Below are 136,592 nucleotides of genomic sequence, written 5' to 3' on the forward strand. Positions count from 1 at the left end.
AGAAACACAGATGAACATCCCTCACTCTTCAGAAGGAGAATTACCCTTTTCTCTTTCTCTCTCTCAGACAATTTGATGTCTGTTGTTTCTTTGCTTGCTTTGAAAACTGTTCTTTTGAAATTACTTAAGCTGCAGCGCTTTCTCCAGTCCTCTGCAGGAATGGCAGTCCTTTGGCAGTCCCTTGGCAGTCCATGCTACTAGCCGAAAGCGGAGGAGCTGTCTAGTCTGCAGCCTGAAGGGGGTAGAGGAAAAGATCATTTACCCAGAGACCTTTAGAAAGGTTTAAATTGTGTGTGTGCATTTCTCAGGTTACAGCTTCCTCACCTCACATCAAGGCTGAGCCACAAGATGAAAAGCAGCTGAAGAGTTACTCATCCGGTTGTCTTCCAGGGTGATGTTCATTAAAAGCAAATCCACTTCCCAAATTCCAATCAACCATCCTCTTATAGCCTGGAGGTGAGTGATTGGAGTCAGACAGCCTTTGGCTCTAGCCAAGATAGGCAGAATGGGAAGAACCCAGGTGGATATTTTTCAGCTGAAGTTCGTAACGGTGGAGCTCACAATAAATTGAAATGGGCAGGGTAACATCCTCTTACCAGTGGGGTGGCCAGCAAATGTCCACTGATGCTCTTGGGACTACATTTCCCACCTTTTCACTTGTCATCTGAGTGCATGGGTCATGAAAAACAGTGTGAGAGGAACCCCTTGATCACCTTTTAGCATTCAGGCATCTCCAGCTCCAGACAGACAGTCCCCTGAGTACAGGACTGCTGCAGCTCTGCAGCTCTGCCTCCTAAGAGCTCACAGCAGAGGTGTTCAAAATGTGGTGGGTACTCAAAAGCCAACAGACTGAGCTGCAGACGTAATTTGGCTCTTGTTAGCTTTCCCAGGCTGTGCTTCCTAAGAGCTCACTCTGTCCCATCATCCAGGCCATTAATAAGTATGTTAAACTTCATCAGCCCCACTATGGATACGTAAGAGATGTCACTAGTGACCAGCCACCACGTGGACTCTGTACCCCTGATCCCACTTCTTTGAGCCCCCCGCTTTGAGTTTGAACAATCATCCACCCACTTTATGGTGTACCTTGCCAGTCTGTATCTCACTGATTTAGCTACCAGGATGCTATGAGAGATGGTACTAAAGGCTTTGCCAAAGTCAAATTAATAAATCACATGCATGGCTTTCATGTTTTGTGAAGGCTGCCCTTGAAGAACAACCAACTTCGCTGGGCCCCTTTGCTCTCCGAGGCAGCTTTCTTTGGGATCCTGCTAAGCAGAACCCTGAATAAGGTGAAATCTCCTTTCCTGAAGGCAAGAGCAGTAAAATGCTCTTTGTCCTGCTGACGTCTTGCAGGATTTAATATTTCAGGTTTCATGGCTGGTGCTGGCAAACTTACCCTTGACCACCATGTCCCAGAACAATTCTTCCTTGTCTGTGAACAGCAAACACAGCAGAACACCTCCCCTCGTTGTTTTGATTGCCTGTGTCAAGAAATTGTCTTCAGCACACTCCAGAAACCACCTGGATTGTTCCTGACCATACAGCTGCTCCAGCTAGAGTACACCCCTGACTCAGTCCTAATGCCTGTGACTGTATGAGATGACTCTACTGACTTCCTCCCCTTGATCAAGTAGCCTGTAGTGACTCACACAACATTGCCTGTGTTGCTTTGCCTCCTTCTCCTTGCACTCAGCTGGCTCATCACCTGTCCCCTGGCAAAGCTCTGGGCACTCCTCTGCATAAAGCACAGCTGCTCCTCACCCTTTCCAGCCTGCGTTTCCTGAAGAGACCGCGTCCATCTACGGCGGCTCTTCACTCATGTGAACTATCTCATCATGTCTCTCTAACCCAAATGAAATCACTATCCTGCTGTTGGGGGTGGAAGGGGGAGGCTGGTAATTCCCCTGGTTGTTTCCCATGCTGCATATGTTTGTTTACAGGTAGTTGAGAGGAACCCTTAGTCATGATGCTTTCACAAGGGACATGCAGGATCATGCTGTAGAGACTCCAGCGAGGGGACCTGAGGGGAGCCCTGCAGAGATCATGAGCATTCAGGTGCCTCTTTGGGCAAGGGGTGTTTGGAGGCCCTGGCTGCATACCAGAGCTGGCTGCACAGGCTTTGCAGGTGCATCACTTCGCAGTCTGAGCTCTCCATCACTGCTGCAGCAATTGCTCCATTAGGAGCTTTTCTCTGAACACACTGAGATCACAGATCAAACTGTGATGGGTTTACTGCTTCGTTTTAGCTAGAACTAACTGTTATAAGAGTGAGCTTTATTGATCTCAGATGGCAGAGATGCCAGCAGCACACAGCTGTGCTGCTTTAGGAAATACTTTGGCTGTCTCCATAACTGTGTTTGCATTACTGCTGCCCCAAAGGCTGGAAACACGAGGCTTCTTGCAATACATGTGCTTTCTCCCTTGTAGCTGAGCAGTATACTACAAAAATGAAGGCCATTGTGCTGACTGACATTCGGAGTTGGATAAAGATTGTTATTGCCAGAAACATAAAGGACCTTTAAAGTCTCAGGTCACCATTTCAGGCCGATTTCTGTGACAAGTGCTTTCTGTAACAGAAAGCTTGACCTAACTTGAGCTTTCTCAGGTTCCAACGGAACAAATCCTCAGCCCTGCAAACAGAAATCTGGGGAATCTGTGCTTTGGAACTGCTTCTCCCATGACTCATCTGTACAAACAAGGCGGCGACACAGATTTAAACAGTCAAAATCACCCCACGAGAATGCAGCAAGACTGGGTCGCTTGTTGTGATCCCACCTCGGCTGTGGGAGAGGGCACCCAAGCGCATGGACCTCACTCAGCCCTGCCCCATGCAGGGCAACACTGCAGGAACTGCCACCGGCAGGAACAAAGAGGCCTCTGAGCTCTGGCTTTGGAGGAGGAGGAAGAGGAGGCACGGCCCTCCCCAAAGGCTGAGTTGAGCAGAGGAGGAACTATGGGTTTGAGCCAAGTCCCACATTCAGAGTCCAGCAACTGCAGGGAGAAGGGAGAACAGAGGAGAGGAAAGGAGAGGAGAGGACAGAAACAGTCTTGGGTCAAAGGAGGAAGACCAAGGAGCAGACAGGCTATGAAATGGAATTGCTCCTGTGGCTGGGGTCCCAGCTGTCATCCTGCTGGAGCAACTTCTCTATCCTGGGAGTTTTTCTAACAGTCTTTACCTTACTTTTTGACTTCATGAAGCGCAGGAGGAAGTGGAGCCGTTACCCGCCGGGCCCAACGTCACTGCCGTTCATTGGGACCATGCTGTGCATTGACTTCCACAACCCCCACCGCTCCTTCAACCAGGTCAGTGCTGACCCCCATGATGAAGCGCCGCTCACACAACCATGGGTCCAGGTGGGGTGGGGATGCCCTGCACAAAGCTGAAGGACAATGCCCTCTCCAAAGCCCAGGGCAAAGCATGTCACTACCTAAGGACTGACCTGGCTCATACAGATAAATAGATAATCACACACCAGCGTCCATCTCCTGCTCTCTTCATGAGCTCAGTGGGAGATGCTGTCGTGCCCCCAGTGACAGACAGTGCTTGCTCTGCCGTAAAGCTGGCCACCAACTTAAAACGTGGGCAGATGTGGGTGCAAGGGAACGGGGAGATGTACAAACAAGGGAAGACAATCTGTGGGCTGGGGATGTGGCTGCAGGAATGGCAGACTTTCCTGAGAGTTACTTAAGCTCACTTACAGGCGTACAACAGCTTCAGTTAAAGGGATCAGCTTGCAGGATTTGCCCCAGCAGCGATGCCCAAACTCTCGGTCGTGTTCCTATTGAAAGTCAGGGCTTAGCTTTCCTCAAAGGAAAAGCAGAGCACAGCTTGAAGCTGATAAACTATGGGGGTTTCGTGCTTCAGTCTGCAAACTCTAAAGACCTTTTTTCTAGGAAGGCATCATTCAACTGTCTGTCCAAAATCTGCCAAATGGAGACTAAATATAGCATTTGTATTATTTCCATGCACATAGTCCAAAAGATTACTGCTTTCAAATCACGTCACGTTAGGGTCATGCTCACCACAATCTCTTGACCACTAATCACTTTTAATGATGTATTTTAAGTGCCAGTAAAGTGCTAATTCCCTTTCCAACCCCACTGCAAATACGGTCTTAAGTACTTCAGCTCCTTGCATCGCTACAGTGCAGAAATAAAGACACTCAGCTTTTTTAACTAAAAGAAAAAAAAAAAAAGAAGACAGGAAAAGAAGAGAAAGAAAACAGAGCACACTCTGTGGGCCATTGCTACTACTGCACTGTCTTCCAACAACACACTCCCGAGTGCTTTGTTCAGTGTTGCTGACTAGCAGGGGAGCTTTGACCTGCCTTCCCAGGAGTCTATGACCAGTCAAAGGGCTTGTCTACTCTGAGGGGACTTAGCTCCATGGCAAGCTCCTACAGTGAAGTGTATGGCTGACACACTTACCTGTGCAGCCATCCTGCTGTCGGCACTATGTCTCTTACAGATCACAACAGGCACAGGCTGTGTGCCAGTTACCAGTCCTACCACGTGTATGCTCCTTTTAGGGAGAAAGTTGACCTGAATTCCAGTGTGGAATTGCCTCTTCCAGCCATGTTTCTGGGAACCATGTTCTGGGTAGATCTTTTAGAAACAAATGCGTATTAAAAAAAATACAATACCTATCAGCTTATCATCAATATTTCCTTTTAGCAGAAGCAGACCAACTCAAAACTTGTCTTTCCCATCAAAATAAATAAGAGTATTAGGAAATAACTCCTTGCAGAGCATGCAGCCTTTGAAAATCCTCATAAAGGTCCTTGACCTTGTGTTGTCAAAGTCCAAAAGACTTGCTTAATGGTCACAGCAGCAGCTTGGTCAGGATAGGTGTATTCTATAACTTTGTGCTCACAGAGCATTGATCCCTGCTTCAGCTGCTGTTTGGCACTGCTCTGAGCTGTTGCACTACAAAGACAAAAGATCAGCTGAAGGTCTCCTAATAAAAGCATGTCAAAAACCAGTAGAAAGTAAAGGCTCTAAGGAAGAATATGGTGATACTTTTGATGTTACATTCAGCTCTTTTTCAGGGACGTACTGTTTTATCTTGGCAGCTTCACAAGAAGTTTGGAAACATCTTCAATCTCCAGAACTGCTGGACCAACATGGTAGTACTGAACGGGTATAAAACAGTGAAGGAAGCCCTGGTCCACAGATCAGAGGACTTTGCTGACCGGCCGTACTTGCCGATGTACGAACATCTGGGCTACGGAGAAAAATCTGAAGGCAAGTCCCTTGGAAATGGACATTCTCTGCTGGCACTAGCACAGGGAGGACTGGGTAGATGGAAGGTTTCCTCAGTACGGTGCCACCTTCTCTTGTCCCTCTGGTCAGCCTCCTTGTGTGTCTGCCACGCTTTGGTGGCAACAAAATCACATTTGATAAAAAGGGGCTCCCCTTAGTGGCTGTAGTACAGCTCCAGGCACTAGCACACACCTCTGCAGCAGTGCTGGGACACTATCAGTACTACAACTTTCCTGCCAGCTTTGGAGCTGGTAGCTCCCAACATGCAGTGGTTAGTGCTTGTGCTCACGCACTGTATGTGTGTGTGTAATCGTCACAAGAAAAGAAGGTAACTTTTTCCCAAGACAGAGCATTATCCAGCATTCATCCTCGACTGATGTGCAGTGGCATAAGCTCACACAAGCTAAGGGTGTAATGCCGAAAGGTTTTGCGGAAAGATTCCTTTATCCTTAGCAGTACTTGCTCTCACTGAATGCCCTCTCCACCTTCACTAGCCATACACAACGCATGTGAAGGTGCAGTAACCTGATTTATAACTGCTGTATGAACAAGCTGTACAAGATCAGACCCTTTAATTTATCCACACAGACCTATACCTCCAAAGTCACATTTGCTATTCTCTAGTGAACTTTGCTTCATGTGCAGGTCAGAGCTCCTGACATTTCTTCCTCATCCATAATTCCAGGGATTGTTGTAGCAAGATACGGGCATGTCTGGAAGGAGCTAAGGAAATTCACACTCTCTACCTTGAGGAACTTTGGGATGGGAAAGAAATCCTTGGAGGAGCGAGTGATGGAGGAAGCTCGATTTCTGTGTGCTGCAGTTAATGCTGAAGGAGGTTTGTCACATCCAGAAGGATGAAGAAATCATAGAAAAAGGCAATGCAGTGATGCAGAGAGAGAAGTAATACTACAGCCACTCTTGTTTGCAAGCAGTGATCTCATAGAATCATAGAATAGTTAGAGCTGGAAAGGACCTTAAGATCATCTAGTTCCACCCCCCCCCGCCATGGACAGGGACATCTCCCACTAAACCATGCCACCCAAGGCTCAATCCAACCTGGGTCAATCTCTTCCTAAGCACATGCAGTGTTTCTAGTCTATAAGCATTAGGGACCTGCTTTACCTGGAAGCCACTGCTAATTTGCGCAGTAGGGCTACTGTAACACTAATCCATTTGAAACAGGAAACAAATAGGAAATAAATAGATATAAAGAGGTAAAATACATAATTATTCCTAGAGCTGTGTAACTATTACCTTTATGAAGTTCAGTGGAACATACTGATATTATCACATGCAATAGAAGTGCAGCTGAAAGTTTTCACAGTGCATCACCCGTCACCTGGACACAAAGCAAAGGTAATCTGTCAAGTCACAGAACTACCCTGCAACTCAGCTTTTTGAGGAGTTTGCTCCTCTAAACAAGGATCAACCAAATCGTAGAAGGAGATGAGAAGATCTTCACTTAGTAGTATGATGCATTTGTACTTGCAGTGGCCTGGGGGCTTTTTCTCTAGAAGGCCTAAAGAAGGCATTTGTGTATTCCCGTGGCTGACAGCTGAGGTCCAACAGCTTGGTGTTGCTTAGCTTTATTGCTTGGTCTCCATTTCCATTTTTAGGCCATCCTTTTGATTTACGTTTTCTCGTCAATAATGCTGTCTGCAACGTGATCTGCACCACCATCTATGGAGAGCGCTTCGACTATGGTGACGAGACATTCAAGAAGCTGTTACATTTGTTTGAAAACTTCCTGAGTGAAGAAACTGGATTCCTGCCTCAGGTAAACCAAGACCACAGTATGTTCTGTAAGAAGCTGCCCTTTGTTGCTTGTGCTTTCATTATTATTCTTTCTGTATCACATAATATCTTCTCTCTCTTTGGTTCTGACACCTCAGCTTCTTAACGTGGTGCCCATTTTGTTGCGTATCCCTGGAGTGCCACAGAAAGTCTTTCGAGGGCAAAAAGCATTCATGGACTTCATAGACGTGCTCATAGATAAGCACATGAAGACCTGGAACCCTGCTGACATCCGAGATTTCACTGATGCGTTTTTAAAGGAAATGGAGAAGGTAAGGTGATGCCAGCAGACCCTCAGGTTCTGGGGCAATTCTTCTGCCTATTTAAGCTCATTGATAGAAACTGACTTTCCTCATAAAACTGTATAAACCCTCTTACTATTTCCTATCTTTTAATTCCATGTTTTATCTTGAGAAGATGTTAACTTCTTCATGCTGTAACCTGCTTTATTAAGAGGCCATATTATCTGGTGATGCTTGTTCTGCCTTCACATTCCCCTCAGAGTCTAACAACTCCCTTTTTTTTCCAGCCCACAGCACTTTGAAGGCATTTGAAAGGCAATGATTGAGAATTTACTTGTATTTCCAAGTTTGCACCAGGGAACAGGTGAACATGAAAGGTTCTGGGTACGTCAGTGCTTTGATGATTGACTGACCCAAAACTGGTTACAAAACTGCAACAACAAACCGGCTTTTTGCCCATTCGGCAGCCTGTTTTTAAAACAAGTTATGACTTGGAAAGACAGCGTCTCCTCTGAGATGTGTGTCTTTGAATTGCTTGCTAAGACCTAGCTCCCTACAGATCAGATGAAGGGAAATCTGAACCTTACTGAAATTAAGAGGAGTCTTTCCCTTGATTCAATCAGGCATGAAGTCAGTATGGCAACAAAGGTACTTGCATCAGCCCATCCATCCACAATATGTTTCTACATATGCATTCACTAAATTTCAAGTGCCAGATGACCAATAGTAGCAAATTCAGTCTGCAAATTGCTTCCACCATCCAAGTCCTCAGTCTGGACTGCTGCTCTGCATAACAAACCCTGCTGTGCTGTGGGTGCTGGGCACCTCCCGTCCATGCACAGGCAGAGCAATGTGACCTACGTTAGTTACTCTGCATTGAGCAGTAGTGTTTGTGGGTGGACGTAAGCCTGATCATGTTGCCTCTTGTCATTAAGGTCCCCTGATCAGTCAGTCTGATAAATCCTACTGGGTTACCTTGGGTCAGCCCCACAGCTCCCTTGCCAGAGATCTTTTACTGGAGTAACAGCTGAGTCTTAAATGCCTTATTAATTGCTACCCATATTACAACAGCATCAAAATATACAGAATAACTTAACAGAAGCTAGTCCCTCGGAAAAGAAAGAATAAAGAGGATTAGGAAAGACAAGCAGATGAACTCACGCAGAGAGCTTGTCATATCTCATATGCTAACAAATTTGAGCTTAATTAGCATTTGGATGACAGACCAGTTTTGCTGAAATTGGTGTTGCAGGCTTAATAGGCAGCAATAATACCCTGATCTTTTTTCTTTTTTTTTTAATTGTAAGAAAATAGCAGGGCAGAAGCAGATAATCTGTAATGCACAGCTATAGAGAACCTCCTCAAGATACTGCCCATTTTGCATTTGCCACATCAATGCAGCCTCCTCTCTACTGTGTGAGTTTTATGATCTGATCAAACCTCAATAACTGTGTTCCACCTCCTCTGGGGGAGGATCTCATGGCAAGTGGGGGGGGGTTGCTGCTGTCTGTCTGAGTTGAGAGCACAAGGCATTCACTTCTGTCCTGAAGGCAAGCATAGCTTTCATCTCTCAGGATACACGAGATGGCTGATGACCTTCAAATACAGGAGGTAACACGGTTAGTGAAGTACCTCAGTCACACAGAGACTATGGTCTGTATTGTGCTCTATCCCTCCAGTGAACTTCTTGGTCAGCAAAAATGGACCTAGTGTTTCTCAGTACTTCTCTGGAACAATGGTCTTCTCACCCAGCTAGCACCCTAGTTCCTATCACACACTTGTTTGCCCTCCACAGGGTGAGGAGGCTGAAAAGAGTGGTTTCAACTATAACAACCTTCGTCTGGTGACCGCAGACTTGTTTGCAGCTGGTTCTGAGACCACCTCCACCACTCTCCGGTGGGCACTACTGTACATGCTTCTCCACCCGGAAATACAAAGTAAGTCAGAAGACAAGCAGAGGTATGGCGTTTTCCCTTCAAACCTCATGTTTCTGTGGGAGACTGAACATGTGTCCATGGTTTGGAGCTCTTGCAATGAGGAGCAGCTTTGGTGATTGTTGGTCTAGCAGAAACAAGGAGAAACACTTCCCAAACATAGCTGTTCTGGCAGGGACAGGTGGCAGGGGAGAAGCCCTCATAAAAAGGCTGCAGTTGGAAGGGCAAGTTCACTCTAGCCTTCATACTGAAGGCTACTTGGGGACTTTCAGTGGCCAGAGTACTCTTTTTCCAGTATTTGGGATAGATGCTAATCTTGTTTAATTTTCTACTGCCACGTGCCCAGGTACCCTTTCAGCTGCATAGAGAAGGGGTAGGGTAGCACATCAAGTGACAAGACCTTTATTAAAGACACTGTGCACAAAGAATAGTTATACAGATGGCTCTGAGCAACTGAAAAGAAATGTATTCCCCTCTAGCTTCTCTTGCTTTCTCTAATTGCATGTCCGGCTTTCAATCAGTATCTACAGTCTCATGCTGCCAGTCTTCCTACAGCTCATACCAGTCCCTTCTGTTTACGTAAAGACATTCTAATTCCACAGCTGCTTTGATTCCAGGTAAGGTCCAAGCAGAGATTGATAAAGTGATTGGCAGAGAGCAATCACCCACTATGAAGGACCAAGTGAACATGCCCTACACCAATGCTGTGATCCATGAAACGCAACGCCTGGGGGACATTGTTCCTATTGGACTACCTCACATGACGTACCGTGACACGGAATTGCAAGGCTTCTTCATTCCCAAGGTGACTGTGACCAGATAGGCAATGCAGCATCCTCTCTCCCTGTGCAGATCAGGCATGCAGTGTGGGTGATCCCACACAACTCTGCAGCAGTGCACTTCCAGACCCAAAGTAGAATCACTGGTGAGCACTGAAATAGGGCATTTTGAAATGCTAAATCCAGGCAGATGGTCACATTTGTGCTCTAGGTTTGAGCTGGTTATGTGGGAACCCAGCTGCAGTGGCAGCTCAGTGCAGAGGTTTGCTTTCCTCTTGATGAGCTGTGATACACACTGTCTGTGTCGGAGGGAGAAAGTAAAAGAGCCTAACAGGCTCACTGCAGGCACATGGCACCAGCTTACTGGCTTTCCTAAGATGGTAGTAGTTAAAACTCTAATCTCTGAAGCTATTCAAATTCCACTGGCATTCAGTCTACTGCCACTGTGCCGGGCAGCTGCCCTGGCAGTAATGCAAGCCTGGGATTTTATTTTTAGCCTTGCAATATCTCCTCTGGTTTAGAACATTGACACGTGAAACAAGAAAGCTTTGCAATTTCCTATGGCCCCTGTGAATGGTGGGCTTTGAAGTCAGTCAGTCAGCTTTTTCTCTCTGGCTGCACAAGTAGTCCAGGAGGATCTGATAAGCGGACACTGTTTCCACTGTGTAACCATAAAATTGATATTTGCATGCAATGGCCTTTGTAAAGATACCAACTGCTGAAGTTCAGAGCATAGGGCAGGCATCACACCTCACTGGAAAAGTGCCCTGCCTTATCTCTGTTTAAATAAGATACTGAGGAGGAGATTGGTGCTGTGTTCTGAGGCATCAAATGATGGTTGCTATTAGATGGGAGAAACAGACTAAAGGGGGATCAGCACGGATCCATGGTGTCAAGATAAAGCTGCTGTTCTCACATAACTTATTTCCTCTTGTGGAGGAGTGCAGGGGACGACAATCATCACCAACTTGTCTTCCGTGCTGAAGGATGAGGCAGTCTGGGAGAAGCCAAACGAGTTCTACCCTGAACACTTTCTGGATGCAAATGGGCGGTTTGTGAAGCCAGAGGCCTTCCTGCCTTTCTCAGCAGGTAAATCTGAGGGGAGGATCCAGCTGGAAGCCAGAGGCACAGCAGGAGGAGTGATCTGTTGCTCCTGCCACAGTTCCAGTGTGGTCTAATATCCTCTTTCACGGACACTTTTCTACTCCTCCCTCTCTTGCAGGTCGCCGTGTCTGCCTTGGGGAACAGCTGGCCAGGATGGAACTCTTTATCTTCTTTACCACGCTCCTGCAGAAATTCACCTTTGTGCTCCCCAAAGACCAGCCCAGGCCACGGGAGGATGGTCACTTTGCCCTCACGAGCTCCCCATACCCATTCCTGGTACAAGCTATCCCAAGATAAATGTGCACCGTTCTCCTTTCACTCACACACCTCCACAGTGTTAACTGCATCAGGAAGGTTGCAGGTCTAGGGCAGGAACATGCCAGGTTCCACTCAAAACCTCTCTAATTCCAGACCTGGGTCTTGAATGGGACAGCCATAGCAAGTTATGAATTATGATCAAATCTGCAAGTACATATATGCCTCATTAGCCAGCTCTGCTGTACTTTGGGCTCTCATCAGTTGCAGAAGCACTTCACCGAGTGCACACCTACTGAAAGAATTATTCGTCTTGAATTAGTTTATTGAAAAAAAAACAAGGGTATCCTGGGTAAAACACAACCGTGGGGTCTTGCTAATTCTAGGAACAAAAAACAACCTTGGAAATATCTCTAAGGTCCTCCCGGCCTGTGCTCCTCCTTGCTAGCCCCACTGCATACCCAGCCGCACTGCCTCCCATGAGGTGCTGTCCCACAGCAGCATGTGCCTCTGCCTGGTGCCCAGGAGAGTCCAGTTGTAGATTTCAGAGCTACCTTTCCTCCTGCAATATTAACGACAAATTGTTTTGCAAGGTGTTAAGATATGGGGATGATTAGATCAGTAGCTGCTTTTTAACCACATGGCTGACATGACCATAGCATAAATGAGCATCTGTGCGTAATCACTGGTAAAAGAAAATCTCTGAAACTGAGGGCACATTTCACACATTCATATCTATATTTCTAATAGTAATTTTGGAAGCTATGAAAATAATTGATTTATGCAAATGCTTATTAATCTTGCTGTTAAAGAGTTTTACTTTGCAGGAAGTGCCCATTTATGCTTTTCATCTACAAGCTAGTCTGAAAGAATAAAAGTCATCTAGAAAGTCGTCTTTCTCACCCCTCCTCTTTGGGGTTGTCTTACAGTCCTGCTATACACCTGCCTTGGCTATTCGCTTGACATTTCTCCTCTTACAGTCAGCACTCGATATGTTTCTTTCAAGATCCTTTCAATTTTCCTCTTCTGGTTGGCTCAATGACACTGCACTGAACACGTTCGGGTTTATGGCTACCAGCACACACATAAATGTTTTTAAAGAGAAAGTTTCATAGAGTTTTGGAACAGTTTGGGTTGGAAGGGACCTTAAAGATCATCTAGTTCCAATCCCCTGCCACGGGGGGTTCATGAACTACACTTCAAACAGAAAGGTTTCCAGCACCCATGTATTTGGACAAACCGTGTGGCTATACGAAGAGTAAGGACTGTCTTTCTAGCATGCAAGAACGCACTGAAAGTCAACCTTCGTGTGCAAACGTTAGCTGGTGTGGTGTTTTGGAGGGCAAACGGGGACAAAGACACCGTTGCACAACACAGATCTAGCACCGATAATGGGGAATCGGAAAGCAAGTTCTCCAAGCCAAACACGGCCGTACAAGCCACCCGGCTGGTGCGGGGCTGGGAGCAGGTAGGACGGGTACGAGAAGGGGGCTGCTGTGAGAACGGGGTGCCTGCTGAGGAGCGCTCTGCTGCCTCCCGTCATCCTGCAGGTGACCCGCACGGCCTGCGGCAGTCCTGCACAGTCCCCTCCTCCAGGGAGCCTGACATGGCCGGCGAGGAGCCTTGCGAGGCTACCCCCGCCCCTCCTCGTACCGATCCCCGCGCCCGGCTCCCCTACCTCCGACACCCCTCACCTCCCGGCTCCCCTCACGGGTCCCACCGGGCGGCGCTCACCCAACCGCCCCGGGAGGCCATGTGCCTTAATCGTATTAAGCTGGCGGACATTGCAAGAGCCAATGACTGTGTAGTGTTTCATACGGCCGAGTTGCATGCTGTCAGTGAAAAATAATGAAAAGTAATACAGATAGCCTGTGTGGGTGTTGTGTTTTTCGTAGTACACCTGTACCAGCTGGACATCACGGTGAAACAGGGGCGTAACAAGGTGCGAGAGATGTTCATGAAGAATGCCCACGTTACAGACCCACGGGTGGTAGACATGCTGGTTATTAAGGTACAAACAAGTTATTCCCTTTTTGTTGAAGCAGCATAGAATGTGAAAGGCCATAATTAATGTGGTGGAGGAGAGGGACAGTTTTATTTCAGCTTGTGCTAAGGAGGAGTTGTCTCTTGCAGTCCAAATTGGTTTATCTCTGTCAACAAACCTGTTGATAAGGGATCAGGCCGCTTTTTAGCGTGCAGATGGGTAGGGTCTTAGCTCGCATAAGTCAGAGATGCTAGAATGGGGATTTTTGTCACACAGTGTACTGGCTCTTCCAGACTGCAGATACTTAAAAGTGTATGCAAGCAAAACAGTAGTTTAAATACCAAATTTGTTGTCAGTTTGTTGTGGGTTTTTTGGGTTAGCATATATTTTCTAGTTGGGTTGGGGTTGGGTTTTTTTTGAAAACAATGGCAAAGAAAGGGGAGAAAGATGCTGCTAGCTAGTTTATGATTAAATATGACCTTTCTACTCTCTACAGTACTTCCTTATGTTGGGATGTGGTTTTCTTCACCAGTGCTGAAACATCCATTAAAGTTTCAGTACTTGGCTTTGGGTGGCAGAACACCCCACCTTTGTAACGCATCTGGTCATGTCTCAGGCCTAAGAGGCCTGTCTGGTTCAGTGTAATAATCAGCATGCCAAGAGTAGGGCAAGAGTTCAAAACAGATCTCTGCAGTTCTAATGCATTAGAAGGCTTTCAGTCGAGGACTGCTGGGCTCACCTGTTGCATTTCTTGCACTTAAGAGATAGTCTGGATTTACATGAGTAAAAAATTCTGGAAAGAAAACCCTAGATAATATTATAGGTGACAATTCCAGGCAGTCTCATTTTGCCCCATGCTGCCTTGCCATCCTCTGAAACCAGTACAGTAATTCCTAGACCAGAGTCAGGAAGAAGTTATGTTTGATATCTCTGTGGTAGAGATACCAGTGCAAAGCACTTAGCAGCAGTTTTGCTTGGTTTCACAACTAACTGGCCACTACTAAAAAAATTAGAGGTGCATGAAAGTTGGGAATGTGGTGTAGAATTTTATGGGGGTGCCAGTCATGAGAGAAACATGAGAAGTTCTAAGAAGGTTCCCTTGCCTATTCCACAGGGCTGGGAAGCTGCACTGTAGAGACAAGCGACTTGTTAGTACAAGACATGAAGCTGTCCAGTCACAAGGCAGGAACAATATATATATTTGTGTCACAGCATAGGTGATGCAGGCTGCCTTTAGGAGTACAGAACTGTTGATGTAGCTATCTCAAGGGTGTTTCTAAGTGCATTCAAATACCTTTCATAGTGCTGTATAGTTAGATTTGGGCTCTAATTGAGAATTAGTCTAAAATTATTTTGTCTGTATGCAGGGAAAAATGGAACTTCAAGAAACCATCAATGTATGGAAGCAAAGAACTCACATCATGAGGTATTTCCACGAGACAGAAACCCCACAACCTAAAGACTTTCTTTCCAAATTCTATGCAGGCCACAATCCCTGAGAGATCGACTCTTGTGTCCTCCTGCCTTGTATTATAAATAAAGTTCTATGCACTAGAAAATAAAAAATCCATACAGAGAGATTGTATAGCATGTTAGGAGCCTAATGACTAACTGAATCCAGCATGTGTGCAATTTGTTATGATCTGTATGAAGAGCTGTGATTTCCTAGTTTTGCCCGTGTGTATTTCCAGTAGATGGAGTTTGTCCCATCACTTGCTCTGGAGTGTTTGCTGAGTCACCAGAACGCATCCTGGCTGTGGGGCTTTCTGTTTAGCCTGCAGCCCTGTGTGTAAGCCTCAGCCCCATGGAAGAAAGAGTGGGTCTTAAGAAAAGCCAGTGTAGTTGCAGAAATATTCTCATGCTTGAGGCCCATCTGTATTTATACAGTGTTATGCAATTTCATGCTATTACTGTGTTGACCTTGAGTTTTTTAATTGGACATTAGTCTCTCTTTACTTCCTCACAGAGAATGGCATAAAATCCAATAGGCAAATACAACCATTTGTGCAATAAAAAGATCAACAATTTCCCTGCTGTAAAGTGAAATTACCTGGAAAAATGGGAATCTGCACTGTTGCCTATAATAGGGAGGCTCTATTAGAACTTCTGAGGCTTTGCAGAAGGTGGTGTCCTATCACCTTAATTGAATCAGGAATCACTAGCTCTGTTTTGAGAAGGGTAAGGACAATTTGTTTTCTCACCAGTCAGAACAGGTTTTCAGGAGGTAACTCGTGCTGGAGCTCCCCCGTGCGTGATCAGCACTGAATCTTTGTAGTATGCTCAAACTTCTTTTCATCTATGGCCAAGTAATGGGGCATTCTTCCCCATCTGCGGCCTGTAAAGCAGCACTCCTCAGGGATGTGTATGTCGGGGCTTTGGTGTTTTTAAAGACAGGATTGACATGGTCAGGAAGGGCCAGGAGAGATGGTAGGGTAAAATAGTGATAAGGAATTTGGCAGTATAGAAAAAAGGAGCAGGGCCATATTTAGCTCACAGGAACAGATGAACTGGAGCAACCCTTCTCAGGCAGTTTTGCGGGATGAAGGGGGCAACTTGAACAGTGGTGACTCAAGAACCTGCCAGCTGCCTTCAGCTCTTAGGTTACAGTTCACTTAGATTGCAGCCTCCCTTTCTCTCAGTAGCTACAGTTACAGAGCGAACATGGAAAGCAGGGTGAAGTAAAAAGGGAGCAAATGTGGCCGTTGGAACTATACACGGTGCTAATGTGTGCAACATTAGAAGAAACTTTTTAACATTACATGAATACTGAAGGGAAAAGTGGGCATTGGAGAGAAGAGGCAAGATGTAGCGATAGACACTGGGGTAATGCTGGCTTGGGGGAAAAAAATAATTTTTTCCTAACCTCTCAAGGTATTTGAGAAAACAGATGGTCTGATGTGACTGAAGTTACTCTACACATGCCCTAATTGTAGAAAAGACCTTTTAAAGTCTACTATGCAAGGATTTAATTAGAGTAGTAAATATGAAGAGTTGAAGTTTATAGCCTGTTCAGAAAAGAAATATAATAGGGCTCGTACAGAACTAAGTAGCGAACTGCCAAGGAAATAGTAGGAATTTGGAGTCAGTGTTCAGAGATTCTCACTGTTCAGAGATTAAATGCTGTAAGACATCAGTGAGTTAGTTTGCCACTCGTGATCTTAATCTTTCACCAAATCTACTCAAAACTTTTAACTCTGTGATAATATTGTAGTTAATTATCAGTGAGGTGAAATTAACGATACAGTCCCCATCAGACAGATGTGCTAGGCTGTAAACCAGCATTTGAACTGCAGTGCCAGTGTCAATATGCACTCCATTATTTTAATGGGGCTGCTGCTTCCTTTAGAGTATCTGTCACATACTGTAGATTAGTGCTGAGTTATGGAAAGTATTCTTAGGAAGAAATAAATATGCAGAAAGCATCTGTAGTGGAGCAGATGTAGAGGTAGAAAGGTTGAGACAGAAATACTCAAGACCAAACACAAAACCAATGTCATACATCTTAATCTCTTGATCTTTAATTAAGTGTTTCCATGCTGCTAATACAAGGAATCCCAAGCAGTCTCTGCTGAGGTGAGCATGTGTGTGTGTGAGGGTGCAGGGCCTATCAAGCACTTCCTTCAACCCGCATCTACAGATTCTGTCATACAGATGTGCAGGACACTCACTGGCAAAGGGGACACAGAGCCCCCGTCCCGTTCAGGAAGGACAAAACACAGGTGACAGATGTTGGAACCATTGCTTTGCCAATGGCTTTCTCCCTTCTGTTCTTCTGTGACACTTCTGCAAATATAATAAGAAGCCATTACTCTTCAGATACGTGGTACTGAGCTCTAGTGAACCTCTCCCTCTCCCTGAATCACACAAATAGGGTTTACATAGAAGGAGTTTCTAACAGGTCACTGCAGTCTTTACAACATTTTCTTTGGTTTTAGCTGTGTGGTGCGTGCTGGAAAATCCCTTTATCAAATGGACTACACCAAACCAGTTATAAAGCAACACTATTTACAACACCTTCTTTGAAACAGCTTCATTCTATAAAGAATCAAATACACCCAAATGCAAATCTTTACACAAGGCCAAGCCAAATGAAATAACATAAAATGGTGGAAAGTGTAATGCACTGCAGATGAAAGTGAGTAATTTCTGCTCTTCCTTTATCCAATGAATCTGAGTGGTCCCAGCTACTCCAGACACTTTGTTCCGATGGATTCTGGAATGCTTTTAAATTGTTCAGTTCTGTATCAAAATTTCAGGCAGTAAATGATTCTCTTACTTTAAAATAGTAACCCTGTGAGTTAGCAGAAGACTTTTAAATGGGTAAACATGTAGAATAGTATTATAGAATTGTTTAGGTTGTAAAAGATCCTTAAGATTGTTGAGTACAACCTTTACCCCAAGACTGCCAAGTCCACCACTAAGCCATGTCACTAAGCACCACGTTTACACGTCTTCTAACTACCTCCAGGGATGGCAATTCAACCACTTCCCTGGGCAGCCTGTTCCAATGCTTGAAAAGCCTTTGGGGAAAAAACATTTCCCAATATCCAGTCTGAACCTCTCTTTGTGCAACTTGAGACCATCTCCTCTAGGCCTATTCCTTGTTAAGAGACCAGTCCTGACCTCTCTAAAACCTCCTTTCAGGTACTTGTAAGAAAGTGATAAGGTCCCCTCTTATCTTCTCTAAGCCTTCTCTTCTTCAGACTAAATTCCCTGCAGCGCCTTCAGCCATTCCTCATCAGACTTGTGCTCAAGGCCTTTCACCAGCTTCACTGCTCTTCTCTGGACACGTAATAACACTGAAGTCCCTCTTTTCTGTCTGCAGTACACGCTGACTACAGTTCATTCTGATTCAAATGACAAGAGCTAAACCACAATTTATTCCAATCCCTAATGAATGCGTGTTGTGATTTCACGTTCAGATATTAGTCTGGCCTACTCTGGTATAAAAGAACAGGAAAGTTAGTAGCCAGAGGCAACACTGTCTGTCTGTTTAACTGCAAATGCATCTTTTAAGCTATGGCTGTCTATATTTCCTGGTGCGAGAGGTTTCCCTGTCCCACACCAAACAGGAAGCATAATCAGATCGCTGATGATGTTAACAATATACCCGTTAATCATCGTCGTCATCATCCTCTGGGACAAAGATATCATGTTCTTCAAGCAGGGCTGCGAAGTTCTTACTGATCTGAGTGCCAACATACAGGAAGGGAATCACCACGCTGAACACTCTGAGGAGACCGAAGGGCGTCTGCGAGGGGTCGATTGCCGCTCTGATTGGCCACCGCTGCCATCCGTCACGCCGCGATTGGCTGCGCCCCCACCCGCTCGCCCCTCACTCACCTTAACCGGTTTGGGCAAAATGGCGCCGCTGCGAGTAACGGTGGCGCTCCGGGAGGGCACAAGCGGCACGGCCGGTGTGAGGCGCGGCCCGCCCCGCCATACCCGTCCCGAGTGAGCCGCGGCCGCGGCCAACAGCCGCCCGCCCGCTGTGGTCATCCTCCCTCGGGCTGGGCTCCCGTAACCGCCTGGCCAAGGCGTCACCCGGGGCTGAGGGGCCTCCTGTTCTCGCGAGGTTTAAGGGGAGGGGCGGGGTGGCAGCCGCGCATGCGTGAAGCGGGGATGCGCGTCACCCGGTGACCAGCGCGGTTGGTGGGGCGATGGTGGGTGCTGGTGGCCTCGGGCGGGTGCTGTCGGTGCGACTGGTGGGGACGGAGCCAGGAAGCTTTTTAGGGGCTCTAATAAAGGGCCCGCAAAGGCTCGACGGAGGATAACCGGACCGGGTGACCCTGCAAACGGGCAGGTCCTGCCGACGCTGGGCGTTCACACCTCCGTTGACAGCGCACAGGCTACAAATCAGAACGGTTTATTTGGCTTCACGGCATAAAATACAAACGTCTTGAAATGCAAAATACAATTTCCGCGTGTAAAACAAAGGCGCATGCAAAACCGCCTCTTAGGAAGATACATGTGTACATAAAATATAAGCACTTCAAAGAGGTGAGAGTGTTTCTGCAGGTTGCTCGTAGTGTTGCCGGTAACTGCTGGGTGCTGCAGAAAGGTGCCCCTGACACAGGAGCTCTGCGCATTCCCTGTGAGCTTCAGCAGGGTATTGAGGCTTCTCTGCAAAGGCAGTTGAGAGGGGTAAAATCGGGGGGGATACTACCTCCAAACTATTAATTTGGTAGCTGTTGTAATGGAAAACATCCTGTCTTGGTCGTGAATGTCCACAGGTGAAACCATCCGGTTATTCTTCCTACAGTAACCTGCTAGGACCTGGATTTGATGGAAAAATGTTTTATATAAAGATAGATGTTCAGAAACAAAACAGTAGTCTCAATGTGAAATTCCAGCCTCAGAAAAATACAAGGATTCTGCCAACTATATTAGCAGGATTGGGAGCCCTTCTTGGCACAGCTTACAAAGGCCATGTCAGAATTGCCCTCCTTTCAGACTTCAGTCTCTTTTAATTTCAAGCATTTTTGTCCCATTGCTTTTGTGTTATTATACTAAAGAAAACTCTTTGAAAATGGTTTGACTTCAGTAGCCATCCCGCTTTAGTGTTCAGCTCCCCTTTTGCAAGGGAACCACTTGAAAATGGTTTGACTTCAGTAGCCATCCCGCTTTAGCGTTCAGCTCCCCTTTTGCAAGGGAACCTGTCCTATGCTGCCCAGACATTTTCTAGCTTTAATAAGGGAAAGAAAAGGCGAGAGGTGAAACAGCCCAAACCTGAATGACCGGAGAAAAACAGTGTGTGGCAATCAGTCTTATTCTGCTGTCGGGGACAATGTGCAATGAAAATTCTGTGCTTTCCCTGTAACGATCTGTGCCTGCAAGCTGACAGAGAGGATACCCCATTAGCCAGACACGTGTGATCTCAGGAAGCTGAAATCCCGACCTTCTGCCCAGGGGCTGCTTCAAAGGCGCTGCCAGCACAAGCGAGTCTCAGCAGAGCTGGTTTGATAGCTCCATCTCAGAGGAGGTGGTGGAGCACACAGGTGCTTCCTGCCTAATGAAGCAAGTGGCAGCGGTCATTAAAAACCTAGTACTCCCAAACAGATTTGAGCAGGACTCTAATTACAGCTCTTTTTACTCACAAAAGGGCCATCCCTGCTACATGAGCAGGATGATGAAGAAGCCCTGATCAAGCTCATTCAAAGTCACGCAGCACTTTGGTGACCTAGCAAAGACCCGGGCGTGCACAGCCCGGCTGAGGACAAATACCGACTGGGATTCAGCCATTTCCTTCTCGGTGCTGCAGAATGAACCACAGAATTACTCCAAATGCAATCAGACGGAAGGCAGAGAGCAGCGCCTCATTTGCCGGATTGAGGATTTAGCTGGGATATGTGCTAACGTAAAGGCAGGTAGCGTGCAAATTGTGCCATTTGAATGGGACAGATTAAAGCATTAAATATAAGCTCTTTAGTAGTGTTATTAGCACAATCCTGGCTTATTAAAACAAACTAAGCTTCTTAAAAGTGAAACTGCCCTTAAATGAATAATACAGTTTCAGCTCCAGTTTTGACAGAACTGGCTTTGTTAATTTATTTTCCCTTTCAAGGCACTCATGATTCTTGGGTCTCATGTAGGAATTGCCATCACATTTTGATTTATTTTGGAAGTTAAACTGCCAAACTGCCGTCAAAACTGCCTTATGTAAGTCTGAGGCATCAGGAATATTCTTCCCTCTGTATTACATGGAAGAGAAAAAATAACCACTGAAAAGTACTTGCTAAATCCAACGCTGGTCCCAAAATACCCACACTCAGAGTGAGGAGGCACCAAGCAGCGCCATCCCTTGACATTGCTGCCATGACATGGGGAAGGGCACAGGTTCCCAGCTGGAAATGCTGCAGCACTTAACGATTCAAGCAGCAGGTAGGGAGGCAGAGCCGGCCCCTAAGTCCAGCCAGCTGGGCTGCGGAAAGAGCCTGGACACTGGCCCATGGCCATCTGCTCCCAGTTTTTCTGAATTGTTCTCACTTAAAAAGCAGAATAAAAAGAATCCTCCCGAACTCAAAGATCCTTACTGTGAAGAAAAACAGGCACAAACTGGAGAGGACTGGATTGCATTGCTCGCATGTGAAGGTAACACACCCGCTGCCCGGAATTGCATCTGAAAGATCTGATTTAAGATCTGATTTCCTGTAATATACCACTGAGCTATAATTAGGCAGGAGGCTGGAAGCTCACCATCCATAACTATCAGAGGTATGTTTTCAAAGGCACCAAGAGTTAATGGAAGTCTTTTGATTTCTGCATTGGCAATCTCTACTGGCTATTGCAAAGTATTAAGCTGAGTGCATGTAACTCCAGAAAAGCAAATAGGTTCCTACCCATCATGACCTGAAACTGCCTCTTGGTTTCCTAGCAAGGCTCCTTAAAAAAAAACAGAGCAATAAAACCAGGTTTAACACTGGTAGATAAGAAGCACAAGATTGTTTTGTATATTTTTCCTGTTTTGAGAAACAGCCCTTGCCAGGGAGGGGATTTATAGGTGTTAGAGCCCCTGGAGACAGCACCCACCTACTTATACCATCTGCTTCATGGCCAAGGATTCTGACCTACTGAAGGGCAAGTCTGTTTCTGCAGCAAGGTGACAGGCGTGCCTCCCTGCTGCACTCCTCACATTCTGGGAGGATGCGACATGCTACAGATATCAGCCGAGTGATGCTGACATGAAATCAGAGGGAAGCACCGGCAGGTCGGGTGCTGGCTTTGGTAGAAGGCAGTGATACAGCTTTGACGTTGGAGAGGCAAGCCCGGACACTGCTGACCCAGTCAATGCTACCTGTAACTCACTCCCACACCCCCACTTGTGGGAGCAGCCCTCTCCTACTCCCCACTCCTCCAACTGCACAGCTCTGCCCGGAGCTGGGCAGAGCCACAACAGCACAAGAGGCCCTGCAAGAATGTGGCTGTGGGCACTGTCTCAGGCACACTGCCCAGTGAGCCTGCTGAGCCCTACATGGCACTTAGCAGGAGCAGAGAAATTCATCCCTGCCCAGGCAAAGAGGCTTTAGCATCCCTGTTTTAGAACAAGGAAGGCTTGTGATGGAGATATTAACAGGCTTGGCTACTGCTCAACAGAGTCCATATCAGCCCTGGGAGCTTCTGGTCCTTGCTGTTCCTTAGGACCAGGCTCGGTGTCTCCATTTCAGCCTTGCTGCTGATCTCAGGCACCCAAAGAGACGGATGCAAGCCCATGAAACCCACATCCTGAAGAATTTAGCAGGGAGGACGGTTAGTGCATATGAAAGTAAAAAAAAGACCAGCATGACACAAAAGCCCAGTCCTCATTGCTGCAGCTGCTGGGCCAGCCACAGCTGCAGCATCTCACAGTGTCCTGTGGGGAGAGGCACAAGGCTGGAAGCACCCACCAGGGCCAGTGCCCCTTTGGAGGCATTTCGTAAGAGCCCAGCCTTATCTGCCATGAAAGAGCAAAGGCAGAAGTTTGGCGGAAGACCACAGACAATAATAAATGCTGACCTGTGCAAACTCCCATGCTGAGAAATAAAACCAAAAAATAGTGTGAAGCAAAGGCAGGAGAGGAAGCACACATAGCATCAACCACACCAGGGCAGCAAGGGACAAAGCCCATTGGGTGAGGTTTGTTGCTATGTGCTGATTTGGGCCCCCTCCACACCTCGTACCACTAGCAGAGGAGCATTCAAAGGCAGCTCCGCTGGTATTACACACTCTCCAGCTGTATAAAGCTTCAGGGAAATGAAACGTGAGGTCTGCAGAAGATTTGTGTCTCTCCCACATGCCCCATGAAGCACACACACACGGCACACTCAGCCACCAACCAGGGCAGGGGACAAGCAGTGTCCCTCGTTTTGCTGCCTGGGAGACAGCTTGCTGTGCACTGGCTGGCTCGCACCCCGTGTTCCCGGTCATGGGTGTCCCCTCTTCTGCCTCTCCTGCCATTCCCGCCTCAGCACTGCGATCTCCTGCCCGTACCAGCCGTGCAGCTTGGAGAAACAGGCTGTCTCCGGCGACACAGGGCTCTCGGTCATGCCTGGCGAGAGGCTGGGTGCTGGGAACCCCGCAGCACTGCCAGCAGCCGAGCGCCGGCGTGGAGGCAGGGGTGGGGGCTTCGCTTGCCCCCCATCACGGTCAGGGCAGGTGGCCCCCCCAGGGACAGCACCACCACTACCCCACGTGGAGTAACCGTTCTCCAGGACAGCAGGCTTCTCCTGGAGAGGCAGCAAGGCAGGGTTGGAAAGGTGCCTCTTCCTGCTGGAGGAGGAGGACCTCCGCGGGGACTGGCGGCAAGCAGCCAAGCTCTTGCAGGCCTCCTCCAGTTGCTTCTCCAGCTCCCTCACCACCAGCCGCATGTAGTCGAAGCTGGCCCGTGACAGAGCCTTCACCCAGGCCTCCATGGCAGCCTGCCCATCGGCCACCAGCACATAAGCCCTGGCACCAGCATCATCAAAGCGGATGGCAAAGGCGAACTCCTCGGCAGCCTCGCACAGCTCCACGGTGCAGCCCTCCAGCACCACAAGCCCCACGGGCTCCCGGCTCTCCCGCTCCTCGAAGTAGAAAAGGAGGTTGCCCTTGAGGACGAACCAGCGGCGCTGGTAGGAGGTGGCATGGTGGTGATGGGCATGGTGGTGATGCCGCTCCACGCGCTTGCGGAGGAAGCCGGCATGGTCAGTGGGTGAGTCGCAGGTAGCGTAGTGGGCCACGCTCCGCTCATTCAGCTTCATTGCCCTGCCTAGAAGAGGAAGAGAGGGGGAAGAAATTGGTTCGGGGTGAGCAGTATCTTAGCCACCCTGCCAGGAAAGGCATGATCCTGCCCTGGGCCTGTCACTGGGAAAAGCAGCCACAATGCCAGCAGCCCATGCTACAGGACAGTGTCTACCCCAGCAAGTACCCCTGCAAACGGCAGGCCGGCTCCTTGCTGCTGCAGAGGTGAGGGAAGTCATCGCTAGAGCCCCACCACTAAGACACCTGCCTTCTCCAGGAAGGACCACACTGGTGCTTCATTTCCTGTTCCATGAGTGATCTACTTTACTGTTTTTTTATGGGGCACATCAAAGAAATTTGCCTCTGTGCCTGCAAGACATTAATTTCACTCTCATTAATAGGGCAGAATAAGGAGGGCATTTTCAGACCCAAGGGGTCTGGGACCTCCTTTTGAGCACCTGCTTCCTGCTCCCCGTCTTCATGCAGGGCCACCCGTCCCCACCAGCCCTCCCACCAGCAGCACCCCCAGCCCCAGGAGGTTCACTGTCAGTGAGGTCCATGGTGCCGTACCGGCTGTGTGGGTCAGACCACAACCCCTTGCTGTCTTCCCTGGGCAGGCTGCTCCCTTGCTGATGGCCTCCAAAGCTTCACCGTGCTGAGCCCCATCCCTGGCTGGAAGAAAGGTGGCAGAAAGGGAGTCACAAACCAGAACAGCTTTGGAGTGGAACAGCGAAGAACTGCAACAGCGAAGAACTGCATCACTCCCACCCCAGAAAGCCTGGACCCTTGGCACACAAGAGTGGCCAGGGACAGGCAGTGCAGGCAGGGAACTCTGGAAACCAGGGTGGCAAAACTGAGGGGCACTCTCCCTGTCTTCAACGCCAGTGTTCCTGGAGGGTTATTTTTTGGCTCCTGGGGGGTTGGTTTGGTTTTTGTAGGAGCACAGGCTGTGTTGTGTGAAGACTCCCAAGCAGGTGACTCGGCCTGGTGCTGCCAAAGGACACAGCGAGTGCAGCCTGGGTGATTCTACAGCTGCAAATGGATGTCCGACGGCTAAAACTCCGCACCCAACTATGCAGAAAGCAAACCACAGCCGCCGCTCCCCGGCCAGATCCGGGTGAGGGAGCCTCCCCACTGCTGAGTACCCTCCAGGATCCCTCCTCCCCCATGAGGGCTAGTGGGACAGGCTGGGGACAGCCCCCCGTTTGAAAGTTAACCGAATCCATTCCCTGGGGGGGCTTCGCCTTCAGCGCCGCACCCTGAGCCATCTCCAGCCCTGTCCCGCGGCAGCACTGACCCGGCGGGAGGTGCGGGGATCCCGCGCGGGTGTGTGCGGTGCTGGGCTCTGTCTCTTTGTGTGCCTGTGTGTTTGCCTCCTGCCTACGGCGCGCCGCGGCCCCGGCCCAGCCCCGCCGCCCGCTCCCGCCCCACAGCGGGGTGCAACAGCCGCAATGCTGACGGTGCCAACAGCGCAGGGGCGATACCACCGGGGTGAGGCGCCGGCGGGGCACGGCGGGGCCGGCGGGGAGGGAAGTGCGATCGGTTGGTCAGGTGACGCGAGCGGCATCATGTGAGCGGGGCCGGGCCGGGGCGGGCAGAGGCCGTCTGTGTGCCGGTGGCAGCCATGGGGCCGGCGGTGCTGAGCGGGCTGCCTTTGGCCCTGGCCTTGGCCCTGGCCCTGGTGCTGCCCTCGGCAGCCCTGGAGAACGGTCTGGCGCTCACCCCCCCCATGGGCTGGCTGGCCTGGGAGAGGTTCCGCTGCAATGTGGACTGCCGGGCGGACCCTCGCAACTGCATCAGGTCAGCGGGGCCGCGGGGAGCCCGGGGCTCGGCCACCCCCTCCCTGCACGGAGCGCTTGTCCTCTGTGTCCTCCGCCCCAGGGAACCTGCTCGGGTCTGCCCCGGGTCTGCCCTGGGGGAGCGCACAGGGTGGTGCCGGGGAAGGAGAGAAGAGGGTGGCCGGGTCGGCTGTCGGGCCCGGGGCCGCTCTGGCACTGTGGTGGGATCTAGGGAAGCACGGTGTGAGGGAGGTGGGAAGCTCGGTGCTGGGGGTCCCCGGTGCGGAAGGACGTGGCTGGTCTTTGCGGGGTGTTGGGGAAGTGCTTCCCCTCTGTGAGGTCAGGGAACGGGGCATGGACGAGGTTTAAACAGGAGGCCTGGAGACCGTGCCGTGTGGCCCAGGCCAGTCCTGCTGCTACCGACCCTCCAGAGCCCCCTGATAGGCCTCAGGTCCTGCTGTCTACCTCAAGTGGTGGGGCACGAAATGGTGGGTTGTGGGTTCTCAGCCTGCCGTGTCCCCATCCCCTCGACCTGCAGCGAGACGCTGTTCTTCGAGATGGCCGACCGCCTGGCCGAGGATGGCTGGAGGGAGCTGGGCTACAAGTACATCAACATTGATGACTGCTGGTCTGCCAAGAAGCGGGATGCGGCGGGACAGCTGGTGCCCGACCCCAAGAGGTTTCCCAGGGGGATTAAAGCTCTGGCTGATTACGTGAGTGTGTGGTGGGCATCCCTGCATCCCCATGCTGCCATGGCAGGAGCTGGGAGCAGATGGAGGACTCTGGGAGGCACATGGGATCCCCCTCGTGCCCTCCTTGCAGCTCTCCTCTCCCCACAGGTCCATGCCCGGGGCCTAAAGCTGGGCATTTATGGCGACCTGGGCACACTCACCTGTGGGGGCTACCCGGGCACCACACTGGACCGCGTGAAGCAGGACGCCCAGACCTTTGCAGAGTGGGGTGTGGACATGCTGAAGCTGGACGGGTGCTACTCATCAGGAGAGGAGCAGGCAGAGGGTAAAAGCTCCCTGGCCAGCTGGCACTCCTCCCCTTGCTGCTCTGGTCAGGGCAGCTAGCTCTCCGCAGCAGTGCTGGAACAGCCGGTTCTTCCCTCACGTCTCCTGTTGCAGCTCATGGGCAAAGAGGAGGAAGTTGGGATGCCCTGGAGCTGGTGTGAGGCAGGAGGCCAGGCGGGCTGGGACACAAGCTGCTGCTGCTAGCTCTCCCCTTCACCGGTTGTCATCTTCTCTCCTTAAGGCTACCCAGAAATGGCGAGGGCCTTGAATGCCACGGGCCACCCCATCGTCTACTCCTGCAGCTGGCCAGCCTATCAGGGGGGGCTCCCCCCCAAGGTGAGGGTTATTCCATCCAGTGGCTGTTTTCCATGTCCCCTATGCCCTCGGGGAAGCTCTTGTTGGAGCTGCAGGAGCCGGGTGCTAAACCCCGCTTATCACTGTCGCTGGTAGGATTGCAGCAGGTCCCTGGAGAGGACATGGCCTCCCTGATAGGCATCTGGAACACTTGGGGTTCCCTGCATGTTCAGTGATGGGAGTCTGGCGAAAGAAGGCCCCAGGGTGTGCCCTCTCCACCCCACTTGCGTGGTTGATCCTGACAATCTTCTGATATGGGTCTTGTCTTCTTTAAATGCATGAAAGAGGATGCTCTTCCTAGTAATGTTTCTTGAGAACTGAGTGTGTGTTTATTTCCTTTTACATCTTCTGAGTGAATCCCGAGCTGCCCTCATTCTTGCAGCTGGTCATATTTCCACATGGCCTTCGTGGTTGTTTTACCAGATATCTTATTATAGTGGGATGTGCCCAGTCATATTGGGGTATGACTCTGTCCCCCTTCGCTACGTGATGTTGCCCTTCTCCAGGTCCCTCTGCCTTTCACACCCTTCCTGGACGCTGCAGCTCTCAACAAGTGTGGCTGCCTCTTCTCCCCCACCTTGCAGACTGGGTCCTTTCTCCCTCCTGCCTGATGCTGTGCTCCTCTCCAGGTGAACTACACCATCCTGGCAGAGGTCTGCAACCTGTGGCGTAACTACGACGACATCCAGGACTCCTGGGACAGTGTGCTTTCCATCCTGGACTGGTTCTTCGAAAATCAGGATGTGCTGCAGCCAGCAGCTGGCCCTGGCCACTGGAATGACCCAGACATGGTGCGGCTGGGTGATGGGTGCTATGGATGGGGGACCTCCAGTGATCCCCCTGTAGGGGCAGGGCAAAAGAGGAGTGCCAAGGGCAGGAGCCTTGTTGCTGCAGAGAGGGAAAGCTCATGTTGCCATTGAGGGTAATGGTGAAGCAAAGGGTGGTAGTGAGTGCATTTGAATGTGTGTTGAAGGCTCAGCACCTAGCAGGGGTGAGCTCTCCCAGCAGTGGTAGGCTTCTAGAGGGGAAGCAAGAGTGTGCAGAGGTTTCTGATGCGTGCTCACTCCCAGCAGGCTGCAGCATCACTGAGGGTGACAAGCGGACAAGTTTCTAACCCTTTTCTGCCTTTCCCCTCCAGCTCATCATTGGAAACTTTGGCCTTAGCTACGAGCAGTCACGCTCCCAAATGGCCTTGTGGACAGTGATGGCAGCTCCACTCCTCATGTCCACGGATCTCCGCACCATCTCCCCAAGCGCCAGGGAGATCCTGCAGAACCGCCTGATGATCCAGATCAACCAGGACCCCCTGGGAATCCAAGGGCGCAGGATTGTCAAGGTTAGGAGGAAGGTGGATGTGTTTGGGAGAGCTGACAGGAGCAGCACAGGGTGTCACAATAAGGAGGGAGAGGGAAGTGATGCAGAGAAACATGAGCAGGAGAGCTGTGGGAGCTGGGGTTCTGCTGGTGTAGCGATCCTGCAGGACAAGGTCTGTGGGCCAGTGCTGATCCCAGGAGTTCTGCCTCACCTGTTCATCCCCACCCTCAGGAGAAGTCCCTCATTGAGGTGTTCCTGCGCCCACTGTCCCAGGGTGCCAGTGCCCTTGTCTTCTTCAGCCGGAGGGCAGACATACCCTACGTCTACACCACCAGCCTGGCTAAGCTCCATTTCCCTGAGGATGCTGTGTATGAGGTGAGCCCCATACCCCACAGCACCTGGATCCCTCTCTTGCCAGTTCCCTCCTTTGCCACCCTGTGTGTTTTTTGGGAGGGAAGGGCTCCCTCTCTCTGCCTTCGGCATGAAGGGGCAGCCACACATTGGGTCGCCCTCCTGTTGCCCACTGCTGTGCCCTGTCCTGCCATGCCATGTCAGTGCCCACGGCTGGCCCTCAAGATAAAAGGTGTGTGGAAATCCTGGTAGCCACCATCTCTCTCTTCCAGGTACAAGATGTGTACAGCGGGGAGATCATCAGAGGCTTGAAGGCGGGGGACAACTTCTCAGTCACTGTTAACCCCTCGGGGGTGGTGATGTGGTTCCTGTACCCTGTGCCACAGCCCTGGCGCATTGTCAGACAGCAAGCCCCCCGCGAGGGTTTCCGCCCGGTCCTCCTGTGACAGGGCTCAGCAGATGGGGGTGTGGGTCCGTGCCGCAGCGGGCCGTGAGACCCTGCCTGGGGCATGTGGCTCTGCCCTGCACAAGTGCCTTTCGGTGGTGTGCCCAGCAGTGCTGGGGGTGACCGTTTCTCTGGTACCAGCTTGATGACGTCTGCTCAGTCTGCGTGAAGCAGGAATTCTTGTTGCCACCTCCTAAGGGTGTGCAGAGCATAGTTCCCCAGTGATGGCAAAGCCTTCTGAGGTCCTCCTGTGGAAGACTCCATACAAACAGAGCCCTGCTGCTGGTTTAGTTCATCATATCTGACACCTGAGCGTTTCTCTGCTTCAGGCTGGGTACCACTGACTGTTGGGGGCTGTTTGAACTAAACCTGTAGAAAGGCTTTGGATGCTTTTGTATCTTCCAGGGTAGTGACTCACCTCCCTCTATGTGTGATGGATGGCATCTGATCTTCAAGGATCAGACCTGGTCACCTTCTTTTCTTCGCTATAATCAGCTTGGCTTAGAATAAGGGGCTGTCAATAGGGCTGCACCCTTCCTGTGTACCCATCCCAGGACCAAGAGCTCCTGGAGGCATGATGGTCCTGTGCAGAGTCTTTGCAGGCCTGATCCGGCTCCAGCAGCCTGGAGGCCAGCACTACTACAGCCTAGCATGCATGCTAGCATTGTATTAAAGCTCCTCTGGAATCAGTGTACAGCAGAGCAAAAAACTCTACTGACCATGCACAACCCCAGCAGCCTTGCTGTGGTACAGCCCCAGGAGCTGCAGGGTGTTGTGCACAAGTGGTGTAGGGAAGATGCTGACGGTGTCTCCCAAGTTGAGAGAAGGTCACATGTGTCTCCAAAATGAAGCTGCATCCTGTTCTTGATCTGGCAGGAAATTCCTGCAAAAAGGGGGCTCAGGGCCTCCTGCAGCAGGCTGGACACTCAGGGTTTCTCAGGGAAAGGCTCCTCCCAAGGGCAGCTACATCCACAGCTCCATTCTGAGAAGGAGCCTACCCCTTGCAATAAACTGCAAGCGAGCAGTGGGACAGACTGTAAAGCCCTCAACTGCTTCACCTTTCTACAGCGCACATCCTATGGTGGAGTTTGACATGAGACATGGCCTACCCCGACTGCCCCGGACTTCATGACTGCAGCATTCATGAAGACTGCTTTTCAAGATTGCAGCCCAGGGAGATAGGCACAAGATGAAGCCTCAGACTGGGGAAACACCACATTTTAGATCAGCAAAACCAAGTTTCCCCTTTCTGTTCAGATGCTGGAGGGCTCCTGGTCATCCCCCAACTCTGGTTCCTGCAGGATCAAATGGCTGATTCTGGCCAGTTCCAGAAATGTTCTCTGACTGCAGCGGCAAGATGCTGAACGTGACGCTTGCAGTGCCGACGAGAAAGGATGAGCACACTTCATGTCTATGTACAGGAGTTGGCTTGGTTCTTGGGGAGTGATTGAGACAAATTAATTGAAATAAAGGGCAGGCGGGCCCCAGGCTCTCCCGTTTCGTGTTTATTTATGTTGCTGGCTATGGCTGCTTGGTTAACGTAGGGTCATCACCTCAAAACAGGAACACCTACACTGTGAAACAGAACTGGTTTCCTGTCAGAGACAAGTGCTGGACAGACAGACATATGGAGAGTAGGAAATTGTATTCCAATAGTTAAATCATGTTCAGCAGGGCACCAGCTTTCCTTGGTACAAAGGGAAACAGATTTCACAGTCCACAGTTACCTGCCATTTTCCTTTACCATGTATTTATTTACTTTTGCCTCACTGGAAAAAACTGACTAGCGAGGAGTTCCTGTTAAAAGAGAGACCTTTCCTCTGGCACTGAATGCACATAGCAGAGGTGCTACAAATACAGCTGCAGTGAATAGTACGGTGGTGGCCCAGCCCCTGTTAAGTGCAGCGTTGTCCTTGCCCCCAGGACATGAACACAGGCCAGTTCTGGTGATCCAGGAGAGAGCAAAGGCACAAACCAGCTTTCCACCCTCCTCAGGCAGCAAGAGGATGAGCCCCACCTTTTTCTCCCCCAGTTAACTGGTTCCAGATCCAGCTTAGCCACACACCAGGGAGAGAGAAGGCAAGAATGAAGGTCAACGCAAGACACACAACAGTCACCAGGCAGCTAAAGGTATCAACGCTCCTGTATTAAAGTGCAATGCAAAAGGTTACAAACATTCATAATTATTTTTTTTCTTCTTTTTAAATACCGAGTTATTAGAATATCTCTAACTCAGACCTAAAAGGTATTTATAGATAAGGAAATTTCCTTCCCCCTATGCAGGGCTGCTTTAAGAATTTTCACTTGCAAGTCATACAAGCCTGATTTACAGGAGAGCCCTGGCACACAGGGAAGAAGGAAAATATGCCTTCCCCTTCACTGTGAAGGTAGGAAGACTGTAGGAAGAAGCATGATCACTCCCTATGTAAAGGATCACAAGTGTCTCCACCAGACTAGGGGGACTCTCTTCAGAGCAGGTTTAATGGCACTATGTCCTAGGGAAGAGGGAAAGGTTGTGGTTGAGCAGCCAGTCCCTGCAAGAGAGCTGAGCATCAGTAACACCCATACCAGGCAGCAGTTCCCACCAGAGAGAGGGCACTGCACCCCCAAGCATCCCAGCTCCAGTACTGCAGCGCTTGGATGCGGTGGCTGAAGACAAGGCCCACTTCCCCGTGTGGAGCCAGCATACAGCACGAGCTTGCTCAGCACAGGGAGCTGTGGGACCCATCTCCTGACAAGGCTAGTCCCGGGTCATCTTCCTAATGTAACAGATTTTACTCCATGGCAAGCAGCCTCCTGTGCAGCCCTTGTCTCCTCCATCACGTGGCACAGGATCACTGCACAGACGCGGGACCTGCTTCTAGGAGAGGGGAAGGAAGACTGATCCATACCTCCAGTCTGTCAGCTCACTGCCCTGCAGCACGCCTTTGTCTGCTTTTCTGTTCAGTGTCCACAAGGACAGGCTGAGTGGGGCCCACCCCCTTCCCTCTTGCATAGCCAAATGCTTCAGTGTCTCTCTGGATGCACTTCCCAAGTTTGTCACCCCATGTCTGTTAGTCCAGGACATGAAACACGCTTCCAGCACAATACAGAATGTCCAGAGTCCCATCTCGTGCTGAACTGTGCCAGAATTTCAGGGAACCCAACACCTTTCTGGGGCACCCAAGAGTCTATGCAAGGAACCTCATGGCTCTCTATACCTTTTGTCTCGGATGATGCTTTAGAAGAAGTAAAAAGTTTGGCATTCCAAATAGTTTTACTCCAAGATCCCAGAACCTTCATATTTTAGTTCTAGATTAGTGGTGTGGTATAGTGGTGGTTTAACATGAAGTCCATCTCTCTCCTCAAGCCAATGGAAGAGCAAAAGGTTAGTGCTTCAACCCCATGAAATAAAGCAAATAAGAAGGAAAATGCTGTTGTTCCACCTTGCATTACCACTGACTGAGTGTTTAAGGGCAGGTGCTCAGCTGCCCACCATGACATATACTGTATATACACAGAGACCTAGAGATATGCTAACCCAGGGGGTAGGGACAGCCAAGCTGTCTTCGGAGACAGAGAGTGCAGGAGGCTGGTTGCAATTTCCTTCTGTTAGTTGTTCTTCTTATCCTCAGGAGGTGTATAAGGAGGTGGCTGGTCCTGGAAGGAGATACAGTGGAGTCAACAACCCTACTTGTTTCACAACAAGCTCTTCCCAGGCGTTCTCAGGCTTGGCTTACAAGAAACGACCGCTCTCCAGTGAGCTACAGAGTGAGCCAGGAGCTGTGTTTTAAGCTGTCATTTCATCACACCATTCCTCTCTAGTTAATCAGCACACTCTAGGATATATGCTGCCTCCCACAATGTTTCTAGTGAAGGTCCCCTCAAACCCAGCCAACAAAAGGACTATTGCAAACAGACCATGTTTAAAACTGCATTTAATTTGTTTTAATCACCACGCTCCCAGGGCTCTGTTGATGTTCATAGCTCTGACCCAGCAGAGAGCAAACCCCTGGGCTGAGGGCCAGCTTTGCTGCTCCATCGGTCTCCAGCCCACCACAGAACCACGCGAGGCAGTGACGGGCACAGGCAGATCAGCTGTCACATACCACTGTGTAAGCTACAGCCTACCTTCCACATGCCACTGACTGAACAGTGAGAGACATCCCTATCTCCATACAGCCCAGAAGAAAACAAGAGAAACCCACATGCTCTCCTCCTTAAATGACCTGCTGCTCTTTAACTCTTTTCACTTTCAGGCCCATCAGAAGCAGAGTACTCTGTGTGTTCTGCGCCCATGCAAATTTGCTATGCCTTTAAGAGCAACACAAATACCAAATGGCTATTACTGGACAAGTCTTAAGGTGCTTCTCCTTTCCTGATTGAGGATTGAACATGAGACAAACAGCCACACCTTCCTCCCAGGAAAATGCATACTTTCTGTGCACATTCAGTATGAAGGCACAGTGGACTTTGCTAGGGAAGCAAACCACCATCTCTGCTAGCAAAGAAGAGGAAGGAGGCATAGGCAGACCACACGCACAGTACTTACCACAGGCATGTATACATTGTGTGGGTTGGCAGAGTTGTAATAAGCACTGGAAGTGGCTTCCATGGCCCTACTGTCCCCTAGAAAGGAAAGAAAAAGCCATCTTACATGCCTTAGGCAGTGGCCCAAGTCCCAGAGCCTTCTCCCACAGCCACAGCTCTTTCGAGGAGGCAACAGAGGTCCAAAGAGGCAGCAGCAACTGCAGCAAGCTGGGTTAGAATTCAGAGGCTTGGGAAAGCTGCAAGCTGGCAAAAGCTGACCACAAGCAGTGCAGTGCAGAGCTGAACGGTTTCCCCCCTCCCTCTGCTACCTCAAATAAGTGATGAAGAGAACTCTGAGCACCTGAAACAACAGCTTCTGCACTCCATGCTGTGCCCACAGCTCAAGCCCTAAGCAGCCTTCTGCACCAGACCCTGGCAGCCCCCATGTCTCACTTACCTGGCATCCCTGGGCCCACTGATGCTGCGGGTCCTGCAGGAGACGGCCCAGAGTAGGGGGGTAGAGGAGGTGGCACAAACATGGGGCTCATGTTGGGAAGCGGTGGGTAAATACCTGAAAAAGATGAAACTGGATTGATGCTTTGAACCATGGCAATGGGACAGGGTGGAAGAGAGCTCACAGGCTCAGCAGCACACTGGTTCTGGACAAGAGCAGTGGTGAGGGAAGCTCTGGAGGCTTGGCAGGGGTGCAGACAGCAAGGATTTGACATGCCAGCAAATCCTCTGCCAAGCAGCAGCACCATTTACAAACAACATTTTCACCTCTCATCCAGCTGCAAATAGAGAGACAGTAACCCCCACCATACCACTGTGATTTCTTTACAGCTAACACCAAACACACCCTGCCAGTCATCATCACACAACTTCCAAACCTGGAGTCTGGGCATATGGATATCCCATGGGCTGTGGAGCAGGTCCATAGGCATTCATCGGAGGTGGTGCATAAGGATATGGTCCGTTTGGTGGTGGAGGAGCTGCATAGCCCTCAGGAGCAGGTGGGGTGGGTGCATATCCTCCAGGAAAAGGTGTATAGCCATAGCCAGGGTTCTGGAGAGGAACACCACTGGAAGCTAAGGAGCACGTGTTTAGTAAGACAGACATCCTTTTGTTACAACTAAGCACATAGAATGAAAGGAAAACAGTCCTCTTCATGCAGCATTGCTTCCCTTCATCTAAATTCACTACACAGTCCTGAAGTGGTGCTGTGCTTGCAAAGCATCAGTCTCCTCACTGCAAGTTCACAGGGTGCTAAAGGAAGCCCACTACAAAAACACTAGCTATGGGTACTAGTCCCATCACAGAGCTCCCACTGCTGGAGGAAAGGCCTCTCTAAAGCAAGCTTTTTGCTGCTTTTTCAAACTTTCTTACCCGGGGGAAAAAAAAAAGTATATCTTTAAATGCACATCTTTAAAAAGAAATCTTTCTTATCAGAAATAAAGTACATTCTTCCCCCATTTGAAAGTTTTAAGTAGAAGTTATTTTTTAAGACGTATTTTTTCCCCTCTCCCCCATCTTACTCCAGTATTACAGAACTGAGCTGAGTGAATCAATTTTTCACCATCACATATTTCAATTTTATTGCAAGAGGAATAAGGTTCTGTGGAAAAAGGTGGTCTGCCTCAGGAGCACAAACCCAAGAATATTCTGACTGCAAAAGGCACTAAGATGAAATAAAGAAAAAAGACTGGAAGTTGTGGCTGCCCCATCCCTGGAAGTATGGGGCTGGATGGGGCTTTGAGCAACCTGGCCTAGTGGAAGGTATCCCTGCCCATGGCAGGGGGGTTGGAACTGGATGATCTTTAAGGTCCCTTCCAACCCAAACCACTCTATGATACTATTCTACGAAGGCAAAACAAAAATTCCCCTGGAAAGATTAAAAAAATACAGTAAAAAATGTGGAAGTGTGCACAGGGTACCCTTTTTCCCCATGAAGCTCAGGAAGAGCACTACTCTAACCAGCTCAGCCATGGGGGAACTGCAACTCTGAAGATCCCTTACCACTAGAGGCAGCTTTGAGCATCAGCTGTCCAAACTCAATGGCTCCTCCACTGTTGAAAGTCAGTTTAAATGTCCCCTGCCCTTCCCAGCCACCTAGGGAAGAGAGAATTAGAAAATTAGAATTGAAACAATCTCGTCAGTAGCAGCCAAGACAGCAAACCAGCTAAAACTGCAATTATTTTGGAAAGAGATATGGCATTGCTAGCAGATGACCCCAAAATAGAATCTCAAGAAGATCAGGAATTTATTTCTTTACCCTTTAGAAGACAATCCCCACTACAGTTACATAGAAGCAGCCTACTGTAGATACTAGGCTGTCTTGTTCTCTCCTGAAAGGTTTAATAGAACCTAATAATGAACACAGTGTAAAGAAAAAACACTTAATTCACTGAGGATTTTAATTGAAAGCCCTCACATGAAGTTTTACTGCTGACCTCACTGGACTACAGATCCGGATCTGCAGCTCAAGCTAGGATTTAAATCAAATGCAGTACTTAAAATCCTTTTGACATGTGGAAGCTCAGAGAGATTATAAACACTTCAGTAAAATATCAATATTTTGGAAAAAAGAAATCAAGTAGGAGACGAAATTGCAAGACAATTGAATGCTTTGTTTTGCAGGGGCTTTTTTTTGGTGTTTCTTTTGGGGGGTGCTCTGGGTTTTTGATGATTTTAAGAAAAAAGATTTCATTTAAATAAAACATTTCATAGAATAAAATTTATCTTCTTTGCCTAACAATGAAGGTAATAATGAAGTATAGAAATGCAACAAAACAACCCACCATGGATAAAGTCAGCCCCTTAGTCACCTGTTTAAAACCTCTTAGTGTGATTTCAGCCCAAGAAAGGGGGCTGATCCACAGCCCAGAGGACCCAGTCACTTTAAAACATTGTTAGAGACAGAAAGCAAACGTATAAGCTCTACAGATGCCATCAAAATGCACATAAACTAATTCCAGGGGTGAAGAGTGAAGAAATTTGAACCAGAGTCCTTGTTTTCAATCCCTGATTATCTTCTGCAATTCCCCATGTTTGGTCATGACCACACCACAGTTTTGTCATCAAACTGAGAACAAAGCTAAATCACTCATATACAGCAGCATCCTAGCTTCAGCAAACATCCCCAAGGTGGTAAGTGGCTACTGACCTCCAGAAAACAAAAGCGTTGTTAATCCTGTCTATCAACGCCAATGACTGCTGACTCGGTCACTTACCTATCCCTTCTAGGTCAAAGACAGGAGAAAACAAGCACATATGGAAACCAAGTAAACACAACATACACAGCAAGACACAAGTTACAGGATTAAACAAAAGTCATCCTATGAAAGTCAGTTACCAGCTTTGGGGGCAGGAAGTAACACAGAAGCAGTGCCTTAAAGGTCAGAAGACACAAGTTACCTCAGTGAGGACATCTCAGTTGTACTGCCACAGCTACTCTGTCCATCTTCCCTGTGCCCACAAGCTGGGTATGTAATGCTCAACAGAAAAGGACTTTCAACACTCGGGAAGAGTTCGGTCTACAGAGCACAGGCACATACCTCCGGCCTCAGCCTGGATCTGTCCTTTGATGTAATTGGCAGAGAAAACAGGCTGCTCAATTGAGCATCCTTTCACCAAATAAAACGGCATCATGAAAGACAGCATAGGATCCTTCCCCTTCGACACAAAGATCATCTGCAACACAGGAGGGAACAACTCTGAATTATATGAATTAGGTACACAAAGGGTGGTCAAGGAGTTTTAGTTGTAGCAGCATCCAAAAAGAGGATAACTGAACTCCTGCTATCAGTATGCACTGTTATTTCACAGCTTTAATACTGCAGGATCCCAAACAGATCTAATGGCACATGGCTCACTCACCTGAAGTGTGTTATGTTGCAAAATCATAAACCACTCAAAACACGTGCACATTTAGAGAATTTTATTGTGCTGCTGTCCAGGGTTCAGCTCTGACAGTTAATTTTTTTCCTAGTAGCTGGTGCAGTGGCTGTGTTTTGGCTTTAGTCTGCAAACAGTGCTGATAACACACTGACATTTTAGTTGTTGCTGAGTGGTGCTTAACCCAGCCAACAACTTTTCAGTATCAAACTTTGCCAGTGAGGAGGGGCACAAGAAGCCAGGAGGAAGCAGAGACAGGACACCTGACCCAAACTAGCCAAAGGGTATTCTATACCACAGCATGCCATGCTCAGTATATAAACCGGGGGGAGTCACCTAGAAGGGCAGATTGCTGCCCAGGTCAGGCTGGGTATTGGTCAGCAGGTGGTGTGCAATTGTACTGTGCAGCACTTGTGTTTTCTGAGCTTTCATTTCTTCCCTTGTTGTTTCCTATTGTTATTGTTGGTATTCTTTGTATTATCACTCTATCTTACTTTATTTTAGTTATTGGACTGTTCTCAACTTAACCCATGGGGTTTACATTCTTTCAATTCTCCTCACCATCCTGCCCTGGGGACAGGGGGAAAGGGGGGATGAACAAACAGCTGTGTGGTGCTGGGTTACTGGCTGGGTCTAAACCACAAGAGCTGCTTTTTAAGGATAAGCTATGATAGTTTTCAAAGAAAGTAATATTGACTGACACATTAAATGAATTACATTCTCTAGACAACAATATCTAGGACTGCACATGACTTTGTACGGAATTAGGATTGTGACACAAGTATGAACTATTCCATCTTCACTTCTCCTACCTAGTACTCTCAGTGGTTCCTCCCATAGCAAAAGTCACTTCTTCTATCACCAGCTGTGCTTCCGGTCTAAAGTCTACAAGATCCTTTGAGAAAGAAGAAGCCCTGCTAGCATCAGACTTACTCTGTAAGGGGTGAGATAAAGCATCCCCTTCTTGGTGCCTCTGAAGGCTTCAGGCTTGCCCGTCACGTCACTGAAGGAGAGCTCCACATCTTTACAATGTTTGAGAACACTAGAGGAGGAAATCAAACAAATCGGAGAGACAAACTCAGCAACAGCTCTGACCCACACACCCATCATGCAGGGAGGGGGACAGCACACTAGAAACAATGAGTATAATCCCAAAAGAGCCAGTTCTGATGTGGGCCCTGACATTTCTCCTTTGAACACAGACGGGTAATTTATGCGGAAGGGAAGAATTCATCCTCTCACCTGCAACAACAATCCTCTCACCTCCTCCACAGACGGAGGATTTAAATGACAGTTTCTCTTTCTGCCTCCCAAACCATCAGGCCAAGGAATTCCTCTCTCTGCATGAGAACACCCTCAGTCCAAAGATCAGGGCACAGAAAGGGTGGAGGTGTCTGAAACCACCCCCTTGATGTCCAGGTATCATCTCAGAGCAAGCCTCTCTCTCCAAGTCTGTGCTCAAATCCAGGACTGTCTACCACACAGGAAAACAGCACTGCTGTAAGACCGCACCCACTGTGCAAACTGAGGAAGTTGCTTCACTAATACCCTCACTGCTGACCCTGCTTCACATGATTTAAGTAAGTATTTGTAAGAAACAGCACCATGCTACGGAACAAAATGAGGAGCCAGTAATGTCAGCAACAAGGTTATTGTTGTTGGATATCTACAGGAACGTGAGAGAAGTTTGCTTATGACACAAAGCCAGATGAGAACTGTGACCACCACAGGGTCGGGTATGGAGGTGCCTGGAAAATTAAATATATTTTAAGGAAAAATGAGCCAATTTGGGAGAGCGTGTCCATGAACGTGCAGGGCAGATCCTAAACATACCACCTAGTAAGAAAATCTGCAGAATAAACAAAAAGGCCTCGGGGGTGACAAACCTACAGCGTTAACAGTGTGTTACAGTGACAGAAGGATCTGAGGTGTTTGATGGTTCAAGAGCTGGAAAAAGAAAACACAAGGCCTTAATCCAACACAAGCCTGAAGAGGCTGGATCTAAAGTAATCCTGATGCATTCTGATCAGCACACTGTAGAAGTCAGATCAAGTCAGGAAACTGCAGAATTACTGGGGGAAGGGAGGAATCAGCAGGGCTAGCATATGGGAAAAAACCCCAAAGCCCTGAAGTTCGGGGTTGTGTGCTCTTCAGGGAAAAGCATAACAGGATAGATGTATCTGAAAAATGCAGCCAGCCAAGGAGGAAGACATTAAAAGCCCTAGCTTTAATGAGAGAAAAACCTAGCCTGACCAAGAAATTCTACTGGGAAATTACTTCATAGTTGAGTAAGATGCAGCTTCCCAAACTGGCTGGGAGGGACAGACTGAAGAGACTGCAGAGCTCTTTCCATTTCCAAGATGCAGAGGGGAAACATTTCTTCTAAGCTAAATAGCTCAACAGCCTGGATCAGAACACTTCCTCAACCATGTCCTTCCTGTAGCAGCATTTCATGTCAGTTTGCCTCACTGGGAAGAATTTCTGCATAGTCACTGTAATGTTTACTCCTTCCCAGCTACTCACACACACAAATTACACACAGCAGCAAGCACCATTGGGCATAATGAGGCTGCTGAACTGGTTTGGATGGGCTGCCTGCATACCCATCCAGAGCTGTCACAGGAGAGCTGTGCACTCCATGGAGCCACACTGCACCCACCTATGACTAAGTAGCACCTTGAAGAATGGCTTGAGGTCAAGGGATAAAAAGATCTCCTTTAAGCCAGCAAGAGCTCTACGTGCCAGAGAAGTACTGACTCAAGTACTAGCAGTCAGTTGTGAGCTCAACATTATCTAAAGCGTATTTTTGGAGCCTATTTTTTCCAATTGTTTACCATCCTTGGTAAACAACAGGAAATCCACTCAATGATCCTTTACTGGGTTTCTCTAGCCAGGGCCAGGATGCCAGGAGCACCCGAACACAACCAAACCAAAGCCCAAGCCCATCAAGCTGGTCTGTCAATCCCCACTCAGGGGGAGGGCAGGCATCAAGCAGCTGCCTGTGCTTTCATGAGGAGAGGACCCGCTCTGCTCAGGTCTCAACTTGGATGACAGGTTCTCCTTCCTTTGAGTTCATGTGATTCAGACTCCTATCTTCAGTGGCCTCTGCCTCTCTGACATCACTAGCTGGTTGCATGACATAAAAAACCCCAAACAATTCTTTGTGTTTTGCAAGTGATGGCAGCTCACTCTTCAACCCGCGTGCTTGCTGCAGTGGCACTAAGGACCAATGAACTCCAACAGTGGAGATGGAGCTGCTCTGATGACTCCAGCAGGCCCGCTCCCCACTGCCTGCCCCAGCACATTCCCTCTTTAAGAAGCTCAATATGACCCAGCAGCGTGCACTCGCAGCCCAGAAAGCCAACCATGTCCTGGGCTGCATCAAAAGGAGTGTGGCCAGCAGGTCCAGGAAGGGGATTTTCCCCCTCTACACCGCTCTAGTGAGACCCCACCTGGAGTTCTGCATCAGCTCTAGGGCCCACAACACAAGAGGGACATGGAGCTGTTGGGCTGAGTCCAGAGGAGGGCGAGGAAGATGCCCAGAGGGCTGGAACAGCTCTGCTAAGAAGACAGGCTGAGAGAGCTCGGCTTGTTCAGCCTGGAGAAGAGAAAGCTCCAGAGAGACCCTAAAGCAGCTTCCAGTCCCTAAAGGGGGCTACAAAAAACCTGGAAAGGGGCTTTTTACAAGGGTCTGTAGTGACAGGACAAGAGGGTGATGGCTTTAAACTGACAGAGGGGAGATTTAGGTTAGATATCGGGAAGAAATTCTTTATTGTGAGGGTGTTGAGGCGCTGGCACAGGTTGCCCAGAGAAGCTGTGGCTGCCCCATCCCTGGCAGTGTTCAAGGCCAGGTTGGACGGGGCTTGGAGCAACCTGCTCTAGCGGAAGGTGTCCCTGCCCGTGGCAGGGGGTTGGAACCGGGTGAGCTTTGAGGTCCCTTCCAACCCAAACCATTCCACGGTATGGTGATTCCATGACGATAACGCAGCCCCCAGGGCGGGTCGTGCCGGGAGGAGACAGGAGTCGCCGCAGCGGGGACCTGCTGCCTCCCCCCTTCCCCCGCGGTCCGCCAGCCCCCGGCTGAGCCCCGCCGCGAGGACAGCGGATGAGGAGCCCCGGCCCGGCCCCGTGCCCCACAGCCCCCTCGGTCCCCCCGCTCCGGTACCTCTCGGCATTGGGGATGACGACACCACCCTCCTGCGAGTGATGCCTGTTCAGCGCCATCTTGTCCCCTGCTGACCCCGCCTCTGCGTGCCGTCAGGCGGACGTGAGGCGGTTGCTAGGTGACGGGAGGTTTAATGGCGACCGGCGCGGAGAGCGCTACATCAGGCGGCACCGCCCGACCCGGCCCGCACCGGGCACCGCGTACCGCGTCTGCCCCGTGACGAGCCGCGGGCCAGCGCCAGCCCCAGCCCCAGCCCCAGCCCCAGCCCCAGCCCCGGTCTGCCCAGGATCCGCGGGTTGCTGCTGGGAAGGACCGCGGCCCGGCTCCCGGTTGGGCCCGGCTCCCGGTTGGGCCCGGAAGGGCTTTTCCCCCTCGCTCCCGACGCGGTGTCTGGCTGAAGAGCGTTTCTCGCTGCCCTCTGTTCGCTTTCCGGCTGCTGCGGTGGGAGAGGTGCTGGCAGCGTGCCTTGGGCAGCCGTTCCTCAGGCGCCCGCTCACCGGCTGTACTGAGCTGTAATTAACTTGTCCTTACGACTAACCACAAATACTAGTGCCTGCACAAGTGCTACTTGCTCTTCTGGCCCTCTGCTCACTGCATAGCCACACCTGCCGGGATGTTCGTTACCATCTTAGCCTGGTGGAATTTATCCAGCCTTTGGGATTTACCACAGTTTGTCTGGTGTGTGGCTTTGGTGGTGAAGAGTTGTCTCTGAACACACTGAGGAGGTATCTCCAGCTTAAAACTTAGCCTCTATCCTCCTATGGTATCGTTCAAGTGATACCCGAGGGGAGCACCTGGTGTGCTGTGGTCATCCTGGAGCGCAGCTGTTGGCACACAAGAGCTGGGATTCATTCAGGCTTTTCCTACCTGATCCATCCACAGAGTTTTTTTCCCCAAAGGTGTCTGCAGCTGTTGCACAACATGTGAAATTCTTTATGTTTGCCCTTTGTAGACCTTCAGACAGATGAGCAGATGGCAGTGAGGAATAGCTGAGCCTGTTTTTCTCAGCTGACTTTTATGGATTCTTTAGAATTAGTCCATGATCTGGCAGGAAATTATAGAGCAGAGCTTAAAAAACACCTTATTACAAACAAAAATTCCTAAACCTATAGAGCAAACACATGGCCTTGTCCTTGCAATCCACTTACAAGCAAAGAAAAATTCCTTCTGTTGTGTGGGGTCTGCTTTGCAATTAAGCAGGGCAGTCTTTGCCATAATCCTTGTTTGGGGCTGAGAGTCATAGGAATTACCATACCACAGCCCAAGGTCATGCAGACCAGTGGCAAGAGAGTTCCTCTAGACGATGGAGCATCATTTTGTGCTTCAGTGCGGTGAAGAAGAGGAGCCCTGAGGGAGTCTTTCCTACTGCTCTGGGTTTAAAACATGTAGAGGCTGGGCAGGAGCAGCCAGAGCAGAGAAGGCTGAGAAGATGCTTCTGGTAGCCAGTGATGCTAAGAACTCCTCCATGGCTGGTGGAGACAAGCTGGGAGGAGGCTCTGACCCCATGCTGGCCAGTGTAGGTGGCAGGATGGGGAGCAGTGTACGGTTTCTGTAGGGTCCATAGTACTGGTGATGGGGCTTTTGTTCTCTGCAGGTCAAGCAGTGCTGGTGTGGGTGGAAGCTGTATGTGGAGCTGTGAACATGGGTGGTGAAAGGACCACAAAGGGCTGGTATGGCCCTTGCGTCCCAGCAGTGCTGAGAATGTCTGGTTTGTGTGGACAGGTGGGAACGCAGGAGTGAGGAGACCTTTGCTTTGCAGGGACAGCACCAGAGAAAGCCACAGGATGGACATATGCTCTCAGATGGTTTTGCTGAGGCTTGGAGAACCCTCTCCTAGCCATGTCCCCTATACAGCTCTATCAACCACCCTCAGGCTTGGCTTCAGTCCTTTGCTGTTCCCTTGCTGGGACCTCTTCCTCACTCCCTCCTGTGCCAGCCTTCCCAACCTTATCCCAAACCCATTGCACTTGCTTTCCTTGAAGCACTGCCATCCCGTGCTATGGCATTCTGCACTTGCATTTGAAGTGCAACCGGAAATTCTCCTGGAGGTGACAACCCTGGCCAGCCATGTGATGTGCTAGGTGACAGGCAGAGACTGCCAAACTAGGGACATTCTCCTCTCTTCCCATCTTCCCGGCCAGTCCTGACACTTTCCACCTGGTTTAGGGACACCCAGAAAAGAGTTGATGCCAGCTAGACACAAGCATATAGCTTCGGTAAAGTTGTGCCTCTTTCTGCTCCTGGGTCTTTACCTTCCCTCCAGGGGAAGGTAAAATGAGAGCTTTTCGAAAGGACACATTGATGAGGAGTTGTGAGAGATTGGGAGATGAAGGGGGAGAAAGCAGTCTGGAGAAGAGGAAGGTTCAAGTGCTCGGAGAGATGAAGGAGAGACAGAAAGGGTCAAGAGCAGAGAAGGTGAGATAGAGAAAGAAGGAAGCAAGATATGGAGGGCTAAAAGGGAATAACAACAAAAGCACAGGAAAAGGGGCCATGGAAGCTGGGAGGGCAGTAAGAGGGTGGAGGAGCAGCACAAGCTGAGACTGCTGGAGTAGCAAAGGCAGACATTTCAGCAAGGGAAGAGGAGATATCTCTTTTGTTCCCATCATCAGTAGAGACCCAGTGCTTCTCAATCCATGGCTCTTTGTACTTCTTCAAGATCCTGAAGGCCCTGTGCTGAGCAGGGCTGCCCCTGGGAAGCTCCCAACAGAGACCCCCCCATGGCACTGTCTTCCCTGTGCTCCCACAGCACAGGGGCTGTGCTGTGGGGGGAAGGCTCGTCCAGAACTGGCTCAGTACTGGTGGAGAGAGACTGCTGCAATGGGCGATGAGATGGAGTGACTGCAGGACAGCTTGGCCTCATCTGTACAGGATCAGGAGCCTGTGACACAAGCACGGCTTTGGATCTTAGCACTGAGCAGGGCAAATGCAGCCTCTGCAGCAGAAACATGTTCTTTTTCTCTGGGTTTTGCTTTTCTCTTTTTTTTTTTTTTCAAATACAGCTATTTTCCTCAAGCACTTTGATGCTTCTCAATGGATGCTACAGCCCAAGAACTAATTCTGTCTCCTCCCACTGGTCACTTCCTCTGAACCACAAAATGTGTCAGTCTGTCACTTCTCTCATCCACTTCCAAGCTGCCATTTCCCCTTGGGAAGCCACAGCAAGAAATGGGCTTAAAAAGCTGGGCTACCATGCCCTCAGCCCAACCAGCTGCCTTCCCATGCACTGAGGAGCCAAGAGAAATCTCTGGTGCCCTCACTTGAAGACACTGCGAGCACTGGCTCCACCATCTCTCCTGGAGTCTCTCCTTGCCATGTCTCCAAGTGATTAAAACAGGACCACAGCATGACCCACCACCTCCCACCTCCAAACCTCTCCTGCTCCTAGAAATCCTTCCCCCCCATCCCTATTCCCCCCAGACAAGACAGAGAGCTGAGACACAGAAACAAGAGAAAGGAACATGACGGACAGTCCGCTATGCAAAAAACAAACTGAGGATGAGGACACTCTGGGGAGGACAGGGAGACCTCACCTTGGGTCACTCTCTGGCACATAGGTAGGCACGCACACACACTCACACTCGCATCCTCTCACACACATGGAGGATGCACCACATGTTTCAAGATGGGTCCATGGTAGACTCAAGGGTAGCAGGGGTGGGTTGTCATATCCAGAGACACTGAGTGACAGTGGGGATGCGTGTCTGTGTCATTCACAGATTACTTTCATGGTTTTCCTCTGTCTCGACAGTCATGGGGGGCAGCCCTCCGTTGTCATTCAGCCGCTTGGCCCTGTAGGTCTCATAGTGGATGTTGTGGGTCACTTCTTTCAGGTCCTGAAGGTGGGTCCTGCAGGGGGCAAGGTGAAGGTGGGGTTAGGAGGAAGATACGATAAGCAAGATGAGCTCAGTCAGTATTAATCTTCTGATGATCATTTTATTCCCCAAGATAAATGGAAGATCTCTTCAGGCAGTCTGGCTAGTGAGCGTACCCCTTTCTGCGTGGATTGCATGGGTGCCATCATACATAGCTGAGAGCTGGAGCATCAGCATTCAAGAATACATATGCAGGATGCAGGATATCGGCTGAAATCCCTGTCTGTGCTTGCCAGTGTCCTGCTGCTCACGTCTGTGCCAGTGGGACAGCCACTGGCCATCCTGGTATGTCAGAGCAGACATGGTCTTATCTCATCTGAAGCAGAGGTGAGACAAGAAAGCACAAGACAAGCACCAGGAGGGTGTAGCATGTCCACTGCAGATGTTACCTCAGAACAATGCTGTGAACATCATCTTTAACCTCCATAGAAAGCCTGTGGGCTTGGATTTCTGTGTGGTTTGTGGTGGTCACTTGGTTAGGATGTTTTCACTGTAAGACTCAGGGAAAGCATGTCTGCTGCAGAAGGTATCGCAGAACAAAAAGAGGGCAGTGGGGTGATGTCCAAGCATGTCTCAATACCACCATACCAACAGGTGGAATGAGCCACAGGGCTCCATCTTCTAAGAGTGTTTCCTTTATTTTCTTAGTTTTGGTGTTGTTTTAAAACCTTTTTATATTTATAGGGAACTGAGGTGACCCTGGGTCTGCACCTCTTCTACAGAATTTAGGGCAGGTATCACTTGTGCTGAGACAACTCCATGAAACAGAGTAGAAATAAGACTGGACAATGAAATACAGAACTTTCCATTTCCAGGTCATATATTCCAGCACATCCCTCAGCCTGGTAGGACACATGACCTAGGATGTGGTAGTGGCCTCTTTTTCACTGACTCCATCCCAAACCCATTGTCAGCAAAAAATAGAAGCAGTTTCAACCTAATATCCTTAACGGGATATAAGGGGGGGGGGTGATAGTACCCTGCTTTTCTCCAGGCATCCAGCTCATACATGAAACTAGTACCTACTTCACATAGTGGTTGTGTCACTAAGAGAGGCACTAGAGCATCCAGCCCTTAACTCAGTCTAACCCTACCCCACATAAGTCTTCAGTGCCTGAAATATACTCTATTTTCCTTTCCATAGGGGCTATTTCACTCTAAGAGGGTCTCAGGAAGACTCCCTGCTCATCAAGAGCAAACTGGTGTGTGACCATGGCCTTACCTGATGACAAAATCTCGAAGTAGGGCAAATTCACAGTGAGTCAGGTTTTCCACTGAAAAAAATAGCAAGCAAATGTTAGGTTTGACTTTTTCCAGCAACGGCTTTCTGGTTACATGGAAGAGCATGGGAAGGTCATTGCTATGGGGTAGGTTCTGGGTGGGCAGAGCCTGCATACTTCAGAAGGGACAGACAGCTGTCTGAAAGGCACAGTCAGGCATTGAGGAGACATACTAACAGATGCTGAGCAGTCATGTGTGCAATTGTATTTGAAAACCAAGGCAGCCTCAGGACCTCAGCCTCACACATGGTGCTGTTCAGAGTGGCTCCAGCTTCTACCAGTTGGCAGCAGGGGTACCACATTGACCATGGCAGTTCCCTCCCAACAGTGCTATTTGAGCATTCCCCTCTTGCTTGGTTTCAAAAAGTTTATCACAAAAGGGATGGGAAGGTGGCCATGGGACACACCGTCTGGATCCTGGTTTATTACTGGGGCCTGCAGAGAAACTTTCAGCTCCCAGAAAGAAGGGATTCTTTTACCTTCAATGATTCCCCAAGGTGTTTTCCTGCCCAGGACTCTTTTGCCATTCACTTGGTATTCCTTGTCGCTGCCCACTACTGCAAAGGGCATGCTTTCCTGCTGGGGAGAGACATGTGCAGAGATCTATTGAACCCATTCCAGAGAGCAGCACAGTCACTGTTCCCCATCTGCTTTCCTCCTCTCAGCTCACCAAACATAAGGCCTTTTCCAAGAGGAGAGATTCTCCAGGACAACAGTGGCAGTCCTCTTTACTGGCACTCCCCAACCTTAGTGGGTAGTTTGCAGCAGAGCAAAGACTCTGATGGGGCAGGGGGGAAGAGCTTTTCTGTTCCCATCTCCAGCATTTCTGAAGAGGGGGATAACCAAATAAGAAGTACCTTGGCTGGTACTTCTTATGAGGGTCTGTCAGCCCAGCAGTATCCATATAGAGAATTTGCCCTGTTTCTCAACCAGGTTGTAGTTCTCCACCAGAAGAAGGAGATAAAATAATCCTCCCCAGCAAGACACATGAACATTCAACAAGTTTAATGTCTGAAATGGTTGTACTGAGGAAGACCAGAAATGGGGTGGGGATGCAGCTTTCCTGGGAAGTGGGACAGTAGGTGAGGCTATTGGTGACTGAGGCTCTTAGCACAGGGAGAAACCATTCATTTCCAGAACACAGGTGCTGGAGACGCTGCTATCCATAAGGGTGTGCAGATGTTCATAGATTAGCTCTGCTTTATAGTGTCACTGAGCCTGGGAAGGGACTGCAGTTACCAAAGGAGAGGAGATCAAAAAGCAGTTTATTTCTTACATGTGATGCTGAAGTGCAGAACAAAATGTGGTTGGTGCTCTCATCAAAACCAGTAACTGTTTGGAGAAGGAGCAAAACCCATGTAGTCTTCTCCAGAATGTGTAATATATTGCCAAATGGGAAATGATTAATAAGATGGACAAGGTGGGAATTTCTGCTGGGGCTGTGACAGTTGGGGCAGTCGAAAGGGCAAGTGTCAGGGAGCAGTACAAGAGTTTCTTGAGGACTGCGTGGATGCCAGTCTATTTTCAATAAGAGCCTAGCTACAAAAATGATGGGTGGGATAACAAAATGCACTAGCATCACAAGGCCAAGAGGTGTTGTCAGTACGAAAGCAGCCTGGGTTATTATATGGGAAGATGTAAGTTTGAGGCACAAAGAGCAGCATTTTGGGAATAACAGCAAGAATTTCTGCTACAACTTCAGAGCTCATGAGCAAGTAGTGTCTGAGGGAGTGGAAGGACCCCATGTGCTAGTCAGATACAGAATGACCATGAGCCACCAGCGTGATGCAATTGTTTAAAATGCACATGTGGTCCATGGGTTTAGCAGTTCAGATCTCAGGAGAGATGGGAGAGCATCGGGTACCAGCACCAGTGCTACAAAATCAAATCAAACTGGAGCAGTCACAGGAAAAAGTGACTAGGAGCATGGACTACTGAGGAATGGAAGGCTCATCTAAAGAAGATTGTCTCCTTTAGCTGACCAGAAGGTCCCTACATCTGTTGCATCTTTCATTCATGAACCAAGAAGCACTTAAAAACCTCTAGTGACACATGTCCATTTTACACTTGTTAAATATGACAAGCCCTCATCCCCCCTTCCCCTCCCATGATAAAATGTTTCCTACCCTGATTTTGTCGTTCTCTGTTTTATCCTCCAAGTCCTCATCAAACTCTTTCTGGGGGTAAAACTCGATCCCATTTACTTCTAGCTCTTTGCGTACCTGGGCAGAGACACATCTTGGAGCACAAAGCAACACAAAGCTGAGGGAAAGGCAGGTGGGGTGTCTGGGTAAACACATCTGGGACATCCTTCCAGCAGGCAGGGGCTGGAGGGATTGTGCCTGGGAACTGTGCAGCAAAGTGAGGACACACAAAGGCAATGATGAGTCTTTCTTCCCAACCCCCAGTTACTTGTCTTGCTCTGCTGTTCCCGTGACACTAGATGACACAGGGATACACATGTTTCTTCCCCCTCTAACAGATGCCTTTCTTGCCACAAACAGCTGCATCTTCAGGACTTACCCACCAACCCAGCACTAGACTCTGCACATGCCCCAGGGACTGTGCTGCAATCCCAGGAAGAAGCATAGCGTGCATTTCTCCCACCTCCAAGCCAGGGCAGGGAAGGATCTCATGCAGGAGAGGAGATACTCACTCTTTGTTTGAACTCAGTCTTTTCCTCCAAGGTCATGGTGTCAGCCTTGGCAATAACTGGGATGATGTTCACTACTTTGCTGAGATGTTTCATAAACTCCAGGTCCAAAGGCCGCAGGCTGCAGCCCAAGGGGGAACAACATGGAAAGGGTCACTTTACCCTCCTCCCCTTTCATCCTAGTGACTCTCCCAGCATCAGGGCATCAATTAACCCCCCTTGTACGTACCCTGCTTGCCACCACTGTGCTCTCATTTCCTTCTTCCTATCCATCCTGCCCTCTCCCAGAAAACAGTGGTATTTCTCCTGCCCTTGTTATCCTAGACCCTTCCAAGCCCCACAGCACTCGAAATTAAGCTAAACAGTGGTCAGTCCTGCAGGCAGGACCCCTGAGCCTGAGATGGAACAGTGCAGGGTATGTATCTGGTACAGAGCACTGAGGACTTGAGGAAGGATGAGGGACTGTGTACATACGAGTGGCCTGTGGGGGAGATGAAGTAGAGGCAGCAGTGCACTCGCGTGTCTGGAATTCGTTTCTTCCTTGCAATATTCACCTCCTCTTTCAGAAATTTTTCATATTGCTCATTGATGTATTTCTCAATAGGCTCCCAGCTGTTAAGGTGGGAGAGAGAGATGAATAGACAGGTACAAATCTCCACATGTTCCTGCCTACAGTGTTCCTAGCTCTGACAGCAGCAAAGCACACTCAGGCATAAAAAATACCCACCACAAGCATCTCACCATTAGCTGAGATGTTTAAGAGTTTCTGTAACTGGGCACAGAAATAGGCACTTCCTATGTAATGTGTGCATACCCCCGAGCATGCACACAGACCCACGGTGTTCACAGTTCCATGTCCCCACTACTGGCTCCCTAAGTGCAATAGGAGTCCCAGATGCTTTCCAGGCCAAGTAGATGAGAGTTGCTCCATATACCACCTCAACTCCAGCCCTTTCTGTGACACAAGGCCTTGACCATGTAAAACTCACCAGTTCTCGTTGTTGATCTGGTCCCCAAATCCTGGTGTGTCAATCACTGTCAGCTTCATTTTGACACCGCCTTCTTCAATGACTGGGAAAGACATTGCAAACAATCAATAAGCCTCCCAGTGCACTGCTCATGTTTCTGTACCCTACAAGGGAACAAGAGTGCTCTGCCTTCATCTCTGCCCAGCAAGCATGACCAGTCTAGGCTGGGTCATGCCTCAACAGTGGTGACCCCCACTTGCATTTCTGACACCAAATTTTGCTGACCTCTGCACCAAAGCCACCTTATACCACTCTGCCACAGGAAAATGGATTTGTGCTCAGTTTGTGGCCCAGAGCTAGTACCTGTCTTACACAACTTGTCCTCCCCATCCTGAATCTGAGATGATACACATTACTCTGCACCACTGTAGAAGCTGTGCTGATGCTTTGCCATGAGGAGATGTATTCTACCAAACTTGGGATGGGAACCCACTAATGCAGCTTGTATTGACTATTAAGTGTCCGCAGGTGGGAATGACTTACAGCAGGTCTTAATCCGCATATGTAGACTAATGTCTTGGCAGAAGAAACATCTATAACTCTTTTTCTACCCCTCACTTTTAGCTGTGGCATCAGTGGCATCACTGTTTAAGAAAAGCCATGGCTGGATCTGAGGCCATCTAAAACTGACACTTGTCCTTTAGCTTCCCATGAAGAAAGGACTGCCTAATACCAAAGAACTGTTTGCATAAACTACTGGGGTCTTCTGCAAGACTGTTCTGAAGCATAAGTATTGCTTTGCCCTAGCAGCCTGGCTCTTACCATGCCCAATGGCTTTGATCTCCACTGTCTTGGGGATCTTCTCCTCCCGGTTCCATCCTGAAGATTTGCGGCTCACCTGGGATTTGAAGAGGGTGTTCACCAATGTAGATTTTCCCAGTCCACTCTGACCTGAGGATTGCAAAGAGGAAGCCTATGACATGTGCCACAGCCCTGCAATGACAGCAGGCCCAGGGGATGGAGCCAGGCTGGCAGGAGAAGGGACTGCAGGGGTCTCCTTGCCTTGTGCAGGCTCTCCTTTCCCCTGCACCAACTCGTCTCTGCAGGGCTTGCCCTCCCACCTGACCCCATAGGACAGTCCCTGGCCATGGTTCCCAGTACCTCAATTGCTACGTGCCTACCTACAACCATGATGTTGAAGTCAAAACCTGTCTTCATTGTTTTCTTACGCATCTGCTCAATGATGGTGTCTATACCGATGTAGCCCAGCAAGTTGGCGTTAATGCCCATGGGTTTCATTGGTACAACTGGTTTTTGTCGTGGCTCTGGGACCAGCTCAGACATGGCTGCTTCGTTTTTGTTCTCCACTGGTCCTACATAGGGAGAAAGATTGAAAAATCATCATTAAGGTGTAATAAGGACCCCCTTGCTGACCTGTCACAGGGACTGAGGGCAACTTTGAGCATCCGTTTCAAGGGTACTTGATGATTGGATGGCAAGATTATAGCAGTAAGAAGTTCCTCTTCAGGGAGGAACATCTACTTGAATTTCCAGCACACCCTTCAATGTATCATACCAGATGAGGAGGTAGAGAAATGGGGTTTGTTGAGCATGCAGCGTGCTGAATGCTACCTCCAAACAGCACGAGCAGGCGCAGTGAACCTGGCTGGGTTCCTATTCGGGTGCCCAAAGTTCTGTGTGTGCCTCCTCAGTTTTGTCTCCCAGTTCTCACCAGGTTCACCAGTGTTTTGCCCCTCCAAGTTTAGCATGAAATTCGCAGTGGAACTGACTTCCAAAAACTATCATGTGTCAAGTCCTGTCATTGAAACAAAGTTTGGGATTTACCATGAGGACTTCAAAGCTTAGCCCTTGCCAGGGACATCTGCATTATTGCCCGTGCTGTGAAGGCTGAGTTCCTCAGAAAAAGGCAGTGATGGAAGTGCAAAGCATGGTCACAACCTCTGCACTTACCTCCCACCCATAGATCAATGGGTTTTGTTATGCTCAAGAAACTAATCATTATGACCAATAAACGAATTATCTGCATCTTTCCCTCCTCACTTCTTCCATGTAAAACAAACAGGCAAAGAGAAAGCTCCTGCTGGCTTTATGGGCTCCCTGACTCTTTCAGGTGATGGCACACAGTGCTCGAGGTGGGCCTCATCCATTTATCTCCATCTCTTGTCTCATTAGTGAGCAGCCCCCACCCGCTGGGAGGAAGCTGGAGGTTGGGAGAGAACATGACATGGGATAAAAGCTGTAATTGATGGGGAAGGGAGGCATGAGGGATAAATCTAGAAAGGAAGATGAAGGGGATGGGAATCAAATACCTTTCATACACAGACCAGCTGCAAACTAAAGCCTCTCCCACTCTAATTACTTGACTCCCCCATGCTTTGTCTCATTAGATGATTATTTTCCCAGGGCAGGGACAGCATCTGTTTTTGCTTGCTAAGCACTCCACTTGTTTTGGAGGCCACTTCAGTTGAAGTATCTCACACTAAATTATCCCTTTCCATCATTCGGTGGAGTTTTTCGCTCCACTCAGCAGAACCCATTGGCTGCAGAGCAGGAAGTGAGAAGCCAGGCAAGCGACTGCCATTCAGTGGGTGATGGATGCTGCTTGGAGAGGAAGGTGATTCAGAGGTCACCAGGCTGGGGACACTGGCAGCACCAGTTCAGGGTCCTTGTGACAGCTCAGCCAGGCCAGGCAGAGACCGGGGCTGGGGAGAGGTCAGAGTGATGTTGTTTGAGGACAGGGTTAGGCTGCATGGGTGGCTGGTGACCCTGCCCAGCATTCCCACATCAAAGCCCTTACATAGGCACAAGGGCTGCTCTACACAGTGAAGATTTTACATTGTATGTAATCTTTAATACCCCATGATCATGTGCTGAGGGCAGACCTTGTGGAAGGGCCACCACTGTCAGGGAGAAGGGTGCCTCCACCCAGCTCCTTTGACACCGCTTGGTAAGTTTTTTATGTTAGAGTGGGAGAAGGGATGTTCCCCCTGTGGGAGAGGGTGGTAGCACTTCCACCCATGCACAGCACTGTGGATAATGTCTGAAGGTTCTTGTACCTTCACCTTGCTGGCAGGGGAGAGCTCTGCTGGAGATGGTCCCTCACTCTGAGCTATCACCATCCTCTCCTGAAGCAGCGAGCAGTAGCCTGGGGGGACCAGAGCACAAGATGGACTGTTGGCTTGAGCCAGGTTGGCAACTCAGAGCACCTCATGCTGCCGGGCAGCTGCCGGGGGAGCAGCCTGCCCAGCCAAATGCTTCCCAGCTGCAGTCTGCTCTGGCACCCATCACGGCTCGTCTGTGCCTTCCCTGCTGACAGAGCACCCCCTGGGGCTCCTGCTGTCTTTTCCCAGCTTTCTCAAAGCTGCTGCCAGCCAGGAGAGCCCTGCACAGCATGGTGGACCAAGGCAGCCAGCTGTCTTGCACTCTGCCCTTTGCCCCTCCTCACCCAGGTACAGGACCTGTGCCATAGTCATGTGGCTGTGCCATGCCCCTCATCCTGCTGCAGCATCCTCCAGTGCACAGCTCACAGAGACCTGCTCTGGTCCCACCTACTCCAAAGACAGGGAGAAGAGAGAATGAGAGAGGGAATGATGTGGGGAGATGGGGCAGGGGATTGTGGCCCCAGTAGCGCACTTGCCTACTGCAGTAATGGGGGCAAATAAACACCAGAGGTGGACAGGGAACAGGATAAGGTGAGAAGAAAGCCCAGCTGAGCAGCTGCATGGGATGACTGCATGACCTGGATGCAACCCTTTTGCTGCCTGGGCTGTAGCTTGTCTTCAGGGAATCTATTGCACTCTCTTTTATGCCTCCAACTCCTTATTCTTACACAGGGAGGAGGAAGCAGGTAAGTTGCTGGCAGCCAACCTCAAGGCTCACTAAGAAGTTCATAGCTCATACCTCAATCTCACCGAAGGATGCTTTGCCCAGAGCCAGGAGATGTTCCCAACTCTGCTGTGGACATTCAATATGTGGCCATCTGTTTGCAGGCTTTACTGCTGGAGCCAGGAGCTTGCAGCAGCTGGAGCAGATATTTCAGAGTCAGGTTCCTGACCACCTATATAAAGCCCTGAGATCAAGAGAAAAGATCTGCAGAAGACTCCTTAAACATTTCCTGGATTTTCCATCAGTGATGTTGCCCTGAGCATTTGATTTTGGACATTCAAGGTCTCAGTGTAGGCACCCTCCCTTTTAACTCTCTTTCCACACAGCCTCGGGCAGGGAAGGCCCATTTTGCAAAGAGGTGCCCAAGGGCTCAGCTTTCCACACACAGTTTTCCACTTCTTGACTCCCACAGAGGAATCCAAGGAGCCAACTGAGGAGCAGCTTGCTGGGGAGGTCGGGGTCTGCAAAAACCAAGGCAGAGCTATGAGTGCCTCCTTAAGACATGAAACGTGCCTACTTGGTCTCTTGGGAATGGCTCCGCTTCACATGCAGTAATGCTAATGCCGCTAGGAAACCTCATTAGTGCCCTGAATGACTGGTCAAGGGGTACTATTGTGCATGCTAGGCACATCCTGGCCCCTCCAGATGTCTGCTGTAATGAATACATGATAGGGTACTACAGCCAGTACAGCTGATAATGAATAGAGGGTTAGCCAAGGTTAACCACTTGCATCCGCTGCTTGCATTGTCACCCTTTTCCTTGCCACTTTGTTCCATGTGCTAAGCCAAGTTCATTTAAGAGGTCATTGCTGCCTGGTTCCTGGTGGGAGCTGGCTTGGGCTGGGCTGACAGGGGATAATCTCTGGCTCATAGGAGATGCTCCACTTGGCTCTAGAGCAGGGAGAGGTGCAGCATCTGGGACCAGGGAGGGCAGAGCCAGAAGGGCAATGGGTGCCTGGAGAGGTCCTCATGGTCCCAGCTGGCTCCTGCTTCTAACACCCCCTTATCCACCCCAAAAACACTCCCTGAAAGGTTGATGTACATGTCCAGCTGCAAACACCACTCCTGAAGCACACGCTTCACATCTGCCTACCTCGTGTTCACAGCAGATAGCTGGGGACAGAGGTGGCCCTGCGGGTCCCTTAGGGGCTCAGATAGTGGGGACTAACATCTACTCTGTCCCCATAACCCAGATACAGTAGCATCCCCTCCCCCTGCCTTTCCATCCTTTGTCTAAGTGGTAAGAGGGAGGGAGGGCTGCAAACAGTTGCTCACCACAGCCCAGCTTCCAGCAAGGAAAGGCTATTTAACCCCCACATGGACAACCTCCTGGCAGCTCCCGTGTGGCGTGAGGCTGTCCTGCTCTGGCTGGAGGCAGAAATCGACACACGAGTCTCACCCCAGCCCCTTCCACTTGCATGGCTCTGGACCCACAGTTCCACTGCCTACAAACATGGAACAGGGAGGAAGGATGGGGTTGGAGCTTGAAGGTGTCTGACAGGGGTAACACCAGGTTCCTGGGAAGAAAAGCCAGCAGCTCCTTCAATAGCCCTTCCTCCCTGGGGCTTGCAGGCATTGCTTCTGATCTGAAGGTGCTGGACTGAGCGTCCCTCTACTGGAAAATCCCTTTTACCCCTCAGTTTCTGTGATGACCCAGGCATTTCTCCCAGTTGTGCAGTGCAAAGGCTAAGCTGTGCCTGATGCACTGCGTGACCTCAGGGTGCAGAACAGAGCCATTTTTCTTACCAGATCTTTTTGCCTGGCCTGAGGACCACTGAACATTTCCAGTGAAGCAGGGAAACTCATCCCAGTCCTTCAGCTGCTGCAGCCTTCCTGGCAGCAACCTTCCTTCCCTTCAGTGCTCTGCAGAGGGCTCAGGCAGGAGCCTGGCTCTGCCAGGGCCGCAGTGAAATCTAGGGCAGTGTGTGCTGAAGGTTCTCTGGAAGTGAAGGGGCTGGAGGTGAAGGGGCCGGGCACGTCCCCAGCCCAGCCGCTGCAGGGTTAGATGCTCACCTCAGCCCCAGCTGTACCCAGACTGCCAGTCCCCGGCCGTGCATCTCTTACCCCATAGCCCGGCTCACCCCTGGGTGGTACGGCTGTACCACAGGGCGAGAGGATGCTGAGCACCCCTGGACCACCGCAGCTGCCTGTGCTCCTGCCCGCCTTCCCGCCCGTGCAGGGCCTCCCTGCCCGCCGCTGGCTCCTGCACAGATGCCCAAGGAGCAGCACAGGATGTTGCCCCTGCAGCCGCTGCCTGTCACTAGCAAGGGACAAGCAGCTTGTGGGCTTCCTGCAGCCCTGGACCAGCTCGGATTATCTCTTTCAAAGCAGCCCCTGACGGCAGCTACTCCCGATCATATCCGCCAACAGCCCATCTCATTCTCCTTCATGCCAGACTGCTGCCACCAAAAGGAAAAACGAAGACAGACAAAGCCAGGACCGATTTCCCCTGCTGCCCTTCGGGGTTATTCCTCCTCCGTGGCCAGAGCTGGGCAGTATGGAAGCACAGCGGAGGGTGCCTGCACAAAAAGCCCCAGCGGCGTCCCTCCGGCATCGCCCAGCCCTGCCAAGCCCAGAGCATCCTACCTTTGAACATGAAGCTTCCTTTGTCTCCGAATCCTCGCCCAAGGGGGTGGGTTTCCCCTTACTTTCCTAGCCTGACGCTGGCACGGCACGGTGGGCTACGAGGCGCCGCTTTTACCTCCCTCTTTCTTCCCTGTATCCTCTTCTCCCCACCTCTCCTTCCCCTCCTTCTCCAGTGGCTATTTCAGCGGAGAGGGGATGCTGGTGCTGCTCCTGCTGCCATCGTCATGTGACCTGAATATTAAACATCGCCGCAAAATCTCCCCCCGCGCACCCTCCCCGGCTCCATCCCGGGCCCCGGCTCCATCCCCGGCCCCTCCGGGGGGGGCGAACAACCACCGGGATGGGGACAGCACCGCCAATGGGCCCCCTCCGTGCCCTGGAGGGGCCCCCCTTGCACACCCACATTACACAGGCCTTTTCTTACCCCTTTCCCTCCCAATTCCCCAGCGTTTTCAGCATCTCTGCTTGTTTAGGGAGGAGGATCTTTAACCCTTCACAGCTTGGCTCTGGCAGGGCACTCAAGGGCACTCTTTTCCCCTAGGTATTTATTGCAAGGCCTCCCTTCTGCTTTCCCGGAGGAGGGAAATTAGGAATGTTTTGGCTCATCAGAAGTGACTTGCCCTTCAGATCCGCTTGTGGAGGCGTGAGAAACCTTCTCTCTTCTGGAGCTGTGACTCCTGGCTCTCAGCCCGTGGTGCAGAGGCAGAGCAAGCGCTGTCCCTTCTGTGTGTGTGTGTGTGTGTGTGTACACGTGTGCATGAGTGTGTACGTGCGTGTGTGTTCATGTGTGTGGTGAGCAGGAAGAGGCGCTGCCCATGGGCCATGCTGGGGTACGCAGGTCACATCCCGTGTGCCCCCGCAGGCATACACACATGCCTGCACTGCCCACCTGCATGTGCCCAGTGGATGTGCTTGCATCTGGAGAGGGGGCACATCCTGGAGGGGGATGCCCCTTCCTCTCTCTGTGTTTCCTTCTCCTGCATTCTACAAGAAATCTGGAGAAGGACTTTTTACAAGAGCAAGTAGTGACAGAACAAGGAGAATGGATATAAACAGTCAGAGGAGAGATTTAGATTAGATAGTGGGGAAAAAAACCTGGAACTGCCCAAGGAAGTTGTGACTGCCCCATCCCTGGCAGCATTCAAGGACAGGTTGGACACAGGGCCTTGGAGCAACCTGCTCTAGCAGAAGGTGCCCCTGCCCGTGGCAGGGAGTAGGAACTGGATGAGCTTTAATGTCCCTTGCAACCCAAACCATTCTGTGAGTCTGTTTGTGAGCCCTGGCTGCACTCTGCCCCTGCCATGCTGTGCTGGGGCCAGGGCAAAAAGGAAACTGCACCCTCTGTGGGTTACAGGACCATTTAGGAATCACTGTCAGTCATTACCCAGAGTAGGCTGAGTGGTCCACAGCCTGGCTGCCTAAGACAGATGACAGACAGAGAAACATCCCAGCACCCCCAGCATCTCCTGTCATGGTGCCCATGGCTGTCCATTTCCTTGCTGAGTGCCAGGCTCACCTCCACACAGGCTCACCTCCTGTCTGCCTTTGCCCACCCACATTCACAGTGTAGGGAAAGGAGAAATGGCCTCCAAGGAAGGAATTGCTCCCCATCCTCCCCATGTCACCCCATTGCTCCCGCAGGGCCCTGCCCCATGCCAAGCCCCATGGCACTACCAAGGCACCCCTTTGTGCCTCCCTACCCCCTTGCCCAGCCCATCCCAGCAGCAGAGACCCACCGGAACATGGTGGGGCGCAGGGAACCCCCATCTTCATCACCAGGGAGGCTTCGGCCCCGCCACATCGCTGGGACCCCGAGGCCACTGTGGGCCGAGGCCGAGGGGGGACGGGGGTGATGGGGGCCGGACCCCGCAGCCGCTCCCAGGGGAGCCCCCCGGCACCCGCACTGGCCTGGCGCAGGGTGACCGAGAGGCAGCTCCGCTTCGTGGGGGCACCAAGGGGGCTGTCCCGCCGCTGCGACGGGGTCGGGATGCGACTGGGGCCGCCTGGAACGGGCAGGTGGCCGCGGTGATGGGCGACGTCCTCCTCCATGGCTGCAAGAATGAGGGCAGGGTCCCGGCGGTCCCCCCTGCCGGGGCCGCGGCGTCCCGGGGCGCAGCTCCCCGGCAGCGCTGCCCAGCGGCCAGCCCGCCTCCGGGCAGGACAATAGCGAGCCTGTGCCCTGTGCCCACGCCTAGCGCTGCGGCCGCTCCTGCCCCTGCCCTGGCGCCTTCCTGGCTCCGTGCCGTGGGCAGCCCCGCACCATGGGCAGCCCCACGGCACAGCCCCTGCCCTGCTCTCCTGGTGGGAGGTGATGGAGCAGTGCAGACCCACCGGGTCAGGCCGGGGCTGGCTGCTCCCAAGGACAACCGGGGTGATTGGGAAAAAAAAAAAATCTCTGAATTTTTTAAATGTTTCTCCATCCTCTCACTCCCCCCCCCCCCCCCTTCAAATAGCAAATTTCAGTTACAGGATTATGCCCTCCTGAGAAAGTTCGCTCACCAGGTGTTCATCAAGGTTAACGCTTCTTTCCTTTACTCTGGTTTTCTTCTGCTGCTTCATTATACTGATTGTTTCTTAATTTTGTCAGCTTCGGGGTCGAGCAAGCAGCTTTCCACTGTGCACCTTCCTCACCATGAAAGAGACTTTGAAGGGCAATGCAGTGACAAAGGAAGGAAGAAGAAAAGTGTTTTGGTGGAACAGGATGAGAATATGTGTGTTTTGTTGGGCAAATGGGAGCAAAGAGGAGAGATGGGCACACGTAGCACCCAAAGCATGGCACCCACAGTGGCATGTCAGGTCATGCACCCGGCCTTTGGGTGGCCAGGGCTGAGGGCTGGAGGGATAACAACAAGCTGTGAGGAGTGCTGGGGATAAGGACAAACTAACTTCTCTGCTACTTTAAAGGCAAAGAGACAGAGAAGGTGGAAAACACCAACCTGATCCTGGGCAGTATGCCCAGCACTGAGTATCTTGCCTGATGCTTTACACAGTTTAATTCAGTATCTGTGACTATTTCCCTCTCCCCTGAGGTCTCTCTGGCTGCACAGGTCCCATAGGGGTGTCACAGTCTCAGTTTTCAGGCAGTGTTTGCATTTGGCTGAATTATTCCTAGATAGCCCTGTGGCATAACCGGCACAGACACCACGCGGATGAGGACCTATCCTGCTGTAAAGGAAACCTCACTGCACGCTGGTCCTTGCTACCTGCCTAGAGCTGCAGGGAGGCAGCTTCCAGGGGGAACAACAGGAAAAACGAGCATTGGCCACGCATTTTGTCACATAATTTTATTCCACTGGGGAGGGCTTTGACACCGCTGGCAATAAAGTCCTTCATACACATGGAAAATACCTGGCTTAATACTGGCTGCTTTAGGACTGACAGCGCCAGACAAGCCAGAGGAGGTGAACAACCAGCTTCTCTCTAGTCCAGCCCTGACCTGTTTGTTGTCTTCTTTTTGCTTGGTTTCTATAGCAAGTCATGAGCAGAGCGGAGGTGAGAACAGGCAGGACAGCACTCAGAGGAGGGCGCAGAGGAGGGCTCAGGGGAGCCCCACCACACCACGGATGCCGGCCGGGTGAGGGCAGCAGCAGCAGACCCAGCCCTTCGGTTTTACCGGGCTGGTGGCTTTTCCCGCTTCTCTTCCCACTCAGCGGGTGAAAGCAGGTTTGGAGAAGGTGCGATGGCAGAGCAGTCTGCACTGGCGCAGGCCCCAGAGACCAGACCCCCCTTCCCACAGGGACGGTGTAACCTGTCCCTGGTGACTCCAAGCCCCTCAGCTCCAGGACAGAGTGTTTTATTGCTACACCATGTCTCAGCTGGGGTCCGTGCTCAGTGCAGCCCCAGCTCAAGGGAGTGGAGGTGAGGAAGAAGGTTTCCAAGCTGGCACTTGGAGATATGGCTGTGTTGTGCCAGAGGGCAGGGGATGTGAGCCATGCAGACCATGCAGCCCAGCCCCACGGCATTTCCCTTTCACAGCTCAAGTCACCAAGGCACAAAAATACATGGGATTTACCTGTTTCAGGCTGCACCTGCGCTTTGAGCAATTGCTTGCCAGGGCAAGCATTACTTTGGGCACAGGAGTAATCTCACTCACTGCATCTCCCTGCAGAGCAAGACTCCCCAGTTAGGGTACTCACATCTCTGTTTTTTGGCTGAATGTAAGGACTTAATGAGGGATGAAATGTCCCAGAAAGACTCAAGAATATTTGCAGGATGTTCTGACCCATTCCTTCCTCAGCCAGAAACCATAGAGCTAGAAATTAATTTTCATCCCCAGAGAATTACCCACGGACCATCACTCACTCAAACCAGCCCAGGACACCCTCCTCCTTTCTTTGGGAATAGAAGAGAAAGCTTCCATTGACGGGTTCACAGGAGAGACTGAGTGACATGAGCCCGTCTAGGACACATGGCAGATTCAGGCAGCTGGCTTGAGGGACTCCTGCTGCCCAAAGCAGCCATCAGGGACTAAACAGAGACAGCACCCTGGGGATGTGGGTCACTCTGCTACTGGCAGGTTCATGAGGCGGCATGGGATGCACAGACTCACGCAGATGTGGTGGTGGCATTGTCTGACATCCCCTGGGACATTAGGAGTGGGGCACACAGGGCCCTGCATGTCCAGGGTACTCACTGCTGCACCCACTGCATCCAAAGGGTGGGTGTTGGGGTAGTAGGAGAGGTGATGAGAGGCTTTTGAGACAACCTGCTGCCACAGGTTCAGAGCTCTCCCAAACCTGCCTGTACACACTGGGCATTGCACTGGCTGGGCTGGCAGGGAGGGAGAAGGTGTGATTACCAAGGGACCTTTCATTTGAGTCATTCACCAGTCTTGGCCATGGGAAGGAGCAGAAGTCCTTGGCTGGGTGAGGGCTATGAGCATGTGGGAAGCCCTGAGCCTACAGTGCCACACAAACCTTGCCTAAGAAACAAAGGGGCAGAAAGGTGAGTGGTGAGTACAAAACTCAGACCAGCAAAGAGCAAAGCTGCTATCAGCACAGCTTGCACAGGGCCAGCCTGTCATCCGTGCTGAGGCTTGCAGACTGCTGTCCATGCAGGAGAGGCTCTTCTGGACTGGATGGGCAGCGTGTCAGACCTCGGGCACCCCGAAGGCCAGGTTGTCCCGAATCATCAGTGTCTTCCGAAGGTCTCGTTCCATTATCGGCCTCTGAGTTCGCCACTTATGGGCTTCCTGGAGTCCTGGCTCAAAGTAGTAAATGCAAGCTCCAAAGCCCACCAGGATGAGAATAGAGATCATCAGATACACCGGCACAAACCAATCCAAGAAGTGGGGCATGGCTGCCAGAGAAAAGGCAAGAAACCCCATGCAGTGTAAGCACCCAAGAAACACAACAAGCTTCATGATGAGACACCTGCCCCATCAGCAGGGCCCAGCCTCCCTACACCCTTCCTCATTGCCCCACCACACTCTGGTTTGTGCTAGGTCGCACACCAAGGCACTTCAGCCTTTGGAAGAGAGCAATCCCTTTGGCTCATTGCTGGCACCCCCTCACTGAGTGGCAGTCCTGCTCCCTCCCCACAGACAGGGGTGAGCCTGAGCCCCCAGCCCTGCTCCTCATCTGCTTGTAGGGGATTCTGCTGCTCTTTTGCCTGATGCTCCATGACCCCTCTGAATACCCAGTCTGAGCTGGTCTGGCTCGGGGTTGAGCCCTCCCTTGCTGCTCACCTATTTGGTGTCCCGCTTTGCCAAGGCTCAAGGACCTTGCAACGCTTGGCTGAACAGAGCCCAGATCCCACATCACATCAGGTGCTGGGCAGCGGGAGCCACTTACCAGGGGCAGCCGATCTGTCTTGCCAGGAACCCCTTGCCACCCAGGAATGAGGTGCCGAGTCTGCAGCAGTGCTGCCCTGGGGGACAAAAAACAACACAGACGCATGATCACTGTCGAGCCGGTGCTAAAAATGAGTGAGGAGGACAGAAAACCTTTTCCTGCCTGGCCACCAAGGCTGAGGCTTTATGGAGGGGCAGGCAGATGGGGTTCCAGCCCCACAACCTGCTGGTGCCCTGGCCAACATACACCCTGACTCAGGGCAATTTAAAAGCTGTAATGGCACCATGTTTGTGCCCAGCCCTTATCCCCATCCTTTGCGATGGCGCAATCCGCATTACAACCCACAGTAGTGCCAGGCTCAGGCACAAAAAGCAGCCCTACAGGCTTGCCCTCCAGTGAGGGTGTTGAAATGCCCCTTGATTTCAGTGGCAACAGATAAGGCAGAGCTGCACCCATGCCAAGCTCCTGCTTTTCCAGATACCTGAAAGATGCCACCTGCAACTGTCCCCTAAGACACCCCTCAGCCTGCAACCTCATGTCCACTGCCTTCCTTGTGTGGGGCACTTAAGGGGAGGCTGGGGAGAGCTCTGAGCATCTCCATCCTCTTTCCTGCTTCTGGCCTGTGTTTCCTCCCACTTACTGGCACGGATGTTGATACTTATCTGTTCTCCTTGCATGACAGGGAAGACCTCAGAGGATTTTGCCCCCTCCTACCATGCTGTTTGGCTTTCAGCAGCCACTGGATTTGCTGCTCATGGTGCTGCCCCTACCATTGCCAAGTCCTGGAGGACTTTTTCCATCTCCCTCTCAATGATTCACACCTCCCTTTTGCCAGGTCCTTGCTCCACCTGATCAAGACCAAGGGGACTGGGCAGCTCAGCATCAGCCACCATATGGCTGGGAACAAAAGGCAGTCTTGGTGCTGCTCCCACCTCTTCATGGCTGCCTCTGCCTCCCTCAGGAGAAGCTCCCTGCCCCAGCCTGCAGTAACATTGCAGATGTGTTGTGGGGAGCAGGGATCCTGCTGTGGGGCTTCCAGAAGGAATTAAGCACAGACCATGCCTCCTGACAGGAGTCTGAGGTCCAGGTTTGGCAAGAGGCCCCTCAGTGCAACTTTCCTCCATGCTCTGCAGAAGCAGCTCCTGTGCACCCCCTGCACCCCTCAGCTGCTGCAGCCAGGCTGGAGGACAAGGATGCTGCAAACCCCTCTTCCAGAGGTGCCTCTGCCATCAGTCCCAGCTCATGACACCAATGGTCAGAAAAGGTGACTCGGGCTTGGAGCCCCCGGTGCAACGGGAGAAAAGCCAGCAACCCCATTTCCTTCCCTGACCGTCTGATTTCCAAACCTGGGAGTGAAGCTGCCATCCAAAAAGTACCGCAATAAAAAGCAGCCTTACAGACTTCCCAATTTATCCTTTCTCTGTAGCCAGCAGCGCCAGCACTTCCCAGCTCCTCGCCAGCAGCCTATTCTTCAGTCTACTTGCTATGCAGCCCTCACCTTGTGCTGCTTCCCCCCTCACTCGCCTGTCCCTAGCCCCAGTGAAGGATCCTGGCCATGGCTAAGCTGAGGTGTCATTCCCCACACACACAGCCTCTGCAGGACTAACCCAGCAAAGCCCTTGCTCTTGTCAGGTGGGTGAGCAGATTTTGGCTGAAAATGCTGAAAAGAGGGAGTTTTAGTCAAAGATGTCAGCTTTCTGGAGCAGCCCTGCATATATTAAATGTGCCTTAACCCTTGCTGGACCAGTAGTACTCAGCACCCCATTTTGCAATGGGATATCTGTGACCTCCCAGAGACAACATAAGTGTTCTTGGTCCTTCATCTGAGGCAGCATCTCACAGAGGTAAGCTGACTGACCCTTTAGAAAACTCTCCTACATGTGTCATTCCAGCCCCTCTCCTTCAATGTCACCCCTGCATCCCTTCATGCCACCTCCTGCTGCCCCCCCCCATGTGCTGCGGGTGCCCTTGTGATGGGCAACCCAGGGGCATACTGAAAGTGACCTGGCAGAAACTGCTCAGGAGAGGCCAGGAGCAGGGAGAGGGGGCTTGCAGGGGACATAGAAACACAGTGGTGACCAGGCAGGGGTGAATGAGGCAGGAGTGCCATGCAGAGTGCCAGGACATGGGTGACTTCAGGCACAAAACCTTCCCGTGTGAATGGGTGGGAGCACACACCAGGTTGCAGCGTTACCAGCCATGGGCTCACCCCGACTATAGAGGACTCCCCAGGACTGGGCACCCCGGGGCAGCTTGGGGCAAGGGGCTGCCGATGGCTGGGGACCAGGACACGACCCCGCTCCCATACATTGCATCCCCGACAAAACCCCATCACCTGCCCTGCAACGTGCCACCTACCTCCTTCCACGGCCGCAGGGAGACGGGGTGAGGCTGCTCCCTCCGGCATCAGCCGGGCCGGTCGGGATGAGTCGGGCTCTTTCCCCAGCTGGCAGTGCCAGGGAGAAGGGACCCCGCTCCGGGAGAGGAAGGCGACAGAGAGAGGCGACACGCGAAGGGCGGGAGGGAAGGAGGGAAGCCAGGAGGGAATGAGGGAGGGAAGGAGGGATGGCGGGGGCGTGCAGGGGTGACACGCAGCCTCATTTCCCACCGCGGCTCCTGCGAGCTTCCCCCATCGCCTCCCCGGCAGCTACAGCCCCCCTCCAGCCTCTCCAGGGCACCCTCCGCCAGCCTCAGCCCCCGAAGGAGGGAGCGTCTGCACCAATTGCATCCCCGCGTAGGGGAGAGCTGGAGGCGGCGGGAGGATTTTAGCAGCCGTCGTTATGGCAACGGGCTTCCCGAGCTCACCCGCACATGGTACCCCGGAGGGAGCCACGGGAGACGCGGCCGAGGCATGTTCTTCCCTCTTCCCGCATCACCCGCAGCCCGGGCTGCAGCGCCGGAGCCGCTGCTCTCCACCGGGCTGAGAAGGAAGGATGGGGCTGGGGAGGAGGCGAAGTGCTAGGGGACACGTGTGTAGGCTCGGGATGATGGAAATGTACGAGATGTTAAGGTTCCGCAGTTCTACCGGTGAGCCCCGCCAGGGGCTGGGGCTTGTCAGCAGCGGGATGGAGGCAGGGGGAGGCAGGAGTGAAAGGGGGAGGGAGGTTAGTACTCCTTTTGAGGGGTTTATGCAAAAATGAAATAATCAACACTGACCAAAACTATCTTCCAGTGGAAAACAAAACCATCGCTGCCTGAAGTAGTGTTTTTGCTTTCAATGGAATACACTGTTTCCCAGACCCATACCTGGCCCTGTCACGGCTGCTGCAATGTTAAAACATTTTTGGCTTTTCAACGCAGCACAGAACAAACACCACCGAACAGCTACCAAACTATTTTGCTGTTGTTGTTGTTGTTTGTGTTTTGGGTTTTTTTTGTACACAGGGAATTTTTCACCATGACCCAGCAGTCGTTTAATACAAGCGTTCTAACAAAATCCATCCAACAACTCGCTCCAGCCCTGCCCGCTTAGCCTCTAACACCTACAGCCCTGCAGGGCACCTGCAAGGGGTGGTTGTCAAGGCCTGGTGGCTACTAATACCCACCAAACTGTCTGAGCTCCAGATTCATGCCCGCTACATGCCTATGCCCCAGGAGCTGTGAGGTGCAAGGTCTGGCTTCCCAGTAGATTGTGTTCCAGGCACAAAGGGATTCGTTCCCTCCCCAAGTTCATCACAGAGCCCATATGTGCTTGCTAGCTCCAAAGGTGATACACCCAAGGGACCTGTCTCCTGGTCTGCGCTGGGGTTTCATGCATTGGTGCAGGGATAGGGCTGTGCTAGGAGCTGTGGAAGGTGGCTGGCACACTCCACCATTTCCTTCTGATCCTCCTTTTGTCCTCCCAAGCCCCACTTCTGCTTGATGTAACTTCATAATAGCTTACAAGCATTGAGTATAGGCTCGATATACCCCTCTACCTAGCAGGATATTTGCATGGAGGACCAGATCCATCAGGATTAGTGAACTGCTGCTTGGTTTGATGGGCACTCCAGATGGTTGCCATGTGCCTCCAGAGAGAAGCCTGCAATCGCACCTTAATTTTAACCTCACTGAGCTTCAACCATGACACCCACCTTGACCACCAGTGCAATAACTGCTTCACTAATCCCACTGCATTAGGAGAAAAGCAGAAGCCTCATGGTTTTGACAGTACTGGGAGAGAAATGTGGTTTGAACAAATCAAAAGCCAAACAGATTTAAAAGAAAAAATAAGATGTTGAAAGGATATTATTTATTGTGTTCCCAGAGCAAACCCTAAGGGTAGGCAAAGGCACAGTACATGTCATGACATGGCAGCCTCCCTTACTTCAAGAACCCTCCCAGCTGAGTCCAAAGCACCCTTGGAGGCAGCAGGAAATGAGCACAGGAGCTGGGATATGCTTGCAGAGCCTCTACCTCTGACTCCACGGCAGCTCTTGCTGTCTGTGACAGGGCTCTCAGGTGCTGTCACATCCTTTGGTTTCTGACAAGAGGTACGGCATTGAGACGGCTCCAGGCTCCATGTACAGCTCAAACCACATGGAAACGCTTCACTGCTGCTCAGCTTTCACTATGAATAAGGCTGCTGTGCGCCACTCAGCATCTTCCAGGCATAAGCATGTGCATATCATTCTGCCTGGCCCAGGGGGACTTCCAGCTGCTTCCACCTCACTTGCAGGAAGCCCCTGAGTGGCTGTGCACACACAAGCCCCTCAAAGCCATTCACTCCAGGATACTTGCCCACCACCAGGCTTCCGACTCTCCGTATGTCTTGGCAGCCACAGATTCACCTGCATGATGAAGGCAAGCATGGGGTTGGGTTTGATGTGAGAGGGCCACCCAGCCAGAGCAGAGACCATGAAACCCTTCTCAGACAAAAGTTCGGGCTGGAGAAAAAGGAGATGGTTGGGCAACCTCAGCCACATGCTTCCTGCTTGTCGCATGCCCAGAAATCACAGCATGAACAACATACTGAGCTGGGCTTAATCCCAAACCTGACTGTCATTCAAGTTTTTGCCTAACACGTTTTCTTGGGGTTCTTTAGCATCCCTTAGGCTTTTATCAGCATCTTCCAAGATAATCAGACACTAGTCTGCCTGGTTTTAAGGCAAGACCAATCCCGCAAACACTACTCTCTCAAGGTCAGTAGAGGCATGGGAGAAGTTGCATTGTATCAAACTAGCCTCCCCCAGCTGCTGCAGTAGAGGGCAAAACTCCTGCAAGAGTCACAGAAATACCTCCCTGCTCAGCTACTGGAGGGGAGAGAGGTGCTGCAGGATGCAGAAGGCACCCTGGGTGCATGGCAGGGCGTAAGTCAGACACTCTGGTGGAAAAGCAGAATAACCTGCCTTCTGGGTGCTACTGCAGCTTCCAATAAGGAAACCCAATTGAGAAGCTTTGCTGAGTTGATCAAAAAGGTAAGGAAATGTGTGCGGTGACTTAAGTTAAAGAGCAGAATGGAAAAATCAGACTTACTCTGTGCCTAATGATAGCTGGGGGGAGCCTTTGCCAAAGGAAGCTGAAGTTGCCAGCAACATATGTGGAAATGTCATTAGTTTCCCTAACAATTAGCACTTGCTGCAACTGATATTGTTTTTGTCTATTAGTGAGAGAACAAGTGCAATGAAATACACAGGAGTTTGTGTTCTGCAAGCTTCCTGGGCAGCACTGTGAGAGGTCACCTCAGAGACAGCGAAACACGGCCAGGTGACATCTCCAAAACTCGTGCTGAATGGGGCTGGGATGAAACCATCACTGCCAGGAGATCTGGGAGCAGGTGCTGAGACAACAGGGACCACTGGGGTCAGCACTCCTTTTGAGACTATCTCCAAAGCCTGTCTCCTTTGCTCCTCTGGCTGCTTGGAGAACGGAGTAACAGGACAAGGGGAAATGGCTTTAAGCTGACAAGAGGGGAGATTTAGGCTAGAGATAAGGAAGAAATTCTTCCCTGTTAGGGTGCTGAGGCACTGGCACAGGTGGCCCAGAGAAGCTGTGGCTGCCCCATCCCTAGCTGTGCTCAAGGCCAGGTTGAAGAGGGCTTGGAGCAACCTGGTCTAGTGGAAGGTGTTCCTGCCCATGGCAGGGGGTTGGAACTGGGTGAGCTTTAAGGTCTCTTCCAACCCAAACTGTTCTGTGGTTCTATGATCATTCAGAGAAAGTATCTCAAGAGTCAGTCATCAACCCACTGGGTGAAGTACACAGCAAAGTGGCCAAGGATACACGAGGGCAAGGTGTGCTGTATAACATTTTTTCTAGCAGGTGGTGCTGTCCTGCTGCAGAAGTGACTGCACCATTCCTGGGAGGACTGGTGATGGCCAGACCAAGTCTCACTGATGCAAACTGCCTTCATTGGCAGCACCAGAGAATTTTCACATTGGCTACAATTACATGTCTACTCATTTTTTGAATGGTTTGTTCTACCACAGCAATATACAGTGCCCCACGGAGTACTGTCAGGAGCTTTCCCCTTCTGTATCATGCCCTGCTCTTGTCCCTTCTGCCTGAGCTGGGGGCCAGGGCACTGACACCCCTGCATCAGCTCTCCTGCACAGCTCAGAAGGGGAGATGGACTCATTATTCCTGCTTTGCAAACTGTAAACAGGGTGGAAAGAGGTGAAACGGCCTGACACAGCCATACAGTGATATGTAAAATATACCACAGGGTCCATCACCAATTGTGTCTAAACCCTCTCCCCTCCTCTCCTTGCCAAGCTACAGATCTAGACAAGAGCTGCAGGCACATTGCCAATCTGAGTCTCCACCTCCTTATGCTATTCTCTCCCATGCAAAGCAGTTTATAAATGCTACCTTCTGGCATTAGATCTGTTTCATACCCCCTGGTCTATGGGTAAATAGCCATTGAGGGTACAAGACAGTGACTTCTGCTCTCCCCTCTGGCTACCCAGAGAGGTGAGCTCGCTCTGCTGGCTCTTCATCCCCCATGGAGCATCCCTGCCCGCATTTCAAAGAGGAAGGAAGGCAAAGTGAATCTGCCTGGCGCAGCTCGCAGTGCCAGCTATCTGTCAGCGGCTTTGCAACGCAGGAGTACATTTGCTCTGCCAAAGCCTGGACTTTCAGGCAGGGACCGGCAGTACCACTGCACTCCCCCCATCCCATTAACCCCTCTGTTGGTAAGGGGCTAAGAGCCCCTCTGACTAAAGGGTGCAGTGAAGGCGGCACACAGAGGAGGGAGTGGGGTGAACCTCTGTGTCCCCACAGGAAAGTGGGGGTGTCGTGGTTTAAACCCAGTCAGGTAATTCGTTCTCTCACTTCCCCCCCTTTCTTGCCCTCCCCCTGCTCCCGGAGGGACAGAGAGGAGAATCGAAAAGAATGCAACTCCCACGGGTTGAGATAAGAACAGTTTAGTAACTAAGGTATAACACAAATCACTACTGCTACCACCAGTAATAACAATGAGAAAGGAAATAACAAGGGAAGAGAATACAACACCTCAGCACCAGCCGACCCATAACTTGCCCCCCTCAGCCTGACCAAGCACCGACCCATACCTCCTCCAACCCTGCAGTCCCCCAGCCCTTCCGGCTAACTCCCAGTTACATCCTGGGCATGACGTGCTGTGGTATAGAATACCTCTTTGGTCAGTTTGGGTCAGGTGTCCTGCCTCTGCTTCCTCCTGGCTTCCCCTCCTCCCTGGCAGAGCATGAGGCCCACAAAGTCCTTGGCCAAACCAAAACATCGCTATCAGTTCTGTTCCCAGGCCAAAAGTCAAAACACAGCACTGCACCAGCTACCAAGAAGGAGAAAAATGACTGCTACTGCTGAACCCAGGACAGGGGGTCAGCCCTGCAAAGGGAATTCTGCCCAGGGACAGCCAATAAACCTGCTAGGGACAAGACAAAATAACTGTGGGATTGGTGGTAGCTCCCATGGACCCACTTCACCTCAACAGACAGCATGTTGTGAAAAGGAGGAAGCCTGCAGTGACAGGGAACAGCGAGCATCTCCCCCAGCAAACACTGAAGCCACCCAGGTCCTGCTGTGCTGCCAGACAGCAGGCAACAGGAGCACAAAGAGGACAAACACCTTTTAGGTGGGTGCCACAGCTTTTAGCATATTTCCACAGCAGTCCAAACGAGCATTGTCCTAATTGCTCTCCATCTCCCCAAAACCTGGGAGCTGGGTCTCTTTATTTACTGCATCTGCCTGCCTCCCATCTTCAGGACACGTCTGCCCTGGATCCGTCCTCCCTTCCCCCCGTCAAACTCAACAACCACCAGAAATATCCTGTAATCTCTTCTGCTTCACCTGTAATTTGTGTCATGCTGGCAAGGAGGAGCGGAACCGTCTGCCTTTGTCAAGATCAAAAAAGCCATGGCAGCCATGTGATGTCAGCTTACATTACACCACCCTCACTCACCTCTGCCTCCCCTCTCCTGCTTGCTGCAGCGGGGGAAGATGTCTTCATCCTCCTGTGGCCTTCCTCCTCCCCATGGCACATCTGGCATTCACAGGTAACCTGGCTGATGGCAGAAGGAGGGCCAGCCCCAGCAGGGAGCTGAGGGGGTCCTGGACCCTGCCCCACATCAAGCTGGAGCCAAACCTGGGCATGAGACAAAGAGCATGAGATGCAGCAAAGGAGACTGAAGGCCACTGGGGGACACTGGAACTCTGAGGCCTTTACATCAGTGCAAGTCATCCTCCCGCTCTGACCTTGGACTAAGGAAACCTCAGCCCAACCTTCAGAACTGCAGTGCTTCAGCACAGGCTCCTTCCTGCCTGTCTCATGGACAGGGGAGTGCTGGGCTGGGCAGGGTCCGGCCAGCCCTAGGGGCAAGGGGCAGATGCTCTGGAAAGGGTAGGATGGAGGCTGGGCTGCAGGAGCTGCTGCAAAACCTCACATGGGGCAATTCGGCATGCAACGCTGAGTGCTGCTGCTGTGTGCTGTTAGTGACATTCCCTTCCCTAGCTATTATATTTACCTGGAGTACTGTGTTCCACTCTGCGGTCCCCAACACAAGAGGGGGACATGGAGCTCTTGGAGGGAGTCCAGAGGAGGGCCATGAAGATGGCCACAGGGCTGGAGCACCTCTCCAATGGAGACAGGCCAAGAGAGCTGGGCTTGTTCAGCCTGGAGAAGAGAAGGCTCTGGGGAGACCTTAGAGCAGCTTCCAGTGCCAGTGCCTAAAGCGGCTACAAGAAATCGGGAAAGGGACGTTTTACAAAGGCAGGCAGTGACAGGACAAGGGGGATGGCTTTAACCTGACAGAGGGGACATTGAATTTGATGTCAGGAGGAAGCTCTTCACGAGGACGGTGCTGAGGCGCTGGCAGAGGTTTCCCACAGAAGCTGCGGCTCCCCCCCGCCTCGCAGTGCCCAAGCCCGGGTCGCACGGGGCCTGCCCCAACCCGCTCTGGCGGAAGTCGTGCGGTAACACCGCACAGCACCGCCCTCACCCCTCCCCAGTGCACATGCGCGCTGGGAGCCCCGCCCCCGACGTGCGCCTCACGACGTCGGTTTGAATCCCGGCGGGTGAGCGATGGCGGTGTTGCGGCCCTTCGACAAGCTCCCGGCGCTCAACTCCGCCACCTTGCTGGTAGGTCCGCTCTGCGCCGCTTCCCCTGCCCCGGCCCGCCGGTACCGCGCCTTCCGACCCCTTCCCCTCGGGAGCCACGGCCTTGCTGGCCCCAGTGCTGGTTCGTGCGCGACCCCCGGCACCGCGGGTGCCTTTTGCCAGCGGCCTCTGACCGCGCTTTCCTTCTCTGTCCGCGCAGTTGGTGGGTTCGGACGAAGGGCTCCAGCAGGAGCTGGCGAAGGCGATGCTCCAGGAGAAGAAGAGCTTCAAGATTAGCATGTGAGTGGTGGGGAGCGGGATCGCACCGGGCCCTTCTGCCGCCTTGTCCTAGAGGTAGAGCTAAAGCGGCGGCTGTAACGAGGATTCACGGAGCTTCTGCTTCAGAGAACGTGCTATGGTAAACGCTGGAGTGCGTTACTGCGGGGGGAAACGCGGTCCGCCTCCAGCGTGGTGGGGTTAACCTCAGCCAGCAGCCAAGGACTGCACAGCCGCTCGCTCATTGCCCTCACCCCCCCCACCGGTGGGATGGGGAGGGGAACCGGGAAAAGTGTAAAAACCCATGGGTTGAGATAAGAACGGTTTCATAATTGAAGTAAAAGTAAAACGTTATAACAATAGAAAATATTCATATTGTTATAGTATTTTATGTTTCCTCCAGAGAGAGGAAGGAATAAACAGATGATGCACAGTATAATTGCTCACCACCCACTGACTGATGCCCATCTCTTCGCTGAGCAGCAACCGGCCCTTTCCAGCCACCTCCCCACAGTTTATATACTGGGCATGATGTGCTGTGGTATGGAATACCCCTTTGGCTAGTTCTGGTCAGGTGTCCTGTCTTTGCTTCATCCCAGCTTTTTGTGCCCCTCCTCGCTGGCAGGGGATGAGACAGAAAAGTCTTTGATCAGGGTAAGCACTACTCGGCAACAACTAAAACATCCATGTCTTATCAGCATTGTTCTCAGACTAAAGCCAAAACACAGCACTGCACTAGCTACTAGGAAGAAAATGAATTCTCTCCCAGCTGAAGCCAGGACAAGGGCAGGCAGTCTGGGCATGGTTAGATGTGGGAGTGGAAATAATGCTCGTATTCATCATGTTCACTGTGCACATACCATTCCCCTTTGGATGTTGCACAGATGCTTGATTACTAAATTGCAAGAGAGTGAGAAGAGCACAGGTATTTTTTCCCCTCCTGGGAGATAGGCATATACATGAATTTAACATGTTGCAATGGGACAAGTTGCAATGCTTGCAGCTCTTTGAAACCGAACAAGTTTGCTGAAAGATGTCCATTGCTTTTGATGCTCTTCATAGCCATTTTCGATTTTATGTGCGTGCATGTGCTTTTCGTCCTCAGGCTATTAAGATGCATTTGGAATTTCAACTTCAGCTGCATGACGAGCCCTTTCTTAAAAAGCTTAACTAATGTTTTATGATGAAATGTCCTTGACAGCTCTCTTGCCAAGACCAAATGAATTTATTCAGCTCTTCAGAAGGCATTTGTGTTATTTCACTGCTGTAATCCAAGGCTATGCAGTAAAGGCAAACTCGAGCTAATGATCTACTAGCCAGTTAGTGACTGTATTGCTCTCATCATGGCATTTTGGATGTTTGTGCTAGCTAATAGTACATTAATAACCCAATTTTCTATTCAAATCCTGCAGCTTCTGTTGAGCTGCGGAGTACCATAACTAATTGGCTACTGTTACTATAGCTGGGTAACTACCTAAAGGCATGGAAACTTAGCTCGTGCTGCAGAGCAAGGTAAGTTCCTGCCCTAGTATCATTAGGGAAGCAGAAGTCTGTGACAGTTGTCACAGCTGTGACACCCCTAGCTCCCCTTCTTTGGGATTATATACATTACAAAGAAATATAGTGTTTTCTGGCAAGACTACCTGCCAGATACTGCTGTTTAGAGAATTGGAGGGCTGGGGTTCTTGTGTTTCTTATCACTTGGGGGGAAAAAAAGGCTTCTGCAGTGCATATCTGGAGGCTACTGGCATCATCTAGTGATGTTGGCTTAAATATCATAGAATCATAGAACGGTTTGAGCTGGAAAGGACCTTAAGATCATCCAGTTCCAACTCCCCTGCCATGTGCAGGGACATCTCACACTGTACCGTGTTGCCCAAGGCTCTGTCGCACCTGGCCTTGACCGCTGCCAGGGATGGAGCATTTACTACTTCTTTGGGCAACCCATTCCAGTGCCTCACCACCCTCACAGTAAAGGACTTCTTATATCTAACCTGAACTTCCGCTGTTCAAGTTTGAACCCATTACCCCTTGTCCTATCACTGCAGTCTCTGCTGAAGAGTCCCTCTTCAGCATCCTTATAGGCCCTCTTCAGATACTGGAAGGCTGCTATGAGGTCTCCATGTAGCCTTTTCTTCAGGCTGAACAGCCCCAACTTTCTCAGCCTGTCTTCATATGGGAGAATATAGTATATAGTGGAATTCTAAATCGTGGAGGTTTTGGGTAGTTCTGCACCTGCTTCCAGACAATGAGATCTGATACTTTCCTTTCACCACAGCTTCTCACTAAATTGCATTTTAAATTGATAAGCTTGTTTGTGTTGCAATGTGTCTTTCAAGCACACTTTGCTCATAACTCGTGTTTGCTTCAGAAAGTTTTTGTTAAATCATAGCTTCCTTACTTGTAGGAAGCACCACACCTTTATGTGGAGACTGGCAGACAAAAGTACAAACTGCATGTGATTAGTAGAAGGGAATGTGTACTGTGGCTGCTGGGGAAAGCTGTGAAGTCCTTAGTTAATTGCTAGAAGTAATGTTTCCCCTAGGAAACCAAAACCAGTGTTTCTCTCTTGGCTTCCAGAGACGAAGTGGATTGTGAGAGAGATTGAAATTCTGGGATTTATTTTTTTCTCCAGTCTGTCTTTCAGGTGAACTTCCAAAAATATGCTTCCCTGTGGAAGGCCCAGATAGGCACTACTGAAGCTTTTCCCTTTTTTTTTCTTTTTACTTGTAGTGGGAAGACACACAGAAAATCCCCACCCTGTGTTTTTTCCAACAGCTGTATCAGCAGTGGTAGTATTGAATAGAAGGAAATATCAACCAATCTAGTAACTCCTGATGCAGTGAAAGGGATAAAAAAGGGGTAATGATATAATAGGAGCTCTTTCTGAATTAAAACTTCATCTATAAAGTTGTATTAGTGATAATATGCTATTTTAAGGTTTTGTGAATATAACACACCTCTATCACAGGCATCTGAGAAGGTAGACTCTCCTGTTTGAGAGCATGAGCAGTATCTTTGGAACATGACGGGAAAGCACTGGTGCATTTTAGATGAAACTTGGCAGCAAAATACACCAGTAAAGTATTGAGGTTCACTTTGTTAGAAAGGACTCTTCTTAACAATTAAATGACTGCTGTATGGATCTGTTGGGAACAAATGCTTCTGTGAATCTTGTTATGCTCTAATAAGCTTCCCATTATAAACAAGCTTGTCCAGCAAGTACCATTGTGCCTGTCAACAGCTATGAGTAGGCCTATGATATTAGAATACCACTTAAAGAATTGCAGTGTCTCTTCAGTTCCTACATGTTTAGTGTGCTTTCTGGTAACTTGCTACATGGTGAACTGTGATGGTTATCTGGATGTGGTTAAGTGGATAATGTCTTGCCAAGCTATTTGGTTAAACTGGACAATTTATTCTCTTTCAGTCATCTTGCTACATCCCTCCCCTTACCTTCAGAGGGGGATCATCTTCGGCCCAGGATAGATCTGATTGTGTTTACGATTGACATCAAGAACAAATACAGGTAAAAGAAGGGCAAAAATCTGAGAGGGGAAACTGATATTCTTTCTTGGATTGATAAATAAATCTATATTTTTACTGTGTCAGAATTTCTGAATAGTGGAATTCAAAGCCAAGACTTGCTGTGGTGGAACAGCTCAGTAATACATGCAGTGGTTTTCTGGCCTTCAGCAATGGATTAGTTCTGAACCGCTCTGTCTAATAACATGCCTGTTGTGCACTAAGTTGCCATAGCAGAGAAGGCAGAATTTATTCCCGAGTATGGATATGTGGTGATGGGAACTGAGCTTTGGAAAGATGCTGTCTCTAAAATTAGATGGAAATGATGGTCATGCTGTTAAGTTCTGTAATATACAGAGGGCTGATGTACACTGGGCAGTGCAACCTAATAACCTGCCAGTTGCTGCATCTGTGTCCCCAGTTCACTGATACTGCTGTTCAAGTTGGATCAGCACTGCAGATGTCTTTAGGTAAAAGAGAAAGTTCTGCAGGGATGATCCCTTTTCTCTCATCTTGTGCTCATCTTTGTAGAAATGATGTTTCAGTCCCTAGGCCATAAGTAAAGACTTGCTAAGGCACAGAAGTCAGCATTTTATTATTTACTTAACTTGTGAGTGATGATCCTGGGCTCTCATTTACCAAAAATGACAGGCCCAGCTGCATACTTATAGCACAAATGGTGCTGCGGAAGTGTGTGGGCTAGCTCTTCTGAAAGAGCCAAAGTAGTGCTGAAGTCTTGTTGGATGTTAATGAATGTGGATGCTTAGTGTCCGCAAATCACAGAGGAGACCATTCAAACTAAGTCTAACTGTTGAGTCTTGGGTAGAAAAGGATATGTTATGGATTATTAAACAGCTGTGGGTATTACAGAGAGCTCTCATGCCATGCTTTTAGCACAGAGCATAACTCTGCCAGCTCTCAGATCAGCAGATGTTAACATCAGTGGCTTTCTAAATGTGCTTCTGAAAGTTACACTATTTGTCCTTATGCTGAACTGTTTTTACCTCCCTGTCCAACTGGATTATCTGTGTTTCTCTGACAGCTTGAAGAATGTCGAAGCTTCCTTAGCTCATGTGGCTGCCAGCTTCTTCCTGGGGAAAGTGTGCTTTCTTGTCACTGGGGGTACGTATGCCATCTGCCCTCTTCTTCTTCTCTAGGCAGCACAACTCACTGTTGATTGCCTTAAAACAGAGCAGTGACTTAACTTGAAACAAGACAAAGGAAAACAGTGGCTTTGTCAAAAGCTTTGTTTAAATTATATCTGAACTCACCTGTGGGGGGTTTTGATTGTCAGATGAAACACGGTTCTCATCTCATGCTCACTTGCTCTCTCCTTCTTGTTCTTGCCAGTAAGACCTCTCTTCTCTGTCCCTAATCCCTGAATATGATTTGTGCTATTGATTTGTATTTTTTTCCTGTGTTACTGTAGAAGTCTGTTCTATCTGCTCTTGCAGATATGTCTTAATGATTATCTTAATAAGCAGCGAGGAGTGTATGATACTGTGGTAATAAAATGCATTTAAATGGATGAGCTACTAAACTATTAAATATGGTTTTAATACAACACTGGTATCCCTGCTGTGTACTGTCTAGCCCTCTTGTGCCTCTAATCTCTTTCTTTCCCCCCCACTGCCTCAAGTAGAGGGAGTGTTTTCCTGTATCCTCCCTGCTTCAGCTCTGAGGAACTGGAGTGGGCAGACCATACTGCTCAGTGTTGGACAAGAGGTCCCGTGTCCTTGGAATTTTGGGCTCAGGAGGCCTAATTCTGGGGTGAGAAAGAGTCTTAGTGTTGTCCTGTACTATGGCTCTCCTGAGCAAGTTAATTCCTCAGAGACTTGAGCACCCTGTGATACCACATGAGCCAGATTCAGACTGTGCTGATAATAGTGTACCAGTCCCTTATTCAAAATGGTACAGTACTTGGTAATGTGGTAGTACTATTCCACATTAGTATTATGAAAGACTTCTGTGCTAATTCCATTGTGAATCTTATACCATTCTCTTTGTACTGCTCACTGTTGCCTTACCTTCTACAGTGCTCTGAAAGCTAGCTCTGGATAATTTTGTGGATGTGGAATTCCCTGTAGTTTTCTTAACTGAATGTTGAATATGTGGCTTGTAATGTGGGAAATCTTTTTCTGTAGTTGGCAGGGTGAATTTCTGCAGTGTAGAAATGAGTTCCATCTGGAAACTGGGAGAAGTCTACTGCAGTCCTGTGCTATACTGTGAGCTGGAGGTAAGGTGCTGATTTGGTGTCTGTAGGGTCTTGTGCATTCCAGTGCTCTCTGATCCTCAGGAACATCATTACCTTAGCAATAAATATATGTACATACACTACTGTCTTGCTTAAGTGTCAAAGACCAGACTCTATAAGAGTAGTAGAGGTACAGGAGTCTGGCTGTTCTTGAAATGAGTCTTGTAAATTACCTGCTCATTCCTGTGCTACTTCAAAGCCTCAGGAAGCCAAGTCTAAATTAATAAAGACTTCACTGATACACAAAGCCTCAGTACACTTTGTTCTTTGAGGCATTTTCCCTTCTTGGGAGCCACATAGCTGTTATTTGCCATGTGGCTCTCTTGTCTGTATAATGCTTCCTGTTAGCCAGGCTTTGTTGCTTCACAGGCTGTTTTGCTATCTGATACGCCACTCTTTCCAATTACCTGTTTGGTCTGAAAAGCTGGAGGGAGAGTTTGGCATTCAGCAAATGTGTGTTCACTTTTCTGTGTGTTCGTCATTGCACCCTCGGAGATCACTTCCCTACCAGCAGGTAATACCTGTGCCTTTGGCAAGCCCTTCAGGGTTTTCGGCTGACAACACTGTACCTTACTTAACATTAGGGGAGTAAACAGGCCTGTTTGGAGTTTTCTGTAGCTGGCTGCTCTGAACCATACTTAATGCCTGCTCTGGTTTTGATTTTATTTTATCACAGCTTTGCACTGCTTTTCTTTTCTGTTGCTGAAATAATTTCTCAATTTTGTTTCCAGTTGGAATGGATACGAGTTGCCACTGCTCAGCGACTTCTCCGGATGTTACAGATCTGTGCTGGTCATGTACCAGGAGTTTCTGCCTTGACCTTTAACTTTATGTTGAGGAACTCTTACTAGCTTCCCATTGTGAGAATTGAGGATTTTTACTTCAGGCATTCAAGCTGCTTCAGTTGGAATCACGCTGGGAAGCTTTTTTGCCTAACATGTCATGATCACTCATCCAGAGCTGTTCCTAGTTGCTAATCTCTCAAGAAAAGCTTGATTTCTGCTCAGCTGATAATGTAGAGGTGCTGGGGGGGGAGGGGAGTTTGAACTGGGGACTCCTATCCATTATTACATCTCAGTCCCATTTCATGATCAAGTTTGAGTTTCACCCACTTCGCCAGTGGCCAGGAGCTACATGTTTTACTGAGAGAATATCAGAAAAACAAGCTGCTAGCCCAAATACTTCATATCATGTTGAGTATCTTAGTTTCCCAAAGTACTAGAGAAGAGGCAGCAGGTTCCTGCTTCCTTCCAGTTGAAATATAGCACCTTGGACTAACATGAAACCTGCCTCCTAGGTTTTGTCTCCCCACTAAGAGAATAATGGGGAAGAAGGGTTGTACTTCAGCGGGCAGTAAGTGATCCAGGTGTGTGAGTGTCTGCCCAGTGAAGGGCTCAGTATTCCATGCCTGGTACCTAACTGGGGAGGAAGGGAGTAAATAAGGTAATTGAGCACTTTAGCTTTCTTATAGATCTTTAAAGAAAAAGGCTTCATCTAGCAAACCCAAGATAACAAACAACCCTACTTTATTAAGCCTAGGATAACCATATTCTTACTGCAATTCAGCAGTTTGTTATGGAGTTGTAAGTTAACAAAATGTGTACTATTTAATAATTAGCTGTATGCTGTTTGTTCAGGTATATGGCACTGGCTCTGAAGACCTATGAGCACTTGCCCAGGTTTGCCCGGGCAGGGAGGCTGGTCCTTGCTTGCAGCTTGAGCTTCCAGTTAGTTGGTGGGCTGCAGTCACGGCTTCAGCCACGGGGTGGTGGCAAAAGCTTTTCAAATAGGAATCTTCCTGTATACCCACTTGAGCCACCTTCTCCAATACGTTTCTTGAGTCGCTGGGATGTTTCTTACCCAGAAATGCGTGCCAGGTAGAAATGAAGCCCAGAGAGAATGTGTTAGGCTTCCTCCTGGTTTAATTTATTTAATCCCCAATAGTGTGCTTTAATGTAGCTAGGTGCAGAGCTTTAGCTGTGTGTGCTGTTTTGCTTAGCTTGTTTCTGACATCTGTCTGTGAGCAGGAAAAAGCAGAAAGCAGCACTGCAGGCTTAATCAGCTGTGAGTGTTGGCAGTCCTTGTAAAGACAGCTCAGCAAGGCACAAAGCCTGTATCCTTGCTCAGAGGACGCACAAATCCCAGCTACAGTTGTATCGTTGCTGGCAGGGGACAGCTAGGTTGTTTATCAGCTGAAACAAAAGGAGCTGAACCATTCAGCTGTGTTATGGTGCCCAAAAGGGTTGGACTGGCTAAAACCCAAAGGAGAAAGAAATATGCAAACTCTCCTGGCTGTGTAAGAAGGATTGGAAGCTTAATGGGCATGCCCTACTTTCGGCTAGCTTTGTGATCCTGAAGGTACCAGCTAGGACTTGGCCACCAGAGTGAGGCAGTCATGCTGAGAAACAAGTTTCTCTGTTGGTTATGCTGTCTCAGCCTTGCTCTTGCTTTGGGTCCCTGAAAATAAATGAGACCATGGTTTAGAACAGACTGGTTTCGATTTGCTCTCGTTGTGCAGGTGCAATCTGGGGGAGGGAAGGAAGGGCTGCGACATGAAATGAGCCAATCTCTCATCTCCTCCGCAGCTGCTGTAAGGTAAGGAGACTTCAGTCTCCTAGGTTGCTCCCTGGTTGTCTCTAATCACTATTGGACTGGGGTAAAAGCCCTTTGGCCTCAAGAGTAATTTTGCTGTGCTTTCTTGACTGGTGAAAACGAAACTTTCTTTGGTTCACCCAGACTGCTTCATAGCAACCCACATGTGCTACTGTCCATTCCTGCACCTTCAAACATGAGGTTGGGTTTTTTTCTACCACTGTTTCAGATGTGGTATTTCTTTCTACTACTTTCAAAGAAGAAAGATTTTGTCTGTACCACTTCCTACAGGTGGCCAATCCCAGCTGGTACAAAATAAAATCTAGTTCCTTAAGAGCAGCATCTCACTTCACCTTGAGGCAAATATTTTTCATGCTCTTAGGAAAAAGTCTTCACTAGAAGTGGCAGGGGAAGTGGTGCATATCTAAGAATCTGACACAATGTCTCAGGTCCATCATGTTTTACAACTAAAAGTAGTTGGGACACATCTAAAGCTACAGCTTCAGCTAAGTAAATACGTCTTGGAACTGTCAGCTATTAGTTTGGACAGGCTGTAACACTGCCCCTACCAGAGAGGACAAGGCATCTGAGGATATCTTTCATCTGGATGGAGTAGCCAGGGCTAACGTTTGATGAAGGCCTTGTGAAAGTAGTACTTGGATTGGGATCAGAGTCATGAAAAGCCTGAAGCTGAACTAGGGCTAGTGACTGTCATGTTTAAACATTAGGAAAAACCTTGCCAAGGTGGCTGAAATCTGAACTAACAGAGATATTTTGGAGTTACTTGCTTTCTCTTTCTCTCTCTCTGTTGCCTCAGTTCCCTATCCTGGGGGAGACTTTCAAAGAGAAATACCCCTTTCTGTGGCCAGAGCACCCATGAACGTTCCTGGTTTGACTGCTTCTGTTTGTGGATGTGGTTTTGTTTGTCAGCAACATTAGCGTAAAAGCAGTGTCATAAGTACAGAAGACCTTGCACAGTTGCACTAGCATAAGCTTCAGTTGTGCAGTGCTTTTTTTTGGGGGGGGCTGGTGGCGGAGCTGGTTGAGGCTGTAAGAGGGCCTGTTCTGCTACAGCAGGTTTACCACAGGATTTTGCCTTCAGCCTGGTCACATGAAGAAGATTCTATATCCTCAGCCTGCTAGCTGAGCTGCTCTGTGTCAGCGTGGTTGGCATTGCCTACTGGGACCATAGTTTTCTGCTAGCCCAGGTTTTCCAAGGGAAGAGGTTTTGCTTGCTGGCATTGCCACACCAGCAGTTAAATCAGACCAACTCTTAAGCGTGATAAGACATGATATGCTTGGTCTATACTAGCAGGAGAGAAAGTCTGTGTACGGATATGGCTCCTGTAGTAAAAGATCTCTATCCCGGAACAAATATCAGAAAGAAATTCAGCCCTGAGGACTTATCTTTCCCTCCAAACCCTGAAACTTGTGGTAGAGGTTTAAATTCAAGGCCACCTCTTATATTTGTGTTGGGCACTGATTAAAACTCAGTATCTCTGCTTGCCAAGACCTGTAGTTGGAAGGGGCTGGCTGGGTTAGGTCAGCTGTGCTCAAGCTGTAAGAGCTGCTTGGCAGCTCTTGCCTGCTGCTGCTGTGGACAGTGGTCATGAAGAAACTTGTGTTGCCTGGAGCTGCCCTGCAGAGCTCCAGCAGAGGTACCTGCTCTGCTGTAAAAAGCAAAGGAGATGCTTTCTCCCTTGGGATTTTTAACTTGTTTTGCAGGAGCACTGGGCTTTGCTCTGGCCAGATTCCAGCTGCTACATCTCCATTCAGCTGGCCCAGATCCCCTGGCAGTCTCCTCTGAGTGTTCTCCACTTCCCACCCCAAGCTGGTGTGCAGCCTTGCTGTGGGCTGCTGACCAACTGCCACTTTTCATTCAGTGACCAGCTGTCCTTCACTGGTGGGGAAAAGTGATTTATATGCAAAAGAAAGCAGTGGCTGGCACGGCCCAGAGCTGGGAGCCAGAAACACTGGGCTCATGTCACCTCTCTTCCTGATTCCTTGCATGACCCTGGGTGCACAGGTTAAAACTCACTGGGCTTCACTTGCTCTGCCTCTACAGCAGGAGCTGCCTCCACTGGAGGGGTGTGATGAGGGCAAATAGACATTGCTTTGGGGTCATAAGTCTGGAATTGAGTGGAAATATTCGGAAGAAACCTAATGAGCAGAGTGTGGTTGTTACCTGTGTTCTGGGGGGGAGGGTTTGGTGGGACCTGCTTAAGATTGGCTGTGTTTTGTGCTGCTTACCTGCCTGACTGCTGCAGGGAGGCTGCCTGAAACTGGGCTGCGATCCCGCTCATGAGGCGTTGCGGCATGGTTGGGTTTTGTTGTGAACTGGAACAAAATTACACTCTGAAGCGCTGAAATTCCCTGTGCAGTTCAATTATCCTTGAATTGGCCGGTGGGAGAAATCAAAGTCTCTGGATCTCTTCCTCATTGTTTAAATATTAATACGGCACGGCGATGCTGAGCAGGATGGCATCCCCTCGGGTTGGCTCTGTGCAGGGGGGCAGCCTTGGCTGTGAAAGAACCGGTGCGGAGCGAGAGAGAGAGGTTGGGCTGAGGGGCCTCGGGAGTGATGTGACTCGCTCTGACTCCTTGGCAGCCGAGCAGCACGGGCTCCTGGCCCGTGCTGGGGCACGTTTCCCTCGCCGCGGGCCCCTTCTGGGGGAGCTGATACGTGCCACCATGCTGGCCCCCCTCAAGCTCGCCGCGCAGGGTGGTGGTTTGAGAGGGGCCAGGAAAGGCAGGATCTGTGCCCGCCCCCTGCCCCGCAGCCTCCTCCACCGAGGGCAGTCAGTGGGGTGTGGAAGAGACGTGTTCTACACAGGTGCAGGTGCGGCTGCGGGCTGCATGCGAGGGCCCCGTGGGCCCTGTGCGTCACGGGAGGGAGCACTGAGATGGGGTGAGGGCAGAACAGAGAGAGGCCACCTTCCTCTGGGGAACTTGCTCTGCCCTCCAGTCCAGCAAGCTGAAGCAGCCGTACTTGAGAGCGGTCCTTGTGCAGGAGCCAGGCACAGCTACACCGACCTAAAAAGCCCAACTAGCGTTAAACATGCTAAGGAGGCTTTCCCGGCTTTCCGTCCCTGTGTTCCCATGGAAGCTCTCGAGTCCCACTGTGTGCCCATGCTGCATCGACAGGGCTATGGTGGCTTGCTGTGGCTGGGCCTGCCTTCCTCCTGCCAAGCTGGCCAAGTCACCACAGCACTCTGATGGAGAAACACCATGGGTATTTGCTGAGGGTTGGCGGTCCTTGAGGCACTATCGCTGTGCACTGGTCAGCTCAAAGCTCTCCTGACCCTCTGTGCTGGCTGCTCTTCCAGGTTGGATGGCAACACGGGCGCTGCCCCAGTGTGACCTTCTGGATCTTCCCCCACCGCTGTTTCCTGTTCCTGCTCTTCCAGAGATGACAGCTATGAAGCCAGGGCTGCGTTTGGCTCAGCTCGGTATCTAACAACCTGTGGCTCGTGCTGCAGGGGAGCACCTCTCTTCAAAGCAGTGTGCCAACGTCAACTAATTAATCCTCATTCTGCCATGGGACTGAGGGGTGACTCAGTGCCTTGTACTGTTACTCCGAGCAGCAGAGGATCAAAGGCACTGGAGCTGGGGAAGCCCTGGGGTAAAGGGGTGTTGCTGGTACCTGTAAAGGCTCAGTCTTGCTCATTTGTCTCCAGGGCTCCTTTTTAGCCATGCAGAGGGCTGAAAGCTCTCCTGCCTTAGAGATGGGGCTGACCTGCCCTCTCCTTGCTCTGCAGGGAATGTGCTTACTACCCAGTTGTTCCCTTTTGATCTTTTCTTTGGTTACAACTCAACTTGGCCATCCTGAGCAATTCTTCCTCATGGTCACTCCTTAATACCTCCCTGCCATCCCAGTGTGTGTGTCCGGGTGACAGGCAGGGGCAGGGAGGCTTAGGCAGTGTGTAAACAGGGCTGTGGTGGTGGTGCACATCCCCTGTGGGCTCTGTGACCCTCTTCAAGCCACACACCAGGCTGTGCCAGCATGGCAGGCCCAAAGGAGTGCAAACAAACCCAGCTCCCAGCCTTGGGCTTCCCTGGCGTCCACTGTGCTGCCATGTGAGCTGCTTCTGGGGAAGGGAAACAGAGAGGGGAGTTGCTCGTGTGTAGATGTTGCATAATACTGACCCAGTTTGAACAGAAGTTTGTGGGCTGGGAAGAGAAAACCCCTCCTGGGCAAGGGTTCCTGCATCCTGTCCTCTGCTCCGTGTTACAGGAGATGAAACGTGAAGCGTGTGCTTTCTCCGAAGCCTGGCTCTTCCGTCTTGCCCAGGTTGCAGGAGGAGCATCACCTGCGCAAGTCCCCTCTGTGTGTGCGAGCTGTGGTTTGGCTGAGCTCAGCCACTGCATGGGACTAATACGTAGTGATGGTGTCCTATAAATTATATAGTCGGTATGTTCGCCATCTGCTCTGCGCTGAAAGCTGAGTGTGATTGAGACCTTCCCCCCTTCCCAAAGCTTGGCTCTCTTGCCAAGCTTGAAATGTGTGCGGATCTCCCGTAAGTGGTTCTGATTGAATCAGGTAAAGAGGGAATTTTTTTAACAGGCTGCAATGTTCCCTGCACCCAAAGTGAGAGCTGAAGCATAGGCCAGCATCCTATTACGAGGCTGTGAGTAAAAAGTGAGTCTGATTTAATGCTGATTAGGTTCTAAAGGGAGCAAATCTTGATTGCAGTGGTCGCATCAAAGAATCAAAATAGTAATGCAAAAAGCAAAGGAAACCCCAGAGTGATTCATATGAGAAGGGGAAATAAAGACAGACAGTCATGGCGGAAGAAGGAGTTTGAAGGGGACTGAATTGCTCTGCTGCCCAAAAGCAGAGGGGATTTGAATCAGATTATCCTCATTAGATGTCTCTTTAAAGCATCATCAAGCCAAATGAATGGTCCAGAGGAGAGCTTGCAGACATGGTGGCTGTGATTATCAGCAGGGATTTACAGTCCTAGTTATCTAGCCTAGAGACAAGATTATTACAGGGTACAAAGCTGTATCTGCCCCCAGATTCTGATATGTTTTTAGGTTGGGTGATGGGAGATGCTACGTCGCTGCACAGTCTCTTGGAAGCCTTCCTGCATCCGCTGGTGGCCAGCCCTGTGCAGTGAGGTGGTGCAGTATGGAAGGGAAATGCAAGCACGTGCCAGGGAGCTGTGCTGGCCAGGAGATGTTCCCTAGGGGCAGGTAGGCAGCCTTCCCTATGGACTGTGGTGGAAGGCAGTACCTCCCCTGCGGGTGCTCTCCCTGGGATGGGAAATAGGGAAAGTGATCTCAGAGCGGGGATGATGTCCGCTTGCCTTGACAGTGCCGTTCCACCCCCCACCTCAGTGTCTCCCTTCCTGTGCCAGTGCAACTCAATCACGCTTTCATCCAGAGCCTTTGAAGTCCCAGAGGCTCATAAGTGTATCCAGAGGCAGCCCCTGCAAGCTGTGGGGAGGATCATCCTTTGAAAGGGAGCCGAATGCCTTTGCGCACAGGTCCCTGGGAAGCCAGGGTGGTGGTGGGGTGAGTACAACCCAAGGCTGCTGGCTGACCCACCTCTCCAGCCCTGCATCTGCAGCAGCCACTCATCCTCCTGTCCTCTACCTAATGCATTGCTCCCCTCTTGCTTCTCTGGGCTTTGGCAGGACAGTGGAGGCATCAAGCCCAGATGCTGGCCAGGACAGCAGAAGCCCAGGCCAAACCTGCCTTTCAGCTTTCTACTGCATCGCATCCTTAACGTGGCCATGGAGATTCATTACATTCTTTTGAGCTGAAGGTTTACACCAGGCCAGTGTGTTAAGGTCGTTGAGAAGCCATAGACCTGTGCAGGTACTAGCAAGCATGGCGAAGCCACTGCAGGCTGATGAGACACAGCCCAGTGCTTTGCTGGAGAGGGAGGAGAGGGGAAGCTGTCAGCCGGACCCTCACAGCCGACAGCGACAGCGCGGTGGTGACGAGCTCACTGCCAGAGGCAGCCAACCGACTGCGGGGCCCGCTTTGGCTCACTGGGGACATGCTTCCTCGCTTCTCATCCTGGATCGGGGCTTCGCTCATGTCCAGACACGTGCTGCTCCTTCCTCCTGCAGCACTGCAGTGCTTCTCAGTGCTGCGGGGCTGACACCAGCTTGGGTTTGGCATCTGACTGTCCAAGCAGCCTACAGTCACAATCCCTGTACTCCTCTTGCTCAGCCACTCACAGGGCATCATCCGGTGACGCTCTGAGAAGACAGAGCTGCCGGTGGCGGGGCTGAGGGAGGCCAGACTTGGACCTGCTGCCCTAGCCTGTGTCTGGGGTGACGGGAGCTGCAGGGTGGCCCAGGGGCCTGTCTCTGGAGCAGTGGTTAGTAGTGGAAACAACACAGGCTCATGTTCCCTTACTCCTACTTAAGCTGTTGCAATCTGCAGGTGCCATAGGAGTTCTGTTTGTTTTTTTTCCCTGTCCCCTGCTTGGGCTGTCCTTAAATTATCCAGGCACACTGCTGGTTTTAAGTATCCCTGTTAGGATGGCTCCTATGGCCAGTGCTGAGGAGCAGGGCTGGGATGCAGTGCATGGGGGCCGGTGGGGAATCATTTCTGTGTGGGGAAGGCGGGTGGCTGTACAGCAGGAAGCAGAATAAATTGCAAGAAATCAATACAATCAGGAAAAACATTGTTTCTTCTGCCCTGGGATTGCTTGCAATCACCTTTGTGTTCTCTCAGGTTGCCTTCTTGTTCAAATGAATTCACCAGACCACTCGTGTGTGCGCTGGAGACGCAGTTCTCCTGCAAGCAGTTCATTGTAATAAAGTGCTATGCAAAATGCCATTGGGGCTGGCAAGTTTAGTTTTGACTTCCAGGCTGACTGAAGCAGCTCCCTGTGCCTGGCTGCTGGAGCCAGCTGCAGAGGGTGGGGGCTCCAAGGGATGCAGCCCCTTACCCTCAGCGGGCTTTGATTTTGGCTCTGGAGCCATCTGTTGGAGATTCCTGCCCTGAGAGAGCATGGTGGGGCTGTGCTGTGGGTACTGGAGAGGTTTCTGCCCCAGTGTGCACATGCCTGAACCCACCTGCTCAGAGGTTTGTGGTGTGGCAGCACATTGTCCTCAGCCACCGGTTTCTCTTTCGGTGCTGGAGGTGCTGCCTGGCCCTGCCGAGCACATGGAGGTTTCCTATGATATGCAAAGCTGCGGAGCACTTGGCCTTCCCCCATCATCCAATGGGGACAGGATGAGCTCCCACCCATTCTCAGCATAGGGATGGGGGCAGCATCCCTGATGCAGGCAGAGCAGTCAGGGGGCTTTAGTCACCATTTGCTTGCAGGGACATCCAGGCAGAAGAGCTGGACTCAGCTAAAGGTGTGTCACTCATGACACAGGGGGTTCTGGGAGCCCAGGCAGTGTGCGGGGACCCGAGCCTTGTGAGAGAGCCCCACTGAGCTCTGTGGAGTGGCAAGAGCAGCCAGCACATCGCCTGGAAGCATCCCTCGCTCCTCACCACCTCCTCATCCTCACAGGGGAGGTCAAGGGCTCAGCTCCCCCAGGGCTGGAGGCAGGTTTCCTGATATTGTCCATGGTGCTGTGTCCCTCCTGGGCTCTCTAGGGGAGGGAGCAGAGCTGACCCACCACTTTGTAACCCTGGAGGGGTCTTCAAAGGGCAGCCCACTGTAGAAGCCTAATGTGAGTGCTCAGCATCACCTGTGGAGGGGTCCAAGTCCCTTTGAAGAGGGGCCAAGGACACCTGCTCATTGTTCCTTAGCCTCATGGAGAAGAACAGGTCCAGGGACATGTAAACAAGGAGGGAGAAACTGAACAACCTTCAGAGCTGGTGCTGCCAGGGTGCTGCCCTGTGCCAAACTCCCATGCACGTGCCTGAGCAGTGCCACAAAATACCGTGGCAAGAAGCAGAGCACCACCTACAGAGGGGTCTGAGTTTTGAGGTCACAGTGAACCTCTTAAAGCCTTCAGTTTCCCCACATTATTCATAAAACCTTCCCAGGTTTTGCCCCTAAGCCCAGCTGGCTTAGAGAAGGCAGAGCAGAGCAGGACTAGGCCATGCAAGGGATCCCAAGGAGGATCCGGTTTGTGCTGGAGCCCTGTGAAACCAGCTCCTGAGAGCCACAGTGGGACCTCTTGGGAGGAGATGCTTCCCACCAGCCAGCACAGGGGTGTTGGAAAGGGGAGCACGGGTGAGGTTCCAAACGTGCTTTGGGGGCTGGCTCCAGCCAAAGCTTTCCAGAGGCACCATCTGAATGTGGGGCAGACATCGGGCAGTCCCAGGGAGTTGGGCGCATCCTGCCAGAGGCTTGTCCCAGAGTGACTGGGTCTGCTCGACAAAAACCTTGCAGCTTCTGCAATCAACAAGCCTTTGGGTTTCCGGTGCACAAGAGCACAAGGTGAACTTTTGGTGGGCATTTTCTGCTGTGGGCGGCTCTGGAGGTGTTTGCGTGAGTCACTTCACCCACCCCGACACCGGAGGAGCTGCTCACACTGGTCCGGTCACTCCTGTGTGCACAGGCACCCGCAGAATGCCACTGTCCCTCCATGCTCCTGGGTCACTGCCCCGTCCACTGTGGGTATCCCAGCAGCCTGCCTTGGCCCAAGCCAGCCCTCCCAATGCGGGGCTGGAGCACGCGGCACTGGGGATCCAGCCCTGCGACTCCAGGGTTAAGATACAATTATTAACAGCTTGTTTGATATCTCCGCTGGTTTATTTGTTTAATAAAGGCACTTGGTTAGCCAGAGTCCCAGGCTCCCGGGGCTTTCATTTCACTGCAGAGGAGATGAGAAACACGCATTTCCTTATCCAGTGAGTCATTTTTTCTGCTCTTTAATTATGCATTTGTGCTATTACCAAGTGTATTCAGCTCTGAGGTGCAAACAGTTCAAACTACTCATCAAGCTTTAACTTTTGCTGCTTCAAAAGCAACCAACCGCTGCTGTGAAGGGCAGGGGAGGCAAAGATGGGGGAGATGAAGATGGGGATGGCCGATGCCTGGAGCCAGCCGGGCAGCATGGGCCATGCTCGTGAGCAGGCACACGTGCAAGTGCTGCTGGGGAAGTCAGTGGTGATTTTCTCCATGAGTAAGCGTTATCATGTGTGAATTCGAACATCATTTTCTTGGCCCGGGAGGAGGCAGCTGGGACAGAAACGGAGCATGGAGGAGCTGCAGAGGAGGATGAAGAGGGCTCATGAAACGCAGGGGAGTAGGTAAGGTCAACTGTGGTGATGGGACTACAACATCCTTCTATGTAACAGGAGCTGGGATCACTTTATTTGCAGGAGAACATCACGGCTGCTGTCTCAGGCTCCCTGCCATGCATTTGAAGCTTCAAATTTTCACTCCAGGTATCAAAATGGGAGCCACCAGCTCCTGAGCATTATTGTAAACTTCACCCTCCACGTCAAAAGCAACACGTCTGGGCTTTCCCCAATGTATGTATTTGACTGGAGGGGTCACAGAGTTAATCCTGGCAGATTCCAGGACCCATTTACCCCTACTGTGCATTAAGCCGAGAGGGGAGGGAGAGGGGCAGGGTGGCAGTGCTACAGCAGGACCCATGGGAATAGGGGCTGGAGGGTCACCGAAAGACAACTGATGCAGGGGAAACACAGCATGGGAGTTTCAAGGGGAGGGTGAGAGGGGGGTGATGGAGGAGCATCCCCCTTTGGGAAAAGGAGACCAGCAGGTGGAAATACCCCAGGGCAAGAGGAACACCAAAGCCTCTGGAGCAGGGAGGCATTTCAAGGGCAGGAATTCTTACAGAGCACTTACAGAGCTGTTTTGTGGGGTCCTCTGCCACTGTGTGTGGCTCCAGCCCCACCAGCCCACAACACAAGATGCTTTCTGCTCCCTAGTCCCTTCCCTTACACTTCTGTGAGCTGCTTGCTGAGGACAGCAGGGGCTCCGGATGCCCTCTCCTGCCGGAGGTGGGTCTCCACTGTGGAGCTCAGATGTGGACTGGAGCAAGCCTGGGCTTTTCTTTTTCTCCCTGCTGCAGGTCATAGCACTGCATCACCACTTTCCATCGCCCCTGAGCCGCTCTGGATGCTCCCTGCTGCTGAACACATGCCCTTCCAGCTCCCATGCCTGCACCTTGGGGATGTACTGAGAGAGGTAAGTGCTTGGCGTTCTCCTACTCACTTGGGGGGGGGGGGGGGGGGGGGGGGGGGGGGGGGGGGTGTGCTTATCGTGATTATGATGGAGGGGCAGTAACTGAGTTAGAGGTGCAGAAATGGTCTCACAGCTCCTCAGTGGAGCCTGCAGCTCCCTGGGCTTGGCACAGCCATCCCCACCGGCATGGTGCCTGGCAGCCAGGCGAAGGGCTGAATGGCTGGGCATGCAGCTGTAAAGGGAAGTGAAATCAAGGTAGGTGTGGAACTGGTGGGCAGTGACCAGTTTTGGTCAGCACTTTCACTCGCCCAGAGCCCCGTGGTGCTGGGTGGGAAGGGCTGAGGCGGTGACAGGGCCACTTGGGTACTGCCCTGAGGCCAGCTACCCACCTGGGGCTTCAGGGGTGGTGCGTGGAGGCTGTAGGCTCAGCTTGGCAGAAAGCCATTGGAGAGGTGCAGGCACATCCGGGGAACAAGGCCTCTGGCCTGCTTCAGAGAAGCTTGGCTGCCCAGTGCTCTGCCATCTTGAGCCAGAGCATCCTCCAGCTTTCCTCGTTCTCCCATCCCAGCCTTGGTTCAGGCCAGCAAGTGGCAGAGACCTCACTAGAAAGAGCCTGGAGGCCGTAGCTGCTGCAGGGATGGGACTCCAGCAGTAAAGCCCTCTTAGGGCTCTTGTGGCCAGGGCAGGTCTCCTGTGCTGCCTCCTTCAGCTGAGAGCAATCCAGCAACTGTGGCTGGTCCCCTTCTTCCCTATGGGGTGAAAAAAAACAGGACATGACTGTTGTTTGGTAGGGATGGAGAAGAGCCACCTATAGCACTGAAATCCATCACCTATTAATTTCAGATCTCAAGCATCAGGCTTCAATGTTCAGGTACTGGTGGCAGGATATTTCTCCTCCTGATCAGGTACACCTAAAACCGTTAAGAGTTTATTTAGTCCCTTCAAAGGGGTATGGGGACCAGACTGACTTGGTATGACTTACTTTGCCCACACCCTGGGCAGCTGCTGAGCAGAGCCAGATCTGACCCCTGCAAACGAGACATGGTGCCAAGAGCTGGGAGGATCCTTGCTGCACATATAGGTCTGGGATGGAGACAATGGAAAGAGCGAAGTGATGGAGATCATCACCATTAATAGGATGGAGAACACACAGCAGTTATCCTGCCTGTGCAACGATCACTAACAGGCCGTGTCCTGGGGGCAGTGGGAGCTTTTAAAGTGAAAACCTTGGTGCCCCTGCACTCTTCTCCTGGGGTCCTTTTCTGCATTTTCCATCCAAGCTGGATCCCTACAATGAGGTCTTGTAAAAGTACAGGCACAGGAAAGCCTCCTGTAGCACGGGGTACGCCAGGGAGGCTTGGGTCACGCCGGAGGACATGCCCTGGATGGAGGTAACATGGGTGGGCTGGGGAGGTGACACCACTGGGTTGGGGTGCTGCACAGTTGGGAACACCAGGGGCTGTGGGGACTTTGGAGGCATAGTGTGGAGGAGAGGAGCGGTTTGAGGGCGGTTGCACAGGCAGGGATAGGGCTTGAGCCCTCACCCTCCTCCTCCCCAGTGAAGATCCGCCCCATGGCAAGCGCAGTGATCACGAGCCCCAAGGGAATCAGCAAAGCTTGACAGACTCTATCTCCCTCTGCCACGGGCCCCGGGGCGCTGCGATTTCACACTCGGGCGGCCCCTTGGCCGACACGCCGTGGGGGAGCCGGGCTCTCGCTCCCACTCTGCCATGTCCTCCTCAGGAAAAGCCGTCTCTGCCTCCTCCTGCCTCTCCTCCCAGTGCTTCGACCCCCTGACTAGGTCCTGCGTCAAGTGCTCCGACCTCTTCAAGGAAAACACAAGTAAGGGGGCAAGGGTGGGTGGGGACTGAGCTCCCCAGGACACATTGGTGAGGGCCCAAGAGGGCTGGGGGCACCCTGGGGTGGGCAGGTGAAGGGAACCTTGTCCTGCAGATGACAATGGAGGGGATGACGAGGGATGGAGAGCTGCCTTCACCTGGGGTGGGGGGGAAGGAGGAGGAGAGAGGAAGAGGGCAGCCCGTTCCAGTGCTGGGAATGCAGTGGAGGGAGAAGAGTGATCCAGCCCAGTGCAGGGATCACAGCCTGCCAGGGGGGGTGACCATAGGAAGAGCAGGATGTCCTCATCTCCCACCAGCCAGCGCGTGGGATGAGGGTCCCGTCAGTCAGAAGGACGGTTCATTGAGGGTGATAACTGCTGAAGAGCCACTCTCCTTCACAGCCACTGCAGATGGGTGGGTAATGCTGCTGCCCTCCTGCCCTCGCCCCAGCTCTCCCTTCCCTGACACTGCTGGCATCTCTCTCCACAGCAGAGCCTGCCAGTGCAGTGCCCGCCTCGGCCCTGGAGCCCACCCACCCCTCAATGGGCCTGCCCAGCACCCTCCTCATCTTCGGGGTCCCAGCAGCAGTGGTGTTCGTCCTGGTCCTGGCCACCCTCTTGGGCTTCCTGGTCTGCAAGCTGGGGAAGTGGAGGAGAAAGACAAAGGAGGCGGACAAGGAGGCCCAAGGTAGGGGACCTCTTGCTCTCTCTATCACAGCACCCTGAGGACCCCAGGGCAGATGGAGTTACTTGTCACTGGCTCCCCTGAGGCACATCCCTGTTGAGGCTGGCTTCTCCACCTTGACACAGGCTCCACAGACACCCTGGAGCATTGTAGGGCAGCTGAGCTGCCCCCTGAGCGATGGTATGCCACATCCTCCCCTGAAACACATACCTGCACTTGGCTGCCAGTGCAACCCTGCTGAAACATCTCTCCTTCTGCTGGGTGCATAAAGCACCTTCTGGCACCATCCCCTCTTCACAGGGTGCCCATACAGAGTGCTGGTGGGGAGCCTCTCTCCTAGTAGCTGGGAGACGGCCATGGATCGATCATGGGCTGTGGGGACAGTGGTGAACTTCTCCATAGGGAGCCTTTCCCCATGGTGCTGTGACTGGGGGTCCTGTGTTTATCGCCCAGCTTGCCATTCCTGCTTGGGATGCCCAGTGCCCTCCAACACACACCCAAGAGACCCCAACAGGGTCAGGACCAGGGCCAGTCCCATGAGCAGGACACTGAAACACCTCACAGGGCTGTCCCCAGCAGCATCAAAAAAAGGGCTGGGGGTGAGAGTATTTCAATACCCTACACTTTTCTGGTGGTGTATTTTCATGGTGGGGGGAGGCCGCAGTGCCCCATGATGGGGCATCAGCCAGGGGGTGGGTGGCTGTTCCTTCCCCCCAGAGCCCCTGTACCGGAGGGGCTCAAACCTGGCCACTCTTCTCAGCAATGGTCTTGCCTGGCATCACTCCTCCCCATCCCTGGGCAGGGGGAATGGTTTCTCATTGCCCACATGCCACCCATGGCGCTGGCTGGGTGACTCAGGGTTTTGGGGACATTACCCAGGGCTTTTCCACTAAACCAAGTGTGTCTGTGATCACTTGTGATGAGCACACCTAGGGAAAACACCAATAACGAAAGAGGAGGGAGAAACCCAGCAGCAGGAGAGGAGCTCATCAGAGGCATCCCTCAGCCATGCCCTGCTGTGTGCCCTGGTCCCTGTGTCCCCTGTCCCGTACCCAGCCAGCCCACCCCTGCAGCACTGGGTGCATGGAAAGCCGCAGGAGCTCGGGGCCAGCAGCACACGCCTGTGTTTGAAGGGTGTAAACAAGTCTATTTTTAAGTGGGAGGTGGCTGGGGAGGGCGAGCCGTCACAGGCCGGGCTGCCCTGCACCGGCAGGGCTTAGCGACAGGGCTCCAAGTGCAAGTTTCTGCCTTCCCCTGTTGTTTTCTAGGTGGGGGGAAAACACCTCCTTATAACACCAGTTGTAAGCAGGAGCATCTCTGCAGTAGGAGAGGTGTGACAGGGACTTTGTGTGCTCTTCTTCCTTCAGTACCATCTTTCCTACCACGTGTCCCCAGGGATGGGACCCTCTCCCTGGGACCTGCCTCATCTCACTCTGTAAGCCCCATAACTCCCTTTTCTTGCTCCCTCCCAGCAAACATGGAAGCCACCAGCCCCCTGCCCATCCCAGGCTGTCAGGACCCTGCCGTGATGGAAGAAGATGCCACCCTAGCTCTGGCCCCATGTCAGCATCTCAATGGAGGCCTGAAGATGCTGAATCCACCTGGAAAAGCCGGGGCAAAGCGGAGGCCATGCTGCCAGGGTGATGCCGATGGCGACATCATCCTGCTCTCCACCGTGTACCCCCGGCACGAGGAATGCAAGCATGGCTTCCCACTGCCTGCCACGGAGCTGGGGGCCACAGCCCTGGTCACCACCAAAACCACCCAGAACTGTGCCTGAGAGGAGAGAGCCTGAAGGCAGGGAGAATGGGGCAAAGCCTTGCATCTATGTCTGCAGACCGGGTTTCACCTTGAGCAAGATGAGTATTCTAAGATGACTTCCCTTCTCCATTTTCCTGTTTGTGCCGAGTCCTAGGTTATACCTGTAAGTGCTGGAGGAAGACGTAATGGATCATGCTGAGTTATGCCAAATACTGCCATGGCTGTACCATTGGGAGGAGGCAGAGTGAGACGTGTTTGGTGAGGACAGAGCATGGCAGGGGCTGCTGTGCCATTTGTGAGGCTGCTGTTGTGGCAGGACAAATTCGCTGCTGGATGGCTGATTCCTGTGAACATGGGGCTGGGATAGCAGAAAGAGAGTGGGGAAAGGAAGATGGAGGGGAAAGCAGGGAGTTACACTGGGACCAAATCCCACACTGCTGCTATTAGCTCGATTTTTGCTACTGATCTCAGTAGGAGGAAGCTTGGGAACATATGGAGCGAGGCACATCCAGCATCCATTCACAGTCCTGCTTCCCCTGTCTTCTGCAAGCTGTAATATCCAGATTTCTTGTCCCTCTGGGCACTCTCATGCAGTGGCAGGCATCCACTGGCACTCATGGGAAGCCCCTTTTCAGCTGGGGATGGGAAACAAGTCCGTCTTTGCAAGCAGGGAGCAAGGGAGGAAAGAGGGTAAAAAACATCTGTGTGCTCCAACCTACAGTCACTTAGTTCAGGGGGGACCAGGGGCAGGCATACTGCTGGTCTAGAGGAGCTCCACGAGCTTGTCACTACGGCCCCAGACAACCATCACTTCAGCTCACTGTGGCTGCAGAAATGCCACCTATCACTTGGGATGGACGTTTCCATGCCATGCAACACCAGGCAGGGAGTGATGCGAATATAGGCAGGATAGCTATTTGTGTGAGTGTCTCCAAAGCTTTGCCTGTGTGCCAGAGCTGGCCGGAGTTGCTGGTCCAAGGCATTTCTCTGTGGATGGTCTTGTTCACCTGCCCACAAATGGCTTCATGTGCAGGAAGGGCTCTGCTTCAGAAAGGAACTTGTTAACATGGGGGTGCTGTTCTCAAATAATGACAGCAGCTGATCCCCTGGCTGAACAGACCCAGGCCAGTGGGTTGGGTGAGAAGCCCTGGTGGCCCCAAAGGGGGTGATTGGGCAATTAGAAGTTATTTGCAAGAAGCACCATCTCAGTGGCAGCCCAGGTTTGCTTGTCCTTTGGTGAGGTGTCTTCCTCAGCCAGGTGGCCTTGGAGACTGAGCAGGGCAAGGTGTGGGAGCACTGCCTCCAAGCACCAATGGGCTACTGGGGGCCACAGCTCATGGCAGGGTCACCCAGCAGCAGGGGGGATGCCCCTCTGATGATGGGAAGGTGACTGCCTGCCCAAGCCTGAGCTCTGCTGGGGCTGCAGGACCAGGCACTGCTGCTGAATGGTGCCCGTCCCTCTTCGCCCCTGCCCCTGGCACTGGAGCTGGACTCACAGGATCCATCCCAAAAGGTGAACCACAGGTGCCAGGGCCCAAATTCCTCACCATGACTCCTCCCCCACACCTAAATACGCTGGTGGAGGCGAGTCTTCATCTGGGTGAGACTCTGCACGACCCAGGACAGGATGGGATGGGACTGGACTCTTCCACGTGCCCGGTGACTGTCTCCTGGCTGTGGACCTGTGCAGGCTCCAGCCCTCCCAGTTACCCGCAGCAGCTGTGCTGCCAGTTGCAGGAAGATTATCCCTGCAGCACAAATTGGGCATCTCCTCGTAACTATGCTGCACACTGAACCCTATGAAGTGACTTTGAGCAACCTTTGTGCATCCGTGCGGTGGGGAAATGAGCCAAAGCCAGGCTGGGGGACATTTTAGCACTGCAAGGACTGCCTGTGGAGGCAGAGCAGCCTGCTTCACTGGAGATGGTGGTGAGAGTAAAGTGAACCAGGACTGTCAGGAGCATCTCCTGCTTCCCACCTGGTGGCTGCTGCGGCTCAGCCCTGCAGATGCACCACTCACCCTGACCAGCGTGGCCATTTGGAAAAGCAACTGTCATACAATCCTGTTGGAAAAGCCCCTCTTTCTGCTCAGGTAAAGGCTTCTGCTCTCATTTCTATTAGGACTTCAGCCAGGCACCAGCATCTGCAGTTCGCAGAAGTGGCGTTTTCATCCACATTGGATTCCTCAACCAGTGAATGCCTCTGGGATCCCCTCTCTTTTATGTCATGCAGGGCATCTTCCTCACATCTTGCCTGCCCGACTGCCAGTCATGGTGGGAAATTGTTCCCTCCTGCCCAGCCCACCTGGGCCTGGGATGGATTTGCAGCCCCCTCTGTGCATGTGCCCCCATCCTTATGTACAGATGTCTGTCTGTCTGATACATGGAGAGCAGAGGGAGCAGAGATGAAAATATGGTTGTAAAAATGAAAAAATAAAGTGATCCCATTGCCAATGTGTTCCCAGGGGTCTGTATGGGGTCCCCATTCCCCAGGCTTCAGGAGTCTCCAGTATTGTGGGCCCGGGGTACAACTGGAGAGGCTCCATTTGCACCAGCTTACTGGCATGTCCCCTGCATGATGAGGACCAGTCGAGCCTGGCCACCTCCATCCCACCACAGCCACCCCGGGAGCTCTTTGGAAGGATGAGGAGTGGGGCAAGTGTTTATTGGGGGCTGTCGCCTGTCTTTGACTTTCCACAGCAGTTTCTCACTTCCCCCTGCGAGGCAGGAGCTGTGCTTCCTCCCGCCCCACGGCCCGCCCCGCTGCCTGCCCCACTGCTTTGAAGGGCTGGTGAGACCAGGCTTCATTGGGCCACAGCAGTGGGGGGTTTCGGGGAGAGCCAGGGGAAAGTCTGAGGAAACCCCTGGGCAGGAGGAAGGAGCTGAGCTAAAACCCTCCTCGATGCAAATCCTCCTCAGGCATACCGCTAGCTGTTTCAACCTCCCTGCGATGGGAATCACAGGGGTATTTGAGCTCCTGCAAATTCCGTCAATGATGCTGGTGGTAAAGGGTGGAAACCTTGGTGTCCCTAGGGATGCGCAGTGATTTCCATCCCTGGCCTTACAGGCAGGAGCCAACTGGCCAACAGAATGTGGTGGTATTGAGAGGTGAGGCACCAGGGTAACCTTGGCCAAGGTCTTCTTCTGCAGCCACCAGTCATGTCTGCCAAACCCTCCTCAATCTCACAGGCTCCCCAGCATCCAAAGTGCTTGTCTTTCCTCCACCAGCCTACCTGCCGGGGTTCTTCTGCTTCACTTTGTCCTCTCTCCTCCCCTTGCTGGTTCACCCACCAGTTTTAGTCTCCTACAGTTCATCCACAGGCCCAGGTACTCCAGCCCAAAGCAGCCCCCACAGACGCAGCTTGCTCCTCCATAGGCTTTCTGTGGGTGCTGGACCTTGGCAGCAGGCAGGGTATGATGGGCACCATTTTATGCCATGCATGAAGCAATACTCTGATGGCCAGCGTTGAACAGGGACCACTCATCTCTGGCCTCAGCCTCCAATAACCCCACTTGCTGCAAGAAGATGGGGCTGCATGGCCACCCCATCACCCACCCCAAGGCACCGATCTCATCCTGCCCCACAGGAGCCTTCCCCACTTTCCAGTGCTAGCCATGGCAGAGGGACACTTGGGTGCAATCTCCAAGGGACACCCGTGGGAGGTCATGGCTGAAGAGGAGTGGCCATCAAGCCCATGTTACCTGCCTGGGTAGGTTACGAGATGGCACTGACACTGCATACCAGCTTGTGTGGCTGCAGCACCCCAGGGGACCTGCATGGGAGGGTGAATGCACGAGAAGACAGTGAGGTGAACCAGGGAGGTCAGGCAGGCTGGTGGCCAGCCCCACTTTGGCCAGGCAGAAGGGTGGCAGTTGGGCATGACTCTGTCTGGTCATGCAGCCCATCACCATGGCCTCTGGGCTGCCAGGGAGAAATGGTCCTTGGTGGCTGGACACCTATGGGCAAAGCAGGCACGGAGTGGTGGGACAACCATAGGCACAGGGGGATGCAGCAAGCTTCTGCTCTTTCTACCAGCAGCAGCTGGTGAGCAACTCTACCGAGGCAGAGCAGCCCATCGCCAGTGCTGTCAGGCCTCCCCCAGTACTCCCTGGGACCCTCAGCTGGCACTTCCCTTGCCCATCCCTCCCCATCAGTCTCTACCAAAACAGAAACCCCCGTGCTCCCCACCAAGCTCCCAGCTGGAAAAGGCCCCGGGCTGGGGAGGAGAGGCCACCCGGCCCCCTGCATGAGGCTGCCGGGGGACCACTGCCTTCCTGATGCTGCTCATCAGCATCCCTCCCTAATTGCTACCCACTGCCTAATGACAGTAATTAGGGAGAGCGAAGCTGCCTGGGGACTGGAAGCGCTGATGGAGCTGGGGGAGCCAGATGGTGTTCGCACTTAAGGAAAGATTGGGGGGAAAAAAAAAGGAAGGAAAGGAAAAAAAACACCACTCAGCTTTGATCAGCCTCCCCTTCTTTCACTTAGTGTCAGGATCACTTTGGTCCATGGGCACGCCGAGGAGATGCTGAGAGGTGGCACTGGCTGCCTCCTGCCTCCCCCTGTCTCCAACCCGGGAGTTTTAGGGTGCCAGAGGAGCAATGGAAGGGGGCATGGGGCATGGTGTGGAGGGAGTTTCCTCACTGCCTTCATGGGCTCTCCCCCTGGGCCTCCTATGCTGTTCCCCTCTTTGCTGGCTGTGCTCACTGAGCCTTTCCCAGGGGGTAAGAGGAGGACAGCCAAACCCCACCTGAAGGGCTGCAGCGAGCAGGCAGCAGCTTCCCTGGCAGAAAGGGCTGGCCAAGGGGCAGCCCCACGCTTCCCCCAGCATCATGAAGCAAGGACACTGCCCCCAAAAACAGACCTCGGAGGCCAAAGCGTGGACAGAGACCACGATGCTCCCAGCTTCACCTCCTGCAGCCAAATCTCTCTGAACTTCTCACCAAGCCCCTTCCCCAAGCTCTGGGTGATGCCACCTGCCTGCAGAGCTGCCTGCCAAGCTGTGGGTGCACCCAGGGCTAGGGGGGATATGGGGGTGTGAGGGAAACCCTCCTCCTGCCCCCAGCCACTGCCCTGAATGCTCTCAGGGTGCCTGGGCCATTGCCCTCACTGCACCCCAGGGATGCAGGGACAGGGACATGCTGGGCAGGGAGGACGCTCAGCCCCATGGAGGAGGATGCTCAGCCCTGTGCTTGGTGTCAGCCTGACCTTGCTCAGGGGATGGTCCAAGAGGAGACCCAAAAGCAGGTGTAGGTGAAGGCTGCACATCCCCTGGGCTTCAGCAGATAGCTTCCCCCCTCCACCCCCCAGCAAGTGGGGCCATTTAAACCCGCTGCTCTTGCCAGTCCCAGCCAGCGAGGGGTGTAGAGCCCTGCCGAGTGACACAAACCCCGTCTGACACCTGAAGTGATCGGCAGCGAAAGGCAGATTGTGCGAGGAGAGCCTCTGTGCTCCTTCCGAGGCACTGCTGTGACAGGGACCGCAGGGGACACCCCCAAGGCATGCAGGGGTCTCCCCCCAGGAGGCCGGCCACCCCATCGTGCCGTTCCCAAAGGACTGTGGACATGGACATGGGATGTGGAAGGCTCCCAGGAGTGAGGGTGCACTTTTGGACCCGCACCCCGGAAGGGATCAGCTGGGTGGCGAGGTGGCTGGTGCCAGAGCACACAACACAGCCCTGCCTGCTACAAGCGTCTTCCCCTCTTCCACCTGTTTTATGCTCTTTCACCCTTTTCCCCACCTTTTCCAAGCACGGGGCTGTGGAGCTGGAGGGGGCAGAGGCAGGGGGGTCACCAGCAGCAGGGTGCCATGGAAGCAAGGCCCCGTGTCCTTCATCCTCAGCTCTGGTGTTGGCCGGCCTCGGCTCACTGGCTGCTGCTGGAGCTATTCTGAGCCTGGATCAATGGGCAAATGCAGGGGTTTGGGTGACAGCCACAGGATGCGTGCTGGGAGGAGAGCTGCGGGCAGGGAGGAGCAGGTGGGATTTTTCAGGAGATTCCCCCTGCTTCCCCATCCCAACAGGTTTCAGCAGTGCAGGTGTCTTTCTCGTTTCCTTCCCTACAGGGGTTGCAGTCTGACTGGGTCCTGCTGCCAGATGCTGCCTCCTGATTTGAGAGGCACCAGCATTTTGCGGAGCAGCAGAACGCCAGGATGAAGGCACCTGCAGCCAAAAGCTGTGGCTGAGACTGAGCTCAGGATGGCAATTCAAATAGGGGTTTATGGTGGGAGTGAAGGGCAGAAGAGCTTCTTCTTCCTACACTGCAAGTAATTGCCATTCTTATTCTCTGACAATGATAATGTTTTTAGTAAGGCTATTAATTCCTTCGTGAAGTCAGGGTAATCTTAAAGTATATGCCAGATCAATGGCGAAGGATGGGCACAGGAGGGATGGCTGCGGCTGGGCACCTTTGCTAGCCCCTCATGGCCACCATCACCCTTCCCTGAGGATGATCCTGGCTTATTTGCAGTGGGAGATACCGAAAGCACTTCCCATTCAGAAGGAGAGGGAGCACTGTTGTGACACTGAGCAACCCCACTGCAGAGGGGCAGAAACAGCTGGATCAGTGGATTGGGATGAGGGGAAATGAGAGACGTATCATCCTCCCTTCCATATCCTCCCACAGATCTCAGCCCCAGCCCCCAGGCCTGCCCGCTTCAGTCCCTTCCTGCCAAATTCCCTTGTGTCTCTGACCCCCACCCCTTACTACTGATATCAAAACGAAACCTATAAAGGCAGCTCGGGTTATGTTTCCCAGCACATTCCCGATAATGGTCTCCCTGTGTTTTTGGTTTTCTATTCAGTTCCTCAATTATTTATCTATCTCCGCAAGGAAATGGGGACCCAGACTCAGGGAAGCAAACTTCGTGCCCCGTAGTGACCCAGGAGTTATTTAAAGAAAAATGATGAAAATTCCCCAATGAGTCATTTAAGATGTATTTAATCAGCTCTAACCACAGACACAAAGTCATGACTGGCTGCTTACTGCAGCATCAGCCGCGGAGGGACAGTGGCCAAATCTGGATCCCCCTTGGCATTTCCCAACAGGGATATTTGGGGGGAGTCCTGCTGGAGGAGGGTAAACCCTGAATGTCCTCATTTACAGTTTAGAGTGGTTGGGAGGTAAATATAACCTCCCCATAACCCACATATAGGCCTGGAGGAGGGGAAAGTGGGGATTCAGGGATGCAGGGGACGTAGGAGGTTATAGACACTGTGATGGGATGCAGGGGATTCAGGGCATACAGGCGGTGGAGGGGGATGTAAAGGGATGCAGGGGGATGTGAGGGACACTGTAGGAGATGAGGGATGCAGGGCACACATGGGAATGCAGTGGAAGAAGGGGTGCAGGAGATGGAAGGGGCTGGAAGGATGCAGGGGATGCAGGGGACTGGGGGGATGCCCACATGCATTTCTCTGACCCCCCACATTGTGCCAGGGGGCTGTGGAGAGTCCTCTGCAGGTACTGGGAGAACAGTGGGGTGTGTGCCAGGCCAGTCCCTCGGAGCCCTGCTGACCTGTCTCCAGAACTCCCTTGTCCACCTGAGCCCCATCCCAGCCCTCATGCCGAATGGCCACGGGGCAGCAATGAAAGGGACCCCTCAACACCACCTCCCCATGACAGTGGGTGTCTGCCACAACCAACTGGGCACTAAGCCCATGCTCAGGAGAGCCCCCTTGCCCCTGGGTTTACTTTCTGTGGGAACCTCTCACACCATGGCCAGGCCTTTCTGATCCTCCACCACAGGGACTCGTGGGGGCACATCCTGCTCCTGACCCCGACAGTAGCAGTGGCAATGTGGGAGGTGGGTTAAGGCTGTGCAAGGAGTGTGTGCAAACCAGTATGGGTGGGCTACAGTAGAGAGAAATTGGTGGGAGGCAGGGAACCACTGGGCTGGCCTGGGAGGTGTTAAGAGCAGCTTATCTTTAGCTCATCCCTTGCTTTCAGCCCAAATCCAGAGCCACCCGCAGCTAAAATTCTTGCGCCTATATTGTGATGTACTTTGATCTCAGGCTTATGTGTGCTGAGGTGGGGGAAGTGTTGAAACTTGTCCTGCTTCCAGGGATGCTCTGATCCATCTTCCTCTCCCCACTGACAGCATGCAAAAAGCCCAGAGTGGGTCCATGCAGAACCCCCACTGTCCCCCAACATCTCCCAGCCCTCCCACCTCTGCAATCCTCTGCCCAGGAGCCATCAGCCAGCGAATGTTCACTTGGGCAGCACTTAACCCCTCACTCCGCTGCCCCAGGAGCCAGGCAGAGCCAACAAGCTGCTGTCCTCGCATGCCGCCGGCACGCAGGGCTCCGCATCAGCTTGAGCGCTGGGAAAAGCAAAGGGCATAATTTTAGGAGAAGCGTGTGAAATGTGTTGTGGCAGATCAGCCGAGGAGCTCTCCAGCAAAAGGAAAGCATTAACATTTGAGAAAGGTCCTCGCAACAAAGCAAAAAAATCCCAGCAGGCAAATACAGATGTGGGGATGTACAAAGCATCTGGGATGCAGACAGGGATGGGACAGGTCCAGTGGTTTGGGGGGGGTCCAGGAGCATCCCAGGAAGGAAACGTCTATAAGCAGGAGTGTTACGTTGGTGGGGTGGAATGGTGGGAGCAATCGGAGCAGGAGGGACCTGCTCCTGGCTCCTGGCCAGGACCAAGAGCCTGCAGAGGTGCAAGGGGATGGGTTTAGACTTGCCTGGGACAGGACTTTGCCTGAGTCTGAGCTCCTTTTCTCTGACAGCCCCTCTCCCCTACATGATAGATTCATAGAGAAAGGAGGGGAAAAAAGCCCTGCAGCATGCAGCCTGTGATTCATCCTTACTATATTTGCACTTATTATTAGAAAGATGAAAATATAGCCAGAGCTGGATTTACAGATTTGGTAAGCAGGACTGCCTATTTCAGCATATACTGCTTTTCCCAGTGATGCTCCAGGGAGACCAACTTACACCCTCGCTAGCACTAAAGCATTGCGCTGCACCGTGTGCTTATACATCTGAGTGGATCTATTAAGCAAGCAAGTCCTTTAGGGACGGCAACGTTTGGGTTCCTGGTGGTGCTCGCTCAGCACACTGTGCAACCAGCTGACTCCTGTAAACCTCTGCCTCCACATTCAGCCTCCTGCTAACCCTCACCCAGATTTTGGAGATACATCTGTCCATGAAAGCTGTGGGCAGGAGAGACTTGTTTGCTCTCTGCTTTGCAAACTGCATCATCCCAGGGGCCAGAGCATCCCAAAGGCCACAGCATCCTCCTGTACAGGTTCTTTCCCCTCCTTGAACTGCTAGTTGCAGTCAAGCAGCCAGGGTATCTGTTGCAGTCTCTTGCTTGGTTTAAGACCTTTGGGTTTGCTGAAAATAACCCCAGGTTCAGTCAATATTGTGGCTTCCTGCGAAAGATGCTTTCCAAGGTCTAATAAAGCAGCAGCCAGCTGTGTGACCTGAAGAAGAACAGAACACCTACCAGGTACCAGGAGCAAGCATCTTGCTTGCAAAGCATTAGTGTGCTGAGCCTGCTCCAAGTGCAAAAGCTTTCAGGTGTGCCAGCGTGGAGGGACTGGGAAGGCAGCACCAGATCCCTGCCACCAACCCAGGAATTCAGGTGTGTGTTTCCATAAGATGACGATGTGATGCCTGAAGCAGCTCAGGCGAGGAAGGCAAGCAGGGACCCTGGGATCCATCCCTCTGGCCACCACAGCCCACCCAGGGAAGTGAGCCCAATGGAGCGAGCAGTGCATCAGCAGGGACATTCCAGCAGCAGCGCAGTGACCCCCATGGCTGAGGTTTGCAGGGAACACGTCCTTGCACGGTGCTTTTCTCCTTTTGTTGGGAGCAAGGGAGAGCCACAGCTTTTAAGGGGATTTTCTGGTCACTCCAGCCCCAGGAAAAGAAAGAGAGGGTACAAGGGAGATAGCTCTGGGGGACCGCGCATGGCACTGAGCAGAGGACCCCCTCATGTGGTCATGTTTGCTGTGAGAGACCCCGGGAGACTCCCTCTTCGGGACTGCAATATACTGCATGATGCCAAGTGCTCACCGGAGATGGTGGCACCCCTATTTCTGTTCCTGGCCTCCTAGGAAACATGTGGGAGGTATTTTTATCCTCCTGACAGCTCCCTTAGTCACCGGTGCTTGCTTTAAATGGGTCAAGAGGGAATAAAGACGCCGCAGCCCTTGCTCCCTCACTGCCTGTCTTGGAGCAACTTGCTGGCAGCACTGACTCTCCCTCCTCTTGCACTCCATCCTGGACAAGAGCTGCCATGGACCTGGAGAAGCAGGAGAGGTCTCCCTGGCTCAGGCAGTGTCAGCTGCAATTAACTCCACATTAAAAGCCCAGTGGTGAGGCAGCCTCGCTGCAGAGGTTCCACACGTCAGGACTGCAAGGGATGCTTTCTCCCAGCATGGTGGGTAGGAAGGCGGTCGCCCTGATGGTGGCAGAGGTGAGATGGGCAGTGTAACAGTGGATGGATGCCCAGGGAAAAAGGGCAGCAGGACTTGTGGGCACAGGGTGGCAGGGTTGGCTCTGGGGCACTGGGAGCAAGTATGGCCTCTCTGAGCCACTTTGAGAAGGGGATGAAGTGCACCAGGAAACCCCATGAGAGTTCCCTCTGCTGCCAGTGAGGCTGTGCAGCAGATATAACACATCACGACAGCGTCTCGCATCACTGACCCTAAAACGGTGGTGGGCTTCCTGGGACATGGTGTACCCTGCCAAACACATCTGTGCGCCTTGCAATTGTGGTGCCAGCACCATGCTTCATGGACTCACATTCGGTGACCACCTCTGGAGCTGCAGGACACCTCTGAAGGTTTGGAGCATCTCCCCCTGCCCTGGCTACAGCCCCTCTGCCCCGGTGCAGCCTGGCTGGCTCTCCGAGCAGTGCGTCCCTCTTCCAGGAGCAACGCTGGCTGGTCACCAAGCCAGGACAGTTCAAGGATTTGCTCATGAAGGGTGAGAGCAGAACTCCATGTTTGCCCATGCCCGGCATTTCAAAGGTGCAGTTTCCACTGTAGCCTCCTCTGGAGCCATGCTCGAGGGGACAGAGCTAGACTCCAAGGTGACCTCAAGAGATGAGCAGGGTGTGAGCCACAGCACCCAGGGGAGGTATGGGCATAATCCTTGTGACATCTTATACCCAGAAAGAGAGGAAAACGGCAGGAGACAAGCTGGGAGCAAGGGGGGCGATGGCTGACAGAACCAGGCAGTCCCTCCATCACATTTAAGGGAGTTTGTTTTCCTCCTGTCTCCTCAGATCTGTCCTCCCACTGCAGTCGCATGGAGCCACGCAGTATGTGGCCCCCGGGGAAGAGGGAAGGGGAGGGGGACCGGCTTGGGCTCATTGGGAGACATTCGGGAGAGAGGCTGCAGCTCCAGACAGGCCATGCAGATGGGAATTCATCCCCTGCTGTGAGCCAGATGGAGAGCAGAGGGCCGGTAGCCTGCCCAGGATCCCCACCAGGTACACGGGGAGTGGGATGGGTGCCAGCAGCCCGGCTCTCTTGCTCTGGAGGGAAAGCATCTTTGCTGCAGGAGGACACTGCAATGTCCATCAGCACCCGTCCCAGGGGAGCCCTTGCACGGTGCTGCCTTCTTGTGTTACCTTTTCAAGGTTTTACTCTGTGAGCAGGAGGACTGGAAGCCCACATCTCACTAATGAAGGCAGAGCCCCACGGGCATTTGTGTGGAAGGGGAACCTCGCAAGGTCTGGGGGGCTCCAGCCCCTTCAGCTTCTAAAGCCACTGATCCCCCATAGCACAGGGAGAAGTGGCACGAGAGCGGCTGCAAGGGCAGCGTGGCTTGCAGGGGCATCTGTCCCCTGAGGTACTGCTGGTGCAACAGGGAACTGTCTCTGGCGATGATGTGGAAGATGGTAGAAGGCCCATTCAGGTGTTGCTAATTCTGAGGACTGAGCTTTTTTTGTCTGTGCAATTCCGCTGCTCGGCAAGGCGTGACATTTCCTACTGCTGCTGCCCCGGCCACCCCTTCTCCCACTGGTCCTGCTGCCTGCTGAGGGCAGGCTGGTGGCCGCCACTGTCTCCACACAGCCAGAGAGCTCCTGTTCAGGGCTGAAGGACAACCTGGACATCTGAGCTTAACATCCAAATGTGCGCTCGATGCTAAAGCATCGCCTGCCTCTCCAAAGAGCCCTTTGGTACAAGGCATCTCTGCTGCATGTACCACACCCTGCTGCAGGATGGTGCAAGTGATCTAGCTGAAGATGACCCTGCTCATTGCAGGCGATTTGGACTAGATGAGCTTTGAAGGTCCCTTCCAACCCAAACTATTCTATGAGTCTACGATTCTAAGTGTCTGAGGCTTTCTCCTTCACCTAAAGTGCTGGAAATACTTTAGTGAGAGCCGCCTCAAGCTGTTAGCTCTCCCCATGAAACAGGGGCTCCAGCCCTCCCCAGGAGGGGCAAACTGGGTCAGGAGAGCTCCCAGATTTCCAAACACTCAGATCTCTGCATCCTTCACACCTCCTATAATCAGGGGACCACGGTCACATCTTAGTCTCTTAAACACAAAGGGAGCAGAACCCAGGAGATGCTTCTGGCCATGCTGTGCTCAGTGATGTGCCTGTCATAACACAGCAGCTCTGGGGCACAGTGGGGATCAGCTTCCTGAGCCAGCTTTGCTCTGCCCAGGATATGGCTCCCCATTCCCATGCCCCAGTGAGGACCTTGGTGCGGAAGCCTCCAGCCAAGCTCCACACCTCTCCAAGTGCTTGGCTCGGCATGCAGCAGCCTGCCCTTCCCCAGCGGTGCCAGCTCCAGCGGCTCCACCCCTGCTGGCTGCTCCTGCTTAAAAAGGATGCGGACGGCAGCTTTTACACCTATTTCTGACCTGGCTCGAGTGCTGCTGGCAACAGAGGAGAAACTCATTGCTGGTGGATGCCAAGCGCTCGTTTTCCTCCTTGCGCTTGCAATTACCTCCATTGCTTGTGACAAACATTGGCAAGCATTAAAAGTTAGCAGGGCAGTAACCCTGCATTTGAGCCCATGGCCAGTGAGGGCATGCACATCATCACCCTCTGCCTGCGAAAGGTTGATGGTGCATCCTGAAACAGGGCATAAAGTGGAAAGCAAAGGGAGAGACCAACAGCAGCACCTGGGGCTCTCATCACAAGATGTCCATCAGTGACGGGGCTCTCCTCTCACAAGACAAATGTCCATCACTGAGAACCCCATTCGGCGGACAACAGGGATATCTGTCCCTGCAGCAACTATTGGACTCTGAACATCTCCAAGAGGAGCAATGGGTGAGGATGAGCACCTGCCCTGTGCATGTTCAGGGAGGCTCAAACTTAGCTCTCCTCACAGGGTCACACACCTTCCCTGCCCATAGTACCTGAGCTAGCACACAGGAGGCTTCATTGTCCCCTCCATCCGCACCCCCAACACTGTGCTCAGGAGATTGCAGAAGTGAGAGCAGACCTGTCACATCCTTCATCCTGAGCCTGCCCCGCTGCTTTTGGCACGGCTTTAATGATGCTTGGCTTGCTCCAGCCTGACACGCTGCTTTAGCCACATACATGTCACTGCATTCTCATGTATTATTCCTCTTCTTCTTCATTTAGTCCTATTCCTCCCATTGCACATTTTCCTTCTTACCTTGTCCTTTGTGAGGTTGCAAGTAGTTAGTGAGCCCCTCGTCTGGCCTCAGCGCTTTGAAAACCTCACATAGATCATCAGGAATAACTTGTTAGGATTCAGTATCTCACCTTCTTTTCTTTCCCTTATTTTCCCAAGATTTTCCATGGATTCTCCTGCATCCCTGATCACAGGCGTTTCCACTGTGCCCCATCCCCTAGTCCCTTGCTCCCCAGGGTGATTGAACCCACCCGATGCCTGATGCTTGTCTCAAAGCTGCTTGCTAATTCACTCTCCTCTCACCTCTAGGCTGCACCTCTAGACTCACATTATACAGCACTTTTTATCCCCCCAAATATTTGCTCAAGCTGAATCTCACCCTGCCAGCTTGCAACGGCCTCATGCTCTCTGCAGTGGCTCACGTATATTAGGAATGGTCCCTCACCACCTGATGAGAAAGGGAGGCAGGAGGAGAGCAGGATCTCTGAAGCATGGGGCAACCCAGCCCCAATGCCAAGGCTCTTCTGCTCTCACTAGAAATAGTGGCAATACCAGTGCCAAGCAAGTTGCATTTTACAATGAGTTTTGGTTTGTAGTGACTATCTCACTTTCCTTTGCTGCAGCAGTGAGGAGTGGGACGGGGGGGCTGGCTGAGGCTCAGCAGTGGATACTTTACACCCCTCACTATTGCAGGTGATGAGCACTTACCTGGGTTCAAGGGAAGCCCAGACAAACTCAGGAAGAAGAAATCCTTTGGGACACACCAAATCCAAGAAGCAATCCCTGGGTCAGGAGTCCTCCATCCCCAGGCTGCTGGAGTTGAGGAGATGGTCTGGGGAAAATCTCAGTAAATGCTTGCCCTCCGACTGTCTCTTCAGCATCCCCCTTTGGTCGCTGCCAGAGCTGGACAAACCCTTGGCCTGACCCTGCCTGCTCTTGCCCTTCTGAGGGGCTTAAAGACACAATGGCTTTGTCTTGGGTCCCTGGGTGACAAACACAAGACTTGTTTCACTCAAAGCTCTGCTGCTGGTGGCATCCATCCTGTTCCTGGGCTGGGATCTGAGAGACAGAAGTAAAATGCCCTATCCAGTGGGGGTACCAAGGTGACTCCTGATTGCCTCAGCGAGGCTCCACTGGCACAACACAGGGATGGTTCCTGGCGGGGGGGAAGCAGCACGCTTGAATTTGAGTCTCCTGAAAGACTGAAGCTTATTGCACAGTGAAATGTCATCAGGATAATGACAGGAGACCTGAAGCAAATCCCTGATGCTAATAGGATTGGGCCGCCTTCAGCAGGTCTCACTCGCAAAGATCGTGCCAAACAAAGCTGGCTCAAGAGCCTGTAGGCTCCCAGTGGGTGAGGGAGCTCTGCCCACAGCCAGCCCTCTGATAGCAAAGCCCTCTCCTCCTCCCTAATCTGGGGGAAAGAGATATCAAAAGGCAAAAGCATCCATCCTGGGACTGCTCTTGGGAAGCCAAGGGTGAGCAGAGGGGAAGAGGCAGCCGGGCCTGTGCCAGCCCCCAGAGAAGGGTGGCTGAAGGAAGGTGATGGTCCGGAAGGCAGCATGCTGCTCCCTATAGAGGCAATGTGCAGGAATAACACGTCTGCATCTCTGTGTTTTCTTTACCTTCTCACTCACTCTCATCTTCTGCCGTGTGAAAAGCAAACCTGACGCGCTGGCCCCTCCCCTTCCTTCCGTAGTATGAGTTAAGGACCTGTTCTGCTCATGAGCCTTCCCTGATGCCTGCCCCAAAGCCCCTCTTTCTCAGGACACATCCCTGATAGCTTTTTTCACGCCCTTGCACCTCAAAGAAGGCAGGAGTGCTGCCTTGCCTTTCCCTTGCTGGAAAACGATTATCATGAGAGGACAGTGATGCTGAGCCCTTCTATGCCCCCACTGGAGAAGCCTGTCCCCTGGCATGGGACAGAGCAAGCAGAGGAGGAGCTGAATGTGCTGCAACTGCCAGTGTCCCACTAGCCATCCTGTTTCCATGTTAAATTTCCCGAGACGGCCACAAGCACAGGGCTGAGCAGCACACGCCTGTGCCCCCTCTGCCACGCATTCACACACACACACACATTTACGTGGCTGCATCCCATTCCACCGCTCGTAGTCCCCATGACGACCCTGGCACATCAACACCAACACCCTGCTACAACCACCCACATGGTTACACTCACCAGGGCAGGCTGGAGGTGACAAGTAACCCATTGCATGTCCCCAGGGATGAGGAGGGGCCGCAGGTTTGCATGGAGCAGCCTGCTGTGCCGGCCCTGCTGTGCCGCCCCACGGGTTCCAGCTTCCCGTGGTATCCGAGTGTACCTGGCATGCGGCCGGTACCTGTGCCAGAGCCGGCGCTTGGCACGGCCGCCCTTCCCAAGGAGAGGCTCTGCCCGCGGCTGCCGGTCTGCCGCCGGGACGGCATGCCGCACGCTGCTCCCGGCCATATGGCCCGCTCCCGCAAACCCTGCGCCCTAAATCCCCCCGCAAACACCAGCAGCTCACTCTGCTGCCACTACCGTCGCCAGTCCTGAAGCTTGGGGTCCTTTTAGCTGCCACAGCCTGGGCTTTATTGCAAATTCAATAGGGGCAAAAGCAGCCCCGGGGCTGGCCCCACTGCCCCCTGCCTGCTCTGCAGTAGAGTCTCCCCAGCCCTGGGGATGCCCCGCATGGGCAGAGCTGCTCTTATCCCTTCTACATTTGGGTGTGTTTTACCCTAAATGGTCGTGGTTTGAAATCAACAACTTGCGTGAGAGGTGATGAGGGAGGAAGGGGTGAGGAGGAGGGATGCCATGGCGGTGCTGGGTAAGCTGGGCTGTGCACCACCACCTCCATGTGTACTTATATGGTCTTTTGATGCTCAAAAGGCTGCTGGAAACTTGCTTTCAACAGGAAAAGCAGAGGATGCTCAGACTTCCCTCACAATAGCTTCAGGGACCAGCTGCACAAGCCCAGCATGGGAGGGAGGTTTGGGGCTGGGCTGTTCTCACTCCACTCACAGGCACCTGCAAGGGAATGGTTTGGGTCCAATGCTGCACCAGCTGCCCCAAAGCTCAGCTTAGTGTAAATGGGGCTGCAAAGACCCTGCACCCACCTGCAGAATGATATCCAGGCCACACCAGCAAAGCCCCAGGGGCCAGCGAGCTGCTGAGTACCGAGTGCCTGCACAGGGGGGGCATTCACCAGCACAGCCCCTGCCACCATCACGGTCTCTGGGGTTAATCCTAAATGTAAAGTCCATACACAGCCAGCCTTGCCAGGACCCTGAGGGTCATAGCCAATGCTTGGGGGCCTCTGTGGCCATACCTGTGGGCACGGATGCCCTCTAACAGCAGCAGCTGGGGGAGCTCAGGCTGCCAGCCTGGATCCTACTCACCCGTACTGCAGCATCAATTAAAGATGAGCCCTTGCTTTGAGCTGATTTTCTCCTCATTCCTCTGGATGTCATTTGGGTTTGGATCCAGCCGCCTTTGGGAAGCTGGGAGCTTGCAAATCTCAACTTTTGAATGTTTGCAATTATGATCATAATGGTAAAGGCACATATGCTTCTGTGTTCTCTAGAAGCCATTACGAGGCACAGTTGCTCTTTTACAGCCGTTTTACAGCCAGAGCATCAAGCACAGGCAGGGGAATAAAACCCTTGTGCACACTGGGATGGAAGTAGGGTGGCTGGGAGCTGCTCCAGGCTCTGCCACAGCATCCCTGTGCCCTCCTCCCCGTGCATTTAACTTCCCCTTGCTTTAGCTCCCTATCACAGACACCAGAAGCCCATGACCTCCTTCAGCTTCCCTCGTTCACTGAGCCCGTGAGGACATATGGAGGGGAGCAGCATCTTACTGCACGTTAGCCCAGCACCCAGCCCCAGGGATCTCTTATCCCAGTCCCAGACTGTGGGTCCAGGACTTCCCAGCAGGATGCTGGTGGCGGAAGAAATTTCCCCCATAGTGAAGTTAAATATAGGGAGAGCCTCCTTTCTAGCTCTGCTCGTGGCTGGAACAGCACCAGCTTCAGTAGTTGAAGTTTTGGAGGGGAACAGGGTTGTCCAGGTGTCCTGGGGAACAGTAAGAGGTGCAGAGGGTGCCAGCACCCCATGTACCCCCAGGGGTAGTGGCAGGACTCTGCCTCTTCTCTGCCTCCAGGCAGGGGACAGCATCACAGCACATGCTGGCAGTTCTTCCCGACAGCCTTCATTTGCTTCCAGCTCTTCCCAGCTGATGATGTTGGGTGTTAGCTGCTGATTTGCAAGCAGCAAAACCAAGTCTAGCTCCAAGTGTGCTCCTTGGCACACGGGCAGGAGGTGCCGGCTGGCAGGAGCCCTCCTGCCCAGCACAGCCCTTCAGCACTGGAAATCCACCTCACAGCAGCATCCTTTCCTCTGTTCACCCCTTGGCCAGGGGGCCAACTCAATCCTGCATGGCAAAAATTACTTTTGGGAGCAAATGTCGCTGATTCCCTGGCTCTTGTAGGCACTCTCTTGGTAGCTCTGGGGCTCTGAACACCCCCTGCCTGCTTTCAAAAGGAGCTGATTGCACCCCAAAGCCTCCCGTGCTCAGGGACACTCCCATGGCTTTGCTTCATATGGGTGATGGCTCCCTCATCATCATCATCATCATCATCACCAGGGAGGGGCCTGGCAGCTCTGCCTGCCTTGCACGCTCCCATGATCGGCAAGGATCTGGGTCTGTTGGGATCTCTGGCCATGACACAGAGACCATTGCCAGAAACAATCTCTTTATAGTGTCAGTGCTTGGCGTGTTCCTCCCTGCCAGTATCCTATTTCTGCAGGCGCAGAGACACCCTTCGGTAGTCTGGGTGGCATTGTCACTGCAGGGCATATTTCTGTGACATCCTCCAACACTGGTGACCAAAGCCTACCAGAGCTCCTTTCCCAGCTCCCCATCCTGAGAAATGCCCATGGATGTTGCATGCTTGTGCTTTTGCTTTTTCTCTGGAGGTCCCTGCTGACCTGATTCTTCCTGCAGGTCCTGACCCTGATTCCTGGAGATCTGAGTGGTGTGGGTGCCAGGCTATAGCATTTCGCTGCTGCAGCCCCCTCCCTTTTGGGATACAGCTAGTGGCTGGGTCGTTTGTTTGGCAAAGACAAACTGAAGTCTCAGTGGAGCTGTGGGTGGATATGCCAGCAACACATGGAACCAGCCCTTGCCAGGGGGTTGCTCCTCCACACTCTGCCCTTGGGTTTGCTTTCCTTCTGGGTTGATGCACGTAGCCAACGCCTGTGAGCAGCTCTCCCTCCCTCGCTCTTGCTCCCAGAGACCCTTTAAATCGGTTGCTTCACACTCAGTGAACATCGTCTCCCCCTTAAACCCATTCCCGTTCTCCTAAGTCGTGCCAGGCAACCATTTTCCAGCAAACTCCCTGATTTTGGCCAGTTTTTCACACTGCTTGCTAACAGCCTGTTAAACCCTCCAGGCCCCTGCGGTGGCTTTGCTCGCACGCATGTCGGGAACGATCGCCCAGTGCCTGGGAAATGACTGCTGGCATCACCTGGGCAGCAGCAAACTTTGCTTGCACAGCTTCTCTCAAGGCTGATGCCGCTGTTGGTTATTAGTGCTAACAGCCCCCGTGTCTGCCACTTCCTGCAATGGGGCCTTTCATCAGAGAGCCCCTCCGAGATTGGGGGAAAGTTGGCTTTTGAAGATGTGCAATTTTCTTCCACCTCACTGGCTTTTTATCTCTTTCAGAAAGCTCTGGAGGCCACAAGCTACCTTGCCTAATGGATCTCTATTAGGCTGTGGCACTGAGGGGTGCAATCGGATGTATCCTGGGCTCCAGCTGCTCTCCTTATCCATATTTTCAACAGTCTCTGTTTTTTGCCAGCCTCCAAATGGGAAGTGGCCAGGGGCCTGCGGGGCCAGGCTTGGTGACTTGAGAGAGGATATTTTATCCCCTAAAACCCTCCCACAGCAAAAAAAGGCAGCATTCCACCCTGCTGTTTGTGCAAAGCTCCCACCTGGACCACCGCATCGCCTTGATGAGCAGGGAGGATGAAGACAGTGTGTTTTGTTCCCCTGTGTGACATGTGGCACAGTGCTCTTGCACCCCAGCAGCTTGCAACAGCCAGCTCTAGCCCCACATGCCCACGGGAGGCTGCCCAAGCTCCCAGGCAGGGCAGTAGTCTTTGCAGGATCTCCATGTCCATGTGAGACCCTCAGCCTGCTGGCTGTGGTGGGGCAGGTAGGGGATTGTTCTGAGGACAGGCTGGTCCACAGAGCTTCAGCACAGGCCCAAAGTAGGGAGCTGAGCCTCCCGACCTGTATTGTAGAGTCATAGAATCCCAGACTAGTTGGAAGGGACCTCGAAGCTCACATAGTTCCAACCCCCTGCCACAGGTAGGGATACCTTCCACTAGAGCAGCTTGCTCTAAGCCCCGTCCAACCTGGCCTTGAACACTGCCAGGGATGGGGCAGCCACAGCTTCTCTGGGCAACCTGTGCCAGTGCCTCAGCACCCTCACAGGGAAGAATTTCTTCCTTATACCTTATTTAAATCCTCCCTCTGTCAGTTTAAATCCATTTCCCCTTGTCCTGTCACTACAGGCCCTTGTCAAAAGTCCCTCTCCAGGTTTCTTGTAGGCCCCCTTTAGGGACTGGAAGCTGCTTTAGGGTTTCTCTGGAGCTTTCTCTTCTCCAGACTGAACAAGCCCAGCTCTCTCAGCCTGTCTCCATTGGAGAGGCACTCCAGCCCTCTGAGCATCTCCATGGCCCTCCTCTGGACTCACTCTAGCAGGTCCAGTTTAATCCCGTCTCTGTCATTACAATGTCTTTTTGCATCACTGCATGCCTGGGTGCTGGTATCTGGATGCTGGCACTGCACAGCTCAGAGGCAGCCCCATTCCCCAGGTTAGAGTACTGACAGGACAAGGCAGGATGAGGCAGTATTTTCCAAAGGAAACAGTGGTGGTACCAGATTTGCTGCCCTTCCCTGTGACAGGATGCAGGACTCTCCAGAGAGGACTAGGGTGCAGCCACAAATCCCACATATTGCTGCCCCTTGCCCAGGCCACCCTTGTCCCACGCTGCACAACATGCCAGTGGCAGGCAAGGGGCTAAATGGCACCTCAGTTTCCCGTCCCCTGCTCTTGCCACCACAGCCCAGTAAATGACACCTTTCTGGGGAGGGGACCGGGTAGTGAAGATTACTACCGTCGCTATGGGTGGCACCAGCTGGAGAGCAAAGCGGCGGGCGCACATCACCCAGACACGTCCGGACTTTGACATCCGAGCAAGGGGCTCGCCCGTGGCTAAAATCATCGTGGCTGTGGGGAGAATGCATTTCTGGAGGTGTCCCAGAACCCCGCCCGCCTTTCACCCACCCTGCAGCCCCCCTGTGCACAGCTCCCCTTGGGGGATGCTCAGACGAAGCTGGGTCTGCTGCTATCCCCCTTTCCCCGCGTGTCCGCCAGGTGTGGGGATGCTGGAGGGCCCCCCGCAGCACCCCAGAGTGTCACCCTGCCGCTGCGCAGCTCCGGCTCGGGAGGGGGGGGGTGTCTCACCGCGAAGCGGGGGGGTGCTCAGGGGCTGGTGCCACGCGTGCCCGACGGGGAGGGCGGGCTCCGTGCCGCCCGGTGGCGGCGGGCAGCCTGGCAGAGGACTCTGTGAAGGACCTTCTCCGGTTTCCTCGGGAGGCTCTCGGGCGGCGGGGAGCCGAGCCCCGCTCTCCTCCTGGCCGCGCCGGCTCCCTCCCTCCCTGCCACCGCCTCCCTCCTCCTCCTCCTCCCGCTGCTCCTCCCGCCCCGGGAGCTTTCGCTGCTTTTCCCTTTACCCCCCCCCTGTCCTCCGCGGAGAGCGGTGCCGGGCAGAGGCGCGGGGATGGGGCGGCCTCCGGCCCCCTGCCCGCCCGCCCGCTCCCGCCGCCCGCCGCCGCACCCCTTCCCCGGCCGGCGGGAAGCGGCGGCTCTCCCCCGCCACCCGGCTCGCCTCCTGCTCTGATTCTCTGCCCCTCGGCCGGTCTGGGGGAGGCGAGGAAGGGGTACGTCCCCTCGCACTTCTCCCCCCCCCCCCCCGTCATTTCTCTTTTCGCCCCCCTTTTTTTGCCTTCCCCCTATCGCCTCCCACACCCCATCCATCCCGTTTCTCTTCCACTGGGGCTCTTCGGCGGCCATGCGGCCGGTCCCGGGCGAGCGGCTCTAAGTCGCCCCTCGCCCGAATGGCCCCGCGGAGCCGCGGGCGGATGGAGCCGAGCTACGTCGTGGGTATCTGCTGCCTGGTGCTGCTGGAGCCGGGCCGGGTGTGGAGCGGCGAGAGCAGCACCGGGGCGCCAGGTGAGAGCGGGAACGGCAGCCAGGTACCGGCGGTGGAGACCACGGCCCCGGCGCCCACCGGGGCGGCACCACCGGGTGGGGATCGCTGCCGCGGTTACTACGACGTGATGGGGCAGTGGGACCCGCCGTTCAACTGCAACGCCGGCATCTACCAGTACTGCTGCGGGACCTGCGGGTACCGCTTCTGCTGCCAGTTCAAGCCCGGGCGTCTGGACCAGAGCGGCTGCTCCAACTACGACACCCCCAATTGGGTTAACACGGGCCAGCCACCCACCCGGGTGGACGAGACCCCCGAGGACCCCACTCGTGACAGGACCAACATGATCGTCTACATCATCTGCGGCGTGGTGGCCATCATGGTGCTGGTGGGCATCTTCACCAAGCTGGGCCTGGAGAAGGCACAAGGTCCCCAGACGGAGATGACCGTCTCCAGGTAATGGGGTCCGGTCCCCACCTGCCCCACTTGATTTCCCCCCCCCCCCCCCCCCCCCCGGCATTGTTCCCAGCCCCTTGTGTGGGGTTAACCCCAGCTTCACCCTGGGGCTGACAAGAGGGTGAGGTGATCCCCAAAACCCCCATCCCAGCATGCTGAGACATCGGGGGGGGGGGGGGCGGGTGTTGGCTGCAGCCCCCCAACCTGTCCTGCTAGGGAGGGCTGCCAGCCAGGACAGCCTACATGAGAAAGGCTGATTGTACACCCGTGCCCTCTCAAAACAACATGCTCTGTCCCTTGAGGAGCCCTGTCCGTGGCTCAGGAGAGCCATCCCCACCGCCTAGTGCAGTGGGTGATGTGAGCTATAGGTTGTGGCTTCCCCCTGCCCGCCAAACCAAAGCTGTGGTTCCCGATGTGCAGGGGAGATGAGACTGGGTTTGACTGTGTGTGAGGTGACTCGGGACTGCAGTCCCCTTGGGCTCTGCCTCACTGGCAGCGCAGAAGCGAGAGGAGATGGTAAAGGCAGCTCCACCGTGGCTGCTGCGTCGCCTCAGTGTGCGTGTACACACGTGTGCACGCGTGTTTGTGCGTGTGTGTGCACTGGTGTGCACGAGTGCCCATCTCTGTGCACTGGTGTGGGACACTGGGGCTCAGCCTCCAGTGGGCACTTGGGCATCCTCCCTATGTCCACTGCATCCTGTGGCTGCAGCCCCAGCTTTTCAGCCCACTGCTGGAGCTGAGCGTGGGGGCAGGTTGGGGTGTCAGGTATACTTTGGCATTGGGGACCCCCTGCGCCTCCCCATGCTCCTGCCCAGCTCCCATGACTGTCAGTGCACCTTCTCTTCTCCCTCCTGCACCAGTCCTAGCTCCAGATACACCTCATTTCAGGGCTCTACTTCACATCTTCCCGGTGGGGACATCGAGCGTGGAAAGAAACCCGTTTTTATGTCATTTTGTTCAGGGAGTTTAGCTTAAAATGAAAAAACAAAACCACAGAGCTGGAGGCAGTGGTTTCACTGGGACAATTGGAGCCACCCCGATTGCACCCCCTGGCACAGACACCCTCTCCTTCCCCCTTCCTGCCCAGAGCTTTGGCAGCCACTGGGTGCTACACCCCAGCTCTGGACCTGCTGCACCCCAGACCCACCCAACTCCTTGCACCCACCCAGGGGAGCAGAGGCTGAGCCGCTGCTTTGAGGAGTGTCATATCTGTGCATGGATGGGGCTCACAGGGCCCTTCTGAGCCATGTATGGCAGTTTTGGGGGGGTCAGTGCTGTGCCCTCCTTGGCAGGGAGCCTGGCCGGGTGCTGCTGCACGTCTGCATCTCCTCCCTGTGTCGCCTGAGGAAGCGCTGGCACCTTGACAGGATCAATACGGCCTCCACCAGCCTCCCTGCCTCCTGACTCCCCTTCCACTCGCCCACCGCCATGTCTCTTTTTGGCCTCCCCTCAGTTCCTGGGAAGGGGATATTGTGTGTAGGGAGAGCTCAGTCCCCAGGACACCCAGACCCCTTTCCTCATTCCCATGCCTTCTCGCACCACCAGGACTGCTGGCAGGACTGCTGCCACTACTCACCAGGCGTATCCTCAAGGCTGTGCCTCAGGAGCTGTGTTTCCTCATAGTCCCCCTCCCTCTCGCTAATCCAAACTTTCCGAATGAGTTCAGGGAGATCAGTGCCTTTTCTCCCCAAAGCCACAGACCTTTGGGGCATATGGCCCAGGAGAAGGCAAGTTTTCCTTGCCTGCCTTTGTGGGACAAAACCAGAAGGGCACCTCCATCACTGCAGAAGTCAGGTGAGGTTTCATCATCTCCTGTGCCCTGTATCCTTTTGTATAAAGCCACGAGCTACTCTGGTTCCACAGGCATGGTGATTGGCAAGCTACGACAGGGTGTGAGCAGTGCATGGGGTATAGAGACCCAGGCACCAGGCAGGGCACCAGGAAGGGCACCAGGAAGGGCACCAGGCTGGACTGATGGGTGCTGGACTGATGGAGGCAGTGCCAGGGCTGGGTACACAGCACTGGCACCAGGAAAGGGATGCTGTCTCCTCCATCACAGTGAGCACTCAGTCGGCCCCGGCATTACATTCTGTCTCAGTGCTTGTGAGAGAACAGGGCTATTTCTAGCTGCCTCATTCCATACCCATGCATGGCTCGGGCAGTGCCACCGAGCCTCCCTCCTTGCGCCTCAGGTAGGAGCTTCTCATTTGCTCCTCGGGCACCGCATCGTGGCCTCGGGCCAGCTCCCTGTTGCACAGCCGGCTTGGTTTCCATTCCCATCCTTTTTTCCCTCCCGCCAGGGGTTTTCAGCTCCTGGGGAGTGCTGCCTGCCACCCCAGGACAGCTCCCGCTGCCACTGCTTGCACGCTTCTCACTCTGGGAAGGAAGGTCAACCACTTCTGCACCTCCAGATGTTTGTCATGGTCCTGGTCGGGGCGCAGGATGAGCGGCCAGGTGCAGAAACCCCACCAGCTCCTCCTAGACAGAGATACCTGAGCTCTCATCCAGCTTCTCCTAAGGTCCCCGTGCCTCAGGCTGCCTCCAGCATGGTTTCTGCTGGCTTTGGCTGCTGGTCCGCCCAGATGAGCTGCAGCTACCTGGTGTGTCTTCCTCTCCCCATCCGCCTTCCTCCTGCAGGGCCTTATGGCAGCTCCCTCAAACCCCTCTCCTTCCTGCTCAGCTCAGGCTTGGCACCCATCCCCACCACTCGCTCAGCCTGGCCAAGCCCTGCATTGAGTCAGGAACACCCGCCCCTGTTTTCCTCCAGACCCTGGATCTGCAGGGACACCAGATCCTTGGGGGACGCTGGGATCTGGCTGTGCCCATTATGTGAGAGCAGGCAAACACCCCTGACCTCCCTCAGAACCTCCTGGAGAGGGGACTGCAGTTTATGGCTGGGGTGAGCATGCCTATGGGGAGAGTTGGGCGAGGAGCAGCCTCCTGGGGGGCATTGGGATGCTGGAGAGGGGAAAACCAGCCTAGGGGCATAGGTACCCTGGCAGTCGCTGAACCCCCAGTGCTGGCTTTTCAATCCCCTTGTCCACCATGCTATTTGGGGTCCCAAAACTGACAGGGTTTTGTCCCTCACTGCAACTGACCACACCAGGTATTTCTGCGGTCCATGGCCATGCTTGCGGTTGATGCCCAAGGTAGTGGCTGGTGGAGGTGGAGAGGAGTTTGCAGGAAGCGTGGCGAGTCATTCCGTGCCATCTGGGATGAGGGAAGGGGCCCAGCTCCGGCAGGAAGGGAGACCTGGATCCCTGTCCCTAGACTGGATGCAGTGTCCCTCCAGGTGAGCTCACTCCCACTGCCCACACTTTGCCCTAGGTCTGTTCGTCTCTGCTGCAACCCCAGTTTTACAAAGATACCTTTTGCAGGATCCTTCCTGACCAGTGTCCCAGCCCCACCAGGCAGGTATCCCACAGAGCTGAGTGCATGGAAGGGCACAGCCTGCCCTGAGCGGATGCACTGTAAGCCATAGGAAAGGTCCCCACCATGGGACCTTGGTGAAGGTGGCACTGTGGCTAGGCACAGAGGCTGTGTGTCCTGCTGGGTGCCGGCCCACCTGCAGCTGTGGTTTGCCATGTTTCTCCTCCACCACTGTGTATTCTGCCATGCCCTGGGTCACGCTCCCACATGGGCACCTTCATTTCATGCACCAGTATTCCCATAGGGATGGCTTGGGAGCACTGGGAGCTTCATTCCAGCTCTTCCATGGAGCTGCCGTGGCCTCCAGCATCACTGCTCCCGTATCTGCCTCTTCACTTGGTTTCAGGGCTCGTGCCAGGCTGGTTTGGCACAACCAGGCTTGCTGAGGGCTGCGTGCCCACACAGTCGAGACTGTGCTCAGGCAAGCTTTGGTGGTGGCAACTGGCCTTCACACATGGCCTCATGCGCTCAGCACCCGTGGCCATGGCGGTGGATGGAGGCCTCGGTGGTGCTGCTCATTAGTTGCAGGTGAGCAGTGCAGGTTTAGAGCCACATCAGCCCTGTGTTCCCCACCTCCATCTGCACCCTGGAGCTGTCCTGGTGCCACAAACCATCCAGTGACCCACGGAGATGTGGCCTGACCTTCCCCAAGCCCCCAGCCACAGGACCATGCTGAGGGTCATGAAACTCCCCACAACACAGACAGACATCAGCTCGTCAGCACAGTGTCACCCTCCAGCTCCATCTCCCCTGCACTGCAGGGCCTGGGGACAGGGACTGGGGTGCAGCCCCCAGGGGCCCTGCTGACAGCCCTGACTGGTGGTGCGAGGGTGGGGGATGAGCCTGGATGTTGCCAATGCTGAGGGCTCATGCATGCTCCTCACCTTAGCAAAACAGCTCCTTAAGAACTGCTCATGCCGCTATTGGTGATTGTTATCATCCAAACACCCTGGGTGGTTGGCATGGAGGGCATGCTTATGAGAAAGAGCGCTGATGGATTTATCTGGAGAGGAAGTCACAGATAAAGGATTGCTCAAGCTTCATAAATAGACCCGAGGGGAAAAAAATACAAGAAAATAGGTCAAATCACATTGAACTTCCTGGTGAAACGAGCCCTGTTGAGTGCTGGGCCCTGGGGACAGGCGAGAACAGGCAGTGGCCAGAGCACCCCAGGGAAGGTTGGAGCTGATGGGGCAGGAGCTCCCCGCATTGACAGCCCACAGCCACAGGGATCTGCATCCCCCCGGTCCTGCCTGGGCACAGCTTGCAGCCCACCCGGGCTGGTGTCCAGAGCTCCTCTGGGTGCAGCACCCATGGCCAAAGGAGCCTGACTGGGCTCAGAGCTGGGGCAGTGGCTGAGGAGGGCTCTGGGGAGGTGAGGGGTTTCAGTACAGCCTGCCTGGGCAGCATGGTCCAAGGTCTGACCATCCTCACAGGGAAAAGGTTGTGTCTTCTCTTCAAACACCATTTCCCATGTTCTGGTTTGAACCTGTTGCCCCTTGTCAGGCCGGCACTGTCCCTGTTGCACCCTCTCTTCAGATGTTCACATACATTGATAGGATCCCCTGAAGCCTTCTCCTTTCCAGGCTAAACAGCCCAAGCTCACCCAGCCTCTCTTCACAGGACAGATGCTGCAGTCCCTTCGTCATCTTTGTAGCCCTTTCTGGGAGTCTCTCCAGTATGTCCACGTTTCTCTTGTACTGGGGAGCACAAAATGGACACAGCACTCCAGGTTTGGCCTCACCAATGCCAAGAGAAGGGGAAAGATCACATCCCTTGGATAGGCTGGCAACACTTTGCCTAGTGCAGCCTAGGAGACCGTCCTATGCCCCAAGGACACACTGCTGGCTCACAGTCAGCTTGGTGTCCTCCAGGCACTTTTCCACCAAGCTGCCTTCCAGCTGGTCACCCCCAGTATACACAGATGCCAGGGACTATTCCTCCCCCATTCCAGTTTATTCTGCTCCATGAGGGCCCTGTTGGCCCATTTGGGAGGTATTACCCAAAGCTCCCCAAGAACGCTGTCAGGTGAACCCAAAGGACAGCTCCCTTGTAGCTTTGTTCTTGCCGTCACCCACTGATGTTGACTGGATCCGGACTGGGAGGGAAATCATCCCAGGAACAATGCTTGGGGCCCCGCAAGCATCCACTCCTCTGGGTATAATGCATTGCTTTCCCCATTGCTCTCGTTGGCTTCCCTGGCAATTCCCTGCACTGGGTTCATTGGGCTTTTGAGTGCCCCGGGTCCATGAGCTGTCATATCCACCAAGTCAGAATAATTCCCCCCTTCCTCTCCAATTTGCACTGATGCAGCACGTTGAGTTTAATCTGCTGTTTATCCAGCCTCTTGCTAACGCTGAGCTCCTGCCGCAGCTCACGGTGTGTGTCTATGAGCCAGCCAGAGTCACAGAGGTGCAAGGCATGGGGATTAAGGAGCCAAAATGAGCCCTGAGTGGACACCCCTGTGCAGTCATGCAGGGGGAATGGTGTGTCTCCTCATCGCAAAGCCCCATACCAGCAGCAGCATCTTGTCCTGCTCTGGCACTTGCTGCCGAAAGCAGCATGTCCATGTGGACATGTCCTGCTCCGGTACCGCCAGTGTGCCGTGGTGGAACTGCAGCATCACCGTGCATGAATGTTAAACAAAATAGGGCTTCATCTTATGTGACGGTGCTTAATGTTTAATGCTCTTAGTTATAAGGAGGGTGTTACGCATGGATAGTCTGTGCGCTGGTGGCCGCTGCTAGTTCATCCTCCTCCCCAAAGAGGCACAAGCGGCCTCTCTAATCCCTTCCTCAGGATCTTCTTTTCTCTGAAGGGACTTCAGATATGTCACCTCCTCTCCCCACCTCCATCAGGCTCTCACTCTGGGGAAGCATCCCCGAGGTGTTGCTCCAGCTGCTGTCAGTTCAGGTTGCTCTGACTTGGTTTGTCATAACCTTGCAGCCCACTCCAAGCCATGTGTCTCCATCACCATCTGCACTCACTGGTGCTCCTGGTCCCAGGAGGGCTCAGCCCCCATCCACTGTTGGGGGAGCTTGCCAACCCCCATGCAGAAGCTGGGCTGGGACCCTAGGTGCACTCCTTGCTCCCAGCAGCCATTTCCTAACCCCAGGCTGCCTGGCTCTGCCTCCAAAGGCGGGGTTCAGATCTGGGATGCTTTGGTGGGGTCAGGGGAGCAGGGTGTTGCTCTAATGGCCCTTCATCCCTCTCCAGGACACTGACGGACCTGCTGAAGCAGCCAGGTCATGGCCCCTCCGAGCACATGGATGGCCTCATGGGAGGCATACAGGTCCCGCTGGGTGAGGGTCTGGCCCGCGGGTCCCCCCGGAACGACGCAGGTAAGATGCTGGCATGGTGGGGAAAAACAAGCTCCCCATGGTGAATAAAGGCAAAGGCATTTATTCACTCAGCCTTCAGCTGAGCCCCTCGCCCGCCTGCCTCTGCCCCCCCAGACAAGCCACCCTTGAACAACGCTGTGACCATTGCCCCCCCGCTGGGGCGGCCCCATGGCCATGGCAAGCGCCTGCCCCTGACCAGCAGCCTGGGCCTGTCGGCCCCTGCCTACGCTGCCTACACCACCCTCAAGGCTGGAGGTGAGTGCTGATGCTTCATGGGTGGGGTGATGCACCCCATAGACCCCACAGACAGGTGGGGAGGGGTGGGGGACTCACAGAGGGGCATAGGCAGGACCTGCACCCCAGGGCTCCAGCACAACTGCTCATGGCAGAGGTTTGCTGCCCCCCACTGCCCCATAGACTTGCTCCACTGTCCAGCCAGTCAGAGCCCAGGATCCCCCATGGACCCACTGCACTCCCCAGCCCAGATCCTCAGAGCCCAGGATCCTCCATGGACCCACTGTGCTCCCCAGCCAATAAAGGCTCGGGATCTCACATGGATCCGCTGCCACTCCCCAGCCAATCAGAGCACAGGATCCCACATGGACCCACTGCACTCCACAGCCAATGAAGGCTCAGGATCCCCTATGATCCACTGCAGTCCCCAGCCAACTAGAGCTCTGGACCCCTTAGGATCATCTGCTTCCTTCAGACAACCAGAGTTCAGGATCCCACATAGACCCACTGCACTCTCCATCCAATCAGCATCCAGGATCCCACACACACATGCAGCACTGTCCACCCAATCAGAACCCAGGATCCCCCATTACCCTACAGCACTTCCCAGCCAATCTGTGTCCAAGATCCCCCGCTCCCCAGCCAATCATCACACGGGATCCCTCCCGCCCCACTCCCTATCCCCACAGAGAGCGCCCCCGAGGACTTCTACCTGCGGCTGGGGGGCCCGGAGTCTGCCCCCTCCGGCACGCTGCCCTTCCCGCACGCCGAGGCGCCCGTGCTGCCCGAGGGCTGCCCGCTGCCCAAGGCCAAGCTGCCGGGGGGCCCGGCCTTCCCGGGGGGCTGGGAAGGGGCCGCCCCCCGCGGCCCCCGCCGGCCCGGCCTGCCCCTGGGCGCCGCCACCCCGCTGTACGGGCAGGCGCCGCGGCACCTCGCCACCAACAGCAAGACCGAGGTCACCGTCTGACGCCGGCACCGCTGGGGACGGGGCTGCCCCTCGGCCGAGCGCCGCTGACGCCTGCACGAGCTGCAGCGGCCGGACGTGGTAGCGGATGTGCCGCCCTCCCGCTCCCGGGGATAGAGCAGGCACCGGGGGGCAGGCTCGCAATCCGGGCAACAAGCTTCAGCCGTGCCCAGCCTCTCCATGAAGGGGCTGTGCCGGGGCACACGAGCAGCGCGCTGCTCAGGGGACGATGCTGGACAGACCACAGCCCCTAGGGATGGGGGACACGTCCTGCCGGGACCAGGCACCCCCACCCAGCTCCTGTGAGCAAGTCGGGGAAGAGCAACGGCCTCAAAGCACTGTCCTGGTGCTGGCAGCAGAGCCAGAGCAGCCCCTTTCCCTCCCCAGCCTCCCCTTACCCACTGCCTCAGCCTCCACCTTGTCAATAAATACTACATTAAACTGTATGGCCTTGGTATGGATTGGCTGGGGGACTCCATGCTGCTCCCAAAACCCCAGCTCCTTCGGGTGCAAAGCCTGCTCCCCGCCATGGAACACCCCCGGATGGAGGAAGTGGTGGGAACAGTGCTTCCAGAGCCAACTGAACAACCCTTTGAGCAGCTACATGAAAACCAAACAGCTCTTCTCTGCCTGAAGCTTAATGGTTCTGACAGTTTTACCAGGGGGAGCAGAGAACCAGAGACGGAGTAAAAGGACATTGTTCCAAGCAAGGTCAGGTAAAAGCTCTCCACGAATGTAGATGCTCTCAAAATTGCAGGCTTCTGGCCCAGCTCTGCCTCACTTGGCCCTGCTCAAGCCATCAGCCCCCTGGGTTGCTTCCAAAGGAGCACAGAGACACTACACTTGCTCCACCAAGGGGCGTTTTTCATTGCGAGCCATACAGCTCCATTGCCCAGGTTATCCAGACAGAGGAGTGACAGCTTCCTGGGGCACTTGCATGACTGAATGTCTCTGAAGGGTGGTTCAAGCTCACCGATGCTTGAGAGCAGCTGCTGGGCAGGATGAAGAGGGTTATAAAGAAAAAGGGCAGGCAGAAGGTGGTGGTAACGTTCACCTTTATTAGGTACCAGATGCTCAGGAGCCCTGGCACAGGGTTTTCAGACAGCAGATATATTCCTTGGGGAACCTCCCCACCACCAGCTGCATCTCGTATCACAAATCATCCCTACTCCAACCTCCATGTGGATAAATAGATTTTCTTCACACAATCCATAAAACAATTTTCTCCCACCCACAAACAAAAAAAGAAGTTACAGTATATACACACACACACACGTATAAAAAAAGGTGTAGGATCAGACAGGCAGCAAAACTGATGAACAGCATAGAAAAAACAGGGCAAAAGACCCCTGGTCCTGGAGGGTAGAGAAGAACCAGCAGTGCTGGTTCCCTCTGTGAATCATGCCCCACAGCCTCCCAGCCCCACCAGTACTCCTTGCAGCCCAGATCACAGTCCACTCTTAGTGCAAGTGAAGCCTCAGCATCATGGTTTTCCTGAAGCTTTACTTCCCCCCACTTTACTAAAGCACAAAACTTCCCCCGTGTTGCACCCAGACCCAGGGAAATAACTTGGAGGTTGCCCCAGGTAAGGAGTTTCTCTGGTTTAGGAAAAAACAACCACCAGGAAGACACTCTGAGAGACACTTAGAAGGATGCGATCCACCCCCCAAAATAGATCACCAGTAAGCTAGGAAACTCAGGAATGGGCAATCAAGACCCACCCAAACTGATCAAAGACACCCAAGAGCAACCTTCTTTCCCTTTAAAGGGATGAGCTTCCATCCAGCTGCAGACACTGGGAAGCAAGGGATGCCCCAGCCTGTCAGTAGGGTGAGGAGCACAGGCTCCTGGCCATTGCAGCAGGGTGTCCACCAGATATTATTCCCAAAATAAAGTGGGGGATGGAGGGAAGCATCTTTTGTTTGCAGCTATAGCCCAGGGTCACTGGGAAAGGGCTTTGCTGGGAAACAAGTTTCTCCTGGATGCAGCTTCCACCTTGTTGAAGCCAAGCAGCTCCAGGACCACCATCACTTGTGTTCAATGCTGCAGCACACAAAATCCCCAGCCCAGATGCCAAAAGACCCTGTGCAAGTGAGACAAGTCCCCGTCTCTTTCCCCTCAACTTGGAAGGAGTTCAAGCTCTCACACCTGTCTGCAAAATGTGGATGCACACAGAAGCTTCTTGCCCCAGTCTGATTCTGCAGGGGTCAGGCTGCACAGGCCTGACTGGGACAGCATTGGACTGGGCTGCTGCCCATATCCAAGTGCTTCTAGATGCTGACACAGAGCACAGACCAGCTACTGCAGGGAGAAACAGGGATGCCCACCTGCCAAAGACTGGTTTCCACATTTGCACACACAAGAGTGTGTTCACTTCTTTGGAGAGATGCAACAGGAAAGGCAGGGAAGAAGGCGGCAAACCGTTTCCTCCCTGTCACCAGTCTGCCTCCCCCTCTTGGAAAGTCACAGGTGATTCATCACCTATAAGTCAAAGTGCTCTGAATAGTCATGGTAACAGAGCTGGGAGACTCATCCCTGGAACCACTGCCTCCGAGTCCCTGCTGGAGCTCCAGAGCTGCTGAGCAGCTGGAGAAGGGAAGGAGAAACATCTGAACACAAGTTCTGGGGCTGGGAGCTGAGTAAAATTAAAACTCTGTTCCTAAAAACTGCTTCTGCATGAACAAAAAGGCACCAGAGCAGCACCCACCCCTCACACCGAGTGCAGGGCGCTGAACATCCACCTCTGCTGCCACCCAGCACTAGACGACCCAGGGTGCCCCAGCCTTCTAGAGGGCTCTGCTTGTAGAGTTGCCACAAACCCAGTCCCCTGCCAAAAAAGAGGCAGCTGTCAGAGGAAGGAGATGCATGAAGTGGAGAGGAAGGGAAATCTGCTGCATCGTTCCCTATGTTTTTGTAAAGCCACAAACACGCCTATAAAAAAACCTGTATAAAAACCGTAGGTAAATTTGCTGGGCAGTACTGGCCCCAAGCAACACTCCCAGAGCACCTCTGTAAACTGGGTCTAGGGGGCTTCAGTTTCCTCACATACAGCTCAAGGAAAGCTGCTGCCTTCCCCCCATCTCTTGGGAACTGCCCCAGACCTCAGCAACCGCAGGGGGCAAGGCCTGAGCAGACTCTCTGCCTTTCCCAAAGGTTACCACAGAGGTGTTTGGGAAGGGAACGAGATGCCCCTGAGAACAGACACGGGATGTGCCACTTCTCTATGCTTTGGGTGTGCGGGCTTGTCCCCCCAGCAGGGATGGGGGCTCCAGGCTGGGGCAGCACTTCCCAATAGCCCCAGGCACAGTTGCAAAAAACCTCAACTGAACAAGATTCCTGCACCAGTGCCTGAGAACAAGCAAGGGGGCTAATAAAGCTAAACCTGGGGCAATTAAAAAAGCAGAACAAAACCAAAACCCTCCCTCTCCCACCCCATTACGACCCCACCAGCACAGCCCTAACCTCACACTTTAGTTTTTTACAAGCTCCAGAAGGGCAGTCCAGGCTGATGGTCAACCAGGCTCTGCACAAGGCAGCTCCATGCTGGCATTAGGAGGCAGCGATGGCCGTGCCCCCACTCAGCTTGACGATCATCTGCTGGCAGTCATTGCAGGAGCGCTTGTCCCCCACCTTCTCCAGGGTGCGGGCAGCCTCAGCCAGCAGGACCGCTCGCTGGCCCGGCGAGGAGAGGAAGGAGAGGGGAAGGTGGCGGCAGGCCAGCAGGATGGCTGTGGCTCGCTCCCTTTGGCCTGGCAGGGTGTCCAGTTCACCTACAGGCAATGAGGAGAAAGTGAAGGGTGAAGCTACCACCTGCATGATAAACCCCACCGTGTGGGCCCCTGACTGGCACCACTGAGCACAAGCACCTCTGGCTGGCATCATCGGCTGTGCCTAGAGTGGGGGGCACCCTGCAGCAGACCCCCAGGCAGCTCCTTTAGGCTAGCAGATGAGAACAGTCTGAGCTGGACTGGCAATCCTGTCTTTTACAGAGATGGTCCCTTTCACTTCACTTCCCAGGGCTCAATCCCAGCACCAGCACACACATCTGCCCATTTTCTTAAACACCCAGGGCATTTTACCATCACTACCATGTCTCTTGGCTCTCCCCTTTAGGATTCCTGGCTTCTGCTTTTGCACTGACCTCCCCAAACTCCAGACTGCCAAGTTTCAGGCACGTGCGGCTGAACAAAGACAAATGTTTTCAAGTCTGTTCACTGACACCACCAGCTCAGGTCTGGCAGCTCACATTAGCCAGCTCACAGAGATCAAGGCAGAAGAATTACCGTGAGCCATAGGGTGATGGGAGATCATTATCCTGATCCTCAGACACAGAGGAGAGGCTGCAGGTTGCTGCTATGCCCCCCTTACCTTGCCCAAGCACTGCCCCCTCCCAGTGGGGCCCCTGTGGCTGACCTTGCTTGCTGCTCTGGGGCGTGCGTCGCCTCAAGCTGTGCTCCAGCAGCTGGTGGGTGCGGGTAGGGCTGGCACCTGCCATCAGGCGCACGGTGGCCTCATGGAGGAAGACCTGGAAGTGGAAGGAAAGGTGGGATGGAGGGTGAGAGGTGAGCTGGGACAGGGGCGATGCTGGTGCTGAGCGTGTGTCATCCCTCTCCCACCGCATTTCCAGAGCGGAGCACTGATGCCTTGCCAACAGCAGAGACCCATTTCCACACTCCTCCCTCATCTTCCCACCTGTCTCTGGGGAATTTGCAGGTCAGGGCAACCGTGAGGGAGTAAAAAAGCTTTTGACACATAACAGCAAGTGGCCTGGAAAGGGAGAGGCACAAGAGCAGGAACAGGGTGGAAAAATGGGACTGCAAACCCTGGCACTGTGGCCTAGGTGGGCATCTCACCCAGGCTGCTAGTGCAGCACTCCAATAACGGTATCAAACGTTGAAATCCAGAATCTGGACAACACCAGCACAACTCTGTTGTCCTATTATACGACATTTCCTCTACAGAGGCTTAAAACTAGACAGAGAAGAACGTAAGCGGGGGAAAAACCCCAGGGAAGTGCCAGGGTACAGCTAAGGGGGTACGGCTAAGCTCTACAGGTGCAGAAGGCATCTCATCCCCCCTGGCTACCTGCAGAGCCAACATGGCCAAGTGTGCCTCCCACTCGCACTAGAGGGACTGACCTGGCCTGAAGCCCCATTACAGGACAGAATGCTACGGTATTTGCTTGGCAGTACAGACGTGATTGCTTTCTAGGTAGAAACTAAGGCAGACATCTCCCGACATGCACCAGACTCCCATGGGAACCTCCCTCATCACCCACCAAGTATGGAGGCTGCCGGTGGCAGACCGTCCCACCCCAAGCATCCAAACCAACCAAGCCCACATACACCCTACACTGTGAGGGGCCACGGCTTCCCCTGGGAAGGAGTACAGCTAAGCACGCAGGGGAGGCAAGCATCACCTTGCGATAGGCAGGTCGAAAGCCGTGAGCCAGCTTGCGCAGGCTGCCGAGGTCGCGCTGGAAGCCCGTCAGCTCGGGGGCCGAGGCGTGGTAGGTCTCACCCAGGGCCTGGCTGGCATTCGCCTGCTTCTGCCACAGGCTGGTGCGGAGAGAGAGCAGCAAGTCACAGGCCAGCAGCTGGATCATCTGCAAGAGCCGGGCGCCCGGGCACACATGCTTATTAACACATCCCATCAGGGGAGTAACAGGCCTTGTGCTACACAGCTGCAGACACAGCACCTCCTGCCCTCCCAGGGGCCCTCCCAGACACATCATCCCCACCACGATGCACCCTGGGGAGCAGTGCTCTGCCTTCTGCCCAAGCGGCATCTCTGGAGCCCGACACTGAGAGGTCCAGCCTAAGGAGCAAGCACCAAGCTGTGCCCAAGGAGGTCCAACACCTCCGCAAGGCTGACCTCGACCCAAGGGGATATTGCACCAGCAATGCCCCGGCCTTCTGCAAAGGCTTTCCTGCCCAAACAGTGATACTAACTAGGGTAAAGCGTAAAGACAGCCTTGCTACCTGCAGAAGAATAAATAGGCAGTCTTGACACAGCTCGAATCCCTTTTCCCCATCTGCTGCTGCCCCCTAGCATTGCCTGCTGTCCTAGTTGCTCTTAGGGGACCCTACCCACACTGCAGAAGCAGAGTGCCTCTGTACTGCACTGCAGAAACATTGCACAGTTACTGCCACAACATGCAATGCAACTACAATGCACTACAGCTGCCACCCAGGAGAGATGGAAGGAACCAGAACTGTGTCCCACATGGCATGAAGGGAAGATCCACTTTTAGGTAATCCTGGAAAGAAGAGAAATAAGCCCCACACAAATAGCACAGTGCCACTTTTCCGGTAAAGGGTTCAAACACTCACGAGTGCTGCCTGGGACAGCAGACTCAACATAATGAGGTCCTGCTTTACAGGTGTCAGAAACTTCATTTACAGAATGGAGATGGATGATATCAATGGGCCAAACTTGATATGGTCAAAGCACCAGAAAGGGGTGACAGCTACTGGCAGAAGATGAGCAAGAGCTCAGCTATCTGAGACCATGACCAGGAAACAATGTTTTACCCGCAGCTCTGCTCCTCTGTACAGCAGAGGCAGAAAGAGGTAAATGCCCTTTGCAAGGAAAGGTAAGAAGTTTTCTCTCTATTCCCAGGAGACACAGGATGAATGGTGAATATTGATACAACAGAGAAATTATATACCCGCAGCAAGATCAACCTTAAAACCAAGGCAAACCATGTGCTAACTCAGGCTTGCAACTCTTACATTATTGAGGACTGCACTGGAGATGCTGCTGCTCATGTTGAGGCTGTTCCATAAGTGACTGCTGGCCCTCTCGCAGTGACCCAGGGAGCTCTGCTGTCCATCTGCTTTCCCAGACAGCGAGGCCTGCATGGCTTTACACACGTAGAAGGTGGCTTTCACCAGGGCATTCCTGGAAAAGAAAGAGAGTGCTGATTTCAAGCAGTACCACGTCAGGCTGCCACAGGGCAGCTCAAGAAGCTGAGCTCAAGCAGTAACCAGCATCAGCTTTCACCCTTCCATCTTCAAGAGCAGAGATATCATTTCTTAGACAGGAAAGAAAGATAGGAATTGTTTCTCTTACAGAAACACAAACACAGAGAGATGGAAGCAAACTGCAAAGGTGCTTTAGTGCAAAAGAACCAAGAAAGTGACACCAGCCTTTCCATCAGTGCGTTAGCTCTGTTTGATTTTGGAAGGTGGCAGGCTGTGCAGTTAGAACAAAGCCAAAAGACATCCCTAAAGAAGTGATTCTGACACTTCCAGTCCGCAGCTCTGATATCACCCTGCATGCCTTGACCTACATGTGAACTTCTGAGCACATCTGCATGAGAGGCGTGCAGCTCCAGAGCACAGGTAGGGGCAGCCCCACAGGACAGCATTAGGGGAAGAGCAACCCCATTTAGAAGGGAAAGGAGCCTGGAAGTCGCTAGAGGCTTACGCACTCGGACATCTCCAGGGACTTCGGCATGCGCTCCACTTCGGCAAAGTGCGACCTCACGGCTGCATCGTCCCCTCTGAGCCAACCAATTGCCATCGCCACCGCTGCTGACCACCATCTGCACACCACGTCAGGGCCTGCGGAACACAATCTGGAGCTGCAGCCTCGGAGGGGACACCCGGCTCCTTACATTGAGATCGATGCTAATGAGCCCAAATGGATCCCACAGGAATGCAGCCATCCAGCTCAATGCTGGAATGTACTGCAAGAACACGAGGGAACTTGACAGCAGGCAAACACCCTACGCTAACTGCAAGCAGTTCTGGCTGCCGAGTTTGTACCTTGTCAGCAAGGACTTAACCTGTCTACTAGTCTAGAAACCTGTCGGCTCCCTTCCCAACAGCAATCTCCACTCACCACCCCAAAATAACAGCTCCACTCATATTTACTGTGCCTTGGCACTAATCACCATCAAGCCATTAAATCAGGTCTCCGATATAACTTCCTCCATTATTTCACACCCCCTGCAAAACCTCCCGAAGTTTACCTAGGCCCAAAGGACATTGGCTCTGCTACTCTGACCTGCTTTTAAATTTCATTAAAATATTTGCACAAAAATAGATTTCCCTTTATACAGAAAAAAAAAACCTAGAAAAATAAATGTCTAGTTTTTCTTGTATTTCTGCTCTACACATTATAGGTACAGCACATTTCATGTGTCTCCAAAGCTCCATCAGCATCCCAGTGAGCTGCCAGGTGCTGCCTGTACCAATACTAAGCAAGACAAATACTACAGGAGCCTGCTACCAGCCAAGCCCAGATGAGCGCACGGCTCAGAGGAGTCTACGTATCTCGTCACACCAAAATGCAAGTGCCTCCTAAAATATGCCCAGAACTTGCCTATGGCCAGGGCTGCAGGACAGCTGCTGTGAAATTGAGGTCAACCTGTATTGTGTCCAATAGGTCATTAAGTGGAAAAATCCCAATGGTAACAGTGCTGTGCTTGTCTATAAGCTACACCCTTCCTCCCACTTTGCACTGCCAGAAGCAAGGCCTCAGGTAAGGGCTCAGGGTGCAGCTTGAACATGCAATCCCATACCACACTGTGGTGTGCTGCTGCTCAGCAATCAAATCTCACTCCAAGGGCTGCCCTTCTCCCTGCATGGAGTTTGAGAGGTGGTGGGGGGAGAGAGGACAGGTATCAGCAATAGTTCCTGCAGCTGGGACAGCTTCGGTTCTGCCAGACTTACCCAAGGCAGACTTGAGCATAGAAGTGCTGGCAAAAGGTGGAGCTCCACTTCCCATTGAGTCCAAGAAAGAGTTGAGCAGTTTCAAGTATTCCATGGCACTGGAGAACTCACTGAAACAAGAAGCAAGGTGGACCTTCACTATGCTGTCACACAAGGGATACCAGGGCCTAAAAGCACTTCTTAGCAGTCACAAGGCATTTTTAAACTGTGCTGACCGCTTAAAGCAGCAGAAAGTTCAAGACCTATAGGAAACACAACACTGCTGGACTGAAGAGACCACCCTGAGAATGGAAGCGCACAGGCCGATGCTCAAGGAGGAGCAGCCTCACACCTCCCCATGCAAGGGGACCGGCACAGAACTAGAGTCAACTCCAGAAACCTCATCTCAGCCTCAGAGATGCTGCACATGTTACAAGTTGATTACAGGCTCCTTTTCAATCACTGCCTCTAAAAGTGGCTGAACTACTCTTCTGCAAGGGGTTATTTGCATATATGCAAATACATATGAACACAAGTGACAACGCATTCACAGTGCTGGTCAGAAAAAGCAGCACACGCAGCAATGATCTAATTTCCTGGGACATGCTACAGAGGAAGATGTTGATGTCCTACCCCTAAAGGGGGGCAAAAAAGCTTGCTGTATTACTAAAGCTAGTCCTTCCCAAGAGGAAACACGACTCCCACAAGCATATTGCAAATCCACCCCACTTATACAAACTCTGCTACTTTATCTCATCATCAACACCAGCATCTGATCACAAGCATCTGTACTGTACAATTAGACTGAACTGCTGCTCGACAACGATGCTAGGCATGAGATTGAAAACAAAAGGAAGTTAAATAAGATAAGCGTGCAGTATTTTCCCTACAGAGGGAAATGATGGGTTATCTTCCCATTTGAGGCTTTTACCCACACTTTCTGGGGACAGGAGCCTTACAGAGCTTCCCATATATTTGCATAGTGTTTGCTTGGCACCAGTATATCTGGGTATCAGCTAGAAGCAGTGTTGAATTACTGGCAAAGGCTGGGGCTCCATGTCCTGTGGAGTCTAGGAAAAAGGTGGTTCTGTACAAAAAGCTGCTTCAATTCCCACCTATCAGCCCCTTTCATTCGATCACAGAGCTTAGAGGCAATGATAATTTCGGCCAACATCATCACTTGCAACTCATCAGTTTGATTTTCCACTGCTGGTAAATGTGGCTCTTCAGCTAGGAGAATGCTCATGCATAAGACAGTGAGGTGGGGGGGGCAGGCGGGGAGGGTCACTCCCTGACACACTAGACCTTCATGCTTTTACAGCCCTGCACATTTGTTCTGCTGGTATGTGCACCCTGAGTTTAGCACTCCTGAACATTAAACTTTGTCACAGCAGAGAAGGCGCCATTCTTCCAGTTCAGGAATCGATCAGGACTGTGTCAGCTGACACCAGAAATCCTTACTACACACAGGTTCACCTCTGACTTTGGATGTTTCAATACAAAGAGGCAGAGTTCACTCTTGTAATAAGCTGTGGTGGCCAGACTTCCATTGTCATTTCAAGTCTTTAATAGGGACTAAGCACTCAGTTTGCCCCAGAGCACTCAGACAGTGGTCATGAGCTCTGCCCAGAACCTGCAACTGTGACCAGCATGTAAACTTACCATGGCTCCTCCTCCTCTTGTTCCACTATCTCTTTCCTAGCCTGAGGCTTCACAAGAGAATCCACCGCTCGCTCCAGCAGGTTCTCACAAAATGCCTGATGAACTTGTGCAATAGGATCCGCTAGAGATGAAATAAAAACCAAACCACTTCACTTGCATACAGCCACAGCCACCCTTCAATACAACTGAAAAGAAGAATTAAAACATGGGAGGAAGAACAGCAAGTAGAGGGAAATACTTGAGGAATTAATGCAGTGATTTCTAAAGACTAAGTTTTCAGGGCCTTTTCACCCCTTTAATCCATTTACAAAGCTGCAGCCTTTGGCCAAATATCCCTCTAGCACTTCTGCCATATGACACTGCTCACCCCAAAGTCACCCCCCAGACATTCACGGCCACATTCAGGTTGCATTCCAGCATATAAAGGCACAAGCATAATGACACAGCGCTGTATCCAAAGGGGGAAAGCCAGGTCCTGCAGGCTGAAGACGCATCTCTCAGCTCCACAGCCCCTCTTGCCTGTCAAGTCCACATACAAGAGCATGCTCTCAAACAAGACACCCTCTT

General features: G+C 52.5%; 11 protein-coding genes across 17 annotated transcripts in view; 5 read left to right on the plus strand and 6 right to left on the minus strand.

Moving 5' to 3' along the window:
• The first annotated feature begins 2,995 nt into the window (after positions 1–2,995).
• LOC130610776 (cytochrome P450 2D14) lies at positions 2,996–12,268 on the plus strand. The gene is made up of 9 exons (XM_057430881.1): positions 2,996–3,306; positions 5,076–5,247; positions 5,951–6,103; positions 6,885–7,045; positions 7,161–7,334; positions 9,100–9,241; positions 9,856–10,043; positions 10,965–11,106; positions 11,240–12,268. The coding sequence occupies exons 1-9, from the start codon at positions 3,094–3,096 to the stop codon at positions 11,416–11,418; spliced, it is 1,524 nt and encodes a 507-aa protein (XP_057286864.1). The 5' UTR covers positions 2,996–3,093; the 3' UTR covers positions 11,419–12,268.
• Positions 12,269–16,856: 4,588 nt separating this feature from the next.
• SMDT1 (single-pass membrane protein with aspartate rich tail 1) lies at positions 16,857–18,910 on the minus strand. Its single transcript, XM_057430869.1, has 3 exons — positions 18,704–18,910; positions 18,471–18,611; positions 16,857–17,143 (listed from the first exon to the last, which is right to left on the minus strand). Exons 1-2 carry the CDS (start codon positions 18,857–18,859, stop codon positions 18,474–18,476), a joined length of 294 nt encoding a protein of 97 aa, XP_057286852.1. The 5' UTR covers positions 18,860–18,910; the 3' UTR covers positions 16,857–17,143; positions 18,471–18,473.
• Positions 18,911–21,865: 2,955 nt separating this feature from the next.
• Positions 21,866–24,778, minus strand: PHETA2 (PH domain containing endocytic trafficking adaptor 2). Its single transcript, XM_057430793.1, has 2 exons — positions 24,626–24,778; positions 21,866–24,083 (listed from the first exon to the last, which is right to left on the minus strand). The coding sequence occupies exon 2, from the start codon at positions 24,073–24,075 to the stop codon at positions 23,260–23,262; it is 816 nt and encodes a 271-aa protein (XP_057286776.1). The 5' UTR covers positions 24,076–24,083; positions 24,626–24,778; the 3' UTR covers positions 21,866–23,259.
• Positions 24,779–25,644: 866 nt separating this feature from the next.
• On the plus strand, positions 25,645–30,027 carry NAGA (alpha-N-acetylgalactosaminidase). The gene is made up of 8 exons (XM_057430645.1): positions 25,645–25,855; positions 26,372–26,546; positions 26,673–26,850; positions 27,091–27,185; positions 27,833–27,994; positions 28,342–28,539; positions 28,749–28,892; positions 29,141–30,027. The coding sequence occupies exons 1-8, from the start codon at positions 25,680–25,682 to the stop codon at positions 29,312–29,314; spliced, it is 1,302 nt and encodes a 433-aa protein (XP_057286628.1). The 5' UTR covers positions 25,645–25,679; the 3' UTR covers positions 29,315–30,027.
• Positions 30,028–31,438: 1,411 nt separating this feature from the next.
• Positions 31,439–41,959, minus strand: WBP2NL (WBP2 N-terminal like). Its single transcript, XM_057430770.1, has 8 exons — positions 41,882–41,959; positions 38,650–38,758; positions 37,377–37,512; positions 35,839–35,931; positions 34,713–34,910; positions 34,280–34,393; positions 33,845–33,921; positions 31,439–32,952 (listed from the first exon to the last, which is right to left on the minus strand). Exons 1-8 carry the CDS (start codon positions 41,938–41,940, stop codon positions 32,905–32,907), a joined length of 834 nt encoding a protein of 277 aa, XP_057286753.1. The 5' UTR covers positions 41,941–41,959; the 3' UTR covers positions 31,439–32,904.
• Positions 41,960–44,850: 2,891 nt separating this feature from the next.
• Positions 44,851–57,388, minus strand: SEPTIN3 (septin 3). 3 transcript variants are annotated; one of them, XM_057430725.1, is made up of 10 exons: positions 57,147–57,388; positions 51,836–52,027; positions 51,477–51,605; positions 50,676–50,757; positions 50,161–50,298; positions 49,690–49,807; positions 49,160–49,255; positions 47,513–47,609; positions 46,976–47,027; positions 44,851–45,727 (listed from the first exon to the last, which is right to left on the minus strand). In XM_057430725.1, exons 1-10 carry the CDS (start codon positions 57,154–57,156, stop codon positions 45,592–45,594), a joined length of 1,050 nt encoding a protein of 349 aa, XP_057286708.1. In that variant the 5' UTR covers positions 57,157–57,388; the 3' UTR covers positions 44,851–45,591. The 3 variants fall into 3 exon arrangements, with proteins under 3 accessions (XP_057286708.1, XP_057286699.1, XP_057286716.1); XM_057430716.1 differs by having other exon boundaries at positions 47,513–47,612; XM_057430733.1 differs by lacking the exon at positions 57,147–57,388 and adding an exon at positions 56,642–56,786 and having other exon boundaries at positions 47,513–47,612.
• A 3,425-nt stretch (positions 57,389–60,813) lies between these two features.
• On the minus strand, positions 60,814–65,743 carry SMIM45 (small integral membrane protein 45). Of its 2 annotated transcripts, none has more exons than XM_057424567.1 (3): positions 65,547–65,743; positions 62,939–63,014; positions 60,814–62,444 (listed from the first exon to the last, which is right to left on the minus strand). In XM_057424567.1, the coding sequence occupies exon 3, from the start codon at positions 62,440–62,442 to the stop codon at positions 62,236–62,238; it is 207 nt and encodes a 68-aa protein (XP_057280550.1). In that variant the 5' UTR covers positions 62,443–62,444; positions 62,939–63,014; positions 65,547–65,743; the 3' UTR covers positions 60,814–62,235. The 2 variants fall into 2 exon arrangements, with proteins under 2 accessions (XP_057280550.1, XP_057280539.1); XM_057424556.1 differs by having other exon boundaries at positions 65,297–65,742.
• Positions 65,744–72,388: 6,645 nt separating this feature from the next.
• On the plus strand, positions 72,389–79,349 carry CENPM (centromere protein M). Of its 2 annotated transcripts, XM_057430955.1 has the most exons (6): positions 72,389–72,470; positions 72,649–72,728; positions 76,135–76,233; positions 77,272–77,351; positions 78,374–78,465; positions 79,215–79,349. In XM_057430955.1, the coding sequence occupies exons 1-6, from the start codon at positions 72,414–72,416 to the stop codon at positions 79,332–79,334; spliced, it is 528 nt and encodes a 175-aa protein (XP_057286938.1). In that variant the 5' UTR covers positions 72,389–72,413; the 3' UTR covers positions 79,335–79,349. The 2 variants fall into 2 exon arrangements, with proteins under 2 accessions (XP_057286938.1, XP_057286949.1); XM_057430966.1 differs by lacking the exon at positions 76,135–76,233.
• Positions 79,350–92,667: 13,318 nt separating this feature from the next.
• TNFRSF13C (TNF receptor superfamily member 13C) lies at positions 92,668–95,626 on the plus strand. 2 transcript variants are annotated; one of them, XM_057430943.1, is made up of 3 exons: positions 92,668–92,998; positions 93,487–93,681; positions 95,151–95,626. In XM_057430943.1, exons 1-3 carry the CDS (start codon positions 92,887–92,889, stop codon positions 95,456–95,458), a joined length of 615 nt encoding a protein of 204 aa, XP_057286926.1. In that variant the 5' UTR covers positions 92,668–92,886; the 3' UTR covers positions 95,459–95,626. The 2 variants fall into 2 exon arrangements, with proteins under 2 accessions (XP_057286926.1, XP_057286916.1); XM_057430933.1 differs by having other exon boundaries at positions 92,674–92,998; positions 93,484–93,681.
• Positions 95,627–117,050: 21,424 nt separating this feature from the next.
• On the plus strand, positions 117,051–125,706 carry SHISA8 (shisa family member 8). Its single transcript, XM_057430923.1, has 4 exons — positions 117,051–117,735; positions 124,381–124,505; positions 124,620–124,760; positions 125,429–125,706. Exons 1-4 carry the CDS (start codon positions 117,188–117,190, stop codon positions 125,704–125,706), a joined length of 1,092 nt encoding a protein of 363 aa, XP_057286906.1. The 5' UTR covers positions 117,051–117,187.
• Positions 125,707–126,741: 1,035 nt separating this feature from the next.
• SREBF2 (sterol regulatory element binding transcription factor 2) overlaps positions 126,742–136,592 on the minus strand; it is a 24,978-nt gene continuing 15,127 nt past the window's right edge. For both annotated transcript variants that reach the window (XM_057430988.1, XM_057430978.1), the window contains exons 13-19: positions 136,026–136,146; positions 134,385–134,494; positions 133,139–133,271; positions 132,438–132,606; positions 131,123–131,308; positions 130,117–130,228; positions 126,742–129,473 (exon numbers count right to left, since the gene is read on the minus strand). In XM_057430988.1, coding sequence (XP_057286971.1) covers positions 129,253–129,473; positions 130,117–130,228; positions 131,123–131,308; positions 132,438–132,606; positions 133,139–133,271; positions 134,385–134,494; positions 136,026–136,146 — 1,052 coding nt within the window. In that variant the 3' untranslated portion in view covers positions 126,742–129,252. The remainder of the gene's footprint in view (positions 129,474–130,116; positions 130,229–131,122; positions 131,309–132,437; positions 132,607–133,138; positions 133,272–134,384; positions 134,495–136,025; positions 136,147–136,592) is intronic.

Source organism: Pezoporus wallicus, unplaced genomic scaffold (assembly GCF_028554395.1).
Source record: "Pezoporus wallicus isolate ANWC-B61680 ecotype Strahan unplaced genomic scaffold, APGP_CSIRO_Pwel_v1 scaffold_3294, whole genome shotgun sequence".
Taxonomy (NCBI): Eukaryota; Metazoa; Chordata; class Aves; order Psittaciformes; family Psittacidae; genus Pezoporus; species Pezoporus wallicus.

Coding starts and splice junctions, on each gene's coding strand:
- CENPM (XM_057430955.1), top strand. CDS start 72,414: ATGGCGGTGTTGCGGCCCTTCGACAAGCTCCCGGCGCTCAACTCCGCC. Junction 72,471..72,648: donor TCAACTCCGCCACCTTGCTG/GTAGGTCCGCTC, acceptor CTGTCCGCGCAG/TTGGTGGGTTCGGACGAAGG. Junction 77,352..78,373: donor GTGCTTTCTTGTCACTGGGG/GTACGTATGCCA, acceptor CTTTTTCTGTAG/TTGGCAGGGTGAATTTCTGC.
- SEPTIN3 (XM_057430716.1), bottom strand. Junction 50,299..50,675: donor CAGATCAACAACGAGAACTG/GTGAGTTTTACA, acceptor CCACCTTAACAG/CTGGGAGCCTATTGAGAAAT. Junction 47,613..49,159: donor CAGAGAACGACAAAATCAGG/GTAGGAAACATT, acceptor GTCTCTCCCCAG/CAGGAAAGCATGCCCTTTGC.
- SMDT1 (XM_057430869.1), bottom strand. CDS start 18,859: ATGACCACAGCGGGCGGGCGGCTGTTGGCCGCGGCCGCGGCTCACTCG. Junction 18,612..18,703: donor TTTTGCCCAAACCGGTTAAG/GTGAGTGAGGGG, acceptor GACCCCTCGCAG/ACGCCCTTCGGTCTCCTCAG.
- SHISA8 (XM_057430923.1), top strand. CDS start 117,188: ATGGCCCCGCGGAGCCGCGGGCGGATGGAGCCGAGCTACGTCGTGGGT. Junction 117,736..124,380: donor ACGGAGATGACCGTCTCCAG/GTAATGGGGTCC, acceptor ATCCCTCTCCAG/GACACTGACGGACCTGCTGA. Junction 124,761..125,428: donor CACCACCCTCAAGGCTGGAG/GTGAGTGCTGAT, acceptor CTATCCCCACAG/AGAGCGCCCCCGAGGACTTC.
- WBP2NL (XM_057430770.1), bottom strand. CDS start 41,940: ATGGCGCTGAACAGGCATCACTCGCAGGAGGGTGGTGTCGTCATCCCC. Junction 37,513..38,649: donor TTTATCTCACCCCTTACAGA/GTAAGTCTGATG, acceptor CCTGTGTTGCAG/ATGATCTTTGTGTCGAAGGG. Junction 32,953..33,844: donor ACAATGTATACATGCCTGTG/GTAAGTACTGTG, acceptor ATCTCCTTCCAG/GACCAGCCACCTCCTTATAC.
- PHETA2 (XM_057430793.1), bottom strand. CDS start 24,075: ATGAAGCTGAATGAGCGGAGCGTGGCCCACTACGCTACCTGCGACTCA.
- TNFRSF13C (XM_057430933.1), top strand. CDS start 92,887: ATGTCCTCCTCAGGAAAAGCCGTCTCTGCCTCCTCCTGCCTCTCCTCC. Junction 92,999..93,483: donor CCTCTTCAAGGAAAACACAA/GTAAGGGGGCAA, acceptor CTCTCTCCACAG/CAGAGCCTGCCAGTGCAGTG. Junction 93,682..95,150: donor GGCGGACAAGGAGGCCCAAG/GTAGGGGACCTC, acceptor GCTCCCTCCCAG/CAAACATGGAAGCCACCAGC.
- LOC130610776 (XM_057430881.1), top strand. CDS start 3,094: ATGGAATTGCTCCTGTGGCTGGGGTCCCAGCTGTCATCCTGCTGGAGC. Junction 5,248..5,950: donor CTACGGAGAAAAATCTGAAG/GCAAGTCCCTTG, acceptor CCATAATTCCAG/GGATTGTTGTAGCAAGATAC. Junction 7,046..7,160: donor AAACTGGATTCCTGCCTCAG/GTAAACCAAGAC, acceptor CTGACACCTCAG/CTTCTTAACGTGGTGCCCAT.
- NAGA (XM_057430645.1), top strand. CDS start 25,680: ATGGGGCCGGCGGTGCTGAGCGGGCTGCCTTTGGCCCTGGCCTTGGCC. Junction 26,547..26,672: donor TTAAAGCTCTGGCTGATTAC/GTGAGTGTGTGG, acceptor CTCTCCCCACAG/GTCCATGCCCGGGGCCTAAA. Junction 28,893..29,140: donor CTGAGGATGCTGTGTATGAG/GTGAGCCCCATA, acceptor TCTCTCTTCCAG/GTACAAGATGTGTACAGCGG.
- SMIM45 (XM_057424567.1), bottom strand. CDS start 62,442: ATGCCCCACTTCTTGGATTGGTTTGTGCCGGTGTATCTGATGATCTCT.